Below are 136,709 nucleotides of genomic sequence, written 5' to 3' on the forward strand. Positions count from 1 at the left end.
AGGGGAGAGCCCTTTGGGCAGCGACCACACAAGCAGCAATGCCGACCCCATCCCCTTTTCCCTCATTCCCAACTCTTTGCCCCTTCTAGCCCCTCTGCATATCCCAGTACAAGTGTCTAGCACATTGAGTTTCCCTGATGAACACCCTTCCCCTGCCCTTGCCTATCTTGAACAGTAGCTACAGGATATAAACAACTGTCCAGCTGTTTCCCTGTCCTCGTTCCTCTTCCTGGGTCATGTCAATCCTAAACAGCACAGCCACATTCAGATGAGATGCAGACACTTTAAAAAAAATTACAGCCCTGACTTGTCTCATCAGAAGGGCTCAGCAGGGTCCTGCCACTGCTTCTGTGTGCGGCTGGGTGGAAAATGCTGCTCAGCCTGCAAACCTGAGGCTCGGCATGCCTTTCCCTCAGGGAAGGAGATCTGGCATCCGCCTCTAGATGAAAGACCCTAGCAAGGAGTGACAATGCATTCTGAGGGGTTCTTTTGCTCAGGGCTTCACAAGAGAGCCAGGCTGTGCCTCCCTGCTGCCCACCCCTGACTCCTGTTTTGCAGCCCCCTGCAATCCATGAGCAGCTCCTGCTGCTGTCCCTCCTCTTCCCCACCAGCCACCAGCCCCACGGGAGTCAGAATGCTGCTTTGCAGACCGAGCTTCCCAGTGATCCTCCTAGACCCTGACGCCCCTGGTTGCCCAGCCCCTGGTTGCCCAGCAACCTTCCGTGGAGAAAGGGTTCCAAGGCAGAGTTCCCTGGCTCTTCCCGGGGCTTTTCCCGAGGGAGCAGGTCAGGCTGGGTCCCCCCAGAACCTTCCCGCGGCCGGCCGGAGCTTCGCTGCCCTGCTGGGGCCGGCAGCTGGGAAGGTGCTGAGCGAGGGAGATGGTTTTGTGCCGTCGGTGGGGCTCAGGGGCCGGGCTGGCCGGGGCAGGGGGCAGGCTGTCGGGCACTCCATCGCGCCCACATTGCCATCTAGCCACCCGCTCGGGGATGTGCAGCTCACCGCCCGCAGCCCTGCCAGCCCAGCCAGGCGTCCCGTCTCCGGCTGCATCACCCCCAGTTCGGCCGGGGTTTCAGCTCTCTCCCCCTCCTCCCGGCCCCCAAAGTCACCAGCTGCCTCTCCCGGCTCTGGGGTCCATCCACCCTGCTGGCACAGGGCCACGAGACGGGGCCGCCTGCCTCCCAGCCTCGGTCTCCAAGCAGATGGAAGACATCAGCTCCCTGCTGCATCCTTCCAGGATAATCTGTCTCGCTCGCTTCCTTTTCAGGGACACCTCTTCTCACGGTCAGTAAATCCCCAGTGCTTGCCTGTCTTTTTCCAGACCCCAGCCTCATCACATGCCTTTCATGGGCAAGCATCTTCCCAAAGGCCATCCCTCCCCACCCATGCAGAATGGCCTGAAAAAGACATCTCTTCCCCAACTCCCATGGAAGAATATCTGGGCACAAAGTCCCCACCATCACCGGCAAATAGGCGCCCTATTGGGAGCTTCAGCTGATGCAAATCCTATATCTAAATGCAAGGCAATGTACACTAACCCAAGGACCCAGTTGGAACTGAATGGAGGGCACATTTGTAATGATGCAAGAAGACTCCAGGATTCTGCCTTTGGCTTCCCCTTCCCTTTGCAGCAGGTGGCGGCTCCCCCAGAAGCTGCACAGGAGATGAGAGAACTCTTCCTAAGCATGTGTCATGCTGGAAATATTTTTCATTTATGATACAGAATCATGTTAATGGCAGAAAAATAAACAGGGACCAGAGGAGAGAATGACCTGGCAGCAACCAAGATAGGAAGCACTTTGGTTTTTCTTCTCTCGTCTGAGGGAATCATTCCACCTGCCTGTAGCTATCCCTTAAGAAAAGGACCTGCAGGAAGAACTGCTACACAGAGAGGAAATCACATCTGCTTTCCTTGTAGGATGGATGCAAATGGAAAAACCTCGCAGTTGGATAGAGTTAAGCCTCAGTGGATTCCAAAGAAGGATGCTCCAAGCCAGAGCCCAGGAAACCCAGTAGCTGCTCTGGCTCGCTGCTCAAAAGTCTTTGGAACTGAGCAGAGCGCAGCCTGGAAGGTGAGAACAAGCAGATATTATCCCCTGTGCAGAAACAAAAGAGGGGACCTGGAAATGAGGATCCTCAAGTAGGGTCTGCTCAAAGGGAAAGATGGAAAGCCTAGAGAACCCACATCAGCCTAGGCAAGGCCCTATCCATCTGCCCCTGCCTGCACAGGCTCTGCAGCCAGAGCAGCAGAGGCTGACCATCTTGCAGCCATGGCAGGGCCCACATCAGTGGGATGGGTGGCACCAGGCTATGGGCTCATCCAAAAGCCTGACCCTTTCCCCTCAGATACTGCTACAGGCAGCACCTGGAATTTGCCAAGCACAGAGCTGTCAACATAGGCAAGGGATTTCTGAGACTATATTCCTCATCAGGGAAGACAGGTAAAAACTGCAGGAGACGCACTGTGGGATATGCTTAGCTTAGCTGTCTGCATGTCTGCTTATTAAGCTCTGAGATTAAGGATTTAGTTCCACATGTATCAGTTAACTTAGAACTAAAGCATCACTTCACATTTTAATCTCAAGTATGCTGCATTGTCTTGCCCGCTTCCTCTTGTGCCCTCTCCCCATGACCTCTTCCTCAGCAAAATGCTGGGAAGTTATTAGCAAATACTATGTGAAATGTTTAATATCCAAACAGCAGGGTCTGGCATCCCATAAGAGATTCATAGCCCCTATGGTCGGGACAAGAAAAAGAGGGATTGTTTGCAGGCGCCCAGGTCCTGCTGGTTGATGCTTTGAGGCTGGTGTTGTTGCCAAGCAAAAATCTCATAGTAAAGTGTCCCTTCAGACAAGTTATAAACCAGCTAGGAAGGAATGAGGTATTCCAGCTGGGGTGAACCCCACTTTGGCTCTACCCACAGACTGTGCACAGAAACAAAATGTGTTATTTCAAAGTATTATTTCAAATGTACAAGTGTTATTTCAAATTCTATTCTCCAGCACTGTTAGTGGAAGGCATCTCCCTCTTCTGTTCTCAAAAGCGTTTATGTTAAGGAAGGCTGAGCTCCTTCTGTCTGCAGGAAGGCTGGGATAGACCTTTCAATTGGCTTATGATTTATTTAAAAATTATAAAAGTATTTGTTTATGTGTTCATCAGGGTTGGAGAAGTTTCAAAAGTTGCAAAAGGTTTTCTGAAGCAAGATCACAGAGCAATTGACTGGCATAAACGTTTTCCCTAAAAATGCATGAGGTTTTTTTTACTCCAAATATGATCCAGAAACAAATCATGAAAAAAAGGTGATGGATGATGGGCAATGTCCGAGATGTCAGGCTATGCCCTTCTGGCACCAAGGCAAACCCCACCCAAGGGAGGGAGGCCAGTCACACTTATCGCTGTGACTGCCACGCAGAGTTTGCTCACTGTCCCACTTAGAAAAACAGCATAAACATCTCTGAGCACACAAAGTTCCTCCTGGAAGTTGACTGCACTCAGATTGACTGGAAACACTGACTTCAACCAGGCGAGCATCTGCTCTGCTGCTGTGCCATTGGGCAGACACCTACGGAGGAGGCAAGGCCAGGGCTTAAAGGCAATGCCCATGGGGCACAGAGGACTTCGAGCAGCAGACACAACAATCCCCGGTCCATGGACAACAGCAAACAAGGAACATGCTGCCAGCAGCAGATGATTCTGCTTTCCCACAGAACTGAGTTCACAGGGAAGTTTTACTTAGTGGGACAGTGCCATGACTTAAAGGTTAATATTCAAAATAAACCTATAGTATAAAATTTTGTGTGTTATCTAGAGTAATAGAGTTGGAGGGGATCCAGGGCTCACTTTTTCCAGGGACAATGTGGATTTCATAGTGGGGACCATGGGGCAGACACTGCAAGGAGTAACTGGAGCATGTGATAGCTCAGCACTGCACTCTTCAGATCTTCACACTGAGGCAATGCAGAGCCAAAATAAGGAGCTTTCCCAGCATAACAGGAAAAAGAGGCAGAAGGGTGAGGAGCAGCCATCCGTGACTGTTACCCAACCTGTGATGAACTGGCCTAACTCCTGCACACTTGCACCCACCCCCTTGCACCCTCTTCTCCAGCACTGCAATGTCTAGGAGTGCTCTGATGTCCCTAGGAGGACTGATGTCCCTTCACCAGCCATGAGCACTAAGTTTCTCTGCTCAGCTCCATAGATAAGCAGCTCTTTGTCTCCTGGACCCCAACCAATCCTGAAAGGAACAGAGCAGCATTTGCCCATTGCTTTGCCTAAGCTTAGGAAACCAGAGAACAGCCAGCCTCACCAATAGCCCACCAAAGATGATGCCTGACAAGGTCCCCAAGAAGCAGTCCAAAAGGAAGCTTCTTTCTGTGGATCTTTCAATCTGAACCCAGCCCTTGCATCAATCTGAGAACACAATTTTCAGGGGTTGGTCAGGTAGAGAGCATAGGCTGCACCTCAGCTCATCCCCTTCAGCTCCCCATCCTACTTCTGCTTCCCAATCTCTGGTATGCCCTGTTCAGGCACACACCACTGACGTTGCAGGCCACCATGTCCTCCTTATTCTAACTGTTCCTAAATACTTCTCTTAGGCAAAGACAGAAACTAGTCTTTTTATTGAATGTGCCCGAAGCACCCATAGATCATTGTGTATCTCTCCTACTCTATTACTTGTGAATCCACTTTGTAGACCCCTAGTATCACTGGGCCAGGGACTGAGCCTTGCTTCTGGGAACTGGAAAAGGCAGAAATAGGGAAAAGAGAGCATAAACAATACAGGACAAGGATTTTCATGTTCTCATTTTAATGATGACAAACCAGATTAACACCATAGGAGGGATAAGGGTGAAAGACTGTTTCCCAAACATACTGCAGGTGTTCTGTGAAATAAATCAACATTCTTTTGGAGAAAAAGAAACTCTTTCAATATTTAAATTAGTTGCTTGAAATTTTTAAAAGGGAGGAGAGATTCTTGATGAACATCAGCTTTTTCATGTTTTACCAGTTTCTGGAACAGGACCAAGGAACAGCTATTGTATGAATGGATATAAAAGGATTGCTGAAGACTTCTCTTAGTGTTCATACAAAGTTGCGGGCAATGGCCAATACTTTGGAGAACTCGCCTTCTCTTCTTCGCAGTGTATAGGGAATTGGTGTTTTTATTCTCGTCCCTATTGGATTTCCATTATCTTCTATGAGTACCACATTGTTGGAATCAAATCTAGGCGTCATAGTGGGGCCAGGCATCTTGTGCCCTACAATTAAAGCCTTCTTCTTTTCTCCTTTGATAGCCAGAAGGATCTTGTCTCCCACTTTGCCCACGCCAGTCTTGTTATACACGTGGATACATTTTGGTGGCCGGTGGTACGGCGTGTTCCCCAAGGTGCTGTTGTCCACCACTCGCACACGGGTTAGTTTCTGTATTGCTCGGCACGCTCCAGTGATGCTGCCAAAAGACAGGAGAGAATGAGAGACAGATCTCCTCAATAATCCTCGGGGAGCAAAGGCAAACCCAGCACAGAATCTTGTCATTACACAAGCCACTCGGAAGGCGCCAGTAACAAATATATACCATATGGGTGACACACTGACTGCATTCAATGTGCTCTTTGAAAGCCAGATGCTGCTTTGGGCTTTGCACACTCTTTACTAAATGTCAAATATAAAATGACCTTTCTACTCCGAAAGAAAACTAAAAGACGGCATGAAGAGTGGCTTGCATATCATGAGCTTTTTAGCAACTGCAGATAATCCAGCTTCAATCTACAAGTAAAAAAAAGCACTCACTTCCGTTTCAAACAGCCTGCAGAAGCTAAGACTCAAGTCAGGCTCTTCCAATCTTGCACACAGTCCCCAGCACTAAGGAATTCTTTGAACCAACCTTCCCTTCACTGAAGTCTGTGAGTTTCACAGTTTTTTTGCTCTCAGTGAGACTTCTGAGGTCCTACTGCGGCTGCGCTAAGCTGTCCCCAGCTAGAATCTAAGAGATCACCACCTTCCCCATGTGGAAGGAATCCAGAGAGACACAATCTCTTCTGTATGCTTGCTTTGCAGGAGTAAGAAACAACATAAATAAACTGAACAATACTAAGTTGTTAGGTCTGACTCTGAATATATTCAGTGAGCTCAAACTCAAGTGATTTGTTGCCTTCCTTTGAAGGACACCCAAACACAGACCATTGGAAGATCCTTTCTGCTGCTAAACAACTGTTTTGCAGTGAACTACTAGAAACATTCTGGCCAGAGCTGCAGAAATGCCAACCTGCTGCCAGCTGAATTACTCAGTGACAGTATATGGAAGCTTTCTAACCATTCATCTTGTTTTTCAGAAGTGTGTGAAGTACATAGGGACCATCATCCCTTCTTGAAGAAGAAGGGCTTGTATTTGCAAAGCTACCTAAAAGATAAGCATGCACACCAAATGTGGTGTGGATGGATATCAGTTGAAGCAGGTACTTTTAAACATGGTGAAGGAAGGCAGCAGAGTCAGTATGCATTAGTCCAACTGCTCCAGAGGTCAAGCACTGCCTTTCAAGATCTGTTTCCCATAGCAGATTTAGTTTTCCTCTCTCTCTCTCTCAAAAGTCAGTAATCTCTGCAAGCAGCCACCCTCTTGCATCCCATTCTCTGGTAGGGATTGCAGTACACCACACTCTCTCCTCTGCCCACCATCTGTGGCCACACAAAAGGGAAAGCAGAAGGGAGGAGGCTGAAAAAGGTAAGTGTTGTCACAGGAAGGAGCAGGGAGAACCTCGGTGGGACCAAGTGTACAACACAGCAGTAGCAAACAGATATAAATGTGACTGTCCAGGAACCACTACACAAGAATAACTGCACTGGGAGAACTTTTTCTTTCCCTTTTTTTCTTCAGTTCTGCCAGTCTTGGAGCAACACCCCACAAAGAAAAGGTCTCCCCATTAAGATTTTTTAAGTCCTGCTCACCTTTATGGACTAGACTTCACCTCCCTCTCATTGTCAATCATATATGCTTTAAATGTATATTGGCCAAAGCTCTTGTGCAGCTCACATACAGAGAAAGGTGGGAAGACCTGGATATCTCCTCTGAATAGTTCCCAGAACTATCATAAAAAACCCAGCCCTAAGCATTGTCTTAATCCCCTCTCAGACCACAGTCCTGGGAATGACTATTCTCATCCTTTAAACTGAAGCCCTGACCCTTCAAAGAGTTATAGAGATTCCCCAGATTGACAGAGTGTACTGTGAGATTAAGCTCTAAACTTTGTGCAAAGCATTGTAAAATGTGAAGTCCATAAATCTGCCAAGAGCCTGGAACAGGAAACAAAAGAAAAATAACCAAATAGACACTGTAAAGTATGAGAACATATTTTTTGAGATTATTTTTATTCTAAATAACTTGAATAATTTTAAGCAGTGTAATTGGTTCTCCATCAGCTGGGGCTTGCTATTGGGTTTTTTGCACTTGCATGAGAAACACAGACATTTTCAACTTCTGCTTGCAGGCTCACGTATCGCTGTCAAAGGCCTAAAAGCCTCCTTACACATGTATGAAAACGCAGAGTTCAGACTGCCAGGAACCTACAAATGGAGTATCTGGGCTCACTTTTCAACCTATGAAAGGACAACTGTGAGATTTTGGGTTTAATTTTTCTTTTTTTATTTTTTTTTTCTTTCTTTTTAATTTCTTTTTTAATTACCCTTTTGAATTACAAATGTTTATCTTATTCTTGATCGATTTAACAGCCTCTCATTCAATCGTGAAACATTCTGAAGAAAGCAAAAGCAAAATTTGAAAGTTACCTGAACTGTCGTAGGATCACAGCACTGGTTAGATGGGTTAAAGGTAAACCAAGACGTCTATTCAAGAGAGCCATTTGGTAACCAAGCCTGCATAAGAAACAAAAGAATTATTAACGTCGAAAAACAGACAGAATTTGGTTTGCTTTCTTTCCTTTACATGAATCACACACTAGGGCCTCAGCAACTATTTAGATGCTGCAATCCACAGGACACAGAGTGGTAGCAGCATCTGCAGCACGCTACAAGCAGATCTACAACCCCTGCCTGAATTCAGGAGGCAATGTAATTCAGACACATAAACTACAAAGCTGGATTCAGTATCACTGCATTGCAGTTTCCTGCACACAGAGGTAAGGGCCCTTCTGTGTGCATTGTGAATCATGGAACAAGAATTGAGAATTTCAGGTGTAAACTGGTTTTAGAGGCTGCAGTGCCCAATAAAAGCCATCATGGCTACTTGTATAAGCTACCAAGGTTACTTATAAGACCAAGCAAAAGGCCAAATAACCTACAGACTGGCAGCTGTATCACAGGTTCAGGAAACAATGTTCCAGAAACAAGAAACAAATCAGAGGTCCATTGGTGAGGGCATGCTCTCTCTTAGTATACAAAGGTGTGTTAAGCAGCCTGTTTATAGACCACAGTTACACCACTGCCAGTCCTGCCCTGTTCAGTCTGCCCAGAGAAAAGAGTTCTCTGTACCTTTACAGTGCTGTCTCAATGCTGCTGTACACGGTACACCACCCTGATGCAGCAGAGCTGGGTTACAAGGATAACCTCTGACTGAGAACCACACCCTCTTCCCTGCCTACATCTATGGCGGTTCCCTAACCTCATTCTGTCAGACTGATGGGGACCAGCTTGCGTGGGCAGTCACAAAGGCTTATCTGAATCCTCATCACTTTCCCAAACATCATTAAGGGAGTGATGACCCAGGTGGTTATGCCGGCAGATCCAAGTGAAGGGAGGAAACAACACAGACCTAGAGCCAGTCCTCTTTCAGGCCAGCTCAGGTACAGCTAAGACTTTCCACCTGACTGCAACTACTACCATGTGACACTGCTTGCTGTGACCTTGGCAGTGTAACCAACGTGTGCTCTGCTTCTCTCCTTTCTAAAGCAAACACTAAAAATCCATTGACCTCATCTCTCTCTCTGACAGTTCTGATGAGTTTTGGGCCAAACTATAGTAACACTGTAAAGCCATTTTTTAAACTTTTAAAAACAAAAATGAGTTAGCTTCTCTAGGGGGAAAAAATAACCAGAGAACCTTCCGACAGACAATGCCACAGCTCTTATTACAACCAAGTAAAGCCCAACCTAAAACTTCACTCCCTCTTTTATTACTTTTTTTTCTCCAATGTGTTTGATTACTTGGGGACGTATGTAAGTTTTATAGTTTGCAGTTGTTCTACACAGCGTTACCTGAGAGCACAATGAGAAGCACAGGACACATGCACCACAACAATTTTGAGTGGTACTACCTGAGCAAAGCACAGGTGGCAAACCAACTCTGTCATACAGGCAAGTTTGGAAGAGAAGAGCAAGAGCCAAAGCTTATATTTGTTTATAAAAAAAAAAAAAAAAAAAAAAAAAAAGTGCCACTTTTCTGTGGGGCAGATGATCAACAAATGGGTTGAGGGCTTGCCTGTATTTTCTTCTCTCTGAAATGAGACTACAAAAAGATTGTGTTTATGTCATTACCTAGCTGTGTGATCTCAATGACAGCAAGGCACTGTTGCATTTACAGTGCTGCTGGCAATCAAGGTCCAATACCTGGCCTTACTGCTGCTCAGATTTCTAGTCAAGTTCAACTACGCTGATTTGCTTTAAACCCACCATCTGCCTGTGTCCTGTTCTGCCCATGGGTGTGCTGTCTCCCCATGTGAAATTCAGACTTGGCGGGTAATAATGCTCCTACTTCCTCCAGAATCACAAGGAGCCTTTGGATCCCTCTACAAAACCCAAACAAGCAGCAGCAAGTTGGCCTCACTATTGTCATTCATGGACACTTCTTGAGGAGTTCAGATAACACTGTCACCCCTATCTCTATTTCCTAGCAGGCTGGAGAAGGTGTGTTTGCTCATCCTCACCGTGACGTAAGACCAATAGGAGAGGTCTGCAGGCTCATGACAAGGCAGGCACAGGTGTAGGCTCTGCCTGCTGTCAAAGGGACAGCAGCATCAGGACCAGCATAGCCAGATGTGCTTAAAGCACATGAAAATGTGCTATAGTGCTGCCTAAATGCTGAACTCACTCATTGCTCCTGGGAGAAGTCACTGTTTGTTTCTACCCCGTGGCAGCAGCGAAGGTTTGAGGTTACAAAACTACTAGCGGAAGCATCAACAGCATTAAGTGTCCAAGGACTGTTTATTTTTCCAGATGACTCAGTACCCCCTTCTTAGCTAAGAATTATTCCTCAGCACATTAAGAGGTGTCACAAGCTAAGAAATTTTTCATGATTGATTATTTGGTATGAAGCATCCTGTTAGCAACTGAGTAAACAGGGGGGATGTTTCCAATTAGTATGAGGGTTCAGGGTGGAAGGAAAAGAAGAATGCATCTATGGCATGAAGAACAGCATTCAAGGGTGCAAGTGTGTTCACAGAGTGAATCACAACTTCAGCTATTGTAACATGCCAGTTTCCTTTCTAGAAAGGAACAGCCAATAGTCTGGGTCTGTCTCCAGGTGCTCCTCAACCAGACCCAGTCCCAATTTGATCCCTCTGTGGCTGTGAACTTCATCTCTCCTGCCCTCAGTTTCCCCCTGTGGAGCTGCTAATTACTAAACAACTGAACTTCGAAGGGCACAGAAGCCATTCACTCTGCCACACTTGGTGCTGCCACATGGACACTCTGAGTTGGTGCCAAAATTGAAGAGCTGCTGGAAACTGATGACAGCCATCAGCCCCAGAGCCCCCAGCACTTTTCTCCTTCCCAGCACATGCTGCCTCACACCAACTTAAAAAGGCTCAGAGGAAGCTGCACTTAGGCACAGGAATGCATACGATCCAAATTTGCTTCTGGCTCTCCCCAGGTCACCAGGTTTCAGTGCTCACAGGTGTATGGGAAGAGTAACCCCATAACCTTCAAGCACAGGAAAATTCATAGGAATTCCCAGAAGTCTGCCATTGGCACTGCCCAACTGATACAGGCAGGAGTGCACTCCAAAATATCCTGGACAAGAAAAAGACCACCACTTGCTTAGTACTTAGTCACTAATACACTCCTGACCAAGTATTTGTCTTTGAAGGGACTTTTGGAGGTCATCTAGTCCAATCTCCTGCTTAAGTTAGATTAATTTCCAAGTTTTTTACACTAGGCAAGAGCAGATTTTAAACAGACACTATCCTAAAATGAGAGGCCCAACACAAAGGCAACTGTTGATATTACATTGACCACTCACAGCTGCACCAAAGCAGCAATAAAGAACCATGCAGAGGAATCTCTTGCTGTTTCTACCCTGTTGCCCCTAACTTCTAGTAGTGGCTACATCTCATGAACATCACAGTCACAGAGACACCTTGCCCCTCTCCACAGATCTGTTAAAAGTCATCACAGACCTCAGACAAGAGTTCAAAGTAGCATTCAGAAACGGGTGAGGAATTTGTTAATCCAATATTCACTAAAATGACCCTATTTCTACTTCACTGAATTACTTTTGAGCATGCAATAACCTGCTACTGCAAATACTCTTCTCAAGGGCCCTTCAGATTTACCCCATTCAATGCAAAAGACCGACATAAAATTCCAACACTTCTCAACAAAGAAACTCTTCACCAGTTATAAACGTCTGGAAGTTATTTACCCACTGCACCATTTTCAAGTGCTCTAGCTATCACCTTCAGTGGTTTTCCTTGATATTAAAGAACTAACATGTATTTACTGCAATCTTGAGTGGCTTTCGAACAGAGAAATTCTGGTAAGTTTCACCCCAGCTAATAAAATTGGAAAACACAAAAAATATATGCACAGTGTTTTTACCAAATGCGTACAAACACGAGTAGACCACCTCAAGGAACTGACACAGAGCCAGATATATGCCAGACAAGGAAGACAGGATTACATATTCACTTTGAGTGAACATCAGGGCACACAGCACCAAGAAAGGAAGCCCGGTGTCCTCCCAACACACACTTCCATCACCTCCCTTATGCTGGCTTTAGCACTTATGTAAATCAGTCAGTTCTCAGCTAGCTCAGTTTCTTGATCCAGCTCAACCTAAAGGCACACAAACACTGCTGCAACAGAATGTGGCACAACACAAGACTGGGATTTCTCCCACTGCTAAGCCGGACTTACATGATGACAGTATCTCCAAACAAACACCAGGAGATTTGGACAAGAAAATTATCTCTTGTCATTTCAGCAAAAACACTGGTGTGCTTCCCAAGAATGGTCTGCATGAATCTGCTCTACTAATGAGAGCTGAAAAGGCTTGCATCTCAACACTTCAGAAGCCAATGAAACAGCTCTGGCCAAGTCCTTAATAGTGGTCTATACCCTAGAAGACAGTCAAGGCACCATTCTTACCTTGCCTGCCTCCTGGAGTAAATGTAATTTTAAAGAATGCTGTTACCTGGCAATCCAGTAGTACTTTCCTTTTAATCACAAGTTTTGGAACTAACCCTTCCTCCCTATATTCCCAAAATCTGTAATTCCATAATCCTTCAGCTTTTCCTTCTTTCTGTTGGCAACTCATTCACACAGACAGGCCCCATGGAAAACCAATGGATGTTGCAAAGCAAATGCTGAGGCCAACTACCCAAAACCTGCTGTCAAAGCCAAAAAAACCCAGATAAAAATATTCTTCACTTTTATAGCAGTGCCCTGATCTGCACAGTCAAACAGCGGGGACCAACCTCACCTTTATTCTTTCAAAAGATCAAACCAGACATGCTCCAGGCACCGTAAGGATTTGAACTGCATCTGTCATCCATCATTAAAACACAGGAAATAAACCCAAGACAGTACACTCAACGCAAATGCCTAAACCCCTACTCTGCCACTGCGGGTCTATTTATAGGTCTGCCACAGTGAGCTGCAGGAGCCAGCTGTGAACTACGGGACTCAATCCATTCACAGCTCGCCTCAGAAAGGAAACAATGTGATTAAGGGCTTCGTGCGTTAAAAATACACAAGATATTCATTACCAAGACATAACTGGTTTTACCTTAATGACAGGCAAAAAAGCCAGCATCCACAAAGAGGAATTAAGTGTTTTTAAATCTGTTTATGAATAGGATTAGCTATTAAACAGGATATTTACTGATCCAAGTTACCAACAAAAACTCATTACAGGTACATCTGTTAAGAATTTTGAAGGCAAACACACGAACCTCATGTTCCAGACCACGATCAGGAAGGGCAGATAACAAAAGAGCTGCATACTTTTAAAATAAAACTTATTTTTGACATTTTAAGTATCCAGAAGTCACAACTCTTAAGTACTTATGGTACTTATTGTTCTGATATCCAAACACCTAAAATCATCCCATATATTCATATTTACATTCACTGTACTAAAAGTGGGAGGGGTTATTCCCAGTGCACCAGCAGAAAATTAAGCTACAGAGAGGACAACTATCTGTGTGAAGTAAAAGGAAATGAGCAGCAGAGCAGGTACTGGATTAGCCCCAGTTCTCTCTGGTGGGCCTGTGGGGTCTGAGGTGAAGCTAAGAAAGGTCCCTCTCCTGTTTCTGCCTTTTGGGAATTACATGTGAATTCAGAGAACTGCCCACACAATTGCAATTTTACACTGCTATCACCTCTTAAATGTCTCTTTACTGGTTTCAGAAGTATTGAGGTCTAGGGCAAGACAATGGTGGAAAGCCACAAGACCAGATTTGGTTCCCAGCCCTGACCTGGGTGGCCAGGCCCAACCAGTAAGGTGCAATCAAAACCCAGACAGCAGTAACCACGCTTGGGGGAGCTGTGGCAAGGAGAACACAAACAAGAAGGAAGAGAAGGTGTATAGCTATGCCTTGACCATGAAAAAAGGTCAGGAACAACTGACCTGGGCTAGTTGTTCACAGAACAAAAAACAATAGTGGCTCTAGATCTTCCTGATAAAGCTGTACCAGAAAAGGATGCCTAATGCTGTCAGAATTCGGGATTAAGAGAAACATGACCTGGAGACAAAGGCATGCTCACATCGCAAGGCAGTACAGCTTTGGTGGCATAAGCCTCATTTCTCACTCAGAAACTTCCCCTAACTCAGCCTCTCTCCTTCCAAACGAGACCCTTTCAGGCAAGCATGGAGAGCTCTAGAAATAGAAAAGCCAACAGAGCTCACATGAGCATCTGTGTCCTGCTGTTAAAAAGGCTGGCTTGCCCACCTGTTTTTACTACCAAGATTAAGTTATTCATGCTTTTAAGAAATGTCATACTGTCTTTTCCCCCAATTGCCTCCCCTTACTCACTAGACCTCCAAAAGAGGTTTCTGGAGAATAACCAAGAGAGCACAGACTGGCGCCCACACTTCCCGAGTCCCCATGACACACGTGAGTAAATGCCACACTTGTCAGGACACAGGAATTTCGGTCCAACTTTGCTGCATGACTACTCACACCCACAAAAGCCTAACCCCAGCATCGCAGCCCCAGACAAATTCTGAGCTGAGAAACTCTCTGAACACGCAGGAACTCCAGAAGAGTGTTTTTGCTCTCCCCCAGGCCACACTGCAGAGGCAGGACATGCAGTCCAGCGGGAGCGACACCAAGGCTGCAGCCTCAGCTGCTTTGGCGCGGTGTCACCACCCACTGCCGCGCCGCCTGCCGCTCCAGGGGCACCCAAACTCCTGCGGCGCATCTTCGGGGACAACCTCTCTCCGTCCCTCTAGAGCACCAGCCATGCTCAGGGCTGACAGGTTTCAAGGCCTGTGCAGAGCACATGGGGCACCTGCAAGCGGCTCCCTCCAGGGCCGGGACCCGAGCGCAGGGAAGGCCCGGATCCCACAGGCGAGCACGGCAGCGGCACAACCGCAGTGCCCGGGGGCTGAGAGGGGCGGTCCCCGGGCCGTGTGAGGGCCTGTGAGCCCCGGGAAACAGCCAGGGAGCGGGCTGGCGGGGCCAGGCCCTCTGCCGGCCCTGCTGGGCGCTGCGGTACCGAGCTACGCTACGCTACGCTGTGCTGGACTGCACTGCACTGCACTGCATTCCCACCGTCCCCGTCCCGGTCCCGGTCCCGGTCCCGGTCCCGGTCCCGGTCCCGGTCCCGATCCCCCCCTCAGGCCCCCCGCGTGGAGCGCGCGCGCCCTACCGCCCGGCGCAGCCCCCCGTGCGCACGCGCGGCCCCGCGGCCCCGCCCCCGCCACTGCGCGAGCCGGCGGCTGCGCGCCCCGCCCACCGCCGGGGCCCCGCCCCCAAGCCGAGCGCAGCCGAGCCCAGCCGAGCGCAGCCGAACCGAGCCGAACTCAGCCGAGCCCAGCGGTCGCCGCTCGCTGCCGAGGGCGGCGGGAGCAGCGCGGTACCGCAGCGCCCGGCCCGGCCCGGCCCGGCCTGGCTCGAAGGGAGCCCGTCCGCGCTTGACACGGGGTAAGGGGCCGCCGGTCAGCGGGCGGGGGCTGGGGCCCGGAGGGGATTTGCGGGCGGGGATGGGGGGGCTCCGCGGCGGCTCCTCAGGCCGTGCTGAGGGCAGGGCGGGCCGGGCCGGGCGCGGCCGTTGCGCCGAGCCCGCGGTGGGGGCGGCCGGGCCGGGCCGGGGCGGGCCGGGGGCGCCGCTGCCATCTTGGGGCGGAGCGGGGCCGGGGGCGCGCCCGGGGAGCGGCCTGGGCCGCCCGGGGTTCCTTCTGTCCTCCCGGGGTTCCCTCTGTCCCCCCGGGCGGCTGTCCTTTGCCGTCCTGCCTCGCCCGCTGTTGGGTAGCGGGGTTTGGCACCCCGGGGGTCCCCCTCTCTCCTGCGGTGGAGGCTTTTGTGCGTGTCCGGGCGCGGAGAGCTGCCCGCCCGCCCCCCGCCGCTCCTGCGGGCACCGCTGGGAAGGAGAGCAGCAGGGAGGCAGCAGAGATGGTCCGAGGGTGGTGGGAATAGCGAGCGGGTTTCTAATATTACCCTGTCTCTCCTCCCCTGGAATACTTGACAAAGGGCTGTCGGATATAGATCATGTCCGTGGCCAGATAGCCAGGCAGTCCCTTCTTGCTCTTGTCTCGGTCGCCAGCCCCTCTACATCAGCAAACCGTGTTTTTTCCTCCTGCCGTAGAGTGCACCCTTTATGTAGCTACCTGCTGGAGGGGGCATCACGCCAAAAATCTGCAATGTGGCTGCAGTCAGCCCGGTGTTCTCAGCAGGTTTGGTAGATCTCAGCTGGATGGAGAGCAGGGGTTTTGGCAATTTGAGGTTCTGGGCACCTCCCTCCCTTGCTCCTCTCGGTATTAGAAGTTAGAAACAAAACGCTTATCAATGTGTGCTCAGGGTGGCTAATTTAGTTGTGCATAGTCCTAGACAAGTCCCCTTTCTCCTGGATTTATTTGTCTGTTACTGTGAAAGCATCCTGCTCCGTGCTGTCATTCCCTGGAGGCAGCACACCACACGGCAGGCCGTGGGCTGTGGGGCAGGAGCCTCCCCTTAGCCGGGCTCACAACGCTGCTGAAGGGTTGCCTGGCTCAGGTGCCTTTGGCGTGGTGCTGCCCATGCCCCACCTGAGTGTGGGATAGAGCCTTTGCAGGTGCACGGCAGGGTCAGTGCCCCTCCCTTCCAAACAATGGCACTGTACAGTCCCTAATAGCTTTTATTACTCTTAATGCCTCTGAGAGAGGCAGAGCTGACCACTCGGCTCGTAACTGACTCCAGGACTCCATTCAGCCAGAAATAGCAAAGCATTACTTCTAATGATGACTGCAATTAGCTGATCTCTACCGAGGAAGGCCTTTCTCATCCCGAGCTTTTTAGTAATAGGAATACTCTCTTTATGGGAGAGAAGTCCATTCTGCAGTCTCCACCTGGATACCGTAAGAGCAAAATAAACATCAAAGAAGATGCCTTTGAGGGGGTTGGGAAGAGGCTCTGGTTTGACTCATAAGTATGTTTTGTTGCACTAAGTTTACTCTATTTTTGTCTGTTCCTGTTTTTGGTAACCTTGGGAGGAACTGAAGCTACTGTATTTTCTGAGGGTGTCAGCTTTCATGTCAAGAAGGCATCACCACGAGCCTTTGCCGTGCTCCGTTTTCCTGCCCTTTGACCGGAGCGCAGTGCAACTGTCCCAAAGTGTTCTGAAGCCATGAGTTGAGCCAAGAAAATAAAAATCCTGAGTGTGCTGTGCTTCTAGTTTGTGTGGGGGGTTAATTTATTTTTTTTTTTTCTTTCTGGGCTTAAAATATCCTTGGCTATATTTATCAGCCTTCTGCAGTAATGAAGTGGGCTCGGAACTTGCTTGGAGGGATTTTTATATTGTTTACGTGGGGGAAAAAAAATCTTCACAAAATCTCTTCATTCTGGGAACTATAACTTGCAGAGAATCCCAGGTAGCTTGAGGTTATCAATAAAAGCCTGAGAGCTGGCAGTGCCCAGGCCCTGTTCTTTGTCTGTTGCTCATTACGCTTTGCCAGAGGCTCCGTTCAGTGGGAGCCCCGCAGCATCTCTGCCGCCACCCGCCCATCCGCACCCATCTGAGGTGCAGCCCCAGCCCGTATCCTTTCTCCGAGTGCCCCATCTCCGTCCTGGCGGCCGGGGCGAGGCCGTGTGCGGACAATCCCGGGGCTGCAGGCAGCACCTCCCGCTCCCACCGAAGACAGTCGGGACCTTTGTCATCTGACGCGAAGGCTGCGCAGCCGTGCGGTGCTCGGGGAGGGAGGAGGCCCTGGCTGTAGGATACTCCGTGCGCGCTGTTAATTGCAGACAGCGCTGGTTATGGATCCTGGGGCTGATTTGCATATCAAAGCATCTGAGAGCTCTGCCGTGGGTAGGGATGGGCAAGGATGATAAGGCTTGCTGAAGGCTGGGACCGGATCTTCCCCGGGGCTTTTTGTGATGCACAGATGAGACAAGATGATGGGAATGTTTGGAAAATGGAGTTTGTCTCCATGTCCTTGAATGACAGGACCATAAAGGCTTTTTTAATCTAGCTGCTTTCCAGAGGGTGGGAACCAAGAAATTCTTGGTGACAATCCCTTAGGCTGCTCCTTCCCTGCTGCCTCCTGCCACTGAGAGCTTGCAGGGTACCCACGGTGTCGAGCCCTGCAGATGCACACCCCCACCCCCCATCATCTGGCAGCTCCTGCAGGGAATGGCCAGTGTGCCAGCCTGCTGCCTCTTCTCCACACTGCCTTTCACACAAGGAGGCAGAGGCCCTGCTTGGAGCCTCAAAGCAAAGGGGCAGATTTCCTACTGCCTGAATGGCTCTGCAGGGTCTCAGGTCTTTCCTGATGGCTCAGGAGGTGCTGGGGACAGGGAAGGGCAGAGCCTTGAATGGGCCATGGCCTCTGAGATACTGACTGAGTCAGGGGAAGGTTTGGCTATGTCTGATCTCAATACAGCTGTCTGTTCTTCCTCCTGGCTCTGGTAATGAGCCTGAGGAGCTTCAAGCTTGCATGCAGGCTGAGCTGGAAACTGAAATGCAGGTTTCTAGGAAGGGAGAGAGGTGAGGGTCCCTGTGTCCCTCTGCCACTTTGATCTTAGCAAGTGTCTTGCTGGTCCTGATGCTCAAGTTCCAAAGGAGTGCACCATAGGACAAGTGGCCTGTCTGAAGATGGTTCTGTCTTCATTGTGGGAGTGCCTGCTGCCTGGAGCTTCAGTCCTTGTCCTCTTTCCTGTGCCCTGTACTGTTCAGACTCTTGCTGGGAAGGACTCCTCACCTTCCTATCCATAGGGCAAGTTGATGTGTGCAGGACCTGCCTTGAGTCTGGCCTTTTTAGGAAACACTTCTCTGCCTGCAGCCTTCGTCTGTCAGAAGCATTCTGGCTTGTCCACGGTAGTGAGTTGGGGGCAGGCCTGATGCACTGCCTAGAAAGTTGGTTAAAAGGAGAATAGTAAAAGTCAAGGAATGAGAAAGAAATGCATATGTATGTACACATCTTGCGACAGAGAGAGGGTGAGATTCATGAAGTTGCTGCCAAGCTTGTAGAGCAAAGTCTTGTGGTATAAAATGGCTTTTCTTTGAGCCTGCAGGCCTGTGGTTGGCACTGCCTTCTCACTTCATGTCCTTCCAGCATGGAGCTGGGTGTCTGCCCTCTGCTCCAAATACAGATTAGCTGCAGGAAGCCTGAGGCTGGCTTGCTCTGAGAGATGCAGAGCCCTTTCTCTGTGTTTCTCTGCACAGCGCTCACTGCCCTTTTTACAGGGTTATGGTTGCATGATACCTATTCCTTGCACATGATTGCTAAGCAGTCCTGGAAAGGCCTCTGTTCTCCCTGTCTCTTGCATGTTGAAATTGCCTGCCTGTCATCCTCCCTCTTCTGTGTTCACTTCCCTTCCTTTACTGCTTCTTAAAGACAGGTTGAGGAATGGAAACAGTTTCCTGGTATCCCAAAGCTCTTGTGAGGCCAAACTCTTGGAGTGGCTACACAGTTTATATGGGCAAGATAGGTATCCTGCTGGCATAGCCCACTACATCTGAGCAATGTCTCCAGTTCTTGATGTGCTTTGGTCTAGCTCTTGATGCCAGCAGCCTCTGCCCACATGGTTATTGTGGTGGGAAAAGCAAGAGCTCTCCTTTTATGCATGCTGTTTTTGCCCAGAGAAATTGGCTGTTGGTAGTACAGGTCTGGCTTAAAGCAAGGTTTTGAAGATTCCCATTTCCGTTGGCCATTTGTGCTGTTGCATGAAAGAAAGGGCTGGATCTCTTAAATAACTGTGTATAAGAAAGGTGACACATTGTATCAGCACAGGAGAGAGCAGTCACAGGCAGGATTCATGCTGCGTGTTTTCAGTGTGTTCAGTTATTCCTTTCCTGAAGCACCACAGCCATACTACCTCTGAGCAGCAAGCTGAAAAACATCCTTGCCTTTCTCTGTCTGGAAGAGTGACTGTTGCAGACCTTTCCTGTGTGTCTGTTCCCTCTCACTCCCTGGAAGGACTGTATGTCCCCAGAGCTTTCCGTATCCCTTCCCTGGGTGTGCTCATCGCCTCTGCACCCCTGTGGCTTTTTGTGCAGAGAAGTTGCTTGCTTTGACACTCCCTTCCCAAGCAATGCTCTCTCAGGTTTCTGTGCAGGTCTCACATCACATCTGATGTTTTCTGCTGGAGGACAGAGAGCACCTAGCAGTGACACAGACTGGGGAGGGTATCTGAAGATGGCCTCAGGATACTTGTGCTCTTGAGACAAAAATGTAGTGCCTTTGGGTCCCAAGGAAGATCTTAAAAGGGATTCATTCTTCATCTCCTTGTGCTTATGGCCTACAGTCTATTTGTGTGAAGCCATTTAGTTTTGGAGGCTCTCAGGTGACGCTGGTAAAGCTGATATCTTGGGGATGTCTGCATAGACAAGTGGGTGGTTTGGTTTTCCTGGGCCCTAACTCCGTGCTTGAGGCACAGACCTGGAAATGAATGATTGTTGTGTGTCCGCTGAGCTGCGGTTGCTGCCCAAGGACTCGCTATTACTCACAACACAGAAAAGGCAGCTTGGGTTGGCATTAGTCACACAGTTATAAATCTGGGAGGAAGGAACTGGGTTTGCGGTGGATGTGAAACTTGGTGTGAACTCTCAGCTAGGGCAGAAGGAGCTGATGCAGCTCTTGGATAGAAAGACTTAGCTCCTGCAAGCATAGAAAAGAGGAACAAATAAAATGTGACAGTAAGAGCTTTGTCTTCACCTTGCAAAGAAGATCAGGGGTGATGAGTTAATTTTAAAAAGCAAATCCAAGCACAAATCAGAACAGGTAACAAGACTACTTTGGTAAATTAGACGTGGTCATATGGGCAAAGCCTTATGAAATTTCCTTGAAAGTACTTCCAGACTAAGGCACCTTTTGCATACTGAGCAGCCACCAGAGAAAACATCTGGTGAAGGGACAGTCCAAGGTTTGATCCCTTGAAAAATGAGAAAAGAGTGCAATTACATCCAGCCTGTGTTAATAAACTAGAATAAACAGCTAGTGTTTATTCTGTTAGGGAGATGGGAGCATATGCCAGTTAAAAATCACCAGCATCCATTTGTCTGGAACGTAGTGCATCAAGTTGGTCAACACCCCTGCCCTGGAGGATGTCCTGCCTCTCAGCTGAGCGGGGGCGATGGCTGTAATAGATCTGAAGTCAGCCTGTGCCACTGACCCAAGTGTAAGCCTTGTAAACAAAGGAGGAAGGGGCAGGAGATAGGAAGCATGCCCCATGTGCACCCTCAACTAATGGCAAAGCCGTATTCAAAAGAGTTTCTATCTGATAAAGAGACCCTAGCTAGGCAGACTGGGGAAGATATTGGTATTGCCAGAATTTGGGAATTGAGGATTAGTGCTCTTCTAGGGAGCAGAAGAACACAAAGAAAGCCTTGTGCCAGGCTGTGTAAGGAGTGACACCTCTAAGGTGCAGGAAGCAATTAGTGCTCTCCTGAACAGAGATGAGGTGTTGCTGAAGGGCCAGGCTCAGGTATAGATGCAGCTCTTGGAGAAGGATGTGCGCAAACAAGAGACTATCCAGCAAAGCAATAGAAATTAAGGTCTTTAGAAATATGGTGTGGGTGGAAGGATGAGAAGAACTGTGAGAAGGGCTGTGTAGCCTGAGTAAGAAAAGGTGGAGGAGGGAACTTCATGGTCTTTTAGAATGTACAGCAGTGTATGTTTTTAGAAGACTAGTTGTGATGAAGATGGGGCAGGAAGTCACTTTAACTGTATTTAGGGAGTTCAGACTTTATGATTCCCTGTAATATCAGCTAGGATAGTGAAGCAGAAATGGAGGCTTGTCTTGAAGGCCTTTTGGGGAAATTGGGGTGTATATGTTAGTTTTAGAAGAAATTAGCTTTAAGTCTGTAGATCTGGGTGACTTGCAACTGGCTGTGGCTCACGTAAAGAATCTTGATAGATGACTGTTAAGGCCCCTTCAAACCTGGCAGTTGTATGAAACATTTTACATCTGGAAAGGCAGCAATGAGTGGCTCTAAGAATGAGACTACTGCTGTAAATGATGCTGGGGAGATTGATGGTAAAATATGCTGTCTAAATCCTGAGTGTTGATGCTCAGAAAAGGCTGCTGAAAAATTGAAGAGAATGCAGAAAAGTTTCAGTATTATTCTGAGGCCTGAAGAGATAGATTTGTGGTGAGAAACATAAAGAGATAAATCTGCTTATCTACTCAAGGAAAAGATGAAGGTGAGGCTTGGTTATCCTGCCTAAGCATAACATATCTTACGACTGTGCATCATTAGGTTGGTAGAGTAGAAATGCCAGGCTATGAAGAGGGGCCAAAAAAACCTGTGGTGAGATGCTGGGACTCCAGTCACCTTCAGAGCTGTGCAGCCAGCTCTTCCTTCCCCTCTTGCATATGAGGAGCTCTTTGCCTGTTACTTTTTCAGTGGCCCTCTGTTCCCTGGTTTTTTTTTTTTGTTGCTCCTTAGTATCTAAAGCCTTTTGTTGAGACTCCTCTACCTTATGAGGAGACAGCTCCAGTAAAACAAAGCACTTACCTGGCCCCAGCTTATGTAGGGTGATGCCCTGACAAACCTATGCCCATTCTCTGTGCATGTGGCTCTGGAATTGTTCCCTGCCTCTCCTTGTCCCATCCTGTCATCTGCCTCTGATTTGCGGCATCCGTTCTCCTGTGGTGCCCAGCTACTTTGCCAAACAGGTGCCTGAGAGCAGCCAACACCTAACACTTCTCCAAACTCAGCACCTTGGCTGGTGAAAATGATTCATGAAACCAAAGATCACCCTTCCTCTGGTTCCTGCCACTCTGTAATGCAGTGCTCTGTCACTTTGAGCTACTGCTTTTTTGGGGGTCATGCCTGTTTTCAGTCCGTGAGATGATGTTTCTTCCTTAGTCCAGTGACCAAACCTCGAAAGGGAGAAAGGTGAGGTACTGCAGCAGATGGCTCACTCAAATCTTGCTACATCCACAATTTCCCTTTTACCCACTAACACTGTAATGCTGTTAAAAATAAAAATGATCCAGTGTGCCTGACAGGATGTATCCCTTGTAAATCCCTACTGCATAGTGCTCTTGGAATCTCCTGCTCTCCTTCTTCATGTTTTATTACTGCCTGGAGTACGAGGGGAATTTCAAAGCTAGTAGATGCTCCTGACTATGGTTTCAAGGCAGGGAAGGCAAATGCTTTGATGTGCTTTAAAAAAGGGGGAAAACCCCCAGCATTTCACTTCTTTATTTTGTTTTCTCTAAAGCTTTGTTCTATTTGATGAGAGCAGAGCTCTGGTTTGTAGGGAATAATGCCAGTAAGCCTTTGTGTTTTCATCTGGGGAGTTGAGTGCTACAGGGTGGAACAGCTGAAGTCGCTCCAGGAGAGTCTTGTGGAGTAGGAGCCATAGCTCAGCTTTCCTCTGGTGGATATGGAGTGAGGGATACACCTTTGCAAAGGTTTAAAACCGTGGTGCGGCTGCAGTATTTGAGCATGGTCTGGGCCATGTCTCTGGGGTGTGTTTGGTGTCTCCAAAACACCTGCAGCTTCTGGCCTGTTTGATGGGTAGAGCTGCCTGTTTTGATTGCTCTGCTGATACATTATTTTAGCAACAAATGCTGCTGCTTCTAAAGCCTGGTTTGATTCCACCACCTTAGAACACTGAGAAGCCGTTTTGCCAGTATAACTGCACCTCCATCAGCAGACTTATGCCTGTGGAGACATGTCGATTGCTTGGGTCTTTGCCTCTGTGTCTGACACAGCTATGCTTGCAGATGTCTCTGGGGGTGGCTGGATGTGAAAGATCAAATGGAATCTTTAGATGGAGATTGCAAATCTGGCAAAGAGAAGAGATGGGGCAATCTAAGTAGAGGAGGTGGGCAGTTGAGCCTCTTTTCAGAATGCATAGGAGTAAGTGGAAGTGTCTGTCAGGTAAATGGAGAAGAAAGCAGGTTATGGATGGTGTAGGCAGAGATGGCTTTGCTATTTAAACAGCAGCACATATATTCTGTCTTGTGTCGTTTGCGCTGCATTTCTTGGAGCAAGAAAATAAATTTTTAAACAAGTTCAGTGAAAGTCGACTCCAACCCTTCCAAGCAGTGATACAGGTAGGGCTGTGTGTTGTGGCTGGATAGGTGTGTGGGCTGGAAACTCCCAGCCTAGTCCTGAAAAACTACTGCAGGGTGGTGAGCCTGTCTGGCCTGGGGCACATTTGCCCACCTGTTCTTCCCTTTGTTCTCCTCTCTTCCCTCTGGTTCTTCCATCCTGTCAGTCTTCCTGAATCATCCTCTAATTGTATCGAAGCCCACTCCAGCATTTCAGAGCATCCTTTGACTTGCAAGGAACATTTCTGATTGTGAAACCCGCCCTTTCTACCAACTCCTCCTTTCTGAGCTGGATCTGGAGACTCCAGAGCTCTGGGCCAACACCCTCTCCTCTTATGCCAGCACCAGGGCTTGGCTGCCTTGTTATTCCTGCTCTTCCTTCCCACTTAGATAGGTGTACATTTTCATACCCTCTTTGCCTGCAGGAGTGTCATGGCAGGTGGATTTCAGGATCAAGGAGGATTTGAGAATCTAATGTGGCTGGAGAGCAGTAGTTTGGTGTTGGGAATTTTATTTCTTGGGTTGTTTTGTTGTTGTTTTGTTGTTTTTTTTATCTGCCTGTACTTCTTCAAGTATGTGTGCTGGAGGTGGCAGAACATGAACAGCTATCCCATTGCTGGGTAAGTGAGGAGGCAAAAGAAGGTCCAGGAGGAAGATCTGCTGGTTACATGTTGCTGCCTGCAGTGCTGGGGGAGGAACCTCCTGTTCCTTCCCGTGCTGTGGTACCAAGCAAATACCAGAGAGAATATCCAAGATGTGGTTTCCACTCTCCTAATCTGGTGACTGTAAATGCCAAGGGAAAAGAAAAATGGTCAGGCATATGTGCTATCTCTGTTGACATCCTCCTCAGGCCTGGGGACTGGCCTTGCTCTAACATAAACTTGAACCCTACCTCTCCAGATAGGAGAGAACTAAAGGAGAAAATGTGACAGTGGAGACAGGTGGCAGATAGCAGGAGGCGACACTTAATAGCTGTGTGATGTGTCGGATGAAGAGTCCATGGATGGGGAGCGGCACCTGGGCACTGAGCAGAGCAGCCTCACTCCACCTAAAGGTGGATGCTGCCTGCAGACAGAGAGGCTGTGCAGGGGCTGGCATGGTGTCCCATGACTCAGACTAGAGATGGATGGGAAATGTTTTATTCCTTCTTTCTCTTTTTTTTATTTTATTGTGTTAAACTTGCAGCTTGGTGCCACTGCATCCTCCCTGGATGGCAGGGAGCATACCTGCTCCTGGAGAGACTAAACACTGACCTTGGATAGAAAATTAAACTAGCAGTGGCAAGACTTTGTAAGGTGTGCTGCTGCCCACCTGGGCATGTCCCTGTCTGCTTGGAGCTGACCAAGCTGGCAAGGGCAGTGTGAAGCTTTTGCTCTTGCAGTTACTCTGTCAAGCAGCTGGGGAACCATGCAAAAACATCTTTGGTTTTAATCCTGTGCCTAGTTCCAAAACAGTTGTTGCTCATCCAGGAGAGGGGTAAATTCACAAGCCACAGCAGAAGAGGGGACAGCAGGGCAGTGACAGCTCCCTGCTGCTTTCATGGACCTTAACAATGGGAGCAGAGGTCCATCACTGCAAGACATACCCTTCACTCCTAGTAACTCAACAGGGATTTCAGCTGACTGTAGGTGAGAGTGCAGGGAGCAACAAGTATTTGTGTGCTGCTAGTATGAATCATCTGGAAATTGGATTGTCTTTCCAGTGGCTGGAAATTAGCTGTGTTATCTCCCTGGGAGGAGTTGTATGTGATTCTGATGAGCAGAGGCATGGGGCACGTTGGCAGCATGCCTGTCTGTAGTCATGCAGCTCTTCAGGGTGGGATGCAGAGCACAGCCAGGCTCTCCTGTGCTGTGGGTCCGTGCTGCTTCACTGCCACTCCCCAAGGCAGAGTGTGGCACCTCAGCCCGTGTCTCAGTGCGGTGGGGGTGCCAGAGGCAGGCTGGATGCATGGCTGGGAGCAGCAGGGAGTGAGTCAGTGCTGGGGGCGGTACTGGGAGGAGCGGGTGGGCAGGGGTGAGGATGGCCGGGAGCTGCTACAAGGACATGTGGGAAGCTGGCATGGAGTGGGGACGCAGCAGTGGGTACAGGGGTGAACCAGGAGGGTGAAGGGAGCAAAGGGTCATCCTAGGCATGGGCAAAGCTGCTGGGCCTTCACCTCTGGCAGTGCATGGAGTGCAGAAGCCTGCAGCCCTGTTGAGCCATGCTGAAGGGATGCTATACCAGGGTAAGCTGAGTAGATGGCTTATAGCCAAAACTTGTTATGCAGTTGTCCAGCAGTTCCTGAGCCCTATGTGTGACAGTTGTCCCGTGCTCCAGTCATGCCTCTGGACTCCAAGCCTTGGCTGAACATGCACCAGAAGTCAGCTGAAGCTGACTGGTAAAGCCCCAGACACCAACCCTCCCTTGCCTGTTAGGAAAGGTTAAAAACTCAGAGATCGATCCAGCCCCTTAATGTGAATATGCATTCTAGTCAGCCCATTTGGGGCTGGTAAGTGCAGTGGCATAGAAGACAAATCTGGGGAAGGGAGCCAGGAGGTCCATTATGAGTTTGGTAGAGTGGAAGAGGTGTTGGCTATTTGAGGGCAGGAAAGCAATAACTTTCTCAAAGGTGCAGAGGAAAATGTGAGGCTCTGAAAATTAGCCTGACATCAGGAGATGGCTGGATGCAGCCAGGAGGGAAAAATGGAAAATGCGGTGGTAGCTCTAGAAGTAGTCAGAGACTGGCACCAATTGTTCTGCCTGGAGGGGCTTCAAGAATCTGATCAAGAACCTGCCACCATATGGGTGTGCAGTTCAATAACATCACTGGTCTGTTTCCAGCCACCCAGCATAGGATATAGCTTGGCATAGGAGAAAGTCTGCAAAATTCAAATAGCCCTAGAAGGCACTCATTTCTTGCCTTCTCTTGCTCAGGATTATATTCTTGGACAGTATTCCAGGTGTGAGATGGTGCCTTGAGGAGTTGGAGTTGTAATCCCTTTCCTTCCCCTACCCCACTCTGAGACCCATAGCAAACCTTGTCATGCTCATCTCTGGCCACAGCTGAAGGCTGGTGTCACTAGTGCCTCAGCAGTCAGATGTCCTTGAGAATCTTCCCAGGGCCGCTGAGCAAATGGAACAACAGAGTTACCATCCAGAGCAGGTTGGGCAAGGGTGAGCACTGGGAGCTGCTTCCCCACCCACTGGCTGGAGGGGTTGTGGTTCCCCTGGAGATGGGCACTGCCTTAAGAGGCCCTGTCAAAGCACTGTAGCAACCAGCAGTCTTTATTGAGCTCCTGCAAGAGCGTCCCAGGAACTGTCAGGAGGTTTTCAGAGCCTTCATTTTAAATTGGTGCTTCAACACCTGCTGGCACTTGGTGCTTCTCAAGCCTGGAGCAGGCTGCAAGGGGCTGCTGGCACACTCCTTTGTGCCAGATCTGATCTCACACTTGCACAGGAAAATGTTCCCAGAGCTTAAGGGTCTGATGTGAAAAAATAAATGTGCCCTTGAGTCTCCTTGCATTGGCGAGGGAACTGCAGGTGATCAGCCGATGCTGCAGCACCCATCCCTAAGTAACCCTCCCACGGTCCCCTCATCTTCCCACGGCAGAAGAAAGTTCCCTTGCTTGTGCTCCCTTGACTCATCTCATCCTCCACTTCCAGCAAGAGAGTGTTTGGTGTTAGTAAACATCATGTTATAAATAGGCAACTGATGCTATATTGGGAGGAGTTTTCTGTGGTGAGCACAGGCTCAGTGGGACCTGGGCCTGGAAGCTGTGAGTGCAGCTCAGGCATGCAGGGGCATTGGTGACCCCTCATCAAGGGGCAGCTGTGGGTGTGGCTGCGGGGATCCTTCCTGAGCTCCTGCTTTGTTTACCTGGCCCTGAGAAGCTATCCAGAGCCTCCCATCCCTACCAGCCCTGCTGGGCTTCTCACTACAAGGATGTTGAGCTGCTGGAGCATGTCCAGAGAAGGGCAGTGGAATTGGTGAAGGATCCAATCTATAGAGCAGAAATCTAAGGAAGAGTGGCTGAGGGAGCTGGGGATGTTTAACCTGGAGAAAAAGAAGCTAAGTAACTATGTAACTACCTGAAAGGAGGCTGTAATCAGATGGGGGACAGCGTCTTCTCCCACCTAACAAGTGATAGTACTTAGGGACATGCCTTTAAGTTGCACCAGAGAAGTTTAAGTCAGGTGTTAGGAAGAATTTCTTCACTGAAAGAGTGCTCAAGCATTGGAACAAGATGTCCAGAAATATGGTGGAATCCCCATCCCTGGAAATATTCAAAAACTGTGTGGATGTGCCACCTGTGTACATGGTTTAGTGGTGGACACAGCAGTGCTGGGTTAACAGTTGGACTTTATGATCTTAGAGGTCTTTCCTAACATTAATGGCTCTGTGAATTTGTGATGTGTAGATTGGTATTAGATAGGAGACTTGAAAACAGGTAGGATTCAGGGGAAAGGAGTGAGATGCAAGTGACTATGCTGGGCTAGACTTAGCCCTGAGGGTCTGCAGGTGTTTCATGTAGGGGCTATACTGCTGACTGGCAGCACTGGAGTAAAACTTGGAACTTGGTAGCTGTCAGCTTCCTTTTCCTTGGTCCCTGATTCAGGAGAAGGTGCATAGCCAGCATCTGTGTGACTCTCTGAGATGGTAACTGCCCTGGGATGCTTTGCAGTGCCCACTGGGTTGCCAGGTAGAAGGCACCAAGCAAGAGATCTCTCTTTGCTGCGGAATCACACAAACACATCCCTGTGCCACTTGGAGAGCAAGTGGTGACCCTAAAACACTGCTGGGGCTGTGGATTTCTGGTGGCTGCAGTAAATGAGTCACACACACACGCCCAATGTGAGTGCGTGAGGTGGAGCCCAACACAGCTGCATGTGGCAGAGTTGATTCCAGAGCTCCCAGTGTTGAGTGACAGGACATGTCCCTGCCATCCAGACCTGTCTGTCAGTCCCCAGCAGCTGTGGCTGGCACCACAGCCTCAGCAGAGACCCAATTTCCGTATGTGGGGGTTCTTGAAGACTTTGACTGGGATGGCGGTCAAGTGGCATAAGCAGAGGGCAGGATGCCAGTTGTGAAATTCCAGCCTCCTCACTCACGGAGCTGTGGCAGGATTACTGTGGCAAGTCTTGAGTATAAACAGGCGGGCAGGGCAACAGCAGCAGGGCTAGCCACCAGGACAGGAGGCTGGAGGAGTTGCTGCTCTCCTGTTCTCCTGTGCTTTCCCATTTCAGGCCCTGAAGGACCAAGTGTGGCTGTCAGGTTTGTTCTGGGGGCAGCTGGGCACTGTCCCCTCATGAGTCTGGCATGGGATGTATGTTCCCAGCACCAGCAGTGTAGGGAGGAGATGTGATGTACCCTCCTCAGGAAGCTGTGATTCAAGGAGCTGTAAGTTGGCCTGCCTGGATGGCTGCCTGACTTTGCAGCCTCGTACTAAGGGGGTGAGGGTGACTGGGGGAAGGAGCAGCAGGCTTCCCTGGCAGCTCTAGGAAGGGTGCTGGTGGTGGATTGCAAAGTGCAAACTGAATCTGAAAGTTCTCCAGTTTGAGGTGAGGAGGCTTTGCTTGGTCTGCTGCTCAGGTAAGCTGTGTTGTCTGGTCCAGGTTGTGTTTAAGCCATGTAAACCTAATGCTGCACAGGGCTTTCCTGGGCTTGCTCCTCAAAGCTGATTGGGGTGTGTTGGAAGAGGCATCCCAGAACAGCCTGACTGGCATGCGAAATGTGGCAGTGTGGCTACACTCTATCCATTGATAAAAAGCAAAATGTGCTGTGAGAGGCTCCTGCCTCATCTGTAGTGTGTAGCATGTGTCTTTCCATGCCATAATATAAAAAACCAAATGTTAGGAAGCCTCTGCACCATTATGCATTAATGGAGTTTGCCTCAGCCTTTGGTATCTGTAGGTTGCTTGCCCCAGTAAGAGTGCAGGAAATTCTAGATCATACAGCAGCTTGGGATTACTCTGAGGGAGTTTGAGTGCTCCAGTGCAGGAGACCTTTTCAAAACACCCTGTAACATCAGCCCAGGTAACAAAGGTTGTGTTGATAGTGTGTTTGCCTTTGCCAAGAGCCTGTTGGCAAGCCCTGATGCTGATGATCCACAGTAAATCTGGTAACAAGGTTTGGGTGTTTCCCACTATGTAAAGATGGCACAGCTAGGATTTTAGTTTTAATGATTGTTAATATAAATGGGAAAACTGAAGTTCTCCTTGTAACAGTTGACACTTATCAAAATATTGTGTTTATTTTAAAAAAAATTAAATATTAAGATATGAAAGCAAACAAAACAAACCTTACTCTCCTGTCCCTCTGTGGATAGTTTGGGCACTGTGGGAGGCAGCTGTGCCGGAAGGAAAGGGGAAGTGAGAGGACAAGGTAGGATGACAGAGTACTGGGATATGTGTATATTTGGCCACAGTGTAACTGAAAGGGAACCCTTTGGCCTCTCAGGCTAAGAATGCAATGGCGTTGTGCTGCAGAGCAAGGAGGCTGCAGTACCACTCTCCCTCTGGCTCTGGCCATGTCTGTGCTTGGGGTGTTCTGGCACAATACATTTAGAAAGATGCAGACCACACAGAGAGACATCAGCTGCGGGAACAGTCACATTGGAAAGGTGTGCCTGGAAGAATGACATGTGCACAGAGTTTAGCCTGAGGAAAGTGGAGGCAATAAGAGATGTCTTCTGTCAGCAAGGGATCTTCAATCCCCTTGCAGAGAAGGAAGAGCAGTATTTTTGAAGAAGCAGTGAGAAGCAGAAGTAATGAAAATTGGAAGCATGCCTTTCAAGCCTGCCAAAACCATTTCCCCAGGAAGAGAAGAAAGAAGAAAGCTTTCTGGTCTAGAATCATTTATTTAACGGGTTGCTATGAAGTGTACTGCAGTTACCTATTTGCTATCATTAATGAAAAATTCTGCTTAAGCTTCTTGGTCTTTGCTGCCCCTACCCTGAGAAACCCAGCTGGGCTAGGTTGGTAAGTGCTGCACATAGCCAGAGTCCAGAGAATGATCTTGGAAAACATCTGGTGCTTGAAACAGAGCACAGTACTCAAGTCTGTCCCTTTTTGGGTAAACACTTTAATTTAGCCATGTACTTATGATGACTTCAGTAAAAGTGTTTCAAGATAAGTATGTACTTGGGAGCTTTCCTGAGCAGGGGTCATTTCTTTTGCATGAAGATCGTTGAAGAAATATCTTAACGAGCATTATCCTGTCCAGTTGCCAAAGATTTGCATTAGGAGAAATACAAAGCGGTAATCTCATCTGGGTTATTAATTAGTAATTTAGCTCAGGATGCCATAGTCTACTAATTGTTTTGGGTTTTTTTTTTTTCTCCTGCTCTTGTGATGTCTTTGGGAAGGCCAAGCAAACTTCATGCCTATAAAGAAAATGCCTCAGCCACTGCTTTGGATGGTTTCTTTTTATGAAAGACACGTGGTGTGTTGTCCCCATTCAGAAATGAGGTATGGAGCAGCATGTTCACTCCTGTGAACCAGCAAAGAACACAGTTTCTGTTTCAAGGTACCCTGATTCTTTGGAGTCCACTGGATCCTTTTTATTTGGGTGACAATTCCTCCTGCCCCCTTCTGTGATATGTTGCACTTCATATTAGTCCAGCCAGCCAGATGTCCCTTCCACAGAAGGTGAACAGTCAGGAATGTGATTTCTTGGTAGAAGCCCATGGCATGTTTCAGTGCAGCCTGGCAGTTGTGCTGTGTGCTGGTAACTGTGTCCAGCAGAGGGTTGGGGTTGTACAGGGTGACCATCAGACTTCAAAGACTTCACACAAGGACGGAGGCACGAGGTCAGAGATAAATGTCACTCCAGGTTTGGTGCCTGGACCCACCACACTGTTTTCTTTTGATATTAGAAGTCATCTGTGGAAGCACAGAGATTGAAAGGCTTTAGGAGGGAAAGGTGGTCTCAGGAAATATGGCCAGAATAAGGATTGAGGTGGATGGGCTTAGCAGGGCAGCAGACATGGTGGGATGGGAATAGCACAGCTCTTCTGATCATGTCTCTTTCAGAAGAGACTAACTAACTGCTACAGCTCCCATCAGGCTGTTCACCACTGATGTGCACTCTTTTTAGGGCAGTGCTTTCTATGGAAAGCAGCCTCTGGGTGTGCAAGCTGCCTTACAGCAGCTCCAGGCTATGATGCTTAGCTGCTCCTGCGTGTTCTCCAAACTCAAGCCCATGAAATACACCCATGTCTGTTTTCCTTTCAGCTCTGGAGCAGCAGAGCCCAGGAAGGTCTGTGACCACCTGGCTGGTGTGCCTGAGGGGGCTGTCAGGTGTCTGGTCTTAGTCCTGCTGTGTAATACTGGTCTGTCTGGGCTGGAGGGCCATTCCTGCCTTCACCTCCAGCAGAGAGGTCAAGGCAGGAATGCCTTAGTCCAGTGTTTGGAGTGCTCCACGTTGTTTTTTGAAGTGACACCCAAGCCATTTCCTTCGTATCAAGTCAGGATTTTGGTGGTCTTAGTAGATGTGAGCACCCTGGCTTGATCTGGGACTGTGGGCAAGGAGAGCCCAGGTTACTTAACTGCAGTCTTTAGTGGACTCTCATAGGCTTGATATTTGCTTGTGTGGAGCTGTGCTCCATGGATAAACAGTGACTCAGAGCAGCTTCATCCAGTAAAGTATTATTTCTTTGTTTGCCCTAACATTGAGATAGAGCCTGGGTGACATGAGGCTCACACTGCCCGTCTTACCGAAAATCCAGTGCCCTCCTCCAAGCCCAAACAGCCGCTTTATCTCAGACACTTTTATCAGTGGCTCTGGGAGCCAGGCTGCTTACCTTGAAGTGCCACTTCAGTGTTCCTTGCTCAGTGTCCAGTGCCCAACTGGCTCTTTGTTCCCTGTGTTCCCAAGCCAGGCCCAGCTCCTCTTGCCAAGCCCAGTGGGGTGGAGCAAAACCATTGAAAAGAAGAGCCCAATCAGCATCTCTCAAGTGTTAGTGGCTGGCTGAGAGCCCAGCCTGGTGCATGCCAGTAACTCTTGCCTGCAGACCCCAGCCCCAGCAGTCAAAAGCAGGCAGAGCTGCCCTGAAAACTCGGGAAGAGATAGGTGTTCAACCCTCATTTTTCCCAGCAGGTAAATGTTATTGGGCACCTGACTCCAGATTAGATCTCTCTGGCAGCATCGGAGCAAATATCATGTAGAAGAGGAATTGGGACATCTCTGGGTCCTGATGTGCTAAGTGAGGTCCAACAGATCTCTCAGGCTTTGGAAAAGGACAGTCTCAATGCTCTGTTTAAAGTCCATCTACCTCTGCTGTGACCTTTGTTATTTATTCAGAGCCCAGCAGGAGCTCAAAATTGGTCTCCCATAACATCTATCTCTCATACTGGAGTTCAGTAGCTGCTGGGACAGAGTGCACAAGGGGAACTGTGTACTGTAGGGCCTCAAGGTTTTTCCAATGGCACAGTTGTCCTTGTTTGGACATGTTTGTGGCCAAGGTTGCCCTACTACACTTGGTTGTACTGGGTGCCATGCCAGCCCTGCGTGTGGTGTGCTGGTACCATGGGTTGGGCTGTGCTGCTGTTGCTGGAACTCTGACTCTGTTGAGATTTCCCCAGCAGATGCAGAAAGTGAATTCCTAGATGGTCTCCTATAACTGTCCTGGCTTGCTGGCCACATCCCGACCTCTTGCTGTGAGAGCTCTGTGCTGATATCTGCTGTTGTTGAGGAGCAATTGAAGACTTTCCTCCTCCTGCTGTTGCTGCCAAATCTCTTTACAACTCAGCATGAAGTCGTAAAGGGAGCTCAATTTTGCTTGCTGCAGGGCTGTGATTACCTTGACCTTTGGTGTTCAGCTGTGCTGTGGGTCCTTTGTAGGCTGACTGTGCAAGGCAAGCACTATCTTAGGAATGCTTCAAGGAAGGTGGGAAAAGGTGAGAACATCCCCAGCCTGCGAATTGTAAACACTTGAAGCTGCAGTCTGCTTAAGGACCTTGGAAAAGAATCAACCTTTATCTCTTACAGGAAGGGTGCCAGTGCCAGGATTTGAAGTAGATGTTCCTGTTTTAGGAGCACCACTGAGGCTGCTCCTGTGGAAGCTGATGCAGTACCCTGGCAGCTTGTCCCTCGGTGCCCACGAGGGAAGGGGGTTTCCTCTAGGCTTCCTGGTTTCCATTCTGGGTGTTCACTGCTGGATGAGAGAGCCAGGCTGGTGGCTCCTTCCCTGCTGCTGCCAGGCTTCTTCACCAGTATGTGAAGGAGGTTTTCCTGTGTGCCACTAAGCACCATCTCCAGGGATCCTGCTGTAAGCACATGGACCCATTTTGCCACTGTTCTTGAATTGATGTGTGGTTTCAATTTTCACATGTCCCTGTGGGGCAATTGCTCAAGAAGGGTGTAGTGGGTTGACCCTGGCTGAATGCCAGGCACCCACCAAAGCCACTCTCTCCCTTCCACAGTTGGACAGGAGAGAGAGATTGTAACAAAGGGCTCCTGAGTTGAGGACTGGGAGAGAGCACTCATCAAAAACCATCACAGACAAAGCAGATTCTTGAGTTAGAGACATTACTTGATTTTCTTGCTAGCAAAATTGGAGCAGGATAATGAGAAGAAAATAAAACATTAAAAACATCCTCCCTCCAGCTCTGCTTCCTATTCCAGTAATGCAGAGAGACTGGGAATGGGGGTTTATGGTCAGTTCATCACCTGTTGTTTCTCCTGCTGCTTAGGGAGAGGAGTCATTCCACTGCTCCACTGTGGGGATCCCTCCCACGGGAGACAGTTCTCTGTGAACTTCTCCAGTGTGAGTCTGTCTCATGAGCAACAGCTCTTTGCAAACTGCTGCAGTGTGGGCCCATCCTACGGGCAACAGCCCCCCTCAAGCTGCTGCAGCATGGGTCATTCTTCCACAGGTGTGCAGTCCTTCAATGACTGGGCTGCTCCAGCATGGTTCCTCTCTCCACTGACCTCCTACACATTCACAGCCTCCTCTCAGGCATTCACCTGCTCCAGCACAGGTCACTTCCATGGACTGGAAGGGGATCTCTGCATCCCCATGGTCCTCCATGGACTGCAGGGCACAGTTGCTTCACCATGGTCTTCTCCACAGGCTACAGAGGAATCCCAGCCCTGGTGCCTGGAGCACATCTCCTCTCCCTCCTTTTCCACTGGCCTTGGTGTCTACATACTTCTTCCTCTCATGTATTCTTACCCCACTCTTCTCTGGCTGCAATTACAACTGCACAGTAACTCTTTCTTTCTTTCGGTCTGCCTTTCCGTCGGTCCGTCCATCCGTCCGTCTGTCTTTCCTTCTTTCCATCTTTCTTTTCTTCTGTCTTTCCTTCCTTTCTTTCCTTTCTTTCCTTCCTTCCTACATATGTTATCACAGAGGAGTTACCTGCCATTTCCAATTGGCCCAGCCTTGACCAGCTTTGGAGCTGCCAGAGCTTTGCTCTGCCGTACATGGAGGAAGCTTCTGGCAGCTTCTCACAGAAGACACTCCTGTAGCAGCCCTTCCCTGTCCCACCACCCCCCTTCCTACCAAAGCTTGGCCATGCACACCCAGTAGAAAGGGGCAGGAAGCTTTCCTGAGGTAACATCCAGGCGAGGTAATGCTTTAATCCTGTGCATGCTGAGTTTGGTGGTGTCAGTGCTTAGGGCAGGAGAACCGGGCAAGAGAGAACCTTACCCCCAATAACCTCTGGCTGCTCAAGCAGGTGTCATGCTGCAGAGTAAGGGACAGAGATGCTCTCAGGGCTGATGCAGGAGGGTGTTCTGCCAGCTTCTGGTGAGGAACCAGCTGTGTAGTCCTGAGAGGTGGCTTGGGCTCCTCAGAGAGATGCTCCTTGCCACTACTTGGTGACTTGCATCACCAAGGATTTTCCTTGATGGGAAGTGCTGATCATACTTCATAGGCAAGTGATGGTAATTGTGCCCAGTGAACTAAATTCTTCTCTCTCTGAATACTGTGCTGCAAGGAGGTAAAGACTTCTGTCATGCAGAAGTGAGGGGGAGGAAACAGTCAATGTGAGCTTGAGAGACTAGATAAAAACCTAGTTTTATGAGAGACATCCGTGTTTCACTCAAGAGGAAAAGCTGGATGTAGATGAGAATACCCAGTCTGTGACTGGCAGGAAACAGATACGAGGCCTGAGGAAAGATAAATATGTGGCACTCTCCTATACTAAAGGGGATTAAGATCAGAAGCTTTAGGATGAGGTGAGGTTACTGATAAACAAAGGAAAAAGGAATGAGAGCTGCAAGAGTGCAGAGCTCCTTCTAAAAACACGCCCCTGTGCTAAAGGGACAAGATGGTATTTAGTCACTTGAGAAATGGGGGAGTCATGGAAAAATTCAGCGTAAATATGAAATCACCAGGGAGATTGGTTTGTGTTTATGTCAAGCCAGATGTCATGCACCTGAACAGCTCTCCTTAACAGTGCTTGAAAACCAAAGTGGTATTTGTGCAGTAAAGATCCTGTGTGAATAGTCACTCTCACTTGAAAAATGAAGTGTGGGAGAGCTAGCCTGGGGCAGGCCCACAGATGGGTTGGAAGGGAAGTGCAGGCCATATGCATATAAGTGATTATAATAGACATGCAGGAGATAATCAAGAAGGCAACCCATGAAGAACAGCCATTGCGCCACTGGAATCCATAAACTAGAAGCTGAAAACTATTGGTATTGTGAGGTTGTGAGGTCTCCATCCTTGTCTTTGCTAAAAGTCTGCTGGGAATTGGTGAAGTTACTACTGCTGGGGTGTTGAGTGATAGGTGAGGAAGCCCTGTTATCTGGGACTCATTCCCAACCATATGACTTGGTTGCCATGTGGCCACTGCTCTGCAGAATATACCACAGGAGGTCCAGCACCTTGTCAGTCTTGCCACTCTGATAGTTCATTGTGTTTACTGGATCACTATCAGTGTATGCCTACAGGAAACAAGGGAAGCCAAACAGTAAGCAGTATTCCTTTATAAAGTACAAGTTGGCAGACAAATTTGATACCTTTCTGAGATTTATAGCCAAGGAACTTGAAAGGAAAGTGACAGATATATTTGTAACTTAATGTTTGATTTGGTAACTAATGAAACAATCAAAATTCACTGTAAATCAGGGTGGCTGTGATTCTGCCATGCAGAGAGCTGACTGATGTGGGGAACTGTTTGATAGATTGGGCTTTCTCTTGATGGCGGAGGATGAGTCCCTTGCCATGGACTGGGACACATGGATAGGTCCCTGTGAGACACCACTGAGGGTGTCCATGTGGCATTGAGATTCCATAGTGTTTGTCAGTAAGCAAACAAGATGTGACTGGGGACCTCTCCTTTATGGTACAGAAATGCCAGGTACCATGGCTGTGTTTTCCTCTGTAGCCAGGTGGAGGCAACTGAGCTGCCTTGGCAGCAGAACTGCATCATGGTGTTGTATGGGTGTCTGTTCCACCAAACCTCTTTGGAAGGGAAGAGGCCAACATCAGCCCTTCCCTGATGGCCAGGCAGGAACAGACACCCCTTGGCCAGGAGCACCCAGTCCAAAGGGATGCAAAAATTGAGGCAGTAATACAGCAGTGTAGGACATGCAGCATAGGAGCAAAATGCAGAGCCAGAGAGATCAAATTGCCCTTAGGTTGAGGACAAATTAGCCAGCTCTGATGTGAAGAGCATGAACCACAGTATACTGGGTTTCAAGCTCTGGTACAGCCCTTCTTGGCGTGGTACATTATGTTCAGGGCACCATATGACTGGAAAGCACTACCATCAGATTGGAGGGAGCTTGTGTAAAAAGGAGGCATAAAAAAGACCTAGCTGTTTGGAGCTAAATCTGTATCACTTGGCAAGAGAGTTTCCAGTGGGTGAAGGCAGCGTGAAGGGCTTTGCTGATGTTCAAAGGGAAGGCTTTTTTGATTATCCTGGGTGATTTTGAAAGGGAGTTGTGAAGTGGACAGTTTCCTGACCTTCATGAAACTCAAACCTAGGTTTTACGAGGATCCAAATGCTCCCCACTGTTACAGTCTGCTACCACCCATGCCAGGCACTGTCCCAGCCCAGGGTTACTTGTGTGGTTTGCAGTGCCAACAGTTGTGCTGGGAGCAGGACCAGGGATTCCTGAGTATTGGGATGTACACAGTCACAGTGTGCAAGCCACCACAAAATGGTGCTCCAAGCAGTGTGGGGTTGGCTGTTGCAGTGACAGTACCTGCCAACAACAGGACTGGGAGCTGATGCACACTAAAGAAAGGTGTGATGCCCTTTAGCAGTAGATATTTGAGGCCTGGTGCAAAGCCAGTTGGGAGGACTTTGGACCCAGGGCAAGGATGAGCTTAGGTTTTTTGCTTTGAAGAAGACAAGCCTGCCAGACCAAAGCTTTATAGGCCTGGTGTCTAGTTAGCTACTTCACAGAGGTGAAGTGTGCAGGGAGCTTTATATTGACTGGAGGAGATGGAAAGGAGACAAAGAGATGTAGGACTTTGGCAGGCTCTCCTCCTTTCTGCTGATACAGGACCGATCCCTGGTGTATGCTTATCAGTGCTTTGCCCAGGCTTGTTGGAAATGCACCGGTAGCACATTTGTTTCTTGATGCTCTTTCCTTTGGCCTGCAGATCACGTTCCTCCTCTCTGCACCCAGCATGTCAGCACTTCTCCAACCCTCAGCTGCCTGAATGCTCTGTGCCAGGTCTGAGGCATGGTGCAGGACACCTTTCCCACTGCTGTGGTATTTTCCCTGTTTAACTGTTGTACTCTGGGAAAGCCTTTGAGCTAACTTGTAAGCCCCTTTCTCCTCATCTGTCCTGAGGCTATTCTCTACTTGCTTACCAGAGTCAAACTGTTCTTCCTGTGGTCTGGTGGTAGCTGCAAGAGCTCTGCTGGACTTCACCACTTAGGTGCACGTGACCTAGGTGGCTTGAGGGGGTGAGAAGGCTCCCTGAACCTTGGGTGCCAGCTGCTGGGCGAGGGTCCTCAAATGCCCGGAGCAGGCAGGGCTGTACAGAGGCTCAGGGTGGCACATCCTCTGGGCTCAGGTCCCTGGGGTCACAGTGTGGGTTACCTGTGGTACTTGGCAGACCGAGGGGATCCCAGAGGAACAGGTCTAAAAGGTACAAGCCATGTCCACAGCACCCTCCATGTCTGAGAACCAAAGCACACTTCACCTCCCTGAATGCCATTCCCCAGAGATTTAACAAGGTTTAGATTGCTTTATTTTTAGTCTGGAAATTCGGTATTCTAGCCCCACACCTGCTGATTTCCGGTTGCCTGTCTCTGCACCTCCAGCCTGCTGTGAGACTGTCACATTTCCATAAACAAATGTGTCTCTACTAGAGCACAGTCTCGCTGTTCTAATTACAGATGGAGTTGTTAACATTTACTGGTGAGAAAACAAATGAACGTACTTGTGTGCTTACGTCGTTCCGTCTGTGAGCTCAAGCATCCGCTTTATTGATTTATATTTTTCTGCAGGCGTTTCTCAGGTCACCTCCTCGTGTCTGGCTGACATCAGTGGTGTGGCTGGAAGAACACAGACACTTGCCCGTGTCAGTGCATCTGTCTCCCAATTAGCCAAGGCTGTCCAGCTCCGGCGTCACTCCTGCCTGAGTCCCAGCACAGTGCTTCCTCTTTTTTCTTTCCCCTTGGTGCCAGGGGTTTGGCAGAGGACGTGAGTGCTGAGTATGAGGGGCAGAGACTTCAGGGTGAGCTGGTGAGAAGGGGAAATGCTCTGTTTGGGAATACCTGCAGTGCTGTTTCTGCTGCCTGCCCTGGCCTTACAGTGCTTCAGCAGGGTTCAGTGGGACAGGCAGCCTCCTCAGCAGGCACCTCCCAATCCCCTGCCTGCAAGAGCCCCTCAGACCTCTACTGCATGTCACCCCCTTGCCAAACTGTGGGATGACTCCATAAGTATCCTGATGCACACTTGCAGCCAGAGTCATAGCAGTGAAGGACCAAGGCATGTAATCTTGGCCTTCTCAGACTCATTCTGCCTTTTTTTCCTCTTTGCAACGGATGGATGGGAGTGTGGAGGCTTGCTTGGTTGTTGTTTGGGTCCTCATTTGGGTGCCCACCTGCAGGCCAGGGACAAAGACAAGGAGGAAGAGAAGTCCTGCCCTGCCCTGCTGAGGCCACCAAGCTCTCAAGAACAGCAGTTCTCAGGGCTGTGTTTGCACAGGGCTTAACAGGCAGAACCTGGGGCTGCAGCACCAGGTGGGATGTGCTTTAGGGACTTAAGGCAGGAAGCTGTATGCCTTTGCTCCTGACATGTGTTGGTGAAAACATGGGACACTGTGGACATGCTGGTCCTGCTGGGGAATGTAGGGAGTGCTGTGGGGCAGGGAACAGGCTTCTCTATGGATGGGAGAAGCTTCCTCTCTTCCTTCTTCCTACCATTAACAGAGAAGGGGATGGGGTCCAGTATTGCTGAATAAGAGTCATAAATGCCTTTTGGCAAGTCTGTCTTTGCTGTTTTGAGGAAATGAGCATTAATTATGCAGAGTGCAGGAGAGGAAGCCTCTGGGGCTTGCATGGAACCTGGTTTGATGTCCTGCTCTTACTGTATCTTTGGCCCCACTACATTCTGTGGTGACAAGCCATGCTTGTGCTCAGGAAAGGGCTTGGATACCTTGAGCTGGTTCCCACCACTCCAGCTTCACAGTAACTTCCCACCAACTGCCTGCATCTTGTCTCGATGCTCAGGAGCTCATGCTGATGTTGGCATCTCAGCCCAGGCTGAGCCAAGCTTGCCCTCACCTACAGCCTTTAAGGGGAAGGAGGGGCCAGGAAAGGCACCTTTGGCCATGTACTGGTGCAGCACAATTTGTGAGGTCAGAGATGCTCCTTTAACCTGTGGTAGCAGCATGAGGCGTAAGGAAACATGCAGGGTCCTTCCCCAGAGGGGGACTTTGGCATCAAAACAGAAAGCTTTGCAAAACCACCTCTGCCTTCAGTGTGTATTTGAGCTGAGGAGAGCAGCTGTTGCTAGAAAAGTCCCCTTATCCCTCCCACACTGCTGGAAGGGTGTGGAATGGAATTCCTTTCATAATTGGGAACTGTGCTTCTGTACCATAAGACTGTGTGTGCTGCAAGTACCACCTTTCCTTCCTGCCTGTGCTTTGACTGAAACACTGTACCCAACATCAGCTGCCTCCAGGGGCAGCCCTGCACCTTGCAGCACAGGACACACTGCAGTGTGCCCTGCTGGCTGAGGCTGGGGCAGAGTCCTCTGGAGTGAGCATCTGAGACCAAGGTGCAAACCAAATGCAAGGAAAGAGCTATTGCCAGGCCTATGGGTTGCACTGTCTGGGAAACCAGCTGAAAGAGTCCTAGGAAAGGCCTTTGGTGAAGGGTACTAAGTAGGCACTATTGATGAAGACTGCAGAGTTGGTTGCCAAAGCATTTTTATTAGTTGCCTGGTTGGTGGTGTAATCCCAAAAGAACCCTGGTGGGTCTGACCTAAAGTGATAGTCTGCTGCCAGATATTCTTGTAGCTGGGACAGCTAGAAGGGCACAAGTGCTCTGAACATTGCTGTGAGTTTTTCCCAGCCTCCACACACCTGAAGCACCTCTGTCTCAATGGGGAGCCCCTTGTGCTTACCAGCTGGGTGGGAGGTTGCATAACTAAGGATGGTGTGGACTGCTTCTGTGCCTCCTGACTCAGCTCATGAAAAGACAGTGTAAGCCTTGGGCATGAGCCACATCTTTTCCATTGCTGCATGTTCTGGCTGGGTTACTGAGGAGGTTGGGAAGGTTTATATCCAGTCCATCCTCTAGGCTTCAGGGAAAAAGTATATCTCTGGGACCTGTCTCTCTGAAATGTGTCTTAAATTACCCATAGGCTTGCAGAATTTGTCGTCAGGATGTAATGATTTGTATAAATAGTATTTAGATAGGGTTGTGGGCAATTTGAGCATATGAGCCTCATTTCTTTTAAGAAAGACAACTGGAAAAATGGGGCTATAAAACATGCAAGAATGAGGTAAATGGTTTGGTGTCTGCTGAGGAAAATCATAGTTCCCTGTTCTGCTGCAAGTCTTTCAATACTGTGGCAAAATAACAGCATCTGGCAAACTTGTGTAACTTGCTTGGATGTTCAGAAAACCTCTGAAATTTCTTACAGAAAACTGTTAAGAAAACTGTCTATTGGAGGAGATGTAGAGTTCTGGCTCAAAAATTGGCTGAGATTCCACAAAGTCAAGGAGTGAACTAGCAATTTTAATGTGACAATAGCAGAGTGATGAGGTCCTTTGCTATTAATGACCCAGAAAAGGTAATCTGCAGCAAGGTACCTAAAATCTGCCAATACCCTGGAGTCATTCAGATTTGTCAAGAGGAAGTGACTCCAAAGTGACACCATGTGTGGTGAAGTGGAGTGAGAAGATGAGAAGCATCAGCCAGGTGTATTGGAAAGAGTGATTTGCTCTGGGACATGGCTGGCTTCTAATTTACTTTGGCTACTCAGGGCAGGGGGATTTGCAGCCTGATGACAGAGATGCTTTTCCTCAATATGCAAAGATGCTGTCAGCGAAGTAAATCTTGCTCAGCCACGTGAGGAGTAGTGTGAGGGGAGATGCTGAGAGCCATCAGAGAGCTGTTCTGGCAGTCAAGGTCATTTCCCTGCCCAGATGTTGTATATGGTTGTGGTCACCTTTCCAGAGGGTCAGAAGAGAGAATGTGTCAGGGGATGTGTGGGTGAATGGTTAGAGCTAGAAGACATCTTGTGTCCTGGGAAGGGGAGAGCACTTAGTAGTGAACTTAGTAGGACTAGAAAAAGCAAATGCTTTTCTTCTTTTCTTTTTTTTTCACTATACAAGGAGAGCTCAAGGCTGCAGTGTTACAGTAGGATTGTGGTCTTTACTCAAAATCTGGAACTCATTGCTGAAAGTTTACAAGGTTCCCCAAAAGAGGATTGAGAGATATTTCTTTTTTTTTTTCATTCAGTTCATCTAGATTCATCTAGAATGGTGTAACCATTCATGCTCCAAAATGTCTGATATTCCTTTGAGTCTCATCTCATCATTTTTTCCCATCACTCCCCTAGAGCTTTTGAGTCTGTAGTTAATTCAGCCAGGGTGAGTTACCCTGTCTTCCCAATTTATTCCCAGCTGTGATCTCACGTCTTGGCTTGTCTTTGTCCTGCTTTTCTGCTCCCTTGTTCTGCACTAGGCAGCCCTGCTCCACCTCTGTACCTGTGAATTATGTCTTAACAGGCTGCTTTGTGGCTTTTCTAATTTGGCTGACCCCCTCTCAATGCCTGCACCCAGCTGGGCTTTTGCTTTTGGGGCTGGCCTTTGTCATCAATGCTTCATCTGGTTTGTAGCTGTGCACCCATTCGAGCTGAGCAGGGAGGGATCACTTTGAAGCAGAGCTCTCTAGGTCACCGCAGGAAATCGTTTTGTGGTCATTATCCAGCTAGTGTTGTGCTGTGATGCTGATAAATCTCTGCAGCCAGGCAGGAGATGGCCAGGATGATACACGTGAGCAGGAGGTAAGAGCCCTGCATCCCCTCTGCTAATGTCACCAAACAATGCAGAGCTTGAAGGACAGTGGTGGTGGCAGCTTTCACATCCTTTGGGCAGGCGATGGCATTTCTGGGGAAAAAATAAACCCAGGCATTGCCCAGAAGTGATACTGTGCTATCCAGCCTTTCTGTGTGGTTCATGGTAGTAGTGAGGAATTTGGGATAATTTGTGGATGCTGGATTAAGAGGAATGGTTTAGGGATCAAAAGCCTGTTATCTGCCTGTTATCACTGTTCCTTCTGCAACTGATGGGATTTTCTCAGCCCTGTTTCGAAAAGTAGTTGTGTTTCTGCTGTCAGCGTGTCCTTCTCTGAGTTACTGAGTTTGCATTTATCCATTGCTACCATAATAATCTGTTTCTCACGGAGCTGCTCTGCACAGGAGGACCTCCCCATGTCCAAGCAATGATGCTGACCTGCATGCCACTGTGGGTCTTGTAACAGTTTGGGGAAGGCACTGAAATAAACAAAATATTTGACCCGATAAATAGTAGAGCCTACACCTCCTTTCTACCCTGTGTGCTTGCATCTAAATGCCTCCAAGTCAGGGGAAGGAGAGAAAACAAGCAGGGGATGTGACCAGCCCTTGATGGGTGCCCTGGGAGCTGGAGGCTAAGGCCCGCAGTGAAGAGAGGGTGATGATTCAGCCTAATAAAGCTAATGGCTTTATGCAGCCAGGCAGAGGAAATTGTGGGATCATGATGCAGCAACTGTCCTATGGCAGTTTGTTTCTATCATCCAGACGTGACTTCATGCCCCATCCACCCCACCCTTTCACTTTTTCCTGTACCTAAATGCTTTTCCTGCTGAGGAGGGGGAGCTGAGACACCGTCTTCTCAGGCAGAAAAGTAATCTGTGAGACAGCTGTGTCCAAATGGTGTAAGAGTGGACAAACAAGGAAGGGAGTTCTGGGACTCCATGGTGGGACCATAGCTGCTGGAGCATATGAGTTCTTCTGGCACCACCAAACTCAGCAGGCCTCTCAGATGACCTTGTCCCTGGACACTGGTCCCAGGAAAGTCCTGCAGCACAGAGAGGCCTGAGCTGGCAGGCAAGATGGGTCTCCAACTCTAACAGGGCTACGTTGTCATCACACCAACGTGGGTCTAACCAGCTCTTTCTCTCCTTTCCCCAGGGAAGACGATGAAGCTGTAGAGATGCTTCCCTACGTCATCGCCACGCTGGGCTCAGTAGGGTCCCCCTGCAAAACTCCCACATGCAACAACAACAACAGCACGACCAAGGACTACTGCTACAGTGCCCGCATCCGCAGCACTGTGCTGCAGGGGCTGCCCTTCGGAGGGGTGCCCACCGTCCTAGCCCTTGACTTTATGTGCTTTCTCGTAAGTCTGCCTTGCTGTTGCTTCAACACTTCTCCCCTAACTAACCACAAAACAAGGACACTGATCAGATGATTAGGGTTGAGGGCCCCAAATGCCATCCCTGACTTAGCTGCTGGCTGACATTCTGGCCCTGATCATGTCTCCTAGACACTGTGGGCTTAGCCACTATTGACTTAGCTCCGATACCACCACACTGAGCCCCATGGAAGGGTGTTGCAGCCATAAGGATGGGGGTGATGTTGAGTCAGTCCTGCATCCCAAAACTCCCACTTATGTTGCCAAGTTGCTGCAGCTTTATCCACCCAATGGCTTTGCACATTCCTCCTTAGAAGCTGTGGGACCACAAATGGTATAGCTGTAATTTTGACTTCTAAGAACCCAGGGCTTTTTGGTCCTGTGGGGATTACCTTAACTACTGTGTTGCATCCTGGACCTCTGCCTCCCACAGCTGTCCAGATAGTCTGATTTAACAGTCCTGGGGAACTTGTGCTCTTAACTGAGGACTCTGTCCCCTCCTAACCTCCTTGTTCCTGTGGTCTGCATGCAGAGGACGGGGACAGAGTTGGACAATTTCTTTTCTCACAGCTTCTCTTTTGGTCTCTTTCAGGCACTGTTGTTTGTCTTTTCAATTTTGCGTAAAGTTGCTTGGGACTATGGACGCCTGGCCCTAGTGACTGATGCTGACAGGTAAGCATGGGAGAGTGGCAAGGGAATAAGATCTGTGTAGTGCCCTTCTTTGCTGTGAGGTAAAGGGATAAATCCCATTTTGTGTGCCTGAGCAGCTGGAGAGGAGAGGCAAATGTGCCAGTTGCATCCCCTGAGCTCTAGGAATAGGAAGAAATCCCCACTTACTGGCTTTTTTGTTACAGCATCTTTCTCCCAAAACATGGAGTGGTTCCTGCTGGCTCCATATCACTTATGGTCCCTTTAGTGACAGAGATGTGCAGGGGTCCTTAGAGAGGAACAGCAGATGGAGGGAGGAGAGGAACAAGAGGTCACAGGAAGGGTGAGGGCTGCCACACTAAAAGCTTTATTAAGCCTCTGAAGATGTCTTTGTGACTCTGCTGGATGCAGTTCTTGTTAAGAGCACTTGACAGTAGTATGCTGCTTTTCCAGGTGCGGTGCTGCTGTGCTTATGCGAGCTTAGCTCACATCCCAAGTGCTGATGAATTGGTCTGGGTGTGGATCCGTCCTGCCCAATGCATTTGTGGGCTACAGTGTCTGTGAGCAAAAGCCGAGGCCCACTGGGGATGGAAGCTCCACAGCAGAGGGAACATTCCCTGCACAGCACTAGAAAGAGTTGTTTTTTCCCCAGCATCAAACCAGGAATTCTTCTGGTTTAAGTAAGTGGTCCTGAATAGGGTTAGATGAGCAGCTATGTCCCTGTGGCTCCTCTGCCCATCTTTTCCTGGTCTGGCTGGGGAAATCAACTGTACAGAGGTAGTGGAAGGGAAACAAGGAGAAAGGAATAATCATAGGAGACCTCAGTGGAGAGAGAGCAGCAGGGTTAAGCACTCTGGATCCAGGCACTGGCAGGAAGCTACGGTGGGGGGCTGCACAGCCCTGGCCTCTGGTGGGGAGAGAGGGCTGGATTTTCTCTGAGGCAATGCTTGAGCACCTTGGGTGCAAGAGAGTGCAAGCAGTGGGTGTAGACAGAAAGCCAGAGAGAAAGGTGCCAGCTGTTTGGAGAGGGAGAGCACAGGGAGAGGGACAGGTGGCTGCGGATCAATGGGACTGCGGTCACAGGGAGGAGCCTATGCTCATCTGTGGGGTAGGATGAGATTTTCAGGAGAGGGATGCATGAGTGTTTGTTGCCTGTTTGGGGAGGAGATATATGGGAAGGGGAGCTCAGATAGCAGCCAGGCAGTCCCTGCAGTCTCTCCTACCTGATCCTGTCACTCAGGAGCTCCCTGCAATGTCCATGGTATGGAGCCAGATCACCTTCCCAGTGAAGCCTTCAGCTTCAGTATTCTGCCCCCGGACCAGTGGGTATTCCAGATTGCTGTGACTTGAGGTGTTGCTGGGCTCTGGAAGGAAGCTCTTCTCCAGCCTGACCATTTGGCAGGTTTCTCTTCCTCAGGATGATGGAGAGCCATGTTGGATGCATAGTTCCCTGCAATAGAGGAGAACTCAGCACCTACTCCCATGGTTGTAACCTCTCCCTTTCTGTTTCTGTGCCCCCAGGCGCCGACGCTGGGAGACGGAAAGAGAGGAGCGGGAATAGTATGTTGTTTTTTCAGGGTCTCATTTCTTCTCTCTTTCTTGCTCACAACCTCTCTCTCTTTTTTTTCTTGCAGCTATCTTGCTTCTGAACTAATCTAAATGGCTGGGAGTTTGGGCATGAATTTTTGTCTCTCAGTGGATTTGTGCTCTTCTTTCCCTCCCCTTTGTGTCATCCACTACCACAGCTGAATGTACCCTGATTTTCCCCTAGTAGCCTTTAAATGCTCCTTGGGAGCAGCCGTGCTAGGGAGCTCTCAGTCCTGACCAAGGCAGAGGGTGCTGTATCACATGCCCTGCTCTATCTGCTTTTGCTCTATTTGCTATCCTGCCTTAGGATAGAAGTAAACAAACCTGCTTGCCTGAGCCCACAGTACACTCAGGTCACTCAGGTGCAGGGGAGGCTACTTTGCCTGGTCCTTCTTTGCCAGGTTGCTACAAGAGCTGTTCCCTCACCATCTGCAAGGGTAGGCAGATGCACAGAGGGTCTGGTAAGATTACTGTCTTTCCTTTTTTATCCCATGAGGCTGTTGTGACCAGGGCAATCTTTGTCCCTTGCCACCTAAACCCACACCCAGCAAGGCAGCACCCTTGATTTTTTTTTCTCTCTTCCCCTGTGGAAGAAACCTTTTGCTGCTGAAAGCATCCTTCATCACCTTGGCCTCATGGTGCCCATTAAGTCCTGCCATGGACTGTCCTCCCTGTTCTTACCTCTTTCTTGCTGCTTTTGTGCCTGAGAAAAGACCATCTCCTGTGCCTTGCTGACTGGTTGAGTGGTATGTGCTGCAGAGGGGATGATCAGCTGGCAGTCACAGCCTGCCATCGTCACTTCAGCCGCACTGATTTGTGTCTGAGGCCAGGGCAGCAAGCTGCAGCCTCCTTTTCCCACTTTCAAAGCAGGGGCCAGCTACTGTCTCAAAGAGGGTACAAGAATGTGCCTGTTTTTGCAGCTGATCCTTGCTCTTGTTGAAATTGTTAAAACAGAACTGGTGGTCACTGTGGTACATGGCACAGAGGGGACCTCTCGCTCATGCTTGACTACTTCACTAGTGGTTGGCCCTGCTTCAGGTGTGTCTGGCAACTTTTCACTGCTAACATCTTGTGGGGGGAGTAAGGCAGAGGTAGTAGAGCCATCATGCTCTGAGGATTTTTTAGGGGGGCACTTCCTCTATCCTCACAGGTGCTTGTCTCTCTCCAGAGGGCCACTTCTTATTGCCCCTGTTTTTCATTTGAGCTTGCTAGAGCCATCTGCTCCACACACACCACACATACCACCCCTAAAGCTACTGCATGAGCTGGGACAGTGTTAGCAGCCAGAAACCTCCAAAAACCTGCAGAACTTGATGAGGAAGTCTCATTCTGTCTGTGCTCCTCAAGGCTAATGGCACATTCCCATCCCAGCTGTTCTCTGCTGGGGAGTGCAGTGACAGGTGGTGGGTTAGGAGCATGTATATGTCACCTGGTGCTCCCAGCCCCTGAATGTACAACATTGTTCTTTGTGGGAGAGGGCATCCTCCTCTGATATGTTCCCTTTCCCTGAGACCAGCAAGTGCCCTTGTCCTGTGACTTGTCAGAGCTTGCAGGAGCCATCAACAGTCTCAGTTGGCAACTCGATCTGCACTGGGAGCAACCCACTTGCACCTCTGTGTATGAGGGAAGTGATCACAGAGCCCTGTGGGGCTTGCCAGCTGTGCAGTCACCTCCAGCTTCACACCCCAGCAAGCCCTTTCCACGGCATGCGTGGCCTGCCCCGTTGGAACCTGTGATTCCTTCAGCCTGATGCTAGCTGTGCCTGTCCTTCTCCTTCCCTGGCAGGGTCTGCATCAAACCCGCATCATGCATGGTCCCACCTTAATCTTGTGAATTGGGGCAATCTTGCTTTCACCCATTTGCACTATCAGTGCTTTGCTTTAATAAGTCTCCATCCAGGTGCAGGTGCTGTTGGAGCTTCCTGTTCAGTGTTCCATCTTTGGCAAGGTTTTGCATTCTCTGTCTTCTAAACACTTCAGGTCATCCTGATTATTGTCATTGCATCCCCCCGCACAGAGCTGAGTTATCCTGGTTATCCAAAAGCTCGTGGTGTCATCATGCTGGGCTTTCCTCAGGGCAGAAATTTCTCTTCAGCAGACATTCACCCTTGCTCCATGTGCCCAGCTGCAAGCCCTCTGTGATTATAAAGAGCTGAAGGTTTGGGAGCTGGGTCAAATACTCTCCCTCCAGCCGGGCAGAGTGTTGGGCTGCACAGAGGCAAGGCTGCACATCACTGTCTAATCTGCACTGCTGTAGTCCCTGACCTTCAGCTAATCTCCTTTGCCCTGTCTCTGTTATTTCCAGCTAGGAACTGGGGACTCAGCAGGTGCTGCCCTGCTGTTAGAGAGGCCATGTGTCTCATCCACTTTCCTTCAGAATGCCCATGAGGATCTCTGCTTGTTCTCCTTCCTATAGTGTCATCCACCTCCTCTCTAGCACTTGTCTCTCACAGCTGTTTCTCTGTGTTCTTGCCCATCTTACCCTCCTTGAGCCTGTACTGACTACAGGGAGACCATATTTTCATTTGGGTTTTTTTTCCCCTTTGTTTCTAGCTTTCAGATCAGTCATATCTCTTCTTGCACCTACAAGATCCCAGCCTGCTGTTGTCATCTTGCAAGTGCTATTTAATTTAGGTCTCTGGACCATTTTCTTACTTCCTTTTCCAGCTGCCCTCTGTCTCTATTTATAGTGGGGGCTATTGTCAGCCTTGGATGCTTCTGCTGCAGGTTCTTCCTCTAGGTCCCTGCCTCTGACTGGATTAAAGTGGCTTCATGATATTCACCCCTTTTGCTTTCCTGTCCTTTACCATGGAGACATTCACTTCTAGCTGTCTGCCCTATTCCTCCTCAAGGGATTTCCAGGCTAGAGCCTCAGCTGAGGCTGAGAAGCAGGTTGCACTGAGCCTGGCTCCGGTCAGCTGCATTCTTTCTCCTGCACTGAAGAACTAAGGGTGGGGAGGACTGGTGTAGTAGGATGCAGCCCACCAGACTCCTTCCTTCCTCTTCTTGAAGATGAGCTAGGTCCTCCAGGACAGGAGCCATTCCCAAGTGCCTCTCCAACTATGCCAGAGCCAGAGGAGCTGTGGCAGCCTCCAGTTCTCGCTTCCTTTCTGCTGTCTAAACCCTGTGCTAAACAGACCTCACCTCTCCTCTGTGGCAGCCTCTGCCAGCCTCTCCTTGCAGAGACTGCCACATAGTATTGGGTGCCTTTCAGAAGGTGCTGAACAAGTAGCCTCCATGGGCTTTGCCAGGCTCAGCATGCCATCGGAGGAGGGTTCTCTCTTTACTGCTACCTCTGATCTTACCTTATCCATCTCACCGGGTGCAAACTGACCTGAATTAACCTCTCGTCTCCTGGGTGCTCTTGGTTCCTGGCCAGGCGGCCTCTTCGCATCTTCTAACCTTCTCCCTCACCTCCCCTTGTCATTTTAGCGTAGCCTCCGCCCTGCATTCTGACAACCACGACCGCTATGAGCGCCTCACCTCTGTCTCCAGCTCTGTGGACTTCGACCAGAGGGACAACGTGAGTAGCCACAAGAGTCAAACGCTTTGCCTTTGTGGGGCCAGGAGCCCATGGCTTGGCTGAACCAAGGGCTCTGCAGAAGGAACACTTTTGCCTGTTCCTGGGCCTTAAGTCCCACATCTTGTAGTGTGTAAGTGTAGTGTAGAGCTCAAGGAACTACGCAGCTCTTAGACTGGGCACCAGCAATGCAGGGGTTTGGAGCTGCTGCTGGCTAGCTCTTTCCCCAAATCCACATTGAGGGGTACTGCTTAGTACCTTTCCAGTCTTGTGGGTCTGGCCTCAGGCAGAAGTGTGGCAAATGGTGTGGAAGAAGAAAGGAAGACTCCCACGTGGGCTTCAACTAGGCTTTATTTCACCCAGAGGGCTGCCCCACGTACAGAGTGAGGTTTTGCCCTTGGGTTTCGGCTTAAGTACAGGGGGCTGTAAAGGGGCAGGGGGTGATCTAGAAGCAATCCCCAAAGAGAGGGGGAGTAACCCAGAACAAAAAGACAATCAGTAGAACAATCTTACACATAAAAGAGGGAGAGGAACCGAGAACTTGCCGAATCACCTCACAGTCCCACCAGAATTTTCCAGGCTTCTGGGCAGGGTTGCAGGGTGACAGACAGGACCCACAACCAGGGAAAAACCAAAGGAGTTTGAACATGGGGATATAGGGACAAACCATTACAAAACAAGGAACGAAAGCATGCAGAACTTTGGTAAAGCTCAAATGCACCACAACATCTCAAATGCACCACAACAGTGTGCTTAAATAATAGGCTCTACATCACTGTGGCTTAACAGGCATCTGTCCAGCCTATAATCTCAGCATTACAAACAATACTTACTTGCCATCTCTTCCTCACACTGCAGTCTCCCTCTACTGGGTTTTTCCTCGCTGAAGGGGAGGATAATGGGTGTGATGGATGGGGGGTGAAGCTCCCCCAGGTGTCCTTTGAGGAGTACTGCCTTGGCCCAGCCTACCTTCCAGGTCCTTACAGAGCTTCTCTTGTCCAGCATGATGGCTGAAGTACCTGTAGGCTGAATTTTCTAGGTCTGCCATGGCTTTGGAGAGCTTCCATATTAGCCAGGAGCCCATGGGTTGCCTGGAAGGTTGAGCTGCCAGTTGGTAGGGAACAGCCCCACAGCAGAGTCCAACCTGTGTTGTGCTCCATGGAGTCACATTGTCACCTCCTTCACCTTGGCCCATCTGTGGCTCTGCACATCCAATGCTTGTGGTCTGCCCCCCCAAGTCACATCTGTGGAGGTGCAAGGACACCAGCCTGGTACCTGAAACCTTTGAGGGAGGGAGCTGGGATAAAGGAACACAGTGTTGTGAAACTGTCCTGTTTTCTTTTTGCACAGGGTTTCTGCTCCTGGCTAACAGCCATCTTCAGGATAAAGTAAGTGCCCCAGGACCTGTATGGGGGACCCACATGGGGAAGGAGGGGCAGTGCAGGGTTGTTGAGATACCCAGTGCAATACAGCTTCATGAAGTCACTGCCCTTGCTGCAACCCCCTCTCTGAAGAGCACAAGTGAAGTTTGTCCTCTGGAGAGGACAAGCAAAGACAGGACTATGTGAGGAGTCCTAAAACCAAAAAAAGTGAGTGACAAAATAAGTGAATCACAAAATGTGTCTGTGACAGAGGAGAGAACCCAGGCCCATGACTGCCCCACCTTGGTGCCATCTCAGAAACACTGTCCACTGCTCTGCGAAGATACTCATCTCCCTGGCACTCTTGCTAGGGGCGCTGCTGTCTCAGGGATGGCTATGACACCCTAAGCTTGATGATGCACAGGAGCAGTCTCCCAAGCAGTTCTATTCAGAATGCTGTGGGATATCATCACTATCTGTATCTTAGCAGGGAAGGCAAGGCCCACCTGAAGAGTATACGGTGTCCAGTTTCCTCTCCTGGGGAACAGGGAGTGGGGCTGTGTAATCATTGCACAGGCAGGTTTCTGCCCAGGCTGCTTCAAGACTGAGTGCTGGGCTCCCAAATCTAGAGTCTGGCTACAGCTCTGTAGGGCAGAACAAGGGGTGCTGTATGTGCTCAGGTCAAGAGGGCAGCTGTGACCCTGTGCTTTTCTCCAGCACTTGAGGAAATGCAGAAAATTGCCTGACAGCTTTTCTCTCCCTGGCAGGGATGATGAGATCCGGGACAAGTGCGGGGTTGATGCAGTGCACTACCTGTCCTTCCAGAGGCACATCATTGGGCTGCTCGTGGTTGTGGGTGTGCTTTCTGTGGGCATCGTGTTACCTGTCAACTTCTCAGGGGACCTGCTAGGTGAGAACAAGGAGTCTTTGGCTGGGCTGGGGCATCTGCTTTCAACACCATGTTCCAGACCACTGGGTAGTAGTGGAGGGCAGGACAGCACTAACACAGACAAACCAAATGCTGTCTCACTTAGAGTGTAGTGCATCCACAGGGTCATCCTGTGTAGCTTGGGTTTTTAGGTATTCTGCAGGTGATACTCTTGCTGTAGCTCACTCTAGTGGTGCTCTGTCCCACTCAGTATAACTGAACATGTTTGTGTCTGCCTCTTTCTCTCTAGAAAACAATGCCTACAGCTTTGGGAGGACAACTATCGCTAACCTGAAGTCTGGGTATGTGTGGGCAGGGGTGGGATGGGTAATTGAGATCCTTAGGGGGTGTTTTGTAAATGTTCACTTGCTGCAGAGCCTCATCTCCTTTAGGCTGTATTTCTGCCCTTGCTGTGAGGCTACTGTCCCTGCTCCAATTTCCAGACTGAGCTCCTGGAATTTGGTTGTAGGGCATCTGTGTGCTATGCTAATACACTCATGGCCCCAGTGCCTTCAGGGCCTGACCAGCCATACACAGACTTGTAGTAGCAACCTTGCATTGACCTTTGTGGTCTCCCTTGTGACAGGAATAACCTGCTGTGGCTGCACACCACCTTTGCTTTCCTGTACCTGCTGCTGACAGTGTACAGCATGCGCCGGCACACTTCCAAGATGCGCTACAAAGAGGATGACTTGGTGAGCAGGATCTGGCCACTCTCCCAGGCACATTTTCCCATGCCCTGTGGTCAAGTCAGGTATCCTTGGAGGCAATGCTGAGCACCTCAATTTCCACAGCAATTTAGCGCTGTCATGATTTGGCTGTTTTTATTCTGCCTGGCCAAAGGCAGATCACATCCAGAGTAGCTGCCATGACTGCCTGTGGGGGAAACAGGAGAGGCCTGCACTGGGTAAACATGTGGAAGGACCCCATTCTTCCTTAGGGGTTGTTCCAGCTGCTTTTGCCTTCTTCATTCCTGAAAGGTAGCCGTGTTTCTGTTCAGGCACCTGCAGTGTAAGTCCCTAGCCTGTCAATCTGCAGTGCATCTGGGTGCAGGATGACAACACCTAGCAGAAACACAGGAGAAGGACAGCCCTGGTAGCTAGAATTGATGGGGCCACCCTTTTTCATCACTTTCACAGGTCTTGGGAAGGGGTCTTGCTGCAACCAGGTCTTTTAAACCCATCCACACCTACCTGTCCTCTCCTTTCTCTCTTCTTTCCAGGTTAAGCGAACTCTATTCATCAATGGGATCTCAAAATATGCTGAGCCAGAGAAGATCAAGAAGCATTTTGAGTAAGTCTCACTGTGTCCCTAAAGACTGCTCTGTAACAGGGATGCTTTTATTAGGGTAGTACTAGTGTTATCTGGAATGGCAATAATATATTGAGAGCAGAAAGCTAGGCAAAATTGGTGAATACCTTTATTTTGGGTCTCTCACTCTTATTTTTCTGCTATTTATCTGAATTTAAAGTATCCTTTGTTTCGTGCCTTGGGATATGCCCAGCTATCTCTTGCAGAGATGTGGTAAGCAATGGAAAGGGCATGTCTTGAGTTGTAGTTGAGTTCACAGATGAGATACAGGCAGGAGATGCTCAAGCAGTGACTGTGGGATGTTGTGCTGCTGCCCTGATCACAGTCCTCTTAGAAAGTATATCTGTTTAACAAGAAAATTAAATTCCTCTTCTGTCAGAACCTCACTGTCAGGACCATGTTTAGAAGCACCATGGATAGAAAATAAATGCTTTGTACCCTTTGGGAACCCTTCTGCCCCTTTCTGATCACAAGTCTGTGAAGGCAGAAAAGGGAGTGTGGGGTCAAAAAGGCTCCTTGCTATAGGGCAAAAGTCCAGAAAGGCTCCTTGTGCCAAACCCTAAAGGACGTAGCATTTGCTCTGTATTTTGTGTCCGCTGTAAGCGACAGAGCCCTGCAGGTTCTCCTGCAAACTCTTGGTATGCATCACAGCCCAGACACTCTTCTCAGGGCCAGAGAGAAGTCCTGAACACTTGGAGTTTGCTCAGGGGGTACCTTTGGTGCCAGTTGTGATGAACTGATGTTTCTCATCCACAGGGAGGCCTATGCCAATTGCACTGTCCTGGAAGCCCGTCCCTGCTATGATGTTGCCCGGCTGATGTTCCTCGATGCAGAGAGGTAACCTCTATTTTGGGAGAAGAGGCAGAGTGGGCTGATGTTGCTGATACCCCCTCAAGTCTGGTGCCACAGAGTTTTTATGAGTGACCCTCTTTCTTTCTTTTCTTCCTTCTCTTCCGTTCTCATGTTTCAGGAAGAAAGCTGAGCGTGGACGAATCTACTTCACCAACCTGCAGAGCAAGGACAACACCCCATCCATGATCAACCCCAAGCCCTGTGGGCACCTGTGCTGCTGCCCCATCAGGGGCTGTGAGGAGGTAGGGGAGAGCTGGAGGTGTTGGGCAGCAGTTGGATGTCCTGTGGCTTGGGTCCCCAGATCATCCATCCTCTGACCACTGTCCTCCTGCTCAGGTGGAGGCCATTGAGTATTACACCAAGCTGGAGGAGAAGCTCAAAGATGACTACAAGCGGGAGAAGGAGAAGGTTAATGAAAAGCCTCTGGGGATGGCCTTTGTCACCTTCCATAATGAGACCATCACAGCCATGTGAGTGCAGATGGTCCTGCCCTCCCCAAGAAGGTGATTTGTCCCAGCCTTTGCCTTAAATCAGAAGAACAGCAGCACTAAGGCAGCCTCTTGTCTTGTGCCTGCCAGCCTTTGTGTCAGCATGTCTCTCTTTCTCTTGTCCAGAATCCTCAAGGATTTCAACGCTTGTAAGTGCCAGGGCTGTGCATGCCGTGGGGAGCCCAGAGCCTCCTCCTGCAGCGAGTCCCTCCACGTCCCCAACTGGACTGTCAGTTACGCTCCTGACCCACAGAACATCTACTGGTGAGCAGCTCTGTAGGGTTCAGTGGACCTGCCTGTGGAAAAGGGGTGCACCCTCCCTTTCTCCCTCTTCATCTGGTCCTCTAGTAACTGAGAGAGTTGATCTTGCTGAAGCCCAGCCTGGCTGAGCTAGAGATCTGATCTGACTGGGAGGGAGAAAGCCTTGGGCTGGCACCCCAAGTTTTGTTCACCAGGCTGGGTTGTGGTGTACATGCAAAACCCCACACCTGGTATTCTACCCTGTGCAGCCATCCTGATGCCCTCTTTCTCCCTCCCAGGGAACACCTCTCCATCCGGGGCTTTATATGGTGGATCCGCTGCTTTGTGATTAATGTGGTCCTCTTCATCCTTCTCTTCTTTCTCACCACTCCTGCTATCATCATCACCACTATGGACAAGTTCAATGTCACCAAGCCTGTGGAGTACCTCAATGTAAGGACTTGGGAGACAGGTGCAGGGTGGTTAACACAGGAATCCCACCCTAAGGCACAACATCCCCTGCAAGGCTGGGGATAGGGAGAGAGATTGTCATTGTTCCCCAGGTCCTGTCGGCCTGACTGTGAGGGAGGTGCTGAGCCTGGACAGGGTGCAGTGGCAGTCAGTGCTGGGGCCTTGGTATCAGCAAAGGCAACTGTACCTGTGACTGGTACAAGAGCTGGTGCACCATGTCATGTGTGATTTTTCTCTGCCTTTTTGCAGAACCCAATCATCACCCAGTTCTTCCCCACCTTGCTGCTGTGGTGCTTCTCTGCTCTTCTGCCCACCATTGTATACTACTCTGCCTTCTTCGAAGCACACTGGACCAGGTAAGGACAGCCAGAACCTCTTCTTACCTTCTCAGTGAGCTGATTGGCCAATAGACACTTCTCACTGACATAAAGCTACAGGCTAGATCTTTCTGCTTGAATTTCTGTCTTCCACTCCAAGCATGGTGTTATGTTGCACCTCTTGGGCATCTGGGGACTGCTGTGGACAGTTGTTCTGCCAGTCTTTAGTTATTGTTGTTCAGCATGGTTGTCTGAGCAGAGATTGACAGGTCTGCAAGAAGAAAGCTGGGAGGAGTTGAGGCTGGACACTATGGGAAATGCTAGTAGTGAGGGAAGTCTTGGCTCAGGTAAGCAGTTAAGGGTGGTGTGCCTGTACCATGTGTAAGATGTAGCAGTTCCAAGGCAAAATTATTTTAGCTGCTCTGGCTTCTGGTCACAGGGAAGGTGCTTGAAGTGCAGAGCACTAGAAGCATGCTGCTTGTGAGGCACATTCCCCACAGGACACGCAATGTAAACTTTTTTTTCTGGTCTGTGTTGCAGAGAGTGGTGGGAAGGGTGTCACCAGCTCTTGGATTGCAGGTCAGGGAAGATGACTGCAGAGCCCACGATACAAGGGGAAAGGAATGGAGACTTGATAATGGATTTCAAATATGCTGGAGGGAAAGGGGATGTATTCATGTACTAAGAACAGACAGGGTGGGATTTAGATTAGATACTGGGAAGTGCTTACTGATGGAAAGCCATTGGGAGCACAGCTTGTGTGGCTGGTGGGGTGAGAAGTTAACAGCTTCTCTGTCCTCAGGTCTGGAGAGAACAGGACAACCATGCACAAGTGTTACACCTTCCTCATCTTCATGGTCTTGCTGCTGCCATCACTGGGCCTGAGCAGGTAGGAGTTGTGGGAAGGGAAGGCAAGTACAGAGATGTGGAGCACAGAGAGGGTTGAGGTGCACCCTGATTGTTCTCTTCTTTTTACAACGTCCTTTCCTCACTGCACTGGTGCCCTGGCCACCATCCCCTCAAGAGACTGCTGTTTAATTTTAGTTGAGGGAGAACAGGCCAGACCATGCATGACTGGGTCTCTAGTACTTTATTGACTCAATCTGCAGACACATTGACATGCACCATGGTGTTACAAATAATGCTGCAAAAGTTGGCATGGTAGACGAGTATGTGTGAAAAGTCTGCTCGACATCTGCTGATGAAGGAGGCATTCTCTGTGCTCAGTGTGCAGTCCATTTTGCACAAAACTCATAAATTCCCCCTTAAGCCAGAACTTGAACAGTTTGTGCTGCTTGGCTGGGAGGGATAGTGTGGGTACAAAAGTTCTCATCTGTTTGGGTGTATGCCTCAAATCTTCCTGCAGAGTTTATAGAATTGCCCTGTAGGAAACACTGATGCTTCACCTACCAGCCGTTGGTGTGCGTTCTAGCACTGAACAGGGACCAAGCAGGGGAACAGTGTGAGGAAGAAAAACTGGGGAGTGGGTGGGGGACAGGGAACTCTAACCATGCTAGCTCATTCTTTACATATTGTGACGTCAGGGATCTTTAAGATCCCACCTAAATTCCATATTTGAGATACAGCCTGTCAGTGGTGATGTCAGGCAGCTCCTGAGAATAAACAAACCTCTGATAGTGGCAAAAGAATAGTCCTTCATCCCACTAGGTGACTACATGTTTGCAACACAGATTAAAAAAATGCCTCATTGCATGTAAACTTGCATCTTGGGCGAGGTGAATGCTTTCAGAAGGTTTGCATTTGGACCACAAAACAGGCTGTGCTTCCTTCTGAATAGTCAATCCTTCTGATGTTGCCTGTTGAGTTCTGTACCCCACCAGTTCCAGAGGATTGGATAGTTTTATATTAAAAAATCAAAATTGAGAAAAATGGGATTTGTTTCTTCTAAGGGATTTTTTTACATCTCTTGTTGGAGGGTACCTTGTACCTAACCCATTTCTTCTGTAGAGTCAGTCATCTGTTCCTTACATGGATATTGTGCCCAAACAAAGGAGAGAGGAAAAATATTGATAAGATCAGGGTAAAGGGATAAGAACACACATGAATGGGAAGCTTTACATCCCTTTTTGAATGTTGCATTGTTTTGTTCTGTTTTATTTTTTTCCAATGTCCAGTTTACATAATGGCTGGTGACACACTCCAACAGCCTATGGGAATAAAGCATTCTATAGTCTATATTCTATAGAGCTTCGGATCCTTCTAGAGCAGCTTCTACATATTTGCCATGTGCATTTCTGTTTGTCACTGTTTCTGATGGTTCATCTTTCCTTCTTGCCTTCTTCCCCCACAGCTTGGATGTATTTTTCCGCTGGCTGTTTGACAAAAAATTCCTTGCTGAAGCTGCCGTGCGATTTGAGTAAGTGGAGTTGAGCAGAAAGGCTTTGTTAACAGTGGGAGGTGGTTCTTGTCAGCATCCAAAGGTTATGGGGGTTCCCAGCTGCTGCCTTGCAAGGAGGGAGCACCCTTTGCAGCCTCCTCTTGCTGCATCTCCCCAGGTGTGTGTTCCTGCCAGACAATGGGGCTTTCTTTGTCAACTACGTTATTGCCTCTGCCTTCATCGGGAATGCCATGGACCTGCTGCGCATCCCTGGTTTGCTCATGTACATGATACGCCTCTGCCTGGCCCGCTCGGCGGCCGAGCGGAGGAACGTCAAACGAGTATGTAGCGGGGCTGAGGGATAGGGTGTGCCCTGTGCCCAGGGAGGGCAGTGCTGCAGTGGGACCCCAATGGGGCTCGCCCCGTGCTGTGTGTAGAGCTGGGTGTGTTGCACGCACCTGCTCAGCTCTCATGGTGCTCCTGCTGATGGGTCTCCATTCCCTCCTGCAGCACCAGGCCTACGAGTTCCAGTTTGGGGCTGCTTACGCCTGGATGATGTGTGTCTTCACTGTAGTCATGACATACAGCATCACCTGCCCCATCATCGTCCCTTTCGGTAGGCGATATCCCTCTGCCTCCTTGTGCCAGAGATGGAGGGGAGACAAGAAGGCTGATGTGGGGGAGATATTCCCTCTCAGTCTAGCAAAGAGGCTGATGCCCCACTTGTCTGGCTTTCTTCCCCTTCTCCCAGGGCTCATGTACATGCTGCTTAAGCACCTGGTGGACCGATACAACCTTTATTATGCTTACCTGCCTGCCAAGCTGGACAAGAAGATCCATTCAGGGGCTGTGAATCAGGTGGTGGCAGCCCCAATCCTCTGCCTCTTCTGGCTTCTCTTCTTCTCCACAGTGCGCACAGGTGAGTGCTGGGCTGGCATGCCAGTCCTTAGCCTCCTACTGAGCCACTTCCCTGGCCAGGCTCTGATCCTAGCAGCCTCCAGCCACGGAGCATGGTCACAGTCCTTTTGACACTGCCACTTTGGTTTTCCTTTGCCCCAGGGTTCCTGGCCCCCACATCCATGTTCACCTTTGTGGTCCTTGTGATCACCATTGTGATCTGCCTGTGTCACGTCTGCTTTGGGCACTTCAAATACCTCAGCGCTCACAACTACAAGGTGAGGCAGAATGGTTGGGTGTGGGACCCTTCTCCTTGGTAGCACAGCTGAACTGTAAGACCACAGGGACTCTGGGGAGTCCCAACCTGCTCTTCAGCAGAGCCTGTCAACCCTGATTTCACAGAGGGGATAGTCCTGAGGCCGTCTTTGCTGCCTGTATACTGCCTCTGAGGTGGGACAGTATGTTGCCCTGGCAGTCTCAATTACTCTTTTTCTCTCCAGATTGACCACACAGAAGTGGATGCCATGGACAACAGGCAGAATGGGAGACCTGCCACCACTCTGCCGGCTCCCAAATCAGCTGTGAGTCACTATCCCCACCTTTGTGCCCTGGCACACTTCCTACCTGAGTTTGGAAAGGGGGAGGTAACTCCCTGTCTGAGTACCTCACTCCTCACTTCTCATTTTTCTGAGTCAGCACCTGGATCCTCCCAGTGAGGGTGGGAGGCAACTGTTGGGCCCTGCGCCCCTCACCTGCTCTGGGTGATGAAGTGTAACCCCCACACACGCACCTCTTTCCCGCTGCTCCTCAGATGCTGTGCATTTACTTTCCGTCTCTCTTTCGGCTGGGACAGTGAATCCAGCCGGGTCAGTCTCCCTTCTCATTCTGCATCTTTGCACGCTTGCACGCCAGCAGAGCTGTCACCCACCGGGCTTGTGTTGGTGTTGTCCTAGTGTCAACACCAAGGGGTCTCTGTGGACATTGCCTTGAAGGCCATGGAAATGCTTTGGGGACTCTTCTCTCCCCTGTCCAACATTCTGAGACTCCCAGAGTCACTTTTCACAACTTCACCTTGGCTCAACTGGCTTACTCCAACTGCTTCCTTCCACAAGGTTGTTGTAGTGGGGATCTACGCAGGGCTGCAGAGATGGGGTAAAGCAGAACCTCCTGCTTCCTCAGGAGAGCAGGACTGGGGTGTGCACATGTAATCCAGACTCCTTCCTAATCTCCAAACACCTAAGAGCAGCAACATTTTGCCAAAAGGAGAATCCCTATAAGAGGCAGGCAGAGCTTCAAGGACACATCTACTAGCAAAAAAGGGAGTGCAGTCTTCCAGTTCACATGGGTTCCAAAGAGCCTGAGAAGCCACATTCTTTCCCAGCCCAGGTGCCCTGTCCCAGAATGCTGGGGTTTGAAACACATCCAGTGTTTCAGGGCCAAGCCCCACTCTTACACCTTTCCTGGTATATTCCGTGGAGTCTGGATGCTTCCTTGCCCTCCCAGCATATTGCCACGCTCAGCCTCATGCATGGTGCTTAGTGTGCTGTGCTCTGCTTCCTGGAAGAGTTCCCTAGACTCACATGTATTTCTGCTCTCTCCCTGCAACTTGCCTGCCCCATGGCTGGCCCTGACAGAAGTACATCGCCCAAGTGCTGCAGGACTCCTCGCCGGAGGGCGAAGCAACAGAGTCGGAGGAGCAGGGATCGCAGGATGAGGAGCTCATCAACGCAGATGGCATGAATGACACAGATTTTCAGTCGTGTGAGGACAGCCTGATAGAGAATGAGATCCACCAGTAGGGACCTCGAAGGGCGGGAGGGGAAGCAGGCCCAGGAGCAGGGCAGGCTGTACGCACGGAGACCTGGGAAGAGGCACCTGAGGGTGCTGGCTACTGCCCTCGCCCTCCCGCCCCCAGGGCCGCTGCCTTCTGTGAGGGCAGAGGCCCTGCTGGAAGCTCTCCATCTCCCTGCCCCTCCACCCCTGCGCCAGCCCAGCTGCTCGGCAGGCATGCTCTTTACTAGCTACCTTCTTCAATGCATCCCTGGACCCCAGACTCCCAGAGGCTGGGGAGGAGGGGGACCATAACCCCCGCGGTGCTGCCCTGGACCTGCAGGGAGGAGGAAAGCTGGGTGCTTTGTGGGAAGGGGCATAAGGGGAACATTTGGGGTCTTCTGAGCAGGCAACTGTGTTCCCTGTCTTGCTGGTGAAAAACACTAATAATTTATTAGATTTACAGGAAGGTGATAAATGAAAAACTTCAGTCAGTCTATTGGAAACCCCACCCAGGGTGGGGTTGGCTTTTGTTGCACCTTCTCCCTGTGCCTGCGTGTGCCCTTTCTCAACTGCTTCCAGCATTCAGTTGGTGCAGCATCCCAGGAGCTGGCCCAGGCCCAGGGCTGGTGACAGGCTTCCCCCTCACCACAGAGATGGTGATGGTGACAGCCTGGCTTTGTGGTTAAGGGTGGCATCACGCCGGGGAAGGGGTACTGGGTTGGCATGACCTAGACAGGCCCTCGCAGGGGTGCTGAGGGCATTTCTCATGAGCAGGAGGAGGCGCAGGCAGCCTCTCCCCCTGGTCCTGTTCCTTCCTCCCCCAGGGGCACAGGCAGGGGTTTGCAGCATCATTTAAAGTGGCATTTTTCTTTGCACATTTTACTCCCCTTTCAAACAAATCAACCTGACCCCCATGTGGTACTGCAGTCCCCCTCTTGCTGCCCTGTGTCTGCACAGCAGGGTCAGGCATGGGGGTGGGGGGGCTGTGTGGGGGTCTCCTGGGTGCTAGGGAGAGGGGAGAAAGGGTCTCAGGCTACAGGCCCTCAACACCCTGCAAGATCAGCACTGCCTGGTTGCAATGAGGCCCCATGGGCTTCCTTCCCTAAGCTGCTGCAGGGTCTTCCCCCAGCTGAGGTGGTCAGAGCGGGAGGGAGCCCTGGGAGAGCAGCCCCTAGGAGATGTCTCCAGTCAAGACCACCATCTTCAGGAGCACAAAAGCCTCGTGGGGCTATGCTGACTTTCTTCACCTGCCCTGACTGGTGTAGGCTCCCCTGACACCACCCGGCCTGAGAGGGGGGTTGTTTCTCTCCTACCTCTTACCCTTGCCCCCTCCCTGTTGATAGCTGTGTCCCAGAGGCAGGCAGGGAACAGAATGGCTGGGAGAGGTGGACTGGAGTCCCTGGCACATGGAAGAAGGACTGACCCTGTTTAAAGACACTTTGTGAGGAGGTTTCTGGTCAGTATAAGTTGCCCTCAATTCCTTCCCCCCTCCCCCTGTGTAAAATGTAAAGGAAAATAATAAATCCCTCTGCTATTTAGCTATATTTATTTCCCTCAAACCTTGCCACCATCCTGTTTGGTGCTCATTGCAGACACTATCACCCTCCCTTTGCCTGCCATCTGTGGGTGCTGCACCAGCTCCCTGGGGCTGTGCCCTCCAGGGCCTGAGGGGCTGGGTGAAAGGGGACAGTCATTTACCTTTTCAATCACCTGTGCTGGCCCTGGAGCTCCAAGCACTTTAATCAACCAGAACAAGTGAAGTGCCAGCCCTGCCCACCTCGGCTGCCAGGAACGGTGGTCACATCTCACGGCTTTTCTCCCCTGTGCCTCCCACTACAGGAAGGGAGCCAGACCCACAGAGAGCAGGTGGGGGGCTGCTCTGGGGAGGACATAGCTGCCTTTCCTGTACAAGACCTCTATAGGAATTCCAGGCCTGGAGAAAAGGGTGGATGGAACAGAAGAGATGTGGGTCTTCAGTGCATGGGGAGGGCAGGCCACGCCAGCTTCCAGGGCTCAGCTGGGGCTGGAGCACACATGGGTGTGAAGGGGCATGGTGGGAGTCACCCATCCCCTCCAGGAAGCAGCCAGGAACGAGCATGAGAGCTGAGAGTTCCTGGTCCACTTGCAGGCTGGGGCAGGGGTGTTGTTGATCCTGCTTCCCTATTCTTGCACCCACCTACTGCCCTTGCTCCTGGTCCAGCAGGTGGGCTGGGCTGCTATGGTCTCTGTAGGTACAGCCATGCTCTGGGGCTGCCTCTGCGGCTGTTGGGGCCCTGCCCACAGAGAGCTGTGTGTTCTGAGTGGCACTGTCTGTGTAGAGATGTGTATAATACCCTGTATATATTTGTGTACAAAAGAAAACAGGAAAAAAAGGAGCTATTGTTTGTGCAGTCTTTTCTTTGTGGAGTGGGTTGGGGGCTGGGACCTGGGACCTGGGACCTGGGAGGAGAGGACCCCAGCTGCTGCAGGGCTGCAGGAGCATGCATGGTGCAAAAGGAGGAGTGGGGAGTAGTGTGAGCACAAGCCCTGCCCTGCTGCCAGGAACTCAGCCACGGCTCATGGGCTCTTGCAGCATGAACAGCTTTCCCTTTGACTTGGAGAGGCATCAGAGACTTTGCTGCTAAAAGCAGGTAGATAAGGAGCTGTGCGCACTGAGGAATGATGTGGTAAGGGAGTTTCACTGGTAGCCTCTTGCCACATGTCAGCCCACCTGTACTGCTCCGATAGCAAGTTACATGGCCACTCCTGCCATATCTGTTCAAAACCAGGACACTTGGTGTGGATGGACAGCTAAAGCCTTTGGGAAAGCGTGAGAGGTGCTAGACCCCTGGAGCACAGAGGAGCACTTACCTGAAACATGCTGCTGCTTCTGTGTCAGCTATCCTGAGCACTGGGGCCAACAGCAAGCAGCCAGTCCCCAGGATGCTCCCTGCTGCTCTCTGTGCAGGCTGGATCTGGCATGCTTCCCAGGAGCCTGCTGTGCTCCTTACATTTGTGCACAGTGGCTGTTGCTTGGAGGACGGCACAATGGAGAGTGAGGCCTGGCGTGGGCTGCTGAGAGATGGACAAGTGACCCCACCTCACTGTGATCAGACCCCGTGGCTTCTTGTGCCAGCAGTGCAGCACCAGCAGGGGACAAAAGACCCTCCTGCCCATAGCCAAAGGACAAGGGAAGAGGCAATGCCAGAGAACAAAAAAACTGAAGACAGAAAGAAAAGCTATGCCTGCTGCCAGGCTCCTGCAGCCATCACTGCAAAGGAAAGCTTGAGTGAAGGAGACAAGGAAGTTGCACAGGGATTTTGCAGGTGTTTTAGGGAAACGGCTTCCAAGCATAGGGGAAAGGACATGGGATCGCCTTTTGTGACAGGATTATTGAGGAGCTGTCTCCTGCCCCAGGAGAGGAATCTCTGAAAGCAGCTTTGGAGGCCACTGAAGGGTAATAAGGCAGGGGCTGAATAGGACAACGGGGTCACAAGGATGGGCACAAACCCAAAGCAGGAACAAGCCCTTGGCACTACAGGCCTCTTGCTCTTTGAGAGCACAGTGCTGCCTGCAGTTCTGTGCAGAGCTAAATAATGTCCCCAGCAGGGACCCCCTTATGCTTCCAGCCTGTGGAAAGCCTGGCTGGGAAAAAGATGGAGCAGCCCTTGCAACAACCCAGAGCAGGGCACACAAGGCCACCTCTGCACCAGGGTGGGCAGAACAAGCTGCCTGTAACAGAGTCCCCTGTATAGGGATAGGTATAGGGCAGCTCTAGTGAGTGCTGGCCAGGACCAGACCAGTCCCTTGTGCATGCAGCATGCAGCAGCATGTAGCTCTGCTACAGCTGGTTTTAAATGTTTGGGTTGCCCTTCCCTCAGGCAAAGGACATGGTTCCTGGCACCATGTGCTACCTGCTCCCTGTTTAAGAAGGATTTACCCCCTGGAGCAAGGTGGGGTGAGGCAAAAAGCAGGTGCCCTGTGATGCTTAGGCTTTCGCAGGCTCAATGCCAGCTGCTGCAGTAAGTCTGTAGGACACAGCCTCCCCAGCTGCAAACAGGCACCAGGGAAGGAGAGGGAGCTCCATCCAGGGTTGCTGACACCCATTAGGATCACCCTGTTTCACCCTGGCACCGAAAGAATGGCAATAAAGAGCTTCTTTCCTGGGATGGGGCTGGGCTGAGGCGCTCATGCTAGACCAGGCCATCAGACATGCTGGGCTAAGCCACACTAGGCCAAACTGTGCCAGGCAAAGCCATGTTGGCTCCAGGGTAGGATGCCAAGCCCTGTGTTGCCATGCCCGCTGGTAACAACACCACCCAGCATAGCTGCACCGTGAGTCACTGAGGGCACGCAGGGGCAGCCCCGATGTGGCTGTGGAAAACCCCAGGGCAGTGGGACCTGCCTGGAGAGGGCCCTGCTGGCACCCGGCAGCGAGGGGCAGCTGGCGGTGGGGTCGTTGACTGTGACCACCTGGGCTTTAAGGATTGACGTGGTGCGGTCACAGTCCCCCCCCAGGCATGAGGGAAGAAAGGACTCAACAGTCTGGGATATCCGGTGGGACCACCGCACTCAGCCGTGGCACTAGAAGGTCAACAAGTGCTGGAGGACCAGGTGCAGTGTGTCTGCACAGAGCTTCACGCTGGGGTGCCGGCGGCGTGCAGCGGTCACCCACAAATCCTTTCCTAGGGGAAAGTTGCTTCCTCTTTTCCTTCCAGCGCGGTTTCCGTGCGCACCCACCCCTTTCCTCAGAACAATGGTGGAAGGAGCACGCCCATCCCTGCGAGCTGGGAGAGGGTGACAGCAGACAGAACCTCACCATCAGCCTCCATCAATAGTCCCCTCCCAGTGTCTGTGAGCTGTCACTGCTCCTTTAATTCCCCCTCCCACTGCCCTCCCGGCTTTGCTCGTACGCCCTGCCCGCCGAAACTCCACCTTCTCCGGGGCTGTGCTGAGCCGGGCTGGGCCGGGCCGGGCTGAGCTGAAGCGGGCAGGGCGGTGGCGGCAGCAGCTTCCGTAAGTCCATCCCCCCATCCTCACCCTTACCCGACCCCCGGCGTGGGGTTAAGCACCGGGGGGGAGCCCGCCCCCGGGCGGGCAGAGCTGCGGGTCCGTCCGTCTCCCCCTCCCCGGCTCCTTCCTCTGTTTTCTAAGCTTATCTAGGCATGCCTACCCCTCCCATCCCCTTTCTGTCTGCGGGGATTTTTGCATTAGATAACGCATCCGAAGAGACACAGAGGCTTCCCCATCGGGGCGGAGAGTAAACAATACCGCAGCCTCCTGGGATGCGCTGCCGACCCCAAAGCCAAGCCCGCATCCTGTCAAAGGCATGCGGTAGCATAAAGGGGCGCCTGTGGGAAACGAGGATCTTTGTCATCTGGAGGGCTGGAAAGGGCCTGAGAGCTGCTTGAGCACTGTGGGATGCCATGGGCGGCTGTGACGCTTTGCCCTGAGCTGAGTATGCGTCAGGATACCGTGTGTCAGGGCTGGTTTTGGGGAAGGGAGCTCCCCACTTCCGCTGATCTGCAAGAGCAGCTGGCAAACCAGAGGTCTGCAAAGATTTTTGGCTGGACTTCAACAATGATGCTGCCCAAGAGTTTTGCAGTATGCGCTAAAGTGCACAAGGTGTCAGGGACCCTGCAGGAACCAGAGTGTCTTTTTGCTCCCACCTGGGAGGGATCAGAGGTGCCTCGAGTACTGGGAAGCATCATATTGCAATTGGATATCACTTGTGGTGGAAAACTGCCCTGGGGGCTTCGCTTGTCTCATCACACCCCTTCCTCCTCCGTGGAGGACCTGCAGTGTCCATCAGCATAAGCCTGGGGAGGTGTCAGCAGCTGTCCTCGTGGCTTTAAAGACCCATGTGGTTCCTCTCCCATTCTGGGGTCTGAAATGCTTTTCTGTGCTCTGCGCTTGCGTGACCTCCGTCTGCCACTGAGCACAGCCTTCCTGAGTATTTTGAGCCACAGAGCTAAGAATAACTCATACGGTGCCCGTGTCTGCACAGAGCTCCCCATGTCTGCAGCCATGGCCAGTGCTGGTAGGTCGGGTGGGAAAGGGTGCAGGGAACCTGTCAAGGGCTATGGGGGTAGGGAAAGTTCCCTGGCCACTGGCAGGTTGTGGTATGAGTGCTGGGGAGGTGGTGAGGTGGGATCTGGAGGCAGTGTGGGCAGCTGTACTTGGAATCCCCTCCTCCCCCCTGTGTCTGGGACTGGAGAAGCCATCCTGCCAGCTCTGCAGGCACCAAGTGCTTTGCCACTGGGAGAGACTGCCAGGGTGCTGGCTGCGGGGCAGGAGTCATAGGAGGACCGTCAAAGAGGAGAGAAGGGCTGGCACTGCCCTGGAGAAGGGTAGTGGGTTTAGAGCATCCCAGAGCATGGAGAGTGATGGGGAAGAGTAGATTTTTTTCTTCTGAAAAGCGTCTGGCTAGGACAGCCACAAGGGTTAGCAGCCAAGTTTATGCCCTATGCATGTGCCAGGAGCTTGCCCCCTATTCACCGTTGCCTGCCTTCCCTTTAGCTATCACAGCACTTCAGGACAAGGAAAGCCGCCTCTTTGGAGCCAGGCTGTACCCTGCTCCCCTGGGATAGGGTACTGGGGAGGGAGTGGGCCAGCACTGGCATTCGAGTTTGCTGCTCTGAGTGGGTTGCTGGCTCCTGGCTTATTTACCCAAGGACTGCACCACTTTCTCACAAAGACAAACCTCTGAAGTATTTGGCCCCAGCCCAGCCAAGCGGGAGCTGAGATGGCTGGGGAGTGGGGCAGGATGAGCCACAGATGCCACTGGGCTGGTGGTGGCACCTGCGCCATGGCCCTGCTGCAGGTGACACTGCTCACATGGAGGCTTGGACCAGGCGGTGCCAGAGGCCCCTTCCAGCCCGGGCGGGAGGTGGCTGTGAGCTGGCTGCTACCGTGGTGCCCGGACAGGGCTGGGGGCAGCTGGACCCAGGAGGGAGCGGTGGGGCAGGGCTGCGGGGCCAGACATTCCCGGCAGTTTGTCAGGCTGGTTCGAAGCTCCTGGCCCTGCGCTGCTGGTCAAAGCCCCGGGAGGATGGCCAGGGCAGGGAGAAGTGCGGCGTGGAGCTCTGCCGTGTCTGTCCTGCCCCGCTCTCACTAGTGCCGGGCTGCCCCGCTGAACCCCGTAATCCCTTCCCGGTATCTCCCAGCAGGCTGCTCCACTGACGAGCCTTGAGTCATCCTCCCTGTGTGTGTGTGCTGTCCCGCCTCTTCCTTCTGTGTCCTCCTCTGGCCCCATAGCCAGAGCTATCTGCGCCCCGCTGGGCTCCTCCCTACCCGGCCCTATTGACTCAGTGCTCAGGCAGCCGGGACGGCTGTCGGGGAAAAGGAGAGGGAGAGGCCCCTGGGGGTGGGAGAAGCTGCTGACGCCCTCCCGTCCGAGGCGGCTGAGGAGGAGCCGGGACGAGGGAAGAACCCGGAAAGCTGCGCCGGGAGGAGAGGCTGACGAGGTTGGAATGCGTCTGAAATTCCTCCGGGCACAGCCTTTTGGCGTAGCAGGGACAGGACAGGACCCGTGAGCTGGGTGATCCCCAGGTGCTGGGGGGCTGCCTCCTCCCAGCCAGCCCTCAGCGCTGCTTGGCCCCCTTGGTGTCCCCTAAAGACAGCGGGGCTGCAGCGGCCAGGCTGGAGGACAGGGCTCAGAACGGGGCTGCTGCTGGGGATGGGGTCTGGGAGGTTCTCCTGGTGTGTTCACCCCGGGGTGCTCTGTGTGTTACTGGGCTCACTGTGCCAGGCCGGTGATGCTGGAGAAGGTCCCTGCTGTGGGAGTGGTGGGGAACTGGGGCTTCAGCCTCCAAGCCTGGCTCTGTGGGAGGGCTGATATCCCCAGGGAGAGCCTCAGCATGCCGTGCCTGTTGTGTTGCAGGGAGTGGAGCGGAAGGTAGCGGTGCTGGTGCCCAGTTATGATGCCCTTTGGCGGGATGGCTGCTCGACTGCAGAGAGACCGCCTGAGAGCCGAGGGGCTCGGCCAGCACAACAACGCCATCAAGTATCTCAACCAGGACTATGAGGCTCTCAAGCAGCAGTGCATTGAGAGTGGCAGCCTCTTCAGGGATCCCCAGTTCCCAGCTGGCCCAACTGCCCTTGGATTCAAGGAACTGGGGCCGCACTCCAGCAAGACACGGGGAGTGGAGTGGAAGCGTCCGTCGGTAAGTGCTGGGCTTGCTTTTTTTCGGGCTGGGCTGGCATCCCTACCCTGCACATCCACACTGACATGATGTGCTGAGCTGCAGACTGGCCCTTGCTGGCACCCCTCAGTGCTCAAAGTCCCTGGAGTTCTGCAGAGCCACTTTCCCAATGGCCCAGGGCCATTTTACTGAGTGTCTGCTCAGAAAAGCATTGTGTCTAGCAGGCACTGCTTCCTCTGGACAGCAGACTGTGGGCTTCAGAACAAGTGGGTTGTATTGTTGCTTCTAGGTGTCATGGCATGAATGTGTCACCCTCAGTAGCTGGGGCTTTTGAGAGTGCATGTCCCCTGATGCCATGAGGGCAAAGGGGAATGTCATTCAGCCTTGTCCTCCCATGGACACAGCAGATATTGCCTTGCCTTACCATGATGGCCTTGGGGTTGCAGTCAAGCAGCCTTCCCTAGCAGAAGGCAGGTGGGGTACATCTCACAGGGACCATGCACCATTTCTCTCGAGTCAGAGCTGCAGTGGGTGCCAGCCCTGCTAAAGCCTAGGCCCTGCCAAGATCCAGCACCAGCATCTGATTCTGTCCTTCTGCAGGAATTAGTGGATGACCCCCAGTTCATTGTTGGTGGTGCCACTCGGACGGACATCTGCCAGGGGGCTCTGGGTGAGTCTTGAAGCTTTGTCCCTGGACCTTGGTCCAGACAGTCGTAACTGGGGAGAGTTGGGTGGCCCTTTCCACTCAGTGAGGTGGAAACTGCAAGTCAGGGGGCATTCTATGCCTCCTGGTAGCTCTAGGTTAAAGCTCCACAAAAATGAGTTGATGTGTGCACAGCTTGACCATGCTGAGATCAGTGGAGATTTTGGGTGCATCCATGCCTGACACATGCTGAAAACAATGCTAGGAGCTGTTCCAAAGAGCTCCCTGCTTTGGTAAATGATGAGGGATGGCAGCTGCGTGACAGTAACAAACTGAGATGGTGGTGGTGGTGGTGACAAACTGCTTGTGAAGCAATGTGGTGTGGCAGAAGGAAATCGAGAGGTGTACAAGTGATGATTTTTCTTTTCTCCAGGAGTGTCTCCTGGAGGCAAGGAGAGAAGTATTAATGGGCTGGGTAGGCCAGCAGAGTTGAACCACAACTGGGATTTTGTGGTCATCAGAAACAGATCTTGGTACCACAGACAGTGTTGTCCTGATTGGGAGCAAGTAGGGCACTTGATTTGGAGTACTGTATACCTTAGCACATTTAGCATGCTGTTTTCAGGGGTGACTACATTTAATATATCCAGTAATTAGGACAAACTTGAGGTGGCAACTGGAGTGCATAAAAGCCCAAAGCACTGTGGTAGAGTTCACTTGGTCATTAAAAACTGGGAAATGCCATTTTGTCAAACCACAGCCCAGTTACAGGTTATCCAGGCTCAAGGCTAAGGTGTGAAAGGCTTCAAAGGTAAAAGAGAAAAGAGAATCAAGGCAAGGCATTTAAAGCACAGTTCTGGCCCGGAGCAGCACTTGTGGTTAAGATCACTCGGAAGGAAAAGTGTGGTGGCACTGCTTGCAATTTGAGAAGCTGCTGCAGCAGCATGAAACCGCTTGCTTGCTAAAATGGCTTTTTACATGCAACGTGTAAATTCTGCTGCAGAACTTGCTGTCTGAGATATGGAGGGCAGTCATATGAATGAGTTCCAGGAGGGTCCAGATAAATAGCTGCAGGAGGGGGCTGTTGGGGCTGATTGTGTGTGGTGGTCTGGACACAGGCTCCTGGTGAGGGAAGAATGTTTCCTGTTGCCTTGAGCTAATACTTCTCTCTGTGGGCAGGCTGAGCACGCCTGGATCCCTGAGTTCTGCTTGCTGGACCTTCTCTGTTTTTTCCGTGGACTTTTTGAGCTGGGTTGCCCCAAACATTTGCAAGGAGAGCACACCATGGGCTCCTAAACATCCATCACCTACCCTCCCAGCCAGGGAGGCGATGGGTACTCATATCAGCTTCCTCTCCTTCCCCAGGCGACTGCTGGCTGCTGGCTGCCATTGGCTCCCTCACGCTCAATGAGGAGCTCCTGCACCGCGTAGTGCCCCATGGACAGAGCTTCCAGGAGGACTATGCTGGCATCTTTCACTTCCAGGTGGGCTGGGAGCTTTTGGCCCTCCATAGCTGATGGGCTGTGTTGGAAGGAAGGATGGTGGCTTGAGGCCATCCCTCTGGGGTAGGGATGAGCAAGCCATGTGATGCTCTGAGCTCACCCCAGTGTCTCCTCACCCCCCAGATCTGGCAGTTCGGTGAGTGGGTGGACGTGGTGGTGGATGATCTGCTGCCCACCAAGGATGGGGAACTTCTGTTTGTCCACTCAGCGGAGTGCACTGAGTTCTGGAGCGCTCTGCTGGAGAAGGCCTATGCCAAGTGGGTATCCCCATGGTGGGCATGGAGGGGGTGTGGAGGGAAGGGAGTCTCCTTGCTGTGCGGAGAGGAGGGAAGGGAGTCTCTTCTGTGGCTGGCCCTGCTTGTGCTGTGTGTCTGGTCAGCTGCCATGTGCTACCTCCTGGTCTCCTCACGCACCCCTCAGGCTGAATGGCTGCTACGAGTCGCTCTCGGGGGGCAGCACCACCGAGGGCTTTGAGGACTTCACGGGCGGCGTGGCAGAGATGTACGACCTGAAGCGGCCGCCGCGCAACATGGGCCACATCATCCGCAAGGCGCTGGAGAGGGGCTCCCTGCTGGGCTGCTCCATCGACGTGAGTGATGTGCTGGGATGAGCTGGGGCTCTGCCAGTGCTGGCCAAAGAGAGGCCTCACAGCCCAAGGCTGTATCAGCAGTCCCCTCACTGGGACACCGGGTGGGAAGTCACTTTTTTGCCCTCTTACTACAGCACCCTTTCCAGAGCCAGTGTGGCAGCCCTGCAGCACAACATGTGGTGCTGCAGCCCAGTTGCTGGGAATGGGCTCCTTTGGATGGAGCAGGATTGTTCATCTCAAGTGCAAGAGAAGGGACTGCCTACAACTCCAGCCATGTTTTGCATCAGCAAATTACCTGGAGCAGGGTTTTTAAATTCTGAAATTTGGGTGGTTCCTTGATAGATCTTCAGGGTCCTCTGCTAAGGAAATAGTCTTTAAATTGTGCACTACCAGCAGCCTTGGAGCACAGGAAGCTGCTACCTGCTACTCCTCTTGGCTTGGAGCAGTGCAAAGCAAGGAGAATTCTACACACAGTGGAGGGAAGGGATAAGACTACATTAATTCAGTCCTATTGACTTAAGTATTACACGTTCTCCTCAGATCACAAGCGCCTTTGATATGGAAGCAGTGACCTTCAAGAAGCTGGTGAAGGGCCATGCCTATTCTGTCACAGCCTTCAGAGATGTGAGTCACCTAGATTAGACTTTAATAGCAATAGCAGCCTGGCCAGTGGCATTGGCTCCACCTCCTGTGTCTGGTGTCTGGCAGGTGAACTACCGAGGTCAGCAGGAACAACTCATCCGCATCAGGAACCCCTGGGGTCAGGTGGAGTGGACTGGAGCCTGGAGTGATGGGTAAGCAGGACAGAAGGGATGGCAGTCTCGCTCTGTCAGGCCAGCAAGCGCTGCACACACAGCAGCTGAGCACAGGGCAGTGCTGAGGGGAAGCTCACAGTGTGCAGAGCTCTTCACATCAGAAAGAGAGGAGTTGAGGGCCAGCTCTGAATTGCTCTCAGGAGTCCCTATCTAATTGTCTCTGTCTTGCTATTCCAGTTCCTCTGAGTGGAACAACATCGACCCTGATGAGAGGGAAGAGCTGCAGCTGAAGATGGAGGATGGAGAGTTCTGGTGAGTGCTGGAGCAAAGTGCTGCTCTATTTCAGCAGCCAGTCTGGGGAAGAGCAGAGAAGCTGGGGAGAGATCCTGCAGTCATGTTTCACCTGAAGCGCATGACCTACCTTTATGAGCTGGCTTTCCAGCATTGGAGAGCTTGCCAGCATTTTCTCATCTGATCTAGTTAATAATTTTCCTCCCTTGAAAGAAATTCAGGCCAACTAAATCCAAAATAAACATCTAGGAAGAGTAAATATCCCTTCTTACCCAAACCCAGCACAAGGCTTTAAATAAGCTATAACTGTTAAGGGTAAAAGATTTTACTGTCACTTAATTCTCATAAAATGTTAGCTGGGTCCAGAGCTGCTTGCACTCTCCTCCCTCCCCACAGCCCTGGCCTCAGCCCCTACTTGTCTCCCACAGGATGTCTTTCCGGGACTTCATGAGGGAGTTCTCCAGGCTCGAGATCTGCAACCTGACCCCGGATGCCCTCACCAAGGATGAGCTCAGCAGATGGCACACACAGGTGTTTGAGGGCACGTGGCGCCGGGGGAGCACTGCCGGGGGCTGCAGGAATCACCCAGGTACCTCTGGCCTCCACATTTGTGCTCTTGGCAGCTTGATGAAACCAGGGGTCTCATCCACACATCCCCTTCCTCCCAGCCACATTCTGGATCAACCCCCAGTTTAAGATCAAGTTGCTGGAAGAAGATGACGACCCTGGGGACGATGAGGTGGCCTGCAGCTTCCTGGTGGCTCTGATGCAGAAGCACCGGCGGCGGGAGCGGCGGGTGGGAGGTGACATGCACACCATCGGCTTTGCTGTCTACGAGGTAACCCCTGCCCACCCCAAGGCTTCTTCCTTGGGACAGGCTTAGCATTGCCAGTCCACCTCAACCCCAGTCCTCGAGAAAATCTTTTCCCCCAGCTTTGGCCAGCTGTGGGCTAATGTCCCCCATCCTGTGCTCCCTACAGTAAGGGATGGGGCAGGTACTGGGATTCTGATTTTTTTCCCTGTTCCCTCCTATCTGCAGGTTCCTGAGGAGGTATGTCCTGAGCTGTCACAGCCTACCCCATCTTGGAGGGAAGCACAAGACTGAGTAAAAATGGGTTGATGTATCCAGTGGCATGGGAGCTCCCACAGCACTGGTCATGGCTAGGGTGCTAGCGGGTGCTGGGCACCTCCATGTGGGAGGGAGGAATGGCTCCTACTGGATGTGCAGGGCAGGGCTGTTATACCTGATGGGGCTGGGTGTTGATCCCACCACTCCCTGTGGTTGCTTCCCATTGTCCACAAGCACATTCCTTCCCCCAGGCCCAGGGCATGCAGAATGTGCACTTGAAGAAAGACTTCTTCCTGCGAAACCAGTCCCGGGCACGGTCTGAGACCTTCATCAACCTGCGGGAGGTGAGCAACCAGATCCGGCTGCCCCCCGGCGAGTACATCATTGTGCCCTCCACCTTCGAACCACACAAGGAGGCCGACTTTGTCCTGAGGGTCTTCACTGAGAAGCAGTCGGACACAGAGTGAGTCCTGGCCTGGGAGGGACACCCGTGTCTGTGAGCAGTGGGATGTTCCCCACCGCAGGCAGCCTGCTGGCTAGGGACCCTGCTCATCACTTTGTTATCCCCTTTCTGCCCCAGGGAGCTGGATGAGGAGATCTCGGCAGATCTGGCAGATGAGGTAGGAGCCGCCACTTAGGATCGGCTAGTGCTGAGGCTCCAGCACTTGGGAGGGGGAGCGACAAGCAGTGGCTGTCTGAGTCTGAGATGTCACAGTGTCTGGAGAGGGGCTGGCAGGGTTGGGGTGATGGGGATGTGAGAATTAACAAAGATGAGAAGAACAAAAAAGAGCTTCCTTTCCAGTTGGCATTTACTGAGCCTGTTGTTTGGTCCCTGGGTTTGACCATTAACCTCTTCTTTCTGGTTTGCATCACGCCAGGAGGAAATAACTGAGGATGACATAGAGGACAGCTTCAAGAGCATGTTCCAGCAGCTGGCAGGAGAGGTGGGTATGACTGCACCAAGCTCTGAAAGGTGCTCTGGGGAGTGGAGGGGACAGGACCAAACCCCTCAACGGTGGGAGTTCCAGCCCACCCTATGCTCGCTCAGTCCTGTCCTGCAGACAAGTCCATCTTGGCTGTGGCTCAGCCCAGCTGCCTGCAGGGATGGTGTGACAGGGGCAGATTTGGGGAAGAGCATCTAACTGTGACCAAAACTCTTCTGAGTGTACAAGAAATGTAATGGTATCCTCATGTTTTGTGACTAAGGCAGAGATGTTTATGCAGGAGGGGGACAATGGCCACAAGTGGGGTGGAGAGCAGGCAAGGGGTGATGCTAACTCTGCTTCTGCTCCAGGACATGGAAATCAGCGTCTTTGAGCTTCGGACTATCCTGAACAGAGTCATCTCTAGACGTAAGCACTACTCTTTCTACCTCTTGCTCCCTGCTACCCAAGTTTGCTCAGCAGATTGGGTTTTGATGCATGTGCTCAACCTCCTCCTTTCTCCTCAGACAAAGATCTGAAAACGGATGGGTTCAGCCTGGACTCCTGCCGCAACATGGTCAACCTGATGGATGTATCCTCTTGGCACTGTGGGCCAGGGGCTAGTTTTCATGGTGCTCAGCCTGCAAGAAACAAGACTTTTCTCTTGGAGCTGGGGCTTGGCTCTCCAGCAGTGCTGCAGCTGTTTAACTGGGGAAGGAAAGGAAGGGGTCCTTATGGCTTCAGGGCTACCTGCCCTACACTCTTTGACCTTAGCAGCAGGTTTTTCAGCAAGGGCCATCACTTCTGCTGCTTGCTTGGGCCTGGCTCTGCCACCAAAAGCCCAGCATGGTCCCACCCCATGCCTTCTCCTTTCCCCTCCAGGAGGAAGTTCCTGTGTTTCACTTCCCTTGGGCTCCCTAGCCTGATGTGCTGTTGTGCCACCCAGCCTTTGAGGCTCTCCTCAAAGGGAACAAGGACTATTTGGCTTATTTCCTCCAAACCATTCTGTCCAGCTTTTGTAGATGAGTCAAGTGACAGGAACCATGGCCAGTGTCCTGCTTGTACAAGGACATGCAGCTGGGGGGGGTCAGACCAGGAACACCTCTCAGTGCTTCTTCAGCCTGGCCCTATAACATTACTTTTTGCTGCAGGCCAGCCCAGCTTTGGTCCAAGGACAGCAGCTGCTCCTAGGAAGTGGCATGGCTGCTAGTTCAAGTGTTACCCTTTCCTTGGTGGGTTGCAGGCCCTTATTTTGCTGATGCTGCAGGATAGAGGGGAAGGCTGGGGGAAAAAATTGGGCAGGCCAAAAGTGTGTCCAGGCTTTTCTCACCTCCTGTGGCTGGGATCTGGTAGCTTTGCCTTTGTACTCCCCCCTTTCCTGGCTGCTTTGACCTCCTTGACCCTCTGCTCCAGAAAGATGGCAGTGCCCGCCTTGGGCTGGTGGAGTTCCAGATCCTGTGGAACAAGATCCGGAGCTGGCTGGTGAGGAAGAGAGGGGGCATGGTGCACTGCACTGGGGTAGCAACCCTCCTGGGGCAGCAAGGAGGGGGGACAGTGAGCCTGGAGGCCACAGGAGAACCTTCCCTTCATGTCCTCCGTGATGTTTTTGCAGACAATCTTTCGCCAGTACGACCTGGATAAGTCAGGCACCATGAGCTCCTATGAGATGCGCATGGCTCTGGAGTCAGCCGGTAGGTCTGGAGAAGGATGGGACTGGGCTGGAGGCTGGGGAGGGGGCTCCTGCTGTCGAAGTCCTGTCTCAAGTGGCACGAGAAGAGTGTAACCAGCCTATATTGCATGCTTGAAGCCAACCTGTTTATTGAGATGTGGCCCATGTAAGCACTAGGCTTTCTGCATCACAGCTGTGCCATGTGTTGGAGCCTCAGAGTTAGAGATGCATGCAAGATGGTCCCAGCCTCTGTTCTCTCTGACCTGCAGAATCCCATCCTGGCAAAGCAGAGGCCTGGGGTGGATCAGTGAGCTAACTAGTTATATATGGGTGCAGGGAGAGTATCCCTTCTTCCTATTGAGGCTGGACACGGTGCCCTTCCTTGGGTGTGCTGGTGGACGTTTTGTGTGGGTGCATGGACTTTGACAACTGCACCCTGCTATCCTGCCTCCCTTGGGGGCTAACTACTCTCTGCCTTGCAGGTTTCAAGCTGAACAACAAGCTGCATCAGGTGGTGGTGGCCCGCTATGCAGACAATGAGATGGGCGTGGACTTTGACAATTTTGTCTGCTGCCTCCTGAAGCTGGAGACCATGTTCAGTGAGTGATGGCCCCTGGGGCAGGGAGGGCAGGAACAGAGGGATGCATTGCTCACTTTTCTTGTGTCCTTGCAGGGTTCTTCCGTAGCATGGACTCTGAAGGCACTGGCACTGCTGTCATGAACCTTTCTGAGGTGAGAGCTCAGCCCAGTGAATGTTGGGGTGGGAAACAAGGGGACATGGCATTAGGGTGAATGGGGCACCTGGGGTGGGTGGCAGAAAGCCCTCCAGCCCCCTGGGTAGGGAAAGAACCCATAAAAGACCAAGATGAATAAAGAGGACTGCTGCAGGCTTTGTGTTTCTTGGAGGGCTGTTAAAATTGACTCATGAGGACATGCCAAAAATGCACCCTGTTCATCCCTTCTCCCTCTCCTTCCCAGTGGCTGCTGCTGACGATGTGTGGCTAGGAGTAACAACAGATCCGCTGCAGCTGGGACACCCCAATGGGCCAGGCCCACTCCAAGTGCCTCCCCTTGGATCCATGGATACAGGATACTCTTCCTCCCTTGCTCCATCCCACGCTGAGCCAATAGCCCTGCCTCCAGCAAGCCTCACACCATCTTCTCCAGTGGACCAGGGGTCAAGGCAGGCAGGGGATTCCCTTCTCCTCTTCTGGGCTGGGCTTTTTCCACTCCCCCTTCCTCGCTCTCACCCCAGAACAGGAGGAGGGCGAGCAGCATGGGGTACCTGTGAATCCCTGCCCGTGGCAGGCTGGAGGCCAGCTGCAGAGCAGGGGGAGGCAGCTGTTGGGGCATGAGGGGGAGGACACTTGTATCGCTTGCTCTAGTGCTGACCAATCCCCTCCAGCACACATTGCCTATCTCTGCACCCACACCTGGGAGCATCAGCACATATTGCCTTGCTCAGGCAGCAGGTTCCTGAGGGAGCCAGAGTGGCCTTCTGGGAGGAGGAATGGCCATACTCAATATCATGAAGCCCTTGCACCATACTTACCACCACTAAGCATGACCAAAGCGTTGAGCCTGTTGGCTCTTTCCTGCGTGGCCTTCAACACATCCCTTCCACCTCCATGCCCCTGCCTATGCCCACCACTGGGTCAAGCCCTACTACTCCAGCACTGAATGTTTTGGGGCTCCTCTGTCATATGAACACAGGCGACCCTGTAGTGCAGCAGCTGAAGCTCCTCTTGCCCACACAGGCACAGCTATGCCACTGTCACAGCAGCCTGGCCTCCCCTCCCATCCCTGGGAGCTCCTGGGACATCTGCTGCCCTTGGTCACGGCCCACAGCAGGGCTAGGGGGTACAGCACCCAAGAGCCAGTGCCCTCCTCCAGAGAGCAGGGGGTGGTGTTTTAGGGGGGTTTTCAGCACAAAGTTAGGTTTTTTCTCCCAGTCCCTCATCTTTCCACACTGTAACCCTCTCCTCTTACCTTGGGCTCCTTTGCCCGGTGCGGATGGACTCCAGTGCCAACATATTTGCACTTCTCTGTGCTACTCCATTCCCCTCACCTTCTTCTGGGGTAATGGGGTGGCTCCAGCCTGGCAGTGGGTGAGGGCCCGTCCCCTGCCCTGCAGAGGCAGGCAGGCAGTTTGCTTCCCCCAGACCCCTGTTGTCACTGGAGGATGCACCTGCAGCAATAACCACTGCTGCCTGCCCGGCAGCTCTGCTTCCTCACCCTGCTCACTGTGCTCTCCAGGAATAAACAGATCTGTTAGACATGTGGTCTGGGAAGTGTCTTGGAGTCTGCATCCTCCCTCTGCCCACCACGGGCTGGTGCAGAGCCAAGCTCAGATCATGCTGCTTGCCCAGCCTGGGGCACAGGTGGAGCAGCACCATCAGGGCAAGTCTTGCTGTGGGGCTGGAGACGTCCATATTCCCCAGGACTTCATAAGACTTGCCTATTTCTTTGCACGGGTGTCTTAATGCTGCCTTAACACATGGGGCAGCACTAGGTAAGAGAGGGAAGGGAGCACTGCTCCTAAAGAAATGTGTCTTGTAGAGGCGGGGAAGGGGAAAGAGGATCCACTTGGATAGGATGGAGTAAAGTATGGAGCTGGTGGAAATGAAGAGCAGCCTGGAACTCTGGATCCTGGAAGGGGACCAAAAGAAGTATATTTCTTCCCTGGGTAGAGCCTGTGGGAAATTTTCCCCTGCTTCCTTTGAGGTCATGTGAGGTATAGCTAGAAGCAGAAGAGTTCCACAAAAATGACAGTGGTGTGCTGGATGGTGGGGCTTTTCATAGCGTGGCTCAGAGCAGGACTTACTATCAGTGCATCCTGCTCCTTGCTTACACTCCAAAAGGACACTGCAGTCTGGATGGCCCAGGGCTGCTCAGCATTTGTAAGAGGAGTGACCTTGGATACCTTACCAATCCCAACATCTCAATATCCTTTATATGGGTGCCCTTTGGACCAGCCCAGCTCTCTGGGACCAGAGGAGCAGCACCCAGTTCTGGGGCAAGCCAACCTGGCTCAGAGCACAGACAGGAGCTGAGGTGTGCCAGCAGGAGGAAACAGCCCCGCAGCTGCCTCACAAGGCCACCCTCTCCTACAGAGGAGGGCTCCCCAGGGCTGGATGGAGGTGGGCTATTTGTGCTTGTCTCTTGACTACCTGTGAGCTTAGCTGCCTCCCTGTGGAGTGAGAGTACCTTATGGCTCGCCAGCCCAGGCTTCCTGCTCCTCTTTGCAATCCCAAATCCTCTGCTAAACAAGGCTTAGGTGGGACAGAACAGAGGGCAGGCAGAGCTGTCCCAGCTGCAGGGCCTCATCATGCACACACAGGCCCAATTATAAAGCATGGTGACATGGCTTTGGGATGACAGGTGCCCCTGGCGTAGACTTACCAGAAGCCCCCTCCCTCCCTCCCTCTGGTGCCAGCTGGCAGATCCCTTCCCTCGCCAGCCCTGGCAGCTGGCAGGGGGTTGGCAGGTGGGGACTTCCCCAGCTGCCAGATAAAGCTACTAAAAGTAGCCTGGCTCATCCCCCTCATTGCAAAGGAGACAAGGAAGATGCCCAGCAGACGCCACCTTAAATGCTGAGGTGAGGTCAGGTGAGTGGCAACGAGGCCAGATGTGACCAAACGTTAGCTTTGGGTTTGTCTTGGGACAGGCACTAGCCAGCAGGAGCCAGCCCAGCCCACTTCTGCCTTTCCCACACCTATCCCAGAGGTCAGTGTTGGGTGGGCCAGCAGCACCCATGGATGCACAGCACCACTGCTCCTGCTCCCCAACATCCTGGAATTTACTGCACCTCATATGGCCCTGCCTCCCGCAGGCCAGAGCTGCCTGCCCTACCTGGGGGTTCCCTCTCTCCCACCAGCTGCTCATGTCCATCCCCCAGGCACAGGAGGGGGGCCAGGACCACAGCCCATCCCCACCTGACCCCACCAGCTGCCCCAGCAGCTGGGCTCTGGCATCTCCCCCTTGGCTAAGCTTCACTCTGCCCTGGGCCCACGGCTGCAGGAATGTCATTCCCGTGGACACAAGGGGCCTTTGTGTGAGCAGAGCTGGGGTGTGGGGGCCCAGCCCAGCATCTCAAGCCGGGGCTGGGGAGAGCTACAGCTGAGGGCTCGTGGGTGGGCAGCAGCTGACTCCAGCATGGCCCCACAGCCCCCAGCCAGGCACGGCAGTCTCTCCACTACTGTGAGGGGTATCAGGGAGGAAAGCCTTCTCCTCATCCTCCTTATCCCTCCGGCACCAGCAGCATCCTGCAGTCACTGCTGGCTCAGGAAGCACCACCAACACCAGTACAGAGCTGGCATCACACTAGTGAGCCTCAGCACCTGTGCCAAAAGATGCTAAGGTCTCAGCCACCCCACGAGGGAAGCAGGAGAGTTGGGACTTGGGGCAGGGGCTGGGAGCACCAGCCAGCAGCTGCTGGATTCAGCCTTTTTCAACAGCTGCCGTCTCAGCGCCAGCAGCAGGGAATGTGCATGGGCTGGGGCTTTCCAAGGTCTGGCCACAGCACATTAAACAACCTATTTATAGCACTTGCGTCCCTCCTCAGTAGGAATGGCCTGTGCTCCTCCTGCATGGGGCTGGGTGCTTGGGTGCCACCACTGTCCTCACCACCAGCACCTGCTGGGATCCCTGCCAGGAGGGTGAGGTTTCCTAAAACAAAATACTCTTGGCCTTCCTGACTCTCATCTTCCTCCCCTGCCATTTCTGAGAGCTCCCAGCGCTGCCCAGAGCAGATTTGCAGCACATCTCATACATGTTGTGAAGAAGCCCTTCTCCCCAGGATCCTTGCAGATTATTATGGAGATTTTATCATACAACAGCCTATTTAGACATCAGCAGGTGCCGATGGCTACTCTGTCCCCTGTGCCTGCCCCTGAGATGGCATGAGGCTCTTGCCCTCCCACAGAGCAGAGATGCTGTTCTGGGAGCAGGCTGAATGCTGGCAGCTCACTCACAGGGTGGCCTGTGCCACATTTGCCTGTTGTGTGATGGGGCACAGGACTGCTTGGAAGACATCCCCTCCACAGAAAGGCAGCAGCAACCAAGAGGAGCTGTTCCATGAGCTAGCACAGCCATCTCCTGCCCAGATGCTGGCATGTCACACACCCATAACCCTCCGGCTGTGCCTCCTCTGAGGCGGCCTCCCAACGGGTCCCTCCTCTCCCAGAGGAGATGGAGGTGCCAGCTGGCTCCAACCCCAGGATCTCCAACCCAGAGGATGTGTGGGCTGAGCTCACCCGTGCTCAGCAGCAAGAAGGAAGGGGCTGGGCTTTGGACAAGCTGAATTCTCAGAGCTTTGGGATGGCAGGGAGAAGAAGACCAGAGGACAGCTCTACACAGTCCTCCCACCATCCTAAGGATAGATCCCTGTGTGGGCTGCTTCCAGCCCTGCTATCTCACCAGCATTGCTTCACCCACAGGCTTACCAGAAGCCCACATCATCCTCGTGCTGCTCAGGGGCATCTCCTGCTCCTTGTTTGCTGTTGTGAAGCTGATAACTGATCATCTGAGAGAAATAAGTACTATGGAGATGTATACAGTCCCTGTTTATGCTCAGGAAGTGGATCTCAGCCCTTCCCATCAATAGGTGATACGTGGTTGTGCAATTGATACAATAAAGAAAACAGATGCCCGAAAGGAAGCAGTCTTAACACGTACCCAGAAAAACATAAGCCAACCACCTGGTGAGGAATTTTGAGTCCCTTGGTGGAGAGGGATGAAACATAGACAAGTAAAAAGTGTTGAGAGACAGAACAGTGATTCCAGGACCAGAAAGTCCTCCATGAATCAGAGAAGTCGCAGCAAGGCTCTGCATGCCTCAGCCTAGGAAACACACAGGCAGGACTCTACTGCCCTAAATCTTGCATTTCAAAGTAGATCAGGGTGCGATTTTGTTTTCTTTCAAGGTTGCATTCACTTCCCAGCTCTGGGCATTACTCGTCAGAGGAGCAAGTTTACATCCCCTCATCTCCCTGGGCTGTACTTTTGCCCAGTTGGAGGCTAAAGACCCTGACCTTCCAGATGGGGAAAGCGTCTCGGCAAGATCTCTGAATTTTTGGCAAAAGACAAAAATCTGCCTTTCTATGAGTCCCAAGAGCTTGGCAATTAAGCCCTGCCCCTCCTTCTTCCCAGTGCTCGGATGTTGCAAGCATCTGGCTCTTAAAGCAGGGTGAGAGCCTCCTGTGCTCCCTCCCTGGGAAGGAACAGGTTTCTGCAGAGGCCACACACTACAGCCCCTTTGTTCCCAAAGAATTTTCCATCCACTCCCTTGTGTATCTCGGCAACATTACACCCAGATACAATGCAACACTCAGAGGCAATGCTCCCAGGAATGTGCTGCAGCATCTCTGCACCTGGTCAGTACCTCCCTTTCCCCGTGGGACTGGAGGACAGGATGCCTCCAGTAGGGATGGCAGGATGATCAGTTCTCCCGGCTCAGGCAGGGCTTTTCCTACGAAAGGGCTCTCTAGGGAATAAGATGTCCACTCTCCTCCATTACTGTCATCACTAACACTGACTTGGGATGCCGCATTTTCACCCCAGTCGTCCCCAGTCTGCTCAGAGGTAGGATTCTGCAAGTGCCCTCTGTACAAGGAGAGGATATTCCCAGTGGAGCTGTACTGCTGTAGAAATCAAGGCACCAAGCAAGGCTTATCCGGGATCAGCTGCAGCACAGTGAACCCAGGAGTCTCAAGAGCAGGCCAAGCACTGCCTCCCTGATCAAAGAGGAGATGCTCCCTCCTGGGGAAACATAAACCCTGACATAGCTGCAGCAAAGCTTTGGTCCCACTTCCTTCATCTGGGCTCTTTCCACTCCCAGTAGGGTGAGTCCTATCAGAGCCCTGAGCCTGCAGCCACCTCTGACCACAGCAGCCCCGGAGCCTCCGGGAGCCCAGTCCCAAGGGGCTGACGTCAACCCCGGCCCCTGAAGCTCTGGGGCCAACAGGGAGCTGTTTCTGCTCTCAGCACATGATGTCCCTGTGCTGAGGCATGGTCAACGTGCTCCCCTCATCTATGGCTGGCTCCCTGAAGAATCCGTGGGGCTGGAAAAGGTCACCCTGGCTGAACTAACCACTAACCACCCTTGGATGGGACTTACTGGGCAAGGGACAGCTTATAGCAGGCAGGCAGGGAAATGGAGCAGCAGCTTTTGGTCCCTTGTGTCTGTTCATTCTCCTAAATCCTTCTTGAGCAAGAACCAAAGTAGGGCCTTGGCAGGGTTTTAGAAGGGAACAAGGCGAGGAAATGAAGACAGATATCCACCAGGAACAAAACAAAGGTTCAGCGCAGAAGGGAAGCGGAAGGGCACGGACAACACCATGGACCTTCCTGCCTGCACCCTCACTCTGGCTAGCTTGTGCTCCCCTGACTATTGCCCCAAGCTAACTCAGCTTGGGAACACTGGAAGACAGCTGGAAAGTGCAGGACACTCCTTACCATCCTGCTCTTGAGCCACTCATGGAGCCAAATCAAAGCTCTTTCTCAGGGGAAAACCCAACTCAGTGTATTATTATGCCTTGGGCCATCCCTTGCCCACTCTCCTTGTTGGCTCACCTGGTCTGCATTCCTGGCCCTTATGGGAGCAGGGTGACAATTGCTGGCACCGGCAAGGAATGACAGGCAAGCATATTTTGGACTCAGCTGCCTGCTCAAGGGCTATGGCAAAGCCTTGTAGTGAAAGAGAACCCCACCCTGCCAGCCCACATTTCTGTGGTGGGCAAATCTTGATCCTCCCTTGCCCCCCTTCTCTCCCCTGCACTGCCACCCCGACAAATGGGGCAAAGCAGTATCACTTTCAGGGAATGTGTGTCGGGCCCAGGAGGAGGGGGCATTTAAATGAACAGCTGGGGGAGTTTGTTGTCCCTTGCGCTGGAGCTGTTCCTGCCATTTGGGCTGGCGGCAGGTTCACACTGGAGAAGCTGTACAACCCAGGCTGCCCCGGGAGAAAGAGCTGAGCGGTGTCCCGGAGCAGGAAGGATCCCAAAGAGGGTAAGAGTGACCCGGGCGAGAGGCGGGAAGGAGCCCCTCCAGCGCTTCTCCCTCGACCTGCCCCAAGCAGCGCCCGCTCTCAGGGGGTGCGGGCCCCCAACATCGCTCGGCTCAGACGTTCCAGAGCGTGAGGAGCTGCCGAGCCCCCCGCAGCTGCAGGAGAGGCGAGGTGCGAGGCCGTGCCCAGGCCCGGGGGCAGCATGCCCGCCCCGCCGCTGGCCGCCCCGCTGCTGCGCGCCCTGCTCGCCCGCCTGCTGCCGCTGGCCCGCCGCCGCCTGCTGCCGCCGCTCCGCCGCCTGGGCCGCCGCCTCTGCTCCCAGGAGAGCCGCCAGGCCCTGCTCACCTGCCTGCTCTGCCTCCTCAACCTGCGCAAGAAGGCGGACGACTGATCCCGGCCGGCCGCGGGCAGGGACGGGGACGGGGACGGGACGGGAGTGACCCGGCGGCTCCTCCCGCCCGTCCCGCCGCGGGAGGAGGGAGCGGCCAGGGGAGGGGACGCGGCCCGGCGGGGGCGGAGGGCCCGCCCAGGCAGGCGAGGCCGGAGGGCCGCCCGAGTCCCGCCGCTCGGGCCATGGTCGCTGGGCCGCCCCCCGGGCCGCCGTCCCCCGCCGCGGGGCCGCCCCGCCGCTGAGCGCCCCGGGGAAGGAGCCGGCGCCGCCCGGGCCGTCTCCATCTCCATCACCCGCTGTCCCCGGCGGCGGGGGCTCCGCGCTGCCCCTTCTCCCCGCCGTGCCCGCGCCGGGACCCTCATTGCCCGCCGCGGGCAGCGGGGAGGGCGAGGATGTCGGGCAGCACGGCCAGGAAAGTGCAGCCCTTCACCATCAGCACCAGGCTCTCGCTGCCCAAGTGCGCCGCGGAGTTCCCCGGAGACGCCTGTCCCGGCATCGCCCTGGCCTCGGCGCTGGACAGCCACCGCGGCCTCCGCCGCAGCATCAACGAGCGCATCTCGCTCTATCTGGCCCACGCCCGGGCCGCCCCCGCGGGGCAGCCCCGCAGCCCCAGCCCCGGCGAGGACGGCGGCACCGAGGAGGAGCGGCTGAACCGCAGCTCCCTGGCCCGCTCCATTAAGAAGATCACGCTGTCCAACTGGTACGGGGACTCCGGCACGGGAGAGGCGGCGGGAGCCGGGGACCCTGCCCGCGCCGGCGGAGAGAGGAACCACAACAACAACAACAGCAGGACGGGGAAGGCTCAGTTCAAGGTAAAGCGATGCCGGTACCCTGTGCCCTGCTCTCGCCCCGTCTTCCCTGCAGTTCCCCGCTCCTCGCTGCCAAGGGATGGGGAAATCCCGGAGAGGCTGCCTCATCCCGGTTGCCTTATCCCGATGCCGTCCAGGCAGCAGTCATTGCAGGGCTCCTGGGGTAGTTGTTTTTCCCCACACACTCCTGTGTCCCATCAGGCTGGAGGGCAGGAAGCCTTCGCGGGTGAGCGGGGATGAGCTTTCCCCGGGGCTGAGAGGAGCCAGAAAAGCCCTGCCCCGGAGCCTGGCTATGGGGGGCTCAGCTCTCGAGATGCCTGTGATGATGCAGTTGAGTGCAGGGAGCTGAGAACTCACTCTCCAGAGGGGAAACGGAGGCTGGGAGAAGGGAAGTGACTCATGAAGGGCCACACAGCCAGGCAAAGCTGGGACAAGGCTAGGATCGGGACCCAGGGCTCTCGGCACCCCGCCCTCCGAGTCTGAGCGCCAGCAGGCGCCGAGTACGAATTCAACAGTGCCAGAGCCCGGGAGACCCCTGTGTGGGTGCCATGGGGCAGAAGGCACCTCGGAGACATCGCACTTTCTGGCAAGAGCAGGCAGGAACTCCTTGGGATTTAACCCTGACCTGCAACAGCTGGTTTCCCGGCGGGACAGTGCTCGGGAGAGCCGCGCAGCCCACTGCCAAACCCCTCATCTTCATTGCCAATAAAGGCCAGGCACAGCCTCGTAAGGGGTGCCGCTTCCTCCGGCACGCAAACAGCTCCGCGCTGGGCGGCCGGAGCCTGCGCAGCCCAAAGGGCATCGCCATCAGGGCTCCCCTCTTTCATATAAGGCAGGGACACAGCCTGGGCACGGCGTGTGGGACTCTCGGGAGGCCCCTCCTCCCTGTCCAGCATGGGAGTGTGGAGCTCAAAGAGGTGGGCAGGCTGCAAGATGGAGCTTTGGGAGGGAAAGAGGGAGCTGGGCGCAGGGGAAAACATGTGGGATGGCAGCTGGAGGAGAGGAGGGACATTATCTCCCACCCAGAGCACGGTAGTGCTTTCCTAAGAGTGTCCCGCAGCACTTGGATCTGCCCTTCACTCCTGCCCCATAGGAATGAGGGGCTCCTCTGGCATGAGCACAGCGCTGCCTTAGGCGGGTCTGGCCCCGCTCCTTTTGGGAAGTCAGTGGCACTTATTCTATGGGAACGCGGCAAGCGTATCTGCCGTGTTAATTCTGCTTTTAGAGGGGGAAAGAAGCGTTTGCAGAGGCGGCAGCTGAGGCTGCTGCACTCATTTCACGTGTGGCTTTGCTCATGTCATGAAGCCTGGGGTCCTGCACAGCACCTCATGGATGCCGAGGCAGGCACAGCTCCCTCTCCCAGACTTCGGCTGCTGAGAGAGTTTGTTGTTTTGCCGGATCGAGGACCCAGCTCCGGGCAGAGGGACCGAGGAAGGAGGGGGGGTAGTCCCGGTGGAGCAGCTCCGCGGGAAGGATGAAGTCATCGTTGTGCTGGCAGCCCTGTTTTCCTGCGCCTGACGGATCGTGAGACAGGGACTTTAAATAAAGCTCCCGTGTCACCTGCAGGCTTGTCTCTCACAGCTGAGCCCTGGGAGCCAGCATGAGATGTTACTGCATAGCACCTTCTAGGGTCTTATGCCTCACAGGCACTTCACATTTAGCTCCCTATCATTCCCTAAATATGCATCCAGACCTCTCAGCCCTGTGGTCAGGCAAGGAGGTGCTTTCCCCTTCTGATACCATGCTGATGAGTTCTCACTGTGCCGGTTGGTCTGTGATTCAGCCTTGTACCCTGACTGTTCTTCCTGCTTGGGATGGGATGCTGTGGCATGTGGCAGTGGTCTGTCCTCTGCAGCTACGGGCCAAGCTTTGCAGGCCCTTGGAAAGGTCCATTGGTGCTGTTTTCCTAGGGATTTTACAGCTGTTGGGCTGTTTGTAGGGCTCTGAGCCTTTTTGGTGGCAGCAGCTCTGTGCTGGGAGCTGCCATTCATGTCGGGACTCTTCTGCAGTCCTGGAAAGATGGTGGGAAGCCATGTTCTGTACAGGGAGGGAGTTCTGGTCTGCCTAGGTTCATTTCCCTTGGACAGTGTCCTCAGTTTGGAGGGGCTGAGCCGTGGTCGGCTGGCCCTGGCTGATCCAGCACCCCGTTTGCAGTGGTCTCAGAGGAGGGGCTGTCAGGGCAGCACACATTGCCCACCACCCTGTTTCTGTTGCCCTGTGCCTGCTTGGATGGCTGTTACAGAGACAGCAAGGTGGCCCCAGGAAGGGAGTGGAAGGAGGTCCGTAAATTAGACTGTTATATCCAACAGCCCAAGAAAAGATCCATCTGTAGAGGATGAGGCTTAATGCCCTTGGGCATGATCCAAACAATCCCACGCACCTCTTCTCCTGGGGCTGTGCTGCATCAAGGATAAGGTAATGTGGAGTTCATCCTGGACATCCTCTCTATGCCTGGCTGCAGTTCCTGGACTTCCTTCCTCCTGCCTCTCCTGCTTCCACCCTCATCCCTGTCCTTTGGAAGCCCTTTCCTGCAAGCCAGCTGCCCCCCTAATTCATCTCCCAGCTAGGCTGAGATCAGGGATCAGCAGCTGAGAGGATTCAAGTTCATGATGTTGAGATTAACGTCATCCTGTGCCCTCATGCCTCTGCCCTACTGTCCTGGAAGAGGGCACTCTGAAGTCTCACACTGAAAATCCTTAGATGACCAGGGACCAGTGGGGATCACTAAATGGGTTTCTGCTGGTTTTGGAGTCAATTCAAGGAGAGAAAAGGGTGTTGGCGGTGCTGGGAGCTAAAATGGAGAAGGCACTGAGCAAAGCAGGCTTAGGAGCTCTTGCCACTTGCTGAACACGTGCTGGGAGCTGTGGATGCTGTTTGGGGAAGCCTGGCCTAGATGCATAAGGAGGGATGGGCAGGAACGCAGCCACTGCCAACAGCGCCTCTGGCCCAGGGCAGGGGGAGGTGGGTGAATGTCCCCTTGGCTGCTGGGACAGTTAAGCACTACCAGGCTCACAGCTGTGCCTTCCTGCCTCTAGGTCTTCCTCAGGAAGGATGTGGAGGACAAGCAGCAGGAGCCTGGGGGTGTTCAGGCCAGTGTTTTCTGCTCTCCAGTGGACAGATGTTCTCCCTTCTATGCGGTATGTCCCCCTGCCCTCAACATTATGGTGGCATGACATGCAGCTTGGAGCTGAGCAATGAGGCTGGATGCTGGTGGTGTGCCCAGGTGTGGATGGAGCCTTGCCTCTTTCAGTGAGCGTGGGAACAAGCTGGGCATGATGGGGCAAGAAATCAGCCCCCCGGGCAGCACCCAGAGGTTTTATTGCTTCCAAGGGAACCAGATTATGGGCTCCTCCAGCCCTGGCTGAGTCAAGCAACTAAAGGTCACAGAGTCACAGGAGGGCCTGAGAATCTGTGTTGCTATTAAAAAAAAATTACAGAGGATTTCTGTAGTTCTTGTGGTTAAGTAGAGCAGGCATTGGAAAGTGAGTCCCATGCTGTCAGCAGAGCAGATGCCAGAGTGCTTAGAGAGCCTGAAACAGTTGCCCAAAACCCACTGCTCTACAGGCTCCTGAAAAATTGTTCCCTGGTGGGCTCGGGGGCAGCTAAGACTGGGTGGGGCAGCTCACACCCAGCCCACTCAAGGAGAAAGGGCTCTCCCAGGCTGGCCCCAGGAGCAATTTCTGCCTACTAAGGGGAGGCAGCAAGCCCTGCACCTTTGGGTTCCTCCTGAAAATGCTCAGTTTCCTGTTTGCCACCAGTTAGTGCGCAGTCAGATCCCTGTCCCTGGGCAGAAGGGTGGGAAGTAAGTGCCCGGGTGATGGTGCTGTCCCCTGGGCTGTGTGCAGCTGGGCCCAGGGCTGAGTTTGGAGAAGGGCCAGCACTTTCATTGGCTGACCTTTGCTGTCACCCCTGGCAGAGCTGGAACCCTGACAGAGGGTTTCGTCAGCGTCGACTGCCCACAAGGCCAAATCCCAAGGGAGATGCTGCACTCCCTGCCCCTTCCAATCACTCACCACTTACTTGGGTGCCACCAGAGGAGTGGTGGGGCTTATCAGGAACCATCCCCATGGCCCCTCCATCCCATTCCCTGGCAGCATCCCCCTGCGTGACACCAAATAGATGCGACAGACATGAATGCTGCTCGCAGGGATGCTCTGCCTCAGGCTGGAGGGGCAGCAAACACTGCATCCATCTCTAGTGTGGGTGCCAGGACCAGTCCAGGTGATGGATGCCATCCCAACATCCTGGAATCACCCAGGGAGTGACCCACTTGAGGAACAGCCCAGCAACCCCCTGCTGGGGTTGCAAAAGCCACCAGTGTGGCCTTGGTAGAGGGAAGCGGTACCTCAGTGCCCTGAAGGAGAACCCCAAATATGTCAGTGGTGGAGTGGAATCAGGAATAAGGCATGCTGACCCACTTCATTTGAGTTTCTGAAATGCTCCTGGGAGGTGATAGGGAGGGCTCCTTGGGGCAGCACACTGACACCCCCCCCACCTCCTCTGCTCCCCACAGCTGGCAGGATCCCCAGTGTCATCACCCCAGAAAGAGAGCCCTAAGGGCAAGGAGTCTGCTGCAGCCCCAAGATGCAGTGGGCGAAGCGATGTGGGAGCAGCTCCCCTCCTTGACCTGAGTCCTCTGAGAGCCCAGTTCAACCGGGAGATGCTGCAGGTAAGGCCACCTGGGGCCCTCACCCGAGGGGCTGAAGAGGAGAGTGGGATGGAGGGCCACCGGCAGCCTTTCATGTGAGCTGTGGGGTGGGGTGCGCAGCAGGGAGGGCTGAACTCCCAGCCCGAGCGAAGCCATGGTTGTGGCATGAGATCATGTTTGGCTGCCTCTCCCTGGCTGTGAGCCCCAGGGAGAGGGGGTCAGCCCACACCAGGGCCCTGCTTCCTCTCTGTGTGCGCATGCTCCCCCCGTCCCTGTTCTCCTCTGCTCAGACCCTGTCCCTCCCCAGCAGCGTGGGAACCGAGATGGCGGGAGGGCTGCTTCCATGCCACAGTGGGAAGAATGCAGGGGTGTTTGCACTGGGGAGCAGGGTGCAGTGAGGAGAGATGCTTTGTGCAGGGATGTTCTGTGCCGACTGGCCTGCTTGGGCAAGCCCAGCTTCTCTGGCTGGGCTGAGGCAGATGCTGGAAAGAAGTGAGGTGCTGCACACCTTCACACCTCCATCGCCACAGATGCTGTCTTGAGTGCCTGTGCTGGCCTGTTGATTCCCAGAGCAAATGGGCTGTCAGCTACAAGTGTGCACGTCAGTCCCTGTCACAGCTTTGGGAAGGTTTGGGCTTGGGTCCCCAAAGCCATGTCCTTGAGGCTTTGGTGGAGGCCTGCAGCCACATGGCTCTTGGTGTGTTGCAGGCAGAGAGCTGGGTGCGAGGCAAACTGTGGGACCTGAAGGACGGCTGTGACCTCCAGGACTGGGAGGAGGTGGCTCAGACCTTGCAGCGGGACATGAAGGATTTTGAGAACACACTGATAAAGCTCAATCAGGTGAGGCCAGGCAGAGCATGGTGTGGCATTGCTCCCATTACCCACAGAGTCCCTGGGAAGCCTTGATGCTGAGTGGGTCCCTTGGCCCCACAGATGGGCGAGCAGCTGATGTGGAGGGCAAGCCCCAGTGCTGAGGCCGTGCGGAGGCAGCTGCTGGCCCTGCAGGACCAGTGGCAGCTCCTGAAGCAGACAGCTGCCAGCCAGAGCAAAGCCCTGGGGGGGCTGCGGAGTCTGCAGGACTTTAACAGGAAAGCTGAGCGGCTGGAGGCGTGGATCAAGCACAAGGTTTGAGGGATGGGAAGCACAGTCTGGGGGAGGGGACAGCCTAGCTGTCCCCCCACCTTCACACACCCTTGCCTGGCCCAGGAGGAGAAGCCCTCTCTGGCAGCCCTCCTGCAGGAAAGCCCGGACAAGATCCAGCTCACCCGCCGCATCCTTGACTTGAAGCAGGTGAGAGGCTGCTGGGGGGCTGCCAGCCTGTCAGGGGCCCCAAATACCTTGAGGCTGGGGCATGGCACAGGTCCCTGAGGAGGGATGCTGATGTCTTTCCTCTCTGCTCGGGCCAGGAGGAGCAGCAGTTCCAGAGTCTGCACAAGGAGCTGAACAGCCTGGGCCAGAAGCTGGAGAAACAAAGCAAAAGTGAGAGCAGGAACATCTCAGCCCGGCGCAAGCACCTCAATAAAACGTGAGTGACACATGGGCTGAGCAGGGCTGAGCCGGCCACCAGGAGCTGACTGACTGGGAAGCAGGATCTCCCAGACTTCCTGGCCTAACTCTGCACAGCTCCCCAGACAAGCACAGACTGTCATTCACCTTTCCCCTTCCACCTGCTCAGGTGGCTGCGGCTGCAGGGGACCTTGAAGGAGCACCACGAGGCTCTGCAGCTGGCTCTGGAGGTGGCCTCCTTCCTCCAGCAAGCAGATATCCTGCTCGGGGCCATCCATGCAAAGGTATCTGCACTGGAGCCACGTTGACCCTGGTGTGCGGGGCTGTTGCATGGCCTGAATAAACTTGGCGGGCAGCACCTTGCTCTTGTCTCCTGTGGAGGCTCCTGTGGTCCCAGCACTCTCAGCCTGGGGTTTGGGGAGAGAACCAGGGGATGGAGAAAGGGGGCCAAGATGGCAAGTGCAGCTTTGCACTGTTTCTTTCTGCTGGAGCTGGGAGCAGGGCCCTGTCCTCATCCCACTGCTGACCGTGGCCTCTTCTTACAGCAGAGCAGCATCTGCAGTACAGGGAAGCCAGGGGAGGGCGAGCCGTGCCAGGATCGGGATGTCAGGGACATAGCCAGCCAGGTGATGGTGAGTGCAACACTCTGCCTTGTCCTCTGAGCCCTGGGGAGCATCCTGACAGAGCCTTCCCAGGTCAGCTCTGCCACCACCAGCTCTGTGTGGGTGGCTGAGGCTGTGGGATGGATGGGGGAGTCTCCCCGGGGGGCAGCCAAGGACTTGGGATAGGCACTCACTGCCTCTTCTGCCCCCAGAGGGCTGGTTGTTATCACAAGCCCTCCCCGTGGCCATGGTGGTTCATCCCTCATGAACCGTGTCTCCATCACTTCCCAGCTGCTCTTGTTTCTCCAGATGCTGGATGTGACAGTGTCCCAGCTCCTAAACTTGCAGCCCAGCCTGGCAGCCCGAGTCACCTCAAAGCATCGAGACATAAAGGAGAGCTGGGCACAGCTCCAGCAGGCACTGAGGTAGAGCACAGCTGGGCAGGAGCACCAGGGTCCCAACCCTGACCTCCCAGCACTGGAGCCACAGGCTTGGGAAAGACCTGGGTTAGCCCCTAGCAGACTGTCTCTGGGGCACCAGCTCCACTCAAGGTCTCTCTTCACCCTCTGCTCCTCTGGGCTTTTCTTGCCTTCCTTTCCCAGAACAGGGAAGGCTCCTGGGAAGGCTCCAGCACAAGCAAGCAGTTCACCAGGGGGCAAAGCTGCAGCTCCAAATGTTGAGCCTCGAGGAGAAGATAGCAGTCATGGGGCTGTGGGTAAGGAAGCAGCAGCCAAATGGACAAGAGGACTCGGCAGCATGGTAAGCACTGTCTTCCTCCAGGCGTCTTCTGCTTCGAGAAGACAAGAGAGCCTATGGGAAAGGGGTTCAGGTGTTGGGCAGAATCCCACCAGTTATGGGAGGTGATAAGTGCCAGGCTCGGGGCAAAGCAGGTGAATGCTTGTGCTGGCCAAGGAAGAATGGGAACCTTTGTGCCACAGGTACCAAAAGATGTGTTGGAGAAGATGGCAGAGCACAAGAAAGGAGAGGAGAGCAACCCTGGCTCCCCAGCAGTGGGACAGCCCCCTCATGGAGGGGACAACAAAAGGTACCAGCTTTGTGGGAGGTGGCTGTGGGAGCGGGATAGAGTCAGAGTGGACAGGAATGGGGTTCCCCTGTGCAAAGGGGAACCTTGCAGTCCTGACTGTCCCTCTCTCTGCTGGAGGAGGAGAGAGGCAGAGGCTGAGTGGGGGATGCAGCAGCTGGAGACCCAAGTGCAGGACGTCTGCCAGATGGTGAATGTGGTAATGTCTCCCAAAGAGTCCCGTTTGCTCCCTGCCCATCCAAGAGGAGACAGTGTTGGGGAAGGGCTCACTTCCCTGACCCCCTCCTGCTGCTCATGGGCATGCGTGCTTGTGCACACACACCTGGTCTGGGCACTAACCCAGCATGTCTCCTGCTCCTCGGCAGACTCTGTCCCCGTACAAGGAAAGTGTGGGTGTGGGAGTCCCCCCATGTCCAGTGGTGAGCCTGGAGGCAACACGGATGCAGCAAGAGCCCTTGGCCCCCAGCTCCAGTGCCAGGGCTGTGCTCCTGGTGAGCCTGCTTGGATGTGGGATGGGGGGAGGACACCAGGTGGGGCCCATCCTAACTGCCCTCCCTGCCTCCCAGGAGGGGCCAGCACGAGGGAGGCCTCCCGGGAGCCCTCAGGTGGAGGCCATGCTGCGGGAGCTGGGGGAGTTGTGGGAGGACCTGCAGAGGAAGCACCAGGAGAATGGCGTAGTGCTGCAAGAAATCGATAAGGTACGTGGAGTCAGGGCTAGGGTGGGCACAGGGCACGCTCCAGGTGTAGCAGCTGGCTGGGGATCACCAAGTGAGGCTGGCACCTGTGGGACCTGGGGCTGCAACACTGGCACCGACGTCTCTGCCTTGCAGATGGCACACTTCTCCCACTGTGCTGCCTGTGCCCCAGGTACCCCTAGTGGGATGCCAGCATGGCTCCTGCCTCCTCGGGGTGGCTCAGAGCCAGGCTGATGGGTTCCTTGCTCTCCCTGAAGGCACTGAGGCTGGTGGGGGAGCTGGACCAGGCTGAGCGGTGGCTGCAAGCCGTGGCTGGGTCTCTCTTGGAACCAGCTGCCATGAGAAGCCCGGCAGAGCTGCGCCAGGACCTGGAAGAAATGAGCCAGCTGGAGAAGCAGCTCCTGCTGTGTGGCCTCAAGCTGCAGGCACTGCGGGACGAAGCAGCAGGCGAGTCGCCCACTGAGCATGAGGGGGCAAGGAAGATGCAGAGGAAAGTGGAGATGGTGGAGGAGAAGTGAGTCCTGGAGGAAGGTGCCTCTTCTCTGATCCCCAGGTTGGATGGGGAGGAGGATGCTGTCCCTGAGGAGGTGCAGAAGCTGCCAGCACCTCTGATGAGCACCTCTCCCCACAGGTTGGCACACGTGCAGGCAGCCCTGCGGCACCGGGCAGCAGATCTGCGGGACTCCCTGGTGCTGTCTGAGTTCCTGCAGGACCTGCAAGAGGAGGAGGCACGGAGCCAGCAGGGATCTGCAGCGGTGAGCAGCGTGGCCAGGCATCCCTTGGGATCACACAGCACCTAGGACTGGACCAAGGGTTGATCTGTGGTTGGCAAGGGGCCATATTGGGTGCTTCCCCCCAGGCCAGCTGCCTGGAGTGTCACTCCCCATCTCTTATGTCTGGTGTTTCTGCTGCCTTCAGCCAGGGAGTGGGCATTGCAGCTCCCAGGGGGGTTTTCCCCTGCTGTCAGCCCAGGCTGAGATGTCTCCAAGCAGTGAGGACATGAGCCGCCCCTTGGGAGAGCTGCAGGAGGCCGTGGAGATGCTGAATGATGCAGCGAAGGAGCGGGAGCGGGTCATGGAGGTGGCAGCAGAGATGGAGAACCTGGAGCATCTGGTAGGGAATGGAGGCGGGGAGCCTGGGCATGCAACCGAGTGGTTCACCTGCAGCTGGACATGCCAGCTAATTGGGACAGGGCATGCACTTCAGCTGTCCTCAGTGGGACATAAGGGCACTGGGATTCTTGGAGATCACTCTGTGTGAGGCTGGTGTCCTTGCCTCTCCCACGACTGGCGTCTGCCCTTTTGCAGCTGCATGGCAGGGTGTCCCCAGGCTGGGGTGGGCTGGGGCTGTGTGGCAGGTGGGTAGCACAGGAGCTAATCTCTCTCTGTGTCCCCTCCTGCCCATCCAGGTGGCAAAGATATCCCCACAGCTGGAGGCCCTTCGGCGCAGAGCCAAGGCACTGTCTCAGGACATTGCCCTAGCAGAGAACAGCTTCACCATGGTGAAGAGTGAGAAGGACCTGCAAGGGCTGCAGGGCTTGCTAAGCTGCCAGCAGGAGATGGAGGTGAGTCAGGGCAGCACTCCTAGGGAGGTGTCCCGTCTGGCTGGGACTTTCCTAGTGAGGCACTGGCCCCCCTCTGGAGGCCCAGGTGTTGTAAGCCTTGGCACACTGTGGCAGGGCGGGCTGGAATTTTCCAGTGGAGCTGAGATCTGCCTGCTCTGCTCCTCTCTGATAGCATGGGCCAGGCAAGGGAACAGAACTTGCATCAGCTCCCATGTGCCAACACCCAGCTGCCAGCACCTCACTTGTCTTCCCACTGGTGGGAAAGCGACTCATGCACACAGGGCAGGGAAGCCAGGCAGTTCTGTGCTCCTCCTGTGCTCCCCACAGAGGCTCACTCTGCCCACTCTGCTGCCATGCACCAGCATCCTCCCCTCTGTCCCTGCATCCCAGAATGCAAGGGAGTCCAGCCTGGGTTCAGAGGGGTTGGATGCATCTCACACCTTTCCTGCCTTGTGATCTTTAGCATGCAGTGTCACAGACCCTGCAAGGGCAGCTGGAGGAGCTGGAGAGGGCAGCTGCCCGCTTGCAAGAGCTGTGCCCCGCTCGGCAGTGCCCCGTCAGCCGGGAGCTGCAGGAGACTCTGTGGGCCTGGGCAGGGCTGCAAGAGCTGCTGCAGGAGACCCGGCTCCGCGTGCAGCAGGCCAGCCGGCTCCGGCACTTCTTCAAGGATTATTTAGCCATGATGTAAGTGGCAGTGACCTGTCGGGGTTGCTTCTGTGGTGGTTGAGGGGGCGCTCGTGAGAGCATGGCATTGGCAAGTATGTGGGCAGTGCTGGAGCTGCAGCCAGGCGTGACCATGGGTAGCCTGGAATGCAGGGTTGCACCACAGCTGTCTGTTGTGAGGCAGCCTTGCAGCATCTTGTCCTGCCCCAACAGCCTTGCCACAACCCCACTGAGCTGCTTTCAGCTAACCCTGAGCATGGGAATGGCTTCCCTGGGGCCTGCAGGACTGAAAAGAAGGGTTGGGTCGTTCCTCAGCCTGTCTTTCATGTGCTCGCAGCTCCTGGACGGAGGACACGCGGGCTCAGATCTTCTCTGAAAGCCCAAGCAGCTCCAGTCTCCCAGAGACTCCATGTGAGGAACTGGAGAGGAGAATCGAGGAGAAACTCAAGGAGTTTGAGGCACTAGCGGCAGCAGGGCAGCAGCTGGTGTCTGAGGAGCACTACCTGAGTGCAACAGTAAGGACAGGGGAAATAGGGTTGGGGGGAAATTCTCAGCACTCCCTGAAGTCCTCTAGGGACAGACCATGAAAGAAAGAGCAAGGTGTGGATATAGAGCCCCAGTAAAAGTGGGATGGGGATAGCTATGCATCTGTGTGGCTGCTCAGGGCAGGAAGAAGTTTCATCCAGTAGATCCTGAGATCTGAGCTGACGTGACTGTGACTGTATCCCACTCCCAAAAACCTCCTAACTGCTCTGTTATGAGATATCCTGGTAGGGTCAGTGTCCCTGGGCCAGGAGTCCTTGCAGGCTGCCCAGCATCTCTCCTCCCCTCAGATAAAGGAGCGCTTGGAAGAGCTGCAGAGCATGCTGGGCTGGGTGCTGGTGCGCTGGCGAGCGCAGAGGCGTCAGCAGGATCTGGGGAGCAGACAGGAGGACAGGAGGGACCCAGAGAGCCTCTCAAGCACATCCCCCACTGGTCAAGTGAGTACCCAGCCATGCTGAGATTGTCAGGGAAAATGACCAGCCTTAAGGCTGAGGGTAACAGAAGCACTGGATGGAGTGGGTGGTACAGAAGTAGGGGAGGGATGTGTGCCAATACCTCCGGGAGTCTCGGGTTCAGGCAGGGCAAAGGGAAGGCTGTACTGAGAAAATGCCTGGCTCCAGCAACCCTTCCTTCATGTTCACTCTCTTGCCTTGCTCTCCAGGAGCAGCATGCCTCTCGTGCTCCCCCCCACCTGGAAAGCCCAGTGAAGTTCATGCCCTGCTCCCTCCTCGAGCCTGTGCAAAGATTAGAGCCAAAGCTTCCAGAGAAAACAGCCATCTCCCCACCTGCATCACCCCTCTCAGATGCCCCATCAGGAGTGGAGCAGAGCTTGGGGGAGCCCAGCAGCAAAACACCCAGTAATTCAGAACCCCCCAAGGAGGCTGCCACCTGGGATCCTGCTGAGACCTCCACGCTGCTGCTGCCACCACGGGGCGCCTGTGGTCTCGGGGGGACGGTCAACCTCATCCTCAGCATTGGCAAGAAGGGCGAGAAGAAGAAGGCACAGCTGCAGGCCAGCAGCGAGCGGCTGGGGGAGGAGGCACTGCCAGCGGTACGGGGGGATGGTGGGTGGCTGTGGTGAGCGGCCACACAGCCAGGGCAGCTCTCTGGAGTTGTGCCCCGTGCAGACTGGGAGGCTGCGAGGGCTGTGGGGTAACTCCCCAAGCTGAGACCCTCTAGGCCGTTTCTAAGTGAGCTGCTGGGGCTGTGTCAGTCTCAGGAGAGGGGCCTTTGGCCATGCTGATGCTGCGTGATGCCTTAGGGCTGAGGCCGGCTTGCGCCACCCACTTTGCCTGTGCTCTCCTGCTGCAGCTCCTTGCCCACTCTGTCCTCTCTGTGTGTCTCTTTCTCTCCCCTTGCTCAGCTCCCCGCCACTAAACACTCAGGCTGTAAAACCTTTTGGAAGCGTTGCCAGGGGCTTTTAGGAAACACTTGGGGTAGCTTAAAGCGAAAAAGAAAGCCACCTCGCCAGCTGGTGGAAGAGGTAACGTCCTGGGGAAGGCTGCATGCTGGGCAGAGTGGCTGCATGGCATGAACCTGCCTGCCATCAACCCTCCTGGCCATGCCACTGTGCTCTGTTGGCAGTGGTCCACTGGGAGAGGGAAAACCCTTCTGGTGCTGTGGGGTCCAGAGTGTGGGTGGTGGGACTTGTGAGGAGGGGGCTCAGGCAGGGCTAGCTGCAGTTTGGCCCCCCATTCAAATAGTTTTGGTGGCCATGGGAGGTATGGCCCGTGGGAGAGCCTCTCCACTCCATTGCTGGGGGGCAGCAGCAGTTCCTTGTGTAGCCAGCTGAAGGGGACAAAGGTGGTTGGGACTGTGGGAGGTGCACATTTTGCAGGGGTGGGGGTCTCACTCCACATTGCTTGGCTTCTAACCCTGGGGCTTGGAGTCTGGGAATTTGTTGGGACTCGCATCTGTTTGTTGCTCCAGAGCCTGTGCAAAAAGGTCTGTGTGTGAGAAGCCCCAAGGGCAACCCGGTTCAGTAACACAAGGGAGAGGGCAGGAGGACAGAGAGGCTGGAGGACATTGAGGCAGGGTGAGGGGCTGCTGGGCTGCCAGGAGGGTTTTGGTAATGGGTGCCATCCAGCCTAATGGATACAGGGGCACGCTGCTCCAGCTCCTGCAGACCCTTGCAGCTGTGGAAGCCCAGGAGAGCATCTGGAAGTAACAGGAGGGGAAGGGTCTGCACTCAGTCCCTGCCCTTGCATTCCTTGCTTTACTGTCTGGAGCATATAGGGCTGGCAGGCAAGGACAGCAGTGACTACTGTCTCAGTAGCCACCCAAAAGTGATGGCTTGGAGGTTAGCAGTGCCAGGGAACAGCTGTAGGGCAGAGTCAGCCCCAGCTGTACCACACCTGGGGGACTCCATCATGGGCAGGTTCCCTTGTCTGTCTTTACCCTGCCTGCACCAGTGTGGGAGCAGCCCTCAGGGGACTGAGGTGAAGCTCTGTCATTCCCAGCGCTGCATGTGCTGCTGGTGAGCACTTTTGTCTGCCTTCCCTCGCAACTCCCTGATTTCCCAGATGCAGCATGGAAAGGGGGTAGCTGGCACAGGGTGCTGGAAGCTCCAGCAATGGGTATCACCCCTCTCTCCTTCTCTGTTTCCTCAGGTGCAGGTGGAGGCCAGGAAAACCTGCACGGCAAAGCGGCCACCCGCTGTTGTCCGCCGCCCTCCAGCGTGCAGCGGTGGGATGCCGGCTGTCTCCCACACCCTGCCCAAGGCCGGGGCTGGCTGTCTCTTCAACAGCCTGCAGCGAAGGGAGCAGGCCAGGGCGGAGCAGGCTCGGCTGCTGACTCTCCAGGGCATCATGGGCGACAGCTCCCTGCGGCCCACACCTGAGGAATGCCATGGCCCCAGCAACACCTGGCCTCAGAAGTGTGGCTGGAGGAAGGGAGGGGCAGGGGCAGCTGCTGCTGGACCTCAGCTTGGGGAGCTGCTCCTCTATGTCAGGAACCCACTGGTGCAGGACATTGATGCTGAGTGCGGGGCAGCCCCTCAGCGCCCCTGCCTCCCTAACCCAAAAATCAAGTGCCCCCGTGTTTCCTTGGGCTCTGTGCTCAGCCTGGAGCTGCCACGGGATGCGGTGGTCCTGGGGTGCCACCAAGGGGCTGCAGCACAGCAGCAGGAGGCAGAGGGGCAGGAGCAGAGGCAGGATCAAGGGGTGAGGCCTTGGAAGCCCACACGCACACATGGAGTTGGATGGCAGGAAGATGGGCACCGTCCCCAGGAGCCCAGCAAGAGGCTGGGGATGTCCCCCAAGAGTGAGCAAGGAACGTGGTTTGAGGAGGTGAGCTTCAACCCCAGCTACAGCCAGCAAAGGGCACGCTGTGCTGGGAAGGAGCACTGGAACCTGCAGCACCCCAGCAGCACCAGTAGAGACCTTCTGGACTTGAGGCCGAGCCGGCCGTCCTGTGTTGGCCTGGAGGAGGAGCTGACCACCCACTCTGGCCAGGACAACAGCCCCACTGCCACTGGCAGGGCCAGGCATCACAGAGCCGCTTGGCTAGAGCTTGGATCATCCCCTGCCAGCATCCCAGGCAGGGCTGGAGCCATCCCCAGCCCTGCCTGTGCACAGCAGCCAGCCAGCAGCAGCCAGCCCAGAGGGTCCTCAGCTTCCCCTGCCGCCCCCACCCAGCTCTCTGTCTTTGAGTGGGCACTGGGGTCTCCACAGCCCCAGAGCCCTGCACTGGGCACTAAGGAAGTTTGCCACCCTGCCCACAGGCAGTTTGAGGAAGAGGAGGAGGAGCTGCAGGCCATCTGGGATGGGGCACAGGAGCGACGGGCACAGAGCCCACCAGGAGGCAGCTGTGCCAGCCAGCGGACGGGCAGCAGGGCAGGCAGCCTGCCCAGCCCCAGCGCCACTGCTGGTGGGCCCCTCATCCTCTCATCAGCCAACAATGTGCTAGTGGCCAAATTCACCCTTCCCACCACTTCCCAGCTGCTCCACAGCCCGTCAAGAGAAAAGAGCCCTGGGGTGGTGCATAGTGGCAGCCCTGGTGGGTTCAGGGTTTCCCCCCACGTGGAGGAGCTGGTGTCTGCAGCCCCCTTGGATGCTTCCAGTGCCTGGGATCAGCGGAGGCACGGGCAAGAGGAGAGAGAGAGCAGTAAGGTGAGATCCACAGACCAGAGACTCTGGGTCCCTGTCCCCTCAGGGTCAGGTAGGGGGCTGGGGTACACCCAAGGTAGCAGGTGGGTTACCCACTCCAGCAAACATAACCTGTATTTTGGGGGACTTCCTTACTCCAGTGGCCTCTTTTCTTCAGCTGATGGGGAAGGGCTAGGTGTGGTATTTGGGGTCACTGCAGCGCACACACACCCCACCAACCCATAGCCTCAGCAAGGAGGCACTTCACCCCTAAAGCTGACACACAGCCCAGCCCCTGCCCAGGTGAGAAAGCTGTTCTCATTGTCATCCCACTCCCACTTTGGCATAGCTCACCAGGGACAGGTCATAGAGACCTCACATGCATGGAGGCTGAGGTGGGACCAGCAGCCCCAGAGAAGTTTTTGCTCACCCTCTGTGCCCTTGCAGGTCCTTCCTGGTAAAATGGAGTTTCAGATGATGGAGGGGACGCTGGAGAGGAAGCATGTATTGCAAGCAGGAGGGAGAAAGGTACAGACATGGGTGTGGGGCTTCTTTGGGACAGGGGTGCTGAGACATGGCAGGGGATGGAAGGAATCCAGGGATGTTCCTGGAACTATCATGGCAGTGCTGCTGGCTATTCTGGAAGGGCAGAGCCTCAGAGGGCCTGGGGTGCATTTTGAGTGGCATGAGACCATCTGTTCTCTTCCAAAGCTGTTGGCATCACAGCTGTCCCCTGCTTGTGTCCCACAGGCCAGCTGCCGGGCCTGGGGCCTCTTCCACGCCGTGCTGATGAGGCAGACACTGTGCTTCTACCAGGACCGCAGGGACAGCCTCAAGGTGCGCTGGGGGACATTGGGGTGACAGGGGAGGGGGCTGGCAGCAGGGTGATGGCACTAGGCCCCACGGCCAAGGAAGGCAGAGCCATCCAACCCTGCTGTTGCTCTTGCTTTCCCTTGTGCTGCAGAGCTCTGTGGTGGCCCTTCCCCTGAACCTCTCCGGGGCAGTCTGCACCCCAGATGCCGAGTACACCAAGAAGACCAACTGCTTCAGGCTTCAGTGAGTCCCCAATCCAGGGCAGTAACCACAGCCCTCCCCAGCGTGTGCTTGCTGGGGCAGGCACAATAAAACACCCCCAGGCGAGACCAGCTCAGTGCTTAGATGAGAATTTCCTTCCTTCTTTCTCACTTGGATCTCTTTTCTGGTCTAGTGGGGGCTGTCATATCTGCACCCTACATCATTGTTCTTCCCCTCTCCCTGCAGGCTGCAGGATGGATCTGAATACCTCCTGAGGGCCCCCACCCAGGCGCTCATGAATGAATGGGTCTTCAAGCTGCAGCAAAACTCAGGTGAGCAGCCCTTGCAGGCAGAGCAGGGGCCCAGCTCTATGTGGTTACCATGTTTGTTCAGCCCCCACTGAAGCCTCTGATATATGGGGGGTCAGAAGAGAAGCAGCACAACATTTTACTCTGATTTATACATCCTCCTAGCCTGCCTTGGGAACAGTAGTTGTCTGCCAGGCAGGATTTGGAGGCTTTGTTTTCACACCACATACACAGCTATAAATCAGGAATAGCACAACTGACGTCAGTGGTGCTTCAGAAGCAAAAAGCCCGTGTCAGGAAAATTATAATTGTGCCTTGGTCTTCTTCCATATCCTCTGGGCTTGGAAATGCCTTGCTTGCCCTTGAGGCAAGGAGACTGGTAATACTGAGTTCTTCCAGTTGCTGTACCCATAGCTGAGGAGTTCAAGCCCTGCTATGAAATCCTAGGCTGACTGTCAGGACCAAGAGCAGGCACTACAGCAGGAGGTTGGAGGACCCAGCCATGCAGCATGGGCACTCAGATCAGGGACTGGATCTGTGTGACAGTCCTGGGCACTGCCAGCATCCAGCAGGATGTTTGCTGTGCCCCCAGGTTTCCCCAAAGTGGATTACTTCCAGGCAGCAGCACAGTGTGTCGAGGGCACTGGTGGTACTGGCAGGTGAGTAGCCAGGAGCTGGCCAGCTGGGTCTTGCTGTGAGTCTCTCCCACGTTTGCCAGTGAGTGCTGCTCCAGCAGGACATTTGTGGCCCAGTCTGGTTTGCTAAATCTCTGCTGCTTTCAGTTTCAGCAAGATCTCTAGCCTTGGGACCTCCCCCCTCCAGGGACATCAGGTCACGACCACCAAGAGCCAGGAGGTTGTGGTGTTACCCTGCACAAGCACACTACTGCAGCGGCCTCTGGGCAGCCAGGATGGCCCAGTCGATGGGCCTCTGGCAGCAGCAGGTGACTTTCCTGTCTGGCTGGATTGCCACTGTCCCCCAGCTTCTCTCCCCAGCCCAGAGGGATACATGGGAGACAGCTGGGGAGGCTGAAGCCTGTCAGTCAGTCTTGAACTTGGTAGTATCTAGGCCAGAAGTCCCAGGGCTTGGGACTGGGGAGAGGAACATGTACATCACTTCCTGGGATACTGAGATAGTCATACATTTCCCCCTTCTCTTTGGGTGTCCTGTGATGGCCTTGCCTTGTGACATGTCTCCATTCTGCTTCAGAGAATGCTCAGGGGGCTGGGCACCACGGGCAGCAGTGGTCACCCAGGGCGTCCCCCGGTCTATGGGACAACATCTGCCCAGAAGACGACTATGGGCTGGTGGCCAACAAGAGGAGGTCCTACTCCTTCACCTCAGGTACAGTCCTGATTTCGCTGTCACCGCCAGGAGGTGGCACCACCGCCTCTGTCCCCACAGACAGCCCAGGACAGAGGCGATGCTGCTCCAGCACGCACCTGCTCCTACATACCTGTGCCCTTGGCCGCAGCTCCCATTTGGGGAGGGCTCTAGAGGGCTGCCAGGGCCTGCTGGGACCCTGCTCCTTCCACTGACTGCTCCTTCTTGCAGCCACCTACCAGAAGCTGACGCCCGTGGCGGTGGCGCAGGAGGCGGCGGGGGCCGGGGGCAGTTACTCGGTCACACTGTACATCGGGGAGCAGGTGTCGGCCACACCCCGGGCACGCTGTCACTCCTTCGTGGCCCCAACAGGGACCCCCCGGGACACGCGAGGGGAGAAGACCACCAGCCCCCCTCGCACCAAGAACAAATCTGTCTTCAAGAAGTTCTTTGGGAAGAAAGAGTGAGCCCCAGACAAAGGGAGAAAATGCCCTTAACCTGCTTCTTATCCTCCTCTTGGGCCATTCTGGCTTGGTCTCTACTCCCAGCACCAGTTCATGGCTCGCTGCCTCCCCAGGGGCAGGAGGCTGTGCCAAGTGGCTCTGCTCCAGCCAGCCCTGGGGCTGCCCTGTGCCCCAGCCACTGCAGCCCCAGCCTCAGCCTGGTGCTGAGCACCCCTCCTGCCCAGTGCTCTCCCTGGGTGCTGCTGGCTCCCCAGGCATCCTGATGACACACAGCACAAGCACAGGGGGGTGGATGATGGTTTTTATTAAAAGATAAATAGATGCTTAGTGTGGGAGCTTTTTTGTCCAGCACCTGTTGGCACAGGCGGAAAGGAGCTCTTTGCAAGGTGATCCTTGCTAAGGAGTCAAGGGAGCATCAGATTAGGAGGGCCCTGCAGTGAAGTTCAGGAAGCCTGAGCCATTTGGTGCCTTTCACATGGATGCTTTGTCCCGTGCTTCCTCTCTGCCTGCACTCAGCCCAGCTAATCCCACAGGGGCTATCTGGGCCCCTTTTCCCTGCCCTGGGAGCTTAGCAGGGAAGTCACTACCTACAGAGTAAATACTCCAGCTTGCACAGCCCTGCCAAGCCTGCCCAGCCTTGCTGTCTCACAGGATGGCTGCCAGCCTAGGTCACAGGCTGCATGACACAGACAGGGCTGGGGGTGTGTGGCTACACCCCCCCCTTTCCTGCAGCCCAGATGTTTTTGCAGTAACTTCACCAGGCCATGCCAGTTTCAACTGCCCCAATTGCTACCAGTACTGGGAAGGGGAAAAAGCAGCTAGTCCAACCTGCCCTGAGCCTGTACCAGCCCCAGAGGGAGAAGGGGAAGTTTCCAGAGATGTGGGCGGCAGGGCCTCTCCCCGTTGGGCTGTGAGGCTCAGCTGTGCACACTATTCACCTCCTCAAACACATTGTGGGGCTTAAAATAGAAGTGCTGGCTGCAGCTCAGCTCTGCAGTAAAGGCTGGGAGAGCAGAAATGCTCCTGCCACCCCATCTCCCTCTTGCAGTGTTGCTGGGGCTGTGAGACAGGCAGTGAGGTGGAGGTGGGCACACCAGGGTCACCAGCAGAGGGACTTTTGCCACGTTCCCAGCAAGGGGTGCAGGGAATGCCGGTGCGAGGTGCTGCTGTGTGGGCACGGGTGTGCTTTCTGAGCTTCCCTTGTGTCTTACTACCCTCCACTTGGCTCCATCACTCTTGGCTCTGACACCTGTTTTCCTCCAGCACCAAAGCTCAGCTGCCTGCACTTCCTTAATGGGAAACGACGAGCAGGATGGTAAGGCTGGGAGGGGAGATGCCCTGGGCAGGGGCCAGGCCTGTCCAGGCCAGTGAAGAGGCCAAGGCACAGCATTCCAGCTCCGGCTGCACATACCAGGAGAGCAGCTGGTGGGCTGGTGCCAGTTCATTCCTGAGCGGCTGCGGGGCCCGGCAGAGGGGCAGTGGGTGCAGGGTGCTTTACTAAGGGCCCCCCTGCTGGCCCCAGGGGCCGATGCTGACCCATGGTGGAGCAGGAGCTCTATCAGGGTCCCACCATGGCCCCAGTCCAGCACAGGAGCACAGGGTGACATGTGCCACTAGAGAGCTAACACCATCCCAGGGAGGATGCTGGCACCTGCAGCGCCGCTTTCAGTACCCCCCTTGTAGAAGCTTCCCTGTCCCCCCGAGGTGGCTGCCCCCCCACAGCCTCCCCTCTCTCCTCCCCTGTCTGGCGCTTGGCCCCGCAACAACCCGCTGACAAATCCTGCCTGTAGTTCCTATGGCAGGAGCCAATTCCTCCCCCCCACCACTAATCTGCCCGTGCATGCAGCCTCCACCTGCTGAGCCAGCGGAAGCCGTGCTCAGCCAGCCCCAGCCAGCGCCAGGGCTCTGAAACCCACTCCGGCTGCAGAGCCTGTAGGGTGGCAAAGCCTTTGCACCCTGCTCCTGCTGCTGTGGGAAATCCCAGCCCTGCCTGGCAGCTGGCAGTGAGGAGTCTGCAGGCAGCATCATCTGGCACCAGGAGAGCTGAGCCATCAAGGTAAGGACAGGCTGCAGGCAGGGAGGTGACCCGAGTAAGGACTGTCCTGCTGTGCCTTGTTCTGCCGGGCACTGAGGAGAGGGTCTCTGCTTCCAGCCTCCTCCACTGAGCCAAGGTCTCGTCCCCCATTCCGGCGGCTCGGCAGTGCTGCTGCAAGGTCACCCTGCACCTTGCGGGGCCTTGGGGCCATCACACACCGGGGGACCCCAACCAGGCTCCGGAGCTTTCTACTCCCAGAGCTGCCAGGAGAGTTGGGAGCCCGACCCGGCGCAGGAGGCAGTGAAGGCGGGGAGCAGCAGCGGAGGGGCTGCTGCCGGCACCCTGCCCTCCCTGCTGGGCAAAAGGACAGCACGGCCATGCCCCCCTCCCAGGGCAGTAGGGCCAGCCGTCTGTTCCAGGCAGAGGGGAGACGCTGGGGAAAAGCCGGAACTGTGCGGATCTCTGTGCCGGAGCTGCACAGAGATGGTGGCGGGACCAGCCCGCAGCCTTCCGCTCTCCGGTGCGGCGGATGCAGCTGCAGGAGGGGCCGGGGCAGAGCGGGGAGGGGGCCCCAGGGCTGTCCTGTCCCGGCCCGGCCCCGCCGTGCCCTCGGCGCGCCGGGAAGCGCCAGGAGCCGGCAGCGGGAGCCGCGGGACGGGACCGTGCCCTGCAGGCGGCGGCGCCGCGGGAAGGAGCCGGCGGCTCCCGGGAAAACGCGTAAGCGGCGCGGCGCTGTCCCGGCTGCCCGAGGGCGTGGGGGGTGCCGGGGCGGAGCGGGGCCCCGGCAGCGCTCGGGGAAGCCCCGGCAGCCGCCCCAAAGCCGTGCCCAGCGGCCGGGAATGCGGGGAATGCCGGCTGTCCCAGCCGCCCCGCTCTGCCCGTGCTGGGGGCTGCTGCCTTTCCTCCCCTCCCTCTGCAGGACCGGGGGGCTGGCAGGGAGCCTGTCCCGGGAACGCTGTACCGCGGGGAAAGAAAGGCTTCCCCTTCGGCCATCCCCCGAAACAGCCACCTGGGGACGGTGTTTGTTCCCCTGCCCCTGGGGATGTCACGGGACCAGTGGCATGGCCACCGCTTGCTGCCTCCGTCACCTTCCTGTGGGAGTCCCAGCCTTCCCCCAGTGCTCCCTCCCTCCCTCCCTCCCTGCCCCGCCAGTCGTGTTCCTGCAGGGCCCGGCGGTGCCTGCACTGCAGGGAACACCTCCAGCGAGCCCTCCGCGCTCCTGGGGTTCCCGCGGCTGTGCCAGCGCTCACCTCTCTGCCACAACTCCCTCTACAGCCCCATTCGCCTCTGGCAGGCCCTTTGTCCCAGTGGCCGGGCGCTCTCCCATGACCCTTTCTATTTGTAGGCTGACCGCTGGGAGCTTGCCCTCCCCCCTTGCACCATTCCCCACGCAGGTCCTTTCTCCCCAGGCACCGTTCCCTGGCTGCCCTCGGGCTGATTTGGCCCAGCACAGAGATCCTGGCTGCATTCTGAGCCCAAGGCACGGCCCCAGCCCTGTTTGCAGGAGCCTGACCTCGCGTGCAGGCAAAGAGAGGTGAAGGTACAGGCAGAGCAGGGTTCGTAGCACGGCCCTTGACCCAAATCAGTCCAAATCATTGGTGCCTCTCAAGGTCAGGGCACTGCTCTGCTGCCCCGGTAAAGGTCTCAATGCAAGACGTGAGAAAACAGGGTCCCCACTGCTGCTTTTTGTCCTTATCTCTCCAGTGCCCTGGTGCTGGCCTGGGAAGGGAACAGGTGCTGTAGGGGCCGAAATGGATCAGAAATGTAGGGAGTGAGGGAAGCTGGCACAGCTGGATGGTAGGAGATAGTGAAATTTATCTGTTATGGTCCTCAGGCTTGTGCAGGGAAGGTGATGGAGGATGTGGTGGAGGTGCAACAGCTGTGCTGCCCTCTTTTCTGCACAGACATATAGGAAATCCTGCCATTCCCTGCCAGGAATGCCCAGAGCATCCCTGAAGGCAAGCTGGATGTCACTGGGACCAGCAGGATGGGAGATGCTGGGCAGCAGTGGCAGAGAAGCCTGAACTCCATCAGAGCAGGCAGCCCTACCCTGAGCTACCACCAGCAACAAGACCCTCTAGGGCTCTCCAGAAAGCTAGATTTTTGTGGAGCTTTTCCTTCCTGAGAAGCTTGCTTTTTTTGCAGGGAACCCAGCGCCCCCATGACTGCAGATGTAAAGCAGGGCCAGCAGCAGCACTGCTGGGCACTTCATAGCAGCTCAGCTCTGCTGTGAACATTCCCAGCTCTACCATCCCAGGACACAGCACTAGCAAAAGTCAGGTGAGACTTTCCCACCTGCTTGCATCCTTTGGAGATGGCAGATCCTGTGTGGAGAGTGGAGAAAACAGAGGGTTGGTGATGTCTGCAGCTCCTCCCCAGAAGAGGGATCTTTGTGGGAAGCCATCCACCACTGTTGCCCAGGCTGCCATTTGTCATCTGGCTTGCCAGAAAAGAGGTTTACTGTGTCTGGGCAGCAGTGTTAGAAGAGCAGGCTGTTTCCCCGGAGACTGAGTCCCTATCAGCTGAGTATGGAGGTGCAGAATAAGCCTGAGGCCCTGGGAGGGTAGTGCCAGGAGCCCCTATTGGCCCTGAGGGACTGGGTCCATGGCACAACGGTGCTTCTGGATGCCTCAGCCCAGGAGCAAGGAGAGAAGCAGGAAAGTTGCCTTTTGAGAAGTAACCTATGCTGAGGAGGTACACTTCAAGACTTATCCCATCCCATCCCTGTGGAACTTGGGGTTCTCAGGGGACCAGGCAGGGCTCCTTCCTCTGTGGTCTGCAGGACAGTTACCATGTTCAGCGTGACTGTCACAGTCTTGTGTCCTCATGTGATCCATCCTGACCCCGAATTCTGCATCCTAACACTATCCCTGCCCTTCTGCACAGTGTGTTACCCATAGGCAATCTCTGTTTCTTTAAACGAGCTCCAAACAAAAAACTCCTGCTTCTGCCCTCGGATTTCCCTGCTTACTCCCAGATTTCCCGGCTCCTCCTCATCCCCAGTCACCCATGGGTTAGCACAGCACACACAACGAGCCCACACTTCGGGGGGTGCCCTGTCCCACTTTGTGTACTTTTCTCCCAGTGCCGTTCATTCCCCCCATCTCCCTGCTGCTGCTCACTGCCTCCTCATCCTCCTGGTGACTCCAGTGCTCAGGAGTCTTCCCTAAACTCCGTGGCCGAGGGCTGGCTTGGGATGCCTCCCCATCCCGGGACGCCAGACCCTCTCGCACCACCCACTGCTGCGCTCCCCCCACGCTGCTTCCCTCCCCTTGGCTCCCGCATTCGGCGGGGCCGCTTAAGCCCGCTCCCGGCTAATTCCTTCCCCGTGCGCTCCCCGTGCTCGCTCCCGGTGACGCCGGGGGCGTGCCCGCGCCTGCCGCTCCTCCCCGCACCTGCCGCCAGGGGGCAGCACCGGCCCGCCCCCGCCGATGAGTTTGCGGGGACTCAGCGCCCGCCGGGACCGGCCCCGGAGCCCGCGGGGCTGGGAAGGGGCCAGAGAGGCCAGGGACTCCCCCCCGGAGACAGGCAAACTCTGCCGCGCTCCCAGCCGCGTACCCCAGCCCCTCTTGTGAGGGGTGCGGACCCCCCGAGGGTTCCCTCCTCCCTGGTCCGTGTTAGAGCATCCTCTGCCCACCGTGTACAGAGGGGCTGAGGAAGGGGGGGAGGGCAGTCCCAGTGGTGCCCTGGCAGCTGGGTCATGGGTCATGGGTTTGGCCTGCCCGTCTTTTGATGTCCCATGGTTGTGCTCCACTGGGTGGCCTGGGGGCCTCGTTTCGGCTTGGGAACCTGCAGAAGCATGACTGGCAAGGAGAGGAAATTATGAACGGCTGGTACTGTTGGAAACTGTGGGAAAGGGCCCTCCTGGAGACCTCCCTGGGGGATGTTTAGGAGCATTCAGCCACAGCTCCACTGCTGATTTGCCCAAAAGGGAAAGCATGACTGGATGGACTTGGTCTCCAGACAGGATTTAGTCAGCCTTGCCAGACATTTGCACAGAGTGTAATCCTCCACACCAGCCAGCAAATGTTGGGTCAGACCAGGGCTGGCACGGCTGTGAGAGCTCCTGGACCTGTGTTTGGAGCCCTCGTCCCTGCAGGTGGCCGTGTGCCATGGTCCCCGTGGTGCCAGTGACCACAGAGGCTGCCCAGGGAGCAGGCTGGCTGGGAGAACAGGTAGGCACCTTGGCCCTGCCCTGCCGTGCAGGATGGGCAGACTCTGGCTGCAGCAGCACTCCTGGAGAGCTGGAGCATGGCTCTGTCTGCTGCCACCAAGGTGCCTCGGGAAGGCTGATGGGGAGCCATTGCTTCAGGCTGTCCTCCAGAGCTGGCATTCACCCATCCCACAGAAAGCCACCTTCTGCCTTCTAGATGGTTCTCAGAGACCCTGGGAGTCGCTGGGCACCTTGCTGCACTGGGGTGTGGATGGATTTTGTCAAGGGGAACGGGATGGCACTACAGCTGCCACCCCTCTTCCTCTTGCCAGGTTCCCTGGTTCCCAGCAGCACACAGCTCCCCTGCAGTGTTTTACGAGTGTGGCTGAGTGCCAGCCAACTTCTTCCTTAATGGCTGTGCTCCATCGTGGGAGACTGGTGCTGCCAGCTAAGGAGGAGGATGTGCCCCCGGCACTGCTTCAATGGGCCAGATGACCTTGGCTATAGCGTGGCTCCCTCTGCCAGCACCAGCTCCATCCTCTGCCAAGGAGACCTAGAGTGACACCATGACAGGGTGCTTAGAGGGGTCTGTGCCCCAGGGCTACCTTTTCTGAATGCCACAGGGTGTTCCTGCCTGCCGCTGAGCCAGGGGTTAACCCTGTCTCCTCTGGTACTAGTGGGAGCCTGAACTGTGTGTCTTGAGTTTATCCAAGCCTCAGCTTGGGCCCTGGCAGGTGGAGAGTGCCTGCAGTGAAGCAACATTTCACCCTTGGCCGGTGGCAGCACAGCTGTCACTCAGTAACTAACACCCAGCAGCTCAGCTGCTAATTGGTGCCATTAGTCAGTATTTACTCCCTTAACGCTTGTAGGAGAAAGCAAATGGGCAGCTGGAGCTCAGGAGAAGGCAACAGCAGTGCAGGGAGGGAGGCAGAGGGATGGGGATGGAGGGATTGCTGCTGGAAGGATTGTGCCTAGGATGTGGTGAGGATGGGAGACCCTCAGAAGTGGCTTGGGTAGAGAGGCTCGTGTCCCCCTGCCTGACAGCAAGGAGATGCCCTGTGTCCCAAAGATGCTGCTGTTCCTTTGGGGCAGGCTGCCCTTACCTCCAGCAGCCTGAGAGGGGGCTGGAGCTTGACTGGACCCCACCATCCATGCCAGGTCCCAGGAGCCTTGTGGGCACCACGGGCCCCTTGCTGAGCTGTGACCAATCAGCAGACAATGGGATTTGTTTGTGCTTGCCCAGCTGGAAAACACCCATGGCCCTGCCACTGCTGCTGGGCTGGAGGCGTGTGGAGGCCCTTCCTTGTCATGTCTCCAGACCATTTGCTCACCAAGGCTTTGGGAGTAGTGGTATCACCATGTTGCATCTCCGTGCTACCAGCAAAGGGGGATGCTTAGCATGAGGAGGTGGTGGGGCTGATTGGCAGCAAGGGCCTCCCTCTCCCCTGCCTTTCCTTGCAGGGTTCCACAAAGGGCTGCTCTGCTGCTCACAGAGGGCTCTCCTCCTGCCCTGCAGCCCACTAGCGAAAAAGTCACAGGCTGCTGCCTGACTTTATCCCTGCAGGTGAAGTCGTGCAAGGAAGCAGAGGGACGACAGGATGCTGGAGATCTGTGTGGCTCCCTGCAAGCGGTGATGTGCCAGCTGGATCTCTGTGTCACAAGCAGAGCTCAGGAGGGTATCACAGCCCACCCCTTCCCCACCTCGTCCCAGCAAGGCTCAGGCCATCAGGTGAGCATGACTCTGCCCTACCACTTCATCCCAAAATACAGGGCAGGGCACCAAGAGCCCAGGGATCACCATCAGGAGTCCTGCAAGCAATGACTGGAGACCTCCCTCCCCAAAAAGAGTCTGCCAGCAGCTCTTCAGCCAAGACCCTGCTCCAGGGTCAGCCAGGATCAGCAAGGGAATAGCAAAACTAAAACGATCAGTCCCTGAGACATTTGCCAACCTCAGCAACAGGCCGAGATGCTTTGTTGACTATCAAAGCATCCATGATCACTGTAGTCTTGTTATAACTGGATTCCCAGGAGCCTGTAGTAGTTTTTTTTTTGCCCCCATTGGCTAATAGATTAATAACCTGCTGGCACTTGACAGAGGTTTAGCATCTTCTGTTTCCCTCCATGTGACTGATTAAAATGCCCCTTTTCCCCCCTTTCCCCATACAGCTTCCTTGTCACACATGCAGGCAATTGAATACAGCTGCTGATCTGCTTGCCATTCCACTCCTGTCTGCCTGCTCTGCCTTTCAGACATACTGGCTCTCTGTTTCTCTGCTCCGTGGCACTGAGGGCCAGCGCAGAGGCTCTATGAGCTGACCTGCCCGTGCCTTCCTCTGGAATGGGGCAGGCAGCATCCAATGGAGTGAAACGCAGTCAGTGTGGGTCATGCTTGCAAAGGGAAGGGTTGTTTTGCAATGGCAAGGAGAGTTGGATGGCATGCAGTCCCCTGGCCTCAGCTCTTCTGCAAGCTGATGGCCTTGCCATGCCTCAGTTTACCCCGTCCCTAGCAGAGGCACATTACAGGGAAAGGAAAATCTCATTGCAGAGGAGGGATGGTGGGTTAATTAATGTATGGTTGCAAAGTGCTTGCAAATCTCCAAGGAAAACGGTCGACGTGGGTGCCAAGTGTAAAGGATTCTGGAAACATTAAGTGCCTGCAAATGCTGCCTAGCTCCTCAGGCCCTAAGACTCATATTGCCCAAGAGGCACCAAAAATACTCTTTTAGCTCCTATGATGCATTATCCACTGCCTGGAATAAATCTCCCTTTTTGTTCTTGCCTTCCAAACCAGCTGTTTGTTTGTTTTCCCTTTTTGGATTTCATAGCTTTAGTTAAAGCAGGGAATTGCTACAAGAGAGGAGGAGAAAAAAAAACAACCCAGCAGCTTTTGTGAAAGGTTTGGCAGCAAGCATCACTGAAGGGAGAGCACTTCACTTGTTTGTTCTGCCTGTTACAAACTAGCTGTGAGCAGAGCGTACAAATTGGGCACCAGGTGACAGCATTGCAATGCCTGCAATGCATGTTCGAGTTTTCGGAAAGAAAACTCAAAGGGGCTGGGCAGCTTCAGCCCCACCAGCATGTTCTGGGAAGCATGTCCATGGGACTCTCAGCCTTATGTAAGGGAGAGGCTTTGCTGGCTGCCTTCCTCCCTTGCCTTTTCTCCCTTTGCTCTGGGGGAGCACAGCAATCTGCCAACAGCAGCAGCGTGTTTTGGCTGCTGCTTTGGGGATGGAGAGAGTGGGAACACAGCAAGCCCCCGGGCCCCACTTGACACTGCGTTTTTTCCTAGTCCGAATTACACAGTGGAGAAACATCTAGCTCTGTGGGTCATGCAGTGGTGGGCCCAGTACTAGTGCTGGGCAAAGCACAGCTGTTTCCAGTTTGGAGCAGAGACTATTTTTGTAGCTGTTTATTTTTCTAGGAGGTTTGTTATTGTACACGCAGAGGTGAAGATGATAACATGAGAGTCACTTGGGAGCAGAGGGTTCTTGAAACACCTTTGCCAAGATGAAGCAAGGCCACTTGGCCCTGCAACAAGGGTTCATGTTTCTGGGGCAATAAATGAGTTGTTATGGGCTGTGCAATTTGTTACCTTCCCCTGTACCATAGAGGAGGTGTCACCCCTCTGAAACTGCATGCTGCCATTGATATTACACAACCCAAGGACTTGCATCACTCTTAGGAGCAGCCCTGCTTCTTGAGGGGCTGAAGCGCCTCTACGGAGAAGAGAATTTTGAGCTAAATGTCTCCTGTCCTGCAGCAGCCAGGCCTGCATTTTAAAGGACACTCACTCTCTCCCAGACTTAGCCTTCTTCACCCCATGGTGTCTTGCTCACTCCAGGTCTCCTGCCTGCACAAGAGAAGACATCGTTAGACCCTGTCCTGCAAGCTGGTGCTGGGTGGGTGCAGGGGCTGTGCAGGGAAGCAGCCAGCAGCCAGTGCTGTGCTTAGGAGCCTTTCTCTGTGCCTCCCCTCGGGTCTGTCTGCTGGCCTCCTGTCTGCCTGTGGTCACCAGTGAGCAATTCAGCGCTAATGGATTTCAAACCCTCCATCTCCAGTGAGAGGCGTCTCTATTGAGAGATGCTTGATTCCAGTGATTGCGGGCGTGGCTGTGCAGACAGGACCAGAGCTGCAAATTAGAGAACATTTAATCCTGTACTTTGGTGATGATGGTAAGTGCTACTCGCCCTGCTGCTGAAAGCCTGGGGTGAGGCAGCGGCTACACCCGCCCTGTCCTGAAGGAGAAACTTCCTGGAATATCGACTCAAAGGTAAACTTTGTGGTGTTTCTCCTCCCGATGGGGTCTGAGGTTATAGTGGTTGGGGCTGAGAGCCTTGTCCTGGCTTCTGGAAGCACAAGTGTCAGTTTGGCTGGGCAGCGCCAGTCTGGACCCTGTACTAAGGTTCCTGGGGGGAATTGGTTCTCACAGCTTTTAGTCTGTGCTAAAGTTGGAGCTTGTATAAAGAAATAAATTTGTAGAGATGCTCAAATTTTATCTTATGCTGCTGACCAGTAAGTGTGGATATCACTAGGAGAAACATGGTGCCCAAGCTGCTGTGGCACCCGTGTTCCAGGGACTACCAAGGAGGCTTGTGGGGCTCTGTGGGTGACAGAATGGCACATCTCAAAGCTAGAGAGGAGATGACATAAGACATCCCAAGCAGGCAATTTTGTTTGGATTTTGCAAAGAAGAGAGGAGATAGGAGAGGAGAAAAAAGACGAGGCAAAGTGGGGAGAGGAGAGGTCTTATCTGTGTCGCAGCTTGCCCAGAAGACCTTCCAGATCAGAATGGCTTACAGATAGGGGGCTGAGGAAAGGCAGGCCCAACACTTGGATCTGTCATTGCCTGGGAGATGCAGCCTGGGAGCTTTAATTGGAGATGAGAGCTTTTAAATTTAATTTGATCTGATATGGATCTTAAATTTAAGAAAAGAGCCTCTTGTCTTACTATCTGGCAGCACGGTCTGCCGCTCTGCTCATATTGTTAGTGTACCCTACTATCTGACCCCAGAAGCCCATAACCATGACAAATATCTATGGCCAGTGCAGAGGGAGAGATCCAGCTGTGGAGGCTGCTACTGAGCAGATCAGTGAAGAGGTCTTTTCCTCAAGGTGACACTCCCCAGTGTCATTGTTGCAGATCAGAAAGCACCGGTAGCTGTCTCAGCCTTGTTATCACTGCCTTTCTCTTGGGCTTTGAGGACTTTTTGCTTATGTGGCAATGTTTTGTAGGTCTGTCTTAAAATACGAGCTTGGTGCTTGGAGTTCTGCAGGAAGATGTGTGTTAGAGATCATCTTGCTGGGAGAGCGTGAGAATGAGACTCTGCCAGAGCTTTCGGGGGTGTTTTAACTTCTGGTTTTAATTTCTAACCTAAACTGATCACCATCTGCAGAGAATTTTCTGTTTATTAATGGAACAAATGTTTTAATGGTCAAAGCTGCTGCAGGGACTTTCTGGTGCCACTGCCTGTTCTTGCACAGCACAGTGGAAAGAGCCAGGAGGGCCCTCTTTTTCTTTAAACACCCAGCTACATTAAAAAAAAAAAGTATTTCTGTGACTGTTTAACCGCACGAATATAAGGTTAAATTCAGGTGCACTCACCTTTGCTAAGGGACAAAGTACCTGAGAAATCCTCCACGTTTGCACTTCAGCTGAGCAACAGCCTTTTATCACAGCGGAGCAGATACCAGTTATGGAGAGATAGGAACCTGGAGGCGGCAGCCAGAAAAAAAATAATTATAGAGTTTTTTCCTGCCCTTTGGATACTTCTATCCTCCAAATATGAGGGGATTGCTCAGGCTCACAGGGCTCTGCACATTGCCTGCGGTCCTGGGTAGCACCACCACGAATAGGCAGTGCAAAAAGCTGCTGTCAATCCCCTCTGTGACTTGCAGCATCGCAAATGGTTTGGGTTGAAAGGGACCTTAAGGATCACTAAGGATGAGATGGGCAGGGATGATACGCACTAGACCACTAACTCAAGAAAGTTTGGGGTTTTTTTAAAAATATACGCATATATTAAAAATATAGAATATATATTTATGTATTATAGATATATTTATAATATATAATAATATAATATATCAGATATAATACATATAATAATATAATATATCAGATATAATATATATAATATGATATATCAGATATAATATATATTATAACATATATTAAATAATATATGTGCATATACAATGTATATATTTATATATGTGCGGTTTTATAACCTCCTGCCCGCTGAGTTTTCCCGCCACATGTGGGGCGTGGAGCTGTAGGCGCGGAAATGGGGGGAGGCAGGAGCAGGCGGGCTGGGCAGGGGCAGCGGCAGAAGGCGCTGCGGGCGGGCGGGGAGCGCTCTGCAGGTGGGTCCAGCCCGGAGCGCGCACCGGTGTCCGCAGAGGGGTCGCGCCTCCTCTTGCTCCTTTAACCCCTTTGAGCGAGGCGGGGACGGGGATGGGCGGGAAGCAGGAACACCCCCCGCCTGTCCCACGCGGGGACCGCGTGTCGCTGTAGGCGGCAGGAGGCGGGGAGAGCGGCTCGGAGGCGGGAGAGCTCCATCCGCGGCGCGGAGATCGCAACCCGAGCCGGCGGGAAGCTCTGCGCGCTCGCTTCGAGGTACCGGCTCCGAGCCGCCGAGCTTTTGGGCAGCCCGCTGCCCTCCGCGGCGTTTCAAAGCTGCCAGGGGCGTGGGGAGCGCTCAGAGGGAGCCGGGCGACACCGGCGGGGTCAGGGCTGGGCGGCACAGCGCGGGGAGAGGCGGCGGGGGGTGTGAGGCACGGATGCTGTGCTGAGGGAGGGTCTTCCCTGCTACTTTGCACGGCAGCTACAACTCCCCTTTCACAGTTCCTGCCGGGGGGAGAGCGTGTGGTTTGAGCGTGTGGGTTTGGGGATGCGGAGCGGCCAGCACGTGGCGGCTCTGGGGATGCAAAGCGCAGCGGTGCTCCCATGCCTGGGATGCAGGACTTCACCGGTGGGATGCAGGGCTGGTGCCTGCGCGCTCCTCCGGCTGCAGAGGTGCACATCGCTGCCGGGCAGTGCCCGTGTGCACAGCGGTGTCTGGCAGAGCAGGCGGGTGTGCTGCCGGCAGGTGCGTGGGCAGGGTGCCATGTGCTGCTCTGCGAGAGGTGGGGCAGAGCCCCCTCGGCTGGCGGGAAAAACTCCCGGGTCGGGGTTGCTCCAGGTCCCGCTCAAGAAAATGCTCCCAGTTGGCTGTGGGATAGCCTGGATGATTTCAATGAGTGCTTCTTTCCATTCCTGAGTAAACCTGAGGAAGAAGTGCCAAGAGCTCCTTGTAGAGCCCCTTTTGTGCTGTCCTCCTCACCCCCATAGTTAAACCTGAGTCTCACACCCCTGCTAGATGCTCATACTGCCAGACCAACACAGTCCCTGCCTGTACTCACCAGCTCCTATCCGCCTCTCGGGAATGGGCTGTGGAATTGCAGACTGTGTGGGAAGGCAACAGCGGCTAAGCCCTTGAGCTGTGGGATCGCAGACAAGTAAAGCCTGTGTCCTTGATCCCAGGGCTAGGGGCTGCAGGGGGAATTTGTGCAGCTGTTGGCCACAGCTGGATGCACTTCCCGGCTGCTCTGAATCAGAAAGAAGCCCAATGGCCCCTCAGTTGCCTGTTGCGAGCAGACACAGTTGAGGCACTTCTGTGAGTGCCGACATGGGAAATCCCACTCTCCTTCTGCTCTGCATCCCAGCTTGGTGCCATTGTTTCCATTCACCAGCACCTGCAAGCTGCTGGACAGCCTCAGGCTCCCTTGAGCCTGCCTTCTCTACAAAGCTATCTCAGGGTGTGACTGTGCAGGGATGATTTTCCCCTGGGTTCACTGGTTGTCTTTGTGCAGATCATGGGCTATTGATAATGTCAGCCCAGTGCTGATACTACACATGTGCCCTCCAAAGCACTCCTGCTCTTGCCATTGTTTTTTGCTCCTGGAAAAGACAGATCGGCTTGCTCTTGGCTCACTAAAAAGATTTTCATAGAGCAAAGGCACTTTCTTTTCGGCAATAAGGGCTGTAACATCAGCCCCAGAAGATGCTTTGCAGGATGACTCGTCCCTCCACAACTAGTGCAGACAAGAGATGGAGGCTGTACCTGGAGTGAAGAGGCTGAAGAAATTCAGTTCAGCTTAAATCAGCAGATGTGGCACCAGCACAAAAGACAGTACGGTACCTCCATCCTTTTGTTGTCCCTCTTCTCCATTCCTCACCAAGCTGCATAATTAACTACTGGCATCAATTCCCCAGCATGGCATCCCTGCTCTCATTATCTTGGGCTGGGAGGTGTTAATGAGCCTCTTCCTCTTTGAAGATGAGCCATGGGCTTTGTTGTTGCCCTGGCCTGACCTGTCTTATTCCTTGCTGTGGTATGGGGGTAAGCCAGGCTGCGGAGGACAAGGGAGCAGTTCACCCACTCCCGTGCTGCACCTTCTTCACTGCCCAGCTTCATTCCCAGCTCTCCTGGCAGAGGCAGGGCTTAGGCACCAGCCCATTGCAATAGAGGGAGGCCAGGACCCACTGTGTGCCCTGTCCAAATGGGAAGGCACCGGCCATTGGCTTTAGGAAGCCAGAAAACAACTTGTGGTGGTTTCCATGGGACACATGTAGATCTTGGTTGTTTTTGTTCAGTGTTAACGTCCAGGCCCTTGGCAAGTGTTACGGAAGCTGCAACGCCCGCTCTCATCCACGGAATTCTGTTTGTTTGCGGTCCTTGCCAACTCCTTACTGACCCCACAGTGTAAACCTTGCTTACCTCCCTGTGCCTTCTTGAGCCTTCCCAACACCAAGCTCTGTCCTGAGGCCCCTGCCAGCCCAGCACTGCACTGCTTGGGGCTGCAGGATTGCCAGCTCTCAGAATCTCATCTCTATGCTAACTTGTACTCAGCTGCCAACGAGCTGAGGCCCAAAGTGCTATGCAAAATAAGCTGCAGTCATTTGCAGCTGGGTAATAATCAGGGTTTTTCCACACAGCTATTTTGATTTGATTTAGTCTTTATAGCGGTGCTATAAAGATTAATTGCTTCTTAAGTTAAGAGTGTGCAAGAGGAGGGATGGGGAAAGACTGTGCAGAATAGGGGCAGAGTCTGGGTGGGTTTGGTTATATCAGGATGTGTGCTCTGGAGGGTCTCAGTGCCACAGCTGAGGCTGCAGAACAGTACTGCACCCCATCTCCCACTGCAGATTCCGTGGACCTAGCTGGGGGCTGTACATGGGCTCTGGGGTCCCCATGTGGGAGAGGAGCTGTGATGCTGCATGAGGAATGCATCTGAGGATTGTTGTTCCCATGAGACAAGGGAAGCTGTTGTGTAGGAATAACGTTAATAAGTCCTTGGTAATTTCATTGCTGATGGCAATGGTGTGAAAAAGTCACTGTTGTGACCTTTTTTTCGTCCTGCTTTGGCTTGGAGCAGGATTTTTCCTGGTCTCACCAGTCCCCAAGAAAGGGGAGGCTCAAAGCTCTCTGTCATGGATTAACTGTGACAAAAATTGGTGAGCCTGGCATCCTGGGTGCAGTGCTCAAGGCTCTCTTTCAGCCTCTTGATTAAGCCGTGGGTGAGCACAGTCAGGCTTCATCTCCAGGAGACCGACTTTCCTTGGGGCCAGAAGGGAGCAGAGACCTATTGCCTGTCTGGTGGCTCATGCAGAAGCTGTCAGCAGGAAGTCAGGCAGATTTCCACAGAGCCTTCTTGCTTCTTCCCGCCACACAACTGCCAGTGAGGCTTCCTTTAGTTCATTTCCTTGAGGACTAGTCTGATAGGAAGGCACCTCACTGTGAAATTTCCAGCTGAAAATTCCTGGAGCGTCCAGACCAGGAAGCTGCAGAAGGAGTAGGCAGGCAGGGGCTGGAGGTGAAGAGCAGGGCTGGGAAGGGATGTGACTGGGTGGGCAGCAGCAGTGGGACTGGAGTGCTGTGCCATCAACGTCCCACCTGCTGAGCAGCCTGCTCTGGTGACCTACCGAGGCTCAGTCACCACAGCACACTGTGTCATCAGTTGTGCTGTGCCAAGGGCAAGGTATCAACCTGAATGTGTATCTGTGTCCCTGGACTGACACTGAACTGGCTCCAGCCTCCTGCAAAGCTGCTGGGGAAAAGGGTGTCCTGCCTGGGTTGCCCTGCTTGGCATGTCCTCTGCTGCCCAAGGTGTGGCTCCAAACACAGTCCTCATCTCTGCCTCGTTCATTTTGCCCAGTACATCCAACCACAGACACAGTTTACACCTGTAGCTGAGGGCCTGTTCACCTGGCTCAAGCTCATCAGGGCTTTGGAGTTTTGCTGTAGCTTTTGTTCATGGTCATGGTAAACCCTCATGAGAGAAAGACCCCTGTTTTAAGCTTGGGGATAACCCCTGGGAAGAGCCAGGGAGGCAGGAGTGACTGGTGACAGATCTGGTTTCTCAGTCCTGCCCAAGGCACAGGGTTGAAGGAGGTGCCAGCCTTATCTGCCTTGCCTGCTCTGCCCGTGACAGGCGTTGTCATTTCCTGGCCTCAGGACCAAGTTTGAGGCAATTTCATTTTTTTATCCTCCCTCAGTGTTGTACCCTCAGCTCCCTGATGGCATTTGCTCTGGTCTGGACTTCAGCCCCCACAAGGAGCCCACAGTGCATAGTGCTTTCATCCCATTGGAGTATGTAGGCGTTGGGCTGTGGCTGAGGATGGCAGAGTTGGGTGGGTCTTCATGGCATCCTGGCAAAAGCAGGAGTGTTATCCATTAACCACAGGAGGAGAGAGACCAACGGCAACACAGCCAAGCTATTATGAAGTGATCCACCCTACCCTGCAGCTTCTCCTTCCCGTCTTCACACCCACTTCTCGTGGCAAGGCTGGCATGTGTGCGTGGTGAACCACATCAGGGCATTGATCTGCCAGCATGTTCCTGAGTAGGGCTGGAGGCAGTGGCTACGGGGTGCCCACGTGATGTGGGTCAGAATCCGTGCCTTGCAGGGGGATGAGGAAGGTGCTGAAGAGCACTGCACTCCCCCTGCCTGGGCTCTGCAGCTGGGCTTGCTCCAGTAGTGAAGCCTTTGACCAGAAACAAAACCCAGCATCGGTAAATAGCCTGGCATTTGGTACTCGACACACAAGTCTGCTGTCCCTCCCTTCCTTCCGTGCGGCTGTGAAGGGACTGCAGTGTATCAGAAGGGACTGCTTCAGCAAGGCTCAGGCCCTGGGCTCCCTGTCACCTGGCATCACTGTGGAAGTACATCAGCATCCACCAGGCAAGCCCTGACAGGACACCTGGCCAGATGGGCAGCTCACCTCAGTGGAGGCTGCTGTAACCTTGGGTCTCCCAGCAGGGTGTCTGGAGGCACCTTCATCTCCTTTGCTCCCCATATTAATCTGGGGAGGCTGAGAGGCTGCTGGAGCCTGCCAGCCAATGCCAGTGGCTGCAAAGTGCCATTTCCACAAGAGCAGAACACTTGGTGGATCTCATCCAGAGTTCTCTGTGCTTCCCTGAGACATCCTGAGGATGTTCAGGGTGGCAGACAGGGGTGCGATATGGCTGTGGCACAATGGGCGGTGGCTGTTTGCACGGATGTAGCAGCATAGGCTGGGATTTGGAGGGGATGTGACTTGCTCTTTCTCAACTTGTGGCTGGGCTTGTTATTGTTGGTTATGTGTGAGACTCTGTTATGATGGCATTTGGGCAGACACAGCGGTCCCACCTCCTGTTTGCTCTCCCTGCCTGATCCTACTTGCATAAAGATTTTCCTGTTTGCCGCTGTTTAGCCAAGGCCATTGCCAAGGGTGGGAGGTTTGGGTTCTGACTTATTTGCTCCGAAGGAGGCGTCTGCCTCAAGTCTTGCTTTGACTCCTCCTCATGTGAGACCTCAGTCCTGCCAGGCTCTTTGGGGAAGCTGAGTTATTCAGGGAGGAGGGTGCCAGAGATGGTGCTTCTGCCCTGGGTGTTTTCTCCAGCTCCTTTGCTTGCACCACATCACTGACAGCACACTGCACTCCACTCCTTGGTCCACAGATTGTGTGTTGCCCACACAGCTCTTCTGTGTCTGCCATAGAGCAGGGATATGGCAAACCCAGGTCTCGGCAGGCAGCATCTACCCTGCTGGGAAATGTGCAGGCTCCTCGAGTCCCTTCAACTCCTGGGGCTTGTCAGGACAGCTTTACCCCACTCTTTGGAAATGCCTGCAGCTTTGGAAGTGAGTGGATTTGGTACAAGCAGACCCATACATGGTATCCATCCCTTCTCCTTCCTTTTGTTTCTGGGGATTGTGGGGTGCCCCTTGGCTGGGACAAAGTAGGTTTTTGAGATGAGGGGGTGATACACACTCCCTGTCTCTGGAGTAGAGCCACTGTGAAATTGTTGCATTTAGCATCTGAAGCCAGTTTGGGATTTGCAAGATCCTGTGGCTGTCCGGGCAGTGAGCAGGATCTTGGCAGGACAGGTGGCTGACAAACAGACAGCACAGGACCCTCACAGGTCCCAGGACCTGCTTTTGTGCTCACCATCCCCTTTCTCAGTAGGGCTGAGACATTTAATGCCAAAAGCAGCGGTCAGCCAGGGCCCCTATTCTGAGCTGGCCAACAAGTGAAAAGCTCCTTTGGTCTGTGGGGACCCAAAATAGCCCATGTATTTCTGTCCTGACCACTGGGACATGCAGAGGACAGAGTCAACCTTGACTCACCACATGCCAGTGGTGATTGGCTCCTGCATGTCTGTCCCTCCTCTGCCAAGGGGCCTGCTGCTCAGTGGGGAGGAATTTCCTCTGCGAATTTTGGAATTTTGAAAGCTGGGGAGATGGTGACACCAAGGGAAGATTGTGTTGTTCTGGCTCTGATTTCATTTCTCTGTCCTCCACTAAATTGCAAACAGCTGTGCAGCCCAGACCAGCCTCCAAAAAACTGCTGAAGGGGAGCAAAATGATCTCTGCTCCTGGGCCAGTATCCCAAACAGGACTTGCAGCCTTCTGCTGGGCTGTCCAGGCATGACGGCAAGGCTCACTTTGTCCAGCCTTGGGGATGCTCTCCTACCTTCAGCAGCTCCCACTGGGTTTGGGCAGCTCTTGCCTGCTGAGGATCTTGCCAACTCTGCACCTTTGAATCTGGGTCCATAGAGGAAGGAGCCAGAGCTGGAAGGATAGCCTCTCTCCTGGGAGGTGGAGGTGCTGTGGGGTGCAGGAGGTGGCCAGGTGGCAGTAGGCAGGGGTTGCTGCAGGCAGGTGCTCTCACTGCTGGTTGGCTGCCAGCTTTTCCTGCTCCTCTAGAAGCATCCCTGGTTTTGGGACAAGTAAGTAAGGGCTCAGACTCTCCTCAGGGAAAGGAGTTCCTGTAAAGGGCAGTGTGGCATTTGGGAGAGTGATTAAGCTGAGCCCTCCAAGCCCCTTCTGCCTTGCCCCTCACAGCAGGACTGTTTTGAGGACCTCTCAAATGGAATGTAAACTGTCCCCGTCCTTCTCCTCCAGACCCTCAGTGCAGGTTTCTCCATGCTCAGCTCCCTTATGTTGTTCCTGGCCTGACTCCTTCCTGGGTCTGCCAGCTCTGAGCTCAGTCCTGGAGCCAGGAACATGAAGCAATGAAGGGGAAACATCTCCACTCTACATCCCAGCACCCTGAGATGCTAGATGTTGGTAGACATGGCCCTACCAAGCTCAGGAGGTGACAGGCTATGGAAAAATTCATCTTACCCCTCTTCATTCCGCAGCTGTGGGATCCTATCCCCTGGGTTTCCTCCCACGCATTCAGTGAGTCCTTATCTTCAGACTTGTCTGGCTAAGAGCTGTTTTGGTCTCATCCTGTTTTGCTGTGGGCTCCTTTTTCCGTGTCTCACCTTTGCTCCCCCAGCTGCAGACAGAAGGGGGAAGTGGGTCATGGTCCTGTAGGCTCAGCCCATCCCTCTGAACTGCTTTAGCTGCTGCCCAAGGTGTGGCCAACCAAGATACCATGGTGCAGAGAGAGACAGGGATTCCTCTTGAGCAAGCATGAATGCAGGGAAGGGGAAAGCTGCTAATGCAAAAGAGGTGCATCTGACAGCCACATTCCGAGGGGATTTACCTAAGTGCTGTCCCAGCCCACCAGGGAGCATCCCTCTTCCCATTTGACTGGTTGGAAATAAGGACCTGCCTGTGGGATAGCCAGGCTGTGGGCAGGCAAGAGCCATAACTGTGCCTTGTGTTGTGCATGGTTGGGATTGCTTTTGTCCTTTGTGCATGGTTGTCCTGGCATGTGGTGGCCTCTGGCACTACTGCATCAAGACCCAGGCTCTTCCATGCAAGGAGGACCCACTTCCAGCTCAGGGCTGCCTCTGGCTGCTCCTTGTGCTCCCAGCTGAATCTTACATTAATAATGTCTGGTTGTTCTCCTCAGGTGTCCTGTAAGGTTTTCTTCATTTGGAAGCGGAAATGTGGTTTCCTGCCATTGTGCTTCTTCCTGCTGCAGCCCCCAGATCGATTCCAGGGAAGTACCCCTTCCCGCAGCACTTCCCCTCCCCATGGCCCCTGGGCAGCTCCTCCATTGGCCATCCTGGCACCCCTGGGGACTTGGAGCAGCCCTGCAGACGTGGGCTGTGAGGGTCTGCTGGCTGCAGAGGATTGCTGGACGAGGATGAATGTCTGGGGCGAGGCATCCCCAGGCTCTCCCTAAACCCACGGTTGTCCCTCAAGAAGCCATGGTCAGGTGTCATGAGCTTGGTGTGAGCTGTGCATGCCCACAGTGGGTCACCCTCTGCCCCTCCCCACCCTCCTTGCAGCTCCTGGATGTGCTGAAAGCTGCCTGCAAGCGCCATCCAGGTCCTGGAGGTAGTTTCTGCCTGGGCTTGGAGGCTTCTGCATCTGTGCTGAGTGAAGCCCTGAGCAAATGCCTCACTCTGCCCTTGGGAGAAAGAGTCTTTATTTTTCTAAATTTCCAACAAACAGACACTGAAGCTAGCCCTGGAAAAACGTGTCTCCTTCCACAGCCTCCCAAGAAGCAAGTTGGGGTTGTGGCTTGGAGGGGACAGTCCTTTCCCTGGGGAGAACAGCCTAAGCAGGTGCCATCAAAGAAACCAGCTTCTTGGAAGAATCCCGTCCCTGCAAACAGTCTCCTGAGATCTCCTTATCTCACCTCCTCTGACGCCTGCTCATAAATGACGTTCCCCTCCTGCTCCTGCCCTCCCCCAGGCGCTTGTATCTCCTCCTGCATCCCCAAACGGACAGCCCTGGAGCACGCAACAGCTCCAATATCTGTGGGGCTTTTCCTACCTCTCCCAAGGCTGCGTTGTCCCTGCATCGTCCTGCGGCCTGAAGTGACAAGGAGCAAGGGGCTGGGACCACCCTGCCCTTCTGGTAAGCCTGTTGCTGTGACATTACAATGTCCCTCTGCAGCATTTGATGGGATGCAGCATCTCTGCTCTGGGGGGTTTTCTCTGGCCAGGGCCCAGATTGCACCTGGGCTTGGGCACTTGCCATGTGCTGAGGAGAGAGGTGTGTGAGTTCATCGTGGGGCTGCCATGGATGGCATTTGACCCGTAACAGTCAGGGCTGGGAGCCCACTCAGCTGCCCTGCTGAAGAGATGGATGTCCAGGGTTTCCTGGGACTCAGTACTGGGTGGGATAGTACCAGCTGTGCCACCCGAGGTAGTTTTAAGGCTGGCTTTGCCCTGCCACTGTCCTCTGCCCTCTACCTGGTGGGAAGCCCTTCAGCCCTTCAGTGCTGGAGTCCCGACAGGCCCTGGGGAATTTACTGCCCAGCCAGATCGATTTACCTGCCTGGGGCAAGGGCCCCCAGGGAGCCTCTCAGGGCTCCTTGAACTCTCCAGATAAGGGACTTTGCAGGCGGCTGGTCTACGCACTTCAAAACACACCAGGGCTGAATGCTCCCCCTGCACCACCCCCACCTGGCATCTGAGATAAGGGCAAGTGCTGGGAACAGGGTCAGTATCCACAGCTGCTGCTTTGTGAGGAGTTTGTTTGGTGGCTGCATGTGCAGCAAGCCCAAAGGCAGAGGGGGTTTAGAGGTGGCTCTCCTTTTGTCCATGAAAGAGTGGAGGCAGTGAGGTGAAATGGGTCAGAAATGTTGCCCAGGGACCTTCATTATTCTGTGGGGTGAGGGTGCTGCACAGAGCACCTCGTAAGAGGTTCTTTTCTGCTGGAGAAGCCCTGGCAAAACAGAGCACTTTGTCTGCAGACAGCAAGTCAAGGGAAAAAGCAGCAATACCTGCTCCCTTCTGCTCCCTTGTTAAGCTCTCTCCTCAGGACGCAGGCATGGAGTAGGGCTGGAAGAGCAGATGGCGTCACAAGGCTGTTTACTGAGAGGCAGAGAGGAGAACAAGAGGAAGTGCTATCAGCTTGCTGGTGGAAACCACTCACAAAGCACTCCACGACTAGGAAACCTGCTGCAGGATGTTGGAGGGACGAGGATCAGGAAGAGAGGCCGTAATGGAAAAGACAGATGAAGCTTTTACCTCACTGTCAGCTCTACAAGAGCCTGAGCAGTTTCTTCCACCTTTTTTGGGGGGCTCCTCAGAGCATCTGCAAAGGAAAGGTTGGAAAGCAAAGGTAAACAGCAACAAGTGTCTTGGGCTAGGCAATGTCCCCCAGAAGGAAAGGGAGGGTGAAGCAGCTGCTTGTGGCGTGGCCTCTAGTCATTCATTCCCGAACGCTCCAGCCCCCAGGGACAGGGAGGAGGGAGAGATCTGACCTTCTTTTCTAAGAAGGGCTGAAGGAACTTCAAGGAAAAGCTGACTGCTGAATCTGCTGCATGTTCTGGGTGTCTGTGCAGGGACAACAGGGCCTGTGGGCAGGGGGGAGGCTCCTGTGGGGGGGCCCAGGACTGGAGCAGCACTTCCTAGGGAGTCTGGGCTCAGAGTGCCCACACTGCTTCCTCAAAAAAAATTCTGGTCAGCTTTCAGCCCAGTTTTTAAGGGAGCTTGCTGGTCAAGAGGGAAAGTCCTTACTTGGCTCCATAATTAGTATGAAAACAGGAAGGAGGGTGTAGGAGTCAGCAGTCAGTTTTTGCAGTGAAAAGAGATCTTCGCATTGGTCACATGTTTTTTCAATACATTCATGAGTGACCTGGAAAAGAGAATGAGCAATGAGATGACACGGCTTTGCTGAGGTGATTGGATTACTCAGGTTCATGGGGATAAGTGCCAGCTAGGAGGAGTACTGACAATCATTACAACACCAGGCAACTAAAATTCAGTTGAGATAAATATCAAGTGATAGACAAGGGGGGAAGGGAAGAAGCCCCAGATCCACAAACAAGATTATGTACTGAGCCAGCCATGAGCCGGCCACTCACAGCAAGGCCTGGGGCTATTTCAGATAGCTCAGTGTGCATGAAAAAGCACATTGAATCATCTTTCCCAGTTACAAAGCAGAAACAAAGTAGGAGAGCCTTGTGCCACTCTTCAAATTGGTGTCTCACCCCCACACAGTCCCTGTGTGCCCCCAGCACCAGCTTCTCTGGAAGGATTGAGAGGAGCAGGGAAAGTTTGGAGAAAAGCAGCAAGGAGGACTGAAGGCATGGAGCCATGCCTGAGTGACTAAGTGGGCTATAATTTCTGTTAGGAACATGTGCTCTTGGGTGGATACAATCCAGGTCTGTAAAGCAGCCACTCCAATGTTCATCCACCCTTTGATGTTTGAAGGCAAGGGAGCCCTGGTGAGGCCCTGCATGTGGGGAGAGCTGCTGCCCCCTCCTAGGAACTCCTGGAGTTGAAGGAGGAAGCAGGATTTCAACAGAAGTGAAACCCACTATGGCTACAAAACACATGAACATCATGTCCCTTCCAGCTCTGAGGCTGGGGGAACAGCTGGGCAGTCTGTACCCGTGCCACATTTACTCTTTCCTAGCATCTGCTTTTGCCCTCTGATGGAGACCAGCCTTTGTTTGAGCTGTACCAGCCTCTGCTTTGACTCAAGGCACCTGCCTACCCTTGTTTTGGGAGGGCTTGTTTTTGTTCTCTCACAACTGCGCACACTCATCTGTCTTGTGAAATACAAGCGGGCGTCCTCAAGCTGGTGACTGAAGGCAGTGGAATTCCCTGCACCTCGGCCCAAGGTAGGAGGATCCCCAAGCAGCGTGGTCAGAGTTCAGGCACGCATATAAAATCTCAAAACGGGCAGTCTCCTAAGTGTTTCCTATCTTCCAGCTGAGTCACGGGCCACCAAGGTTTCATGTGATTTGCATACCTGTGCTGGGCTTGTTCTGTGCCTGCAGATAAACCTTGAGGGGGCCCCTGGGTCAGCCTTCCTGCCAGGAGAACTCTGGTGTCGCCCAGTGGGCAATCAGACAAAGGCTGATGAGGCAATTGGTCCTGTCCCATCTTGGCCATGCTTGGAGGAAGTACTGACATTATCTCTGCAAAGTGATCCCGTGACAAGTGGTGTCAGGACATGAGGTTTGCCAGTGAATCTGCTGGCAACCCTTTGGCTATGGACGCCCAGGACACTTTTACACTTGGTGCAGTGTAAACAGCTTTTCTTTAAAAAGCTGGTGTTTCTGGGTATAATTCCATGGTACCATAGTATGCCTACATGGCACCAGGGAATGGCTCGAGTGGGAAACTAAGCATGCACTGTGCTCACCCTTGGCAAAGGCAGCGGGAGCAGAGGACAAGGTGATGTGGGGAAAGGGAGAGGTAAGGAAGTGTCCAAAGCCAGGTGACAAACGGCTGCCTGCAGGCGTGGCTGTCCTGCAGTGCGGGTTTTTCTGCAGCGGTTAAGGCAGTTTTGGTGACGGCTGGCCCTGCCGTCAGCTCCCAGGGCTTGGCTGGCAATGGGGCAGCACATGGCCACCGAGGGTGTCACTTAGCAGCTGTCACAGCCTTTGTGTGTCATGAATGGGCAATTAAAATTGTGCCATCTCTTGTTTGTACCTGCTCAAATGTTCTAGCTTATGGTTTGTTAAACCCGCTCCTTGTGATCTTGCTTCTTCTGCTTACACATCACTTCCATGGGGTTAAGACAAACTGCTCTATGCCCAGGAGCAAAAGGGATGTCCTTAGGCCAAGGCCCCACATTGCTCCTCCTTTTCTGTGTCCCTCGGGATGTGCAGCCACCAAGCTGGTGGCTGGGCTAAACACCAGCAGACTCCTGCGGGGGGAGGTGGGAGCTGTGCTGTGCCAGTGGAAAAGCATCATCTGTTCCTATGTCCCATCAGGTAGGGCAGCTCCCCAAGTGGGAGCAGGGTTGCCACCTTTTGCTGGTGCTGGTTCACGTAACCTTTTCTGTTTGTTGTAGGGTTTCTTTTAACAGCCAGCAGCTGGAAGTCTTTCCTGCTGTAGCGACTGCTGCCCTTGGCAGGCACTGTCTCTTTGTGGAAAAAATTAGAAGGCATTTAGCGAAGTGAGACAGAAAACAAACAGAGCAGGCAGGAGACTGCGGCCGGGCAGTGCCTGCCAAGGAGGCTGGGCTCCTGACAGGGATGCGGGCACACAGGACAGACGGAAGCAGGAGGCGGTGGGAAGGCAGCATGGTGGAGCGCCCTGCCCCAGCGCCCCCGGAGTCCTACTGCCGACCCCCCTTGCCTCTTCTCCGATACCCCTGGCTCCTACCATCTCCTCAGCACTCTTCTGTTCCTCCCTTCCCCGGATGGTTGGGCAGCAGGAGCTGGGCTGTGTGCCAGCTCTGGTACCCGATACCCCTCTGCTAGACCCACAGGGCTCCGGCCCCCGTGACCTGAGCCAGGGCCCGTCACTCTCCCCCAAGGGCGGGGGTGTGGAAGCAGGGGGACACTGCCTTCAAATACTCTGGACACAGGGCTCACCCTGGCTCTGTCCTCTCTCCCAGGTATGTCTGTGGGGTCAGTCCCTGCTTCTATTTCTGGGCACAGCAGTGTGACCTGGTGGGGGCTGGAAGGGGGATCAGCGGCTTGGCTGGCAAGGGGAAGCCTTTTGAGTGCTTGCTGGGGACCCACGGGCAAAACTGAGGTTCTCTTGCCTATTTTGGGTTGAGACCTGTTTGCCTGGAGACAAGCAGTCACCCCGGTGGGGTTTTCCGTGTGCGAGGGGATAGCAGTTGTGTTTGCAGATCCCTCTGCTAATCCCGGGTCAGGATGTCTCCTCTCCGCACAGGCACTGGAAGGCTGCCAGGAGGGGATTTTGGGATGTTTTCTCTGGAAGCCCGGATGGCTCACAAGGGAAGGCAGGGGAGCGGTGCCGCAGATGGCTCCGACATCAACAGGGTGGCACCTGCCGGGTTGGCAGAGCCCTCGGTTCTTTGCAGGCATACTGTTGTCCTGCTGTCTTTCCCAAGCGCTCCAAGGGGGCTTCCAAAATCCTTCTCCATATCCTACCGGCTGTTTCGGCTCCATCGTAGCTCAGGCTCCCAAGCCTGCAGGATCCTACCGGAGGAGGAGGTGAGCTGTGCCAGGAACGGGCAGCGCTGCCTCCAGCGCCGGGGCTGGCAGGGAACTACAGATCCCAGCATGCTGCTGCCTGCTCTTCCTCCTCCTCCTCCGCCCCAGCTGGCAGGGCGCCGGCAGGGATGCTGCAGGCGGCACTGGAGCAGACATCCGCGGGGCATGTCCCGGGGGGCCCGGGGACACGGTGCCGGCAGCCCCGCTGCAGGTGAAGCCCTGGAAGGAGTGCCCGAGCACCCCATGCTGCGCCGCCCCGACTGGAAAAGGACAAGGCAGGCCTGCGGTTCCTCCTGGCGGCTAATCCCGCCCTGTCCCGGGAAGAGGGGGTGACCGGGGAGGGAAAGTCTCTTCTCGGGGCTCTGAGAGCGATGCCAGAGCGGTGCAGCGCCTGGGCAGGTGGTGACGGGGGAAAAAAGGAGCGGTGGGTGCTCGGGAGGGAACAGCAGTGCCAGAGATGCCCTTGACTTTTCAAGGTGACCCAGGGAAGGGCTGTGAGAGCCCCAGGGAAGTGGAATTGAAAACGGGGTATTTGCCGGTTCTGGCCGGACAGGCTGCTGAAATAAATGTGTCTTTTGTGCCACTGAGCCCCGGGCGTTGGAGGGAGCTGGGGCGGGCAGGCGGGGCAGATACAGCCCACTGCGCACACGCTTCACTCACCGCCCCGGGATTGGGGACAGAGAGCTGCAGGCTCACAAATCCCTTAAGAGCCTGCTGCAAGCAGCTGGGCAGCCAGCATGAGCAGCCTGGATATCTCGGGAAAGCAGTTTCCTTTCAGAGGGAAGGCATGCCGTGCCCGGCCAGCAGAATAAAGCTGTGTGTCACAATGCCTCGGCTTAAGGACACTGAGCTGCAGGTTTCCAAAGCTCCTGCACTGTCCTCTCGTTTTTTGGGTTGGTCTTTGACTCTCAGTACTGTGGAACACTTACTGGCAGCATGGGTTAGGGTTAAAACCAGTGCTGTCCCTGCCTGGCTTGTGTTCTCTCACTTCCCTGTAAAATCTGTTTGCTTTCCAGACGGAGAGCAGCCATAAGACTTGCTGGGACCTGTGCTGACTCTTGCCACACAAGATGACAGCAAGAGACGGGCCCCAAGATAGGTAATGACGGGTTCTGATGTAGCTGTGGGGGCACATCCAGGATACCAGGGGGTGAGGGAGGACAGGGGGACCCAGCACCTGGGGGACTCCCTCTCCTGCATGCTAACTGGGCAACCAAGCTGTCCCTTCTTTCTCAGCTTTTTCATAGCAAATGGGCTGTAAACTGTAAACAGTCCTCTGTAAACATGCCTGAGGAGCCTAACACCCTCCCAGATCTGGTGACAGATACTGTGTATCTGGGTGGCACCTGCTGAAGAGCAGCCAGCCTCTCTCTGCCTTTGTAGCCTCCTGGGGAAGGCCTCCCACAGCCCCTTTGCAGTGCCACATCTCTGGCAGCCCAGGCTAGCAAGGGCTGTGGGGCAGGCCAATAAATATTGTCTGGTGCCTCCAACCACAGGGTCAGGCACAGTCAGAAGCAATACTCAGCTTCCCCTCCAAACCACTCTGTCCCCTTCACAGGTACAAGGCTGTCTGGCTGATCTTCTTCATCCTCGGCCTGGGAACGCTGCTGCCATGGAATTTCTTCATGACCGCCAGGCAGGTGAGGGCTTCCCTCCTGCTGTTGTCCATGACAGTAATTGTCCCCTGTTGTGTCTAGGGACCGTGGTGTAGAAGTGGCAGCATGGCACAGCATGCAGAGGACCACAGGCGTGTGTAACCTGGGTGTGACGAGTGGCACTGAGGCAGCAGGAGGGATGGGCATGGGTCTGGATAAAGAATAAGAGTGGCCTTGGAAGGCCTCACAGAATCTCAGCCCCACCAGGCTCCTTCTTCTGCAGTATTTCATCGATCGCCTTAAGGACCCAGAGAAGACAAGCCATGTTGGGAACCAGACTGGTGAGGCCACCTACCTGCAGTCTGTGTTTGACAACTTCATGACTCTGTGCGCCATGGTGCCCCTCCTTATCTTCACCTGCCTCAACTCCTTCATCCACCAGCGGTGAGCCTTGCTCTGTCCTTGCCCCTTCCAGCCCCTGTAGGGCCACTCAGCCCTGGCCTGTTCTCCTGTCCCAGCACTGAGCCAACCTACAGCCTGTTTGGTCAAGTCAAAGGCAAACCATCAGTCTCCTGTCTCAGGGTTTGGCTGGAATTCCTACAGTTAGAGCTTGGTCCCAGCTCCAGGTTTTTAGGGGATTGGGTTTTCCTCACTGAGACCCTCTTTTGTAGGATTCCCCAGCAGATCCGCATTTCAGGCAGCCTGGTGGCCATTGGGCTGGTGTTTTTAGTCACCACAATCATGGTGAAAATCCCCATGGAGCCTCTTCCCTTCTTCGTCTTTACCATGATCAGCATTGTCTTCATCAACTGTGAGTGAAGCAGTGGGGGAAGGAGAGGGACACAGCCCCATAGCTAGGGCTGATCCCTTTGGGAGAAAAGCATGAACCTCACTGTCGGAGAGCCAAGGGGGAGGAGGACTTGCCTTGCTTCGCAGGGCAGGGGCCTTGGCTCCCTTCAGAGGTGCAATCCATCTTTGTCTTTGGTTTTCTCATTTCTGCTCATCTTTCCCCTTTGCAGCCTTCGGCGCCATTCTCCAGAGCAGCCTGTTTGGGCTGGCAGGGCTCCTGCCTGCCAGCTACACAGCCCCCATCATGAGTGGGCAGGGTTTGGCAGGCACCTTCGCTGCTTTGGCAATGATCTTCAGTATTGCCAGTGAGTAATCCCTGCCTTGCAGGTGACAGGGCCTTCCCAGACCCATGCTGTCGCAGCATCTGCCGACGTCATGCTGTGTGGGAGATGGCAGCAGGGTCTTGCTCCCCTCAGCTGTCATCATCTTCCTTTCCTCTCCCTTCCTGTGCTCTCAGTTGGTGCCCAGCAACCCGAGAGCTTCATCGGTTACTTCACCACGGCCTGTGTGACGATCGTGCTGGCAATCGTCTCCTACATAGTTCTGCCTCACATGGTGAGACTGTTGTCCTCGTAGGGAAGGGCTTGGGGACATGGGACCTTTGCACATCCTGGCACAAGAACCGTGGCCCACTAGCAGCCCAGCCTTGGCTCCTGCCAGCCTCCACCTCTTGTGTCAGGGTAGGCTCGCCTGTGTCCCAAGGGAGCCCTCTGGGATACTTCCCATTTTCCACACATAACCCCAGGATACTTGGGGTATCTGAATCCTTGAATAAGCAGTAAAACATCCATATCGGACATAATTGGAAGGGATACTTTGCCCATATTGCCCATATCTGATGCTGTCACACAGCCCCTGGCAGCCTTCTTTCTGCACACATGAATGAGTCCTCCCTGCTGTCTCTCTGCAGGATTTCTTCCGATACTACTCCATGAAGGACAAGACAGAGTACCGTGTGTACAATGCAGAGCTGGAGACCAAGAGAGACCTGATTAAGAAAGGTGAGAGGCTGAGAGAAGGAAGAGAAAAGGCAAAATGCTTAAAGAAAGAATGAGATAGAAGGACTGAATTAGATCTCAGCTTTCTGGGGTCTGCCATGCCCTCCTTGTGTCTCTCCCTGCAGACGAGAATGGGATGGAGCAGAGTAACTCAAAGATCATCCCTATCCACAACCCTGATGAGCAGCCCTCTGTCATTGCTATTTTTAAGAAGGTCTGTGAGTTGCCAGCGAGCCTTGTCCTGCCCTTCCTTTTGGGATGGGCACAGGTGTAGGAGAATATGGGGAGAGGAGACCAGCTCTGCACTGGTCTCTTGCCCTGTGTTTGGTACCAGCATTTTTCTTTCATCTGCTTAGCTCTGGGTCTTGGCTCTGTCTGTCTGCTTCATCTTCACTGTCACCATCGGCGTCTTTCCTGCCATCACAGCTAAAGCGTCCAGTGTCCTCGGAGAGGGAAACAAATGGGGTAAGTGTGCCAGGGATGGGGGTGAGGCAGGAAAAAACTGAGAACAAGGTAAATGGGAGAAAAGAAGGTGGGGCTTGAAGGTATGTGTGGTGGGGTAGCCCTGTCTCAATGCCAGGTGCATACCAGTGCCACTCCAGCTGGACAAGTGAGAGAAAATATGACAAAAGGCTTTTGGGTCAAGATAAGGACAGCAAGAGATCACTCACCAATTACTGTCACAGGCAAAACAGACTCAACTTGGAGGAAATTAATTTATTTACCAATCAAATCAGAGTAGGATAATGAGAAATAAAAACAGTATCTTGAAACACATTCTGCTCACCCCTCCCTTCTTCCCAGGCTTAAGTTTACGATTTCTTCATCTCCTCCCTCTGCAGCAGTGCAGGGGGACAGGGAATGAGGCTTTCAGTCAGTTCATCACACATTTCCTCTGCCACTGCTTCCTTCTCGGGGAGGACACCTCCCCCTCTTCCCACTCTCTTCCTCCAACATGGGGACCCTCCTATGGGAGGCAGTCCTCATTGAAGTCCAGTGTGAGTGTTTCCCATGGGCTGCAGTTCTTCGTGAACTGCTTCAGCCTGGGTCCCTTCCATGGGACACAGTCCTTCAGGAACAGACTGTTCCAGCCTGGGTCCCCTGCAGGGTCACAAGTCTTGCCAGAAAACATGCTTCAGAGCAGGGTGGTCTTCCACAGGCAGCAAGTAGACATTGACTCACTGTGGACCTCCTGCAAGGGGACAACCTGCCTCACCTTGGTCTTCACCACAGGGGGAGGTCTTCACTGCAGGGGAATTTTTGCTCTGACATTTGGAATGCCTTCTTCCCTTCCTTTTCCACAGGCCTTGGTGTCTGCAGAGCTGTTTCTGTCACATATTCTCACTTCCCTCTCTGGGTGCAATTACACATGTTGAGATTTTTTCTCCCTTTTTAGTATGTCATCCCACAGGCTCTACCACTATCACTGATGGCCTTGCCAGTGGTGGGTCTGTTTTGGAGCCATCTGATGTTGGCTGTGTTAGATTTGGGGGTGCTTCTAGCAGCTTCTCACAGAAGCTGCCCCTGTAGCCCACCCTGCTACCAAAACCTTGCCACACAAATTTAATACAGAATGCTGGAAGGGAAGTGGGAACCACTGTGCATGATGGTTTGGATGCAGACACCAGCCTGGTTGGGAGACCATTCCAGGCCTTAGTGGGAAACTGCTAAGACCTAGACCTGAAAGACAGTCAGTGTCCGTGCAATGAGTATGAGGGGCTGGGGCACACTGGCCTTGTCACTGATCATCCCCTTCTTCAGGTCTCTACTTCATTCCTGTCTCCTGCTTCCTGCTCTTTAACGTCTTTGACTGGACAGGACGAAGTCTCACTGCCCTCTTCACATGGGTAAGTATGGGGCAGGGAGCAAATGCCAGGCAGTGTGCATCCCTGGGTCCCTCAGCCGTGGCTCTCACTGAGGATGCCTTCCATGGCTTGGAGCAGGAAGGAGGTGCAGAGCTTACTCCTGCTTTAAAATCTAAGCAGAGATTTATGGGTCAGAGCCCGGAGCCACAGTGTTGTTTTGTCCTCCCACCTCTCTTTCAACATGGCTTGGATAAAGCTGCCTCCTGCATTTCAGCCTCTCTGTAAACAAACTTTCACTCCAGCTATGCAAACGACCAAGACAGGATGGTGACAGGGAAAGAGGGTG

At 53.7% G+C, this 136,709-nt stretch overlaps 5 protein-coding genes across 19 annotated transcripts in view; 4 read left to right on the plus strand and 1 right to left on the minus strand.

Moving 5' to 3' along the window:
- Positions 1 to 4,787: 4,787 nt before the first annotated feature.
- On the minus strand, positions 4,788 to 15,080 carry MRPL14 (mitochondrial ribosomal protein L14). Its single transcript, XM_083856724.1, has 3 exons — positions 15,039 to 15,080; positions 7,780 to 7,866; positions 4,788 to 5,446 (listed from the first exon to the last, which is right to left on the minus strand). Exons 2-3 carry the CDS (start codon positions 7,851 to 7,853, stop codon positions 5,080 to 5,082), a joined length of 441 nt encoding a protein of 146 aa, XP_083712850.1. The 5' UTR covers positions 7,854 to 7,866; positions 15,039 to 15,080; the 3' UTR covers positions 4,788 to 5,079.
- A 187-nt stretch (positions 15,081 to 15,267) lies between these two features.
- Positions 15,268 to 63,776, plus strand: TMEM63B (transmembrane protein 63B). 3 transcript variants are annotated; one of them, XR_014589718.1, is made up of 25 exons: positions 15,268 to 15,313; positions 44,451 to 44,658; positions 45,266 to 45,345; positions 46,843 to 46,881; positions 50,340 to 50,430; positions 51,778 to 51,815; positions 52,556 to 52,698; positions 52,967 to 53,018; positions 53,303 to 53,411; positions 53,939 to 54,009; positions 54,784 to 54,864; positions 54,998 to 55,121; positions 55,216 to 55,349; positions 55,494 to 55,631; positions 55,907 to 56,060; positions 56,328 to 56,434; positions 57,198 to 57,284; positions 58,707 to 58,772; positions 58,912 to 59,074; positions 59,244 to 59,349; positions 59,485 to 59,652; positions 59,793 to 59,908; positions 60,131 to 60,211; positions 61,265 to 62,859; positions 63,243 to 63,776. XR_014589718.1 is itself a non-coding variant. In XM_083858174.1 (24 exons), the coding sequence occupies exons 2-24, from the start codon at positions 44,473 to 44,475 to the stop codon at positions 61,427 to 61,429; spliced, it is 2,499 nt and encodes an 832-aa protein (XP_083714300.1). In that variant the 5' UTR covers positions 15,268 to 15,313; positions 44,451 to 44,472; the 3' UTR covers positions 61,430 to 63,776. The 3 variants fall into 3 exon arrangements, 2 of the variants coding, with proteins under 2 accessions (XP_083714300.1, XP_083714301.1); XM_083858174.1 differs by having other exon boundaries at positions 61,265 to 63,776; XM_083858175.1 differs by lacking the exon at positions 46,843 to 46,881 and having other exon boundaries at positions 61,265 to 63,776.
- A 2,510-nt stretch (positions 63,777 to 66,286) lies between these two features.
- On the plus strand, positions 66,287 to 79,243 carry CAPN11 (calpain 11). 4 transcript variants are annotated; one of them, XM_083858633.1, is made up of 22 exons: positions 66,287 to 66,398; positions 69,265 to 69,547; positions 70,127 to 70,196; positions 71,535 to 71,653; positions 71,795 to 71,928; positions 72,092 to 72,260; positions 72,801 to 72,884; positions 72,969 to 73,054; positions 73,253 to 73,327; positions 73,735 to 73,895; positions 73,975 to 74,144; positions 74,346 to 74,357; positions 74,627 to 74,838; positions 74,956 to 74,995; positions 75,254 to 75,319; positions 75,670 to 75,727; positions 75,826 to 75,890; positions 76,712 to 76,780; positions 76,911 to 76,989; positions 77,450 to 77,566; positions 77,641 to 77,699; positions 77,946 to 79,243. In XM_083858633.1, the coding sequence occupies exons 2-22, from the start codon at positions 69,302 to 69,304 to the stop codon at positions 77,970 to 77,972; spliced, it is 2,118 nt and encodes a 705-aa protein (XP_083714759.1). In that variant the 5' UTR covers positions 66,287 to 66,398; positions 69,265 to 69,301; the 3' UTR covers positions 77,973 to 79,243. The 4 variants fall into 4 exon arrangements, with proteins under 4 accessions (XP_083714759.1, XP_083714760.1, XP_083714761.1 ...); XM_083858634.1 differs by lacking the exon at positions 66,287 to 66,398 and adding an exon at positions 67,317 to 67,422; XM_083858635.1 differs by lacking the exon at positions 66,287 to 66,398 and adding an exon at positions 68,617 to 68,848.
- Positions 79,244 to 85,755: 6,512 nt separating this feature from the next.
- Positions 85,756 to 104,924, plus strand: LOC310907398 (uncharacterized protein; the record flags this gene model as incomplete). The annotated part of the gene is made up of 32 exons (XM_083857619.1): positions 85,756 to 86,175; positions 89,208 to 89,309; positions 90,686 to 90,841; positions 91,529 to 91,660; positions 91,754 to 91,945; positions 92,027 to 92,110; positions 92,227 to 92,345; positions 92,496 to 92,610; positions 92,872 to 92,958; positions 93,238 to 93,353; positions 93,531 to 93,687; positions 93,867 to 93,973; positions 94,091 to 94,169; positions 94,336 to 94,461; positions 94,537 to 94,668; positions 94,923 to 95,179; positions 95,297 to 95,420; positions 95,584 to 95,778; positions 96,074 to 96,229; positions 96,693 to 96,913; positions 97,230 to 97,407; positions 97,726 to 97,872; positions 98,097 to 98,486; positions 100,045 to 101,544; positions 101,968 to 102,048; positions 102,271 to 102,357; positions 102,485 to 102,576; positions 102,781 to 102,866; positions 103,435 to 103,501; positions 103,625 to 103,785; positions 104,052 to 104,186; positions 104,397 to 104,924. The coding sequence occupies 32 exons, from the start codon at positions 85,756 to 85,758 to the stop codon at positions 104,630 to 104,632; spliced, it is 6,237 nt and encodes a 2,078-aa protein (XP_083713745.1). The 3' UTR covers positions 104,633 to 104,924.
- Positions 104,925 to 106,486: 1,562 nt separating this feature from the next.
- The window catches only part of SLC29A1 (solute carrier family 29 member 1 (Augustine blood group)), a 33,362-nt gene continuing 3,139 nt past the window's right edge, over positions 106,487 to 136,709 (plus strand). The window contains exons 1-12 of one of the 10 annotated variants that reach the window (XM_083857546.1): positions 106,487 to 106,685; positions 112,382 to 112,546; positions 132,133 to 132,215; positions 132,675 to 132,756; positions 132,995 to 133,155; positions 133,383 to 133,522; positions 133,731 to 133,865; positions 134,018 to 134,115; positions 134,471 to 134,561; positions 134,684 to 134,772; positions 134,915 to 135,023; positions 136,320 to 136,405. In XM_083857546.1, the coding sequence (XP_083713672.1) occupies positions 132,187 to 132,215; positions 132,675 to 132,756; positions 132,995 to 133,155; positions 133,383 to 133,522; positions 133,731 to 133,865; positions 134,018 to 134,115; positions 134,471 to 134,561; positions 134,684 to 134,772; positions 134,915 to 135,023; positions 136,320 to 136,405 (1,020 nt within the window). In that variant the 5' untranslated portion in view covers positions 106,487 to 106,685; positions 112,382 to 112,546; positions 132,133 to 132,186. Of the gene's footprint in view, positions 106,686 to 112,381; positions 112,547 to 114,747; positions 115,088 to 117,155; positions 117,181 to 117,347; positions 117,434 to 125,909; positions 126,100 to 127,179; positions 127,312 to 130,418; positions 130,549 to 131,235; positions 131,328 to 131,366; positions 131,392 to 132,132; positions 132,216 to 132,674; positions 132,757 to 132,994; positions 133,156 to 133,382; positions 133,523 to 133,730; positions 133,866 to 134,017; positions 134,116 to 134,470; positions 134,562 to 134,683; positions 134,773 to 134,914; positions 135,024 to 136,319; positions 136,406 to 136,709 lie in introns of those variants that run through there. The other 9 variants (XM_083857548.1, XM_083857554.1, XM_083857552.1 and 6 more) reach the window with 9 other exon arrangements.

This window comes from Zosterops lateralis, assembly GCF_965231275.1.
Source record: "Zosterops lateralis genome assembly, chromosome: 3".
Taxonomy (NCBI): Eukaryota; Metazoa; Chordata; class Aves; order Passeriformes; family Zosteropidae; genus Zosterops; species Zosterops lateralis.

What these genes read in the sequence shown, in the direction of transcription:
- MRPL14 (XM_083856724.1), bottom strand. Translation starts at nt 7,853, where the DNA reads ATGGCTCTCTTGAATAGACGTCTTGGTTTACCTTTAACCCATCTAACC. An exon ending in GTGATCCTACGACAGTTCAG is followed by an intron (nt 5,447 to 7,779) that starts GTAACTTTCAAA and finishes GTCTTTTGGCAG; the next exon opens with CATCACTGGAGCGTGCCGAG.
- TMEM63B (XM_083858174.1), top strand. Translation starts at nt 44,473, where the DNA reads ATGCTTCCCTACGTCATCGCCACGCTGGGCTCAGTAGGGTCCCCCTGC. An exon ending in GCTACAAAGAGGATGACTTG is followed by an intron (nt 53,412 to 53,938) that starts GTGAGCAGGATC and finishes TCTTCTTTCCAG; the next exon opens with GTTAAGCGAACTCTATTCAT. An exon ending in GAAGCTGCCGTGCGATTTGA is followed by an intron (nt 58,773 to 58,911) that starts GTAAGTGGAGTT and finishes GCATCTCCCCAG; the next exon opens with GTGTGTGTTCCTGCCAGACA.
- CAPN11 (XM_083858633.1), top strand. Translation starts at nt 69,302, where the DNA reads ATGATGCCCTTTGGCGGGATGGCTGCTCGACTGCAGAGAGACCGCCTG. An exon ending in CTGGAGAAGGCCTATGCCAA is followed by an intron (nt 71,929 to 72,091) that starts GTGGGTATCCCC and finishes CGCACCCCTCAG; the next exon opens with GCTGAATGGCTGCTACGAGT. An exon ending in CTGTCATGAACCTTTCTGAG is followed by an intron (nt 77,700 to 77,945) that starts GTGAGAGCTCAG and finishes TCTCCTTCCCAG; the next exon opens with TGGCTGCTGCTGACGATGTG.